Genomic DNA, 144,179 nt, shown 5'->3' on the forward strand with positions numbered 1-144,179 from the left:
TTGCAGATAATGAAAACATATTCAACCCTAAATATAATAAGTTAATTTAAATAAAGGGTAGTCGTTTATTTACTTATTGTTATTTTTCATGAAATTCTATTTTATTCATAAATTTTGGTTTCCTAGGCTATGATTATTTTTTGAAAGTGAAATGCATGTTTGTTGTTTATGTGGGCTTTTGATTTTTAAAGAAAAGACAGAAAGGGAAAAGGGTTGGTTCGAGAGGGACTTGAGGATTGGCAATTTGAGAGCAATGTGACCTATGCATGGGAAGGGTTTGATGCCAAAAAGAGGGAAATTTGGAAAGGTCGGTCACCGGCTAATACTATTATTTGGTGTAAATTCTTATAAAGTCTACTATTTTGTAGGGCTCTTTCTATAACTTTAATGCATGAAAAAGTGGAGGCTACTTTTCCACCATTCAACATAAAAAAATTCTCTAGTTTTGTTTGATCAAAAAAATTACACTTTCTTTCGTTAATTATGTAGCTTCTTGTTTAATTAATGTCAAAACATGGTTGTACACAATGCTAAATAAAATTAAAAAAGGAAACATGGTTGGAAAGTTGTAGTTTAACCTTTTTTGTTAGCATTTTTTTTGCAAGCAAAGTTTAAGAGACATATATAAGGCAATATGAGATTGATTTTCACCCTTAAATAGGAGGACCTATATGGGTCCAAAGTCCTGACTTGCGTTTAAGAACATGGATTGGAGGTTAGAAATGTACAATACTTCCTAAATTGAAGTTTGCTGCACTGTAATTAATACTTCCATTATTGTCAATCATATATACCACATGAAGGAGTATTCCTTCTCCAACCACTGTTCTTATGGATTTCAATGACAATGTGGTGTGGTGGGGTGGGGTGGGGTGGGGAGTGAGTAAGGATCTTCTCCATTGATCAAATTAAATGAGGTATACAATTTGAAGAGTGATAAATACAAAAAAGAAAATAGATAGTGGAAAATATCAATGTGTGAGTTTCATCATCATTAATTCTTTTATAGATATTTTAAACTTTTATATGTCTTTATTTCTCCAAGTGGAATAAATAGAGAAAATCATAAATGGAGAGAGTCCTAACTTGTGGGGAGTTATCTCCCCTCTATTTAACTCCTCTCTATTTAAATTAGAGGGGAAATAATTATATTTAAGTTAGAAGAAATTATTTACCATCTAATTCAAGTACTCTTGAGTACACATTCAATATATTATAATGTAGGCACTAAACAAATATACAGAAAATATAAGAGTTAAAGGCACCGAAAGTCATTAAGTTTTTAATATTAGATCTAACTCATCATTACAAAACCAATTTGTAAGATAATGGGTGCAACCTATGAAGCACGGATACGGACACAGACACAGACACCAGATACGACACGGACACTGACACGCCGACACAATTAATAATTTGAAAAAATTACACAATTCAGTGTAATTACAAGTGTCGGTGTCGGACACGACACGTGTCCGACGCCGGGACACACCTAATCCGAAGAATGTCCGTGCTTCATAGGGTGCAACTCTTTATAAACTTATATATCAAGAGTCTCATCTTTTCTATTGAAAACTTGAGTTATTTCTAATGCACTCTGCGTCAGCACTATTTGGTTTGGTGCGTGTAATTAAATGATAGGCGGTTCGGTGGATAGACTTTGATATCATCCTAGATTTTTATAGTAGACGTAACTCATCTCTATAAAATAAGTCTATACGGTGGGTGCCACTATTTATAAACTCTTATCAAGAGTCATGTATCTTCCTGAACATAATATCTTGAGGAGAAACACATTTCAAGATTTCAAACCAACACCACAATACCAACCCAAAGAGGTTCATATATTTTGTAGTGTGAATTATTCCCAATAGTACTTCTTAAATACAAATTAATTAAGATTAAAATGCCAGTAATACTTTTTTTGGGCGTGAAAATCCTAATAATACACTATACTATAGAATACATGTGAAACTTGTGAAAAATGAGTATAGTTGTATCACCAATATTCTTTATCTTAATTGATTTCATTTAGCACAAATATGATTTTTGGGATGATCATGTCATAATTTAAGTTGGAAAGAGATGCATTATCTTGATTGGCAATCTGTAAAGCTAAGTATGACCAAAAGCACCGGGCCACCGCCATGCTCAATCGCATTAGCAGCCATTCCACAAGTTTGATTTCTTATTCTACTCAACAATAATGAGTTTGGAGGAAATTTTATTTTACAGATATATTAATTAAATAAATATACTTCATAGTTTAATACACAAAGATTGACCCCAATTAGTGCTAGGTTATAAACGTGCTACTCTTAAGCTTGCACGTATATTATGCCATCGTTTTTTATAAGATCTGTCGTCTCAATCGGTAAAAAACAAAGTGTCAATGTGCCCTAAGATCCCATAAATAGTTAAAAAGAATTAATTTTTAGCTTTTGATAAATAAATTGACATACTGTCAAGACAAATTTTTTATATTGGGTTCATAACACGTGCCATTAAAGCACATGTATTATATATAATTTTTCTAAATTTTCATGCATTCAAACAAAAATTTGTTAAGAAAGGTGAAATGTTATATCCATTTGTGTTTGTAGTATTTGAAAAAAAGAGAAAAAGTATCATAATTTTTGTTCAAATGCAAGAAATGGAGGGAATTGTTGCTTTAAGGAATCCAAGTCCTTAGAGCAACTCCAGCAGTGTGATTTTAAGGGTGTCCGCCAGAATGAAATTATCGTTACCTGCTGAAGTAACAATGCTCATTGGTTACTTTGATTAAAAAACTAATATTTGTGCCATAGTTTTGTTTTTGTTTTCTTTTTTTACTTAAACTTAATAATATATGTTACCAATTCTGATCACAAACATGCCGCATATATTAACTTATTTTACCATCTTTTTACAATTGAAAATTTCTTTACCTATTAAGTTTAATTTTTATTTAACCTATTAAGTTTAATTTTATTTTTAAATATTTTTATATTAACATGAATTAAAAATACTGAAATTAATATATTAAGTTGTAGTAGTACTAAATAGGAATAAAATATTAATATATGAGGTAAAGTTGTAGGACCCAATAATACAAGTTCTTTAGAGTTCAGAATTGAAGTTAAAAATGAATGAGTTGTTTTAAGATGATGTGTCATAATGGGATCCACAAAATGACCATTTATAAAGATCACCATTGGATGTGCTTCATAGGTTGTCATCCTCTGGGGCCTCCTCAAGGAGTTCATCTTTGCTCCATTTTACATTCCTTCATTTACTCATTTTCAATGCATGGATTAATGACACATGGCAAAAATAGATCTAAAGGTTAAGATTAAAATGTTAAAACTGAGACCAATTTAACTTATTCCTCTCATCATCGTTATTATACAACAAAACACCCATATAGTTTCTCTCTCATCATCTCCATGACTGCTCTCCCTTTTCCTCTCGTCGGTGCCGACGCCCACCTCTTTCCTTCCGGCAGCGGTCGGACGGTGACCGTTCTCTGGAGTTGATTGGAACCCTTGGGTTATGATCCTTTACATCTTCTTAGATCTGCAATTTTGTCATTCTTCTTTTTCCTCTAATCTTCCCCATAGCTGCTTCTTCCATCACCGGCGCAGCCGCCCCTTTCCGGCGCCACCAATCAATGTCGTTATCACACTCCAAATCACAGTGTTACAAATCAAGCACAATAGATTCTCCACTAAATGATTCATTCGAAGAGAAATTACAAATTCACAACATTCTTGATGTTTTTCCGGGTTTAAAAATTACAAATTTCTAAAGGATAAGTAGTTATTAAAACCGTTTCTTGGTGTTATTCCATATTTCAAATAAACATAAACCATGGAATCAACAAGAGGAAGAAGATAGAACGGTCATTGAGATATAGAAGGTGAGAGGAAAAGGGAGAGGCAGCCATGGAGATTGATGAGTGGGAGAAGCTAGATGGGTGTTGTTGTATCAGCAATGAAGATGATGAGAGGAATCAAATAAATTAATCTCTATTTTAAGATTTTATTACTAGCTCTTGGATTTATTTTTGCCATGTGTCATTAATCCATGCATTGGAAAGGAGTAAATGGAGGAATGTAAAATGGAGCAAAGATGAGGAGATGTAGGATGCTAAGGGCACAATATATGACTATTAGGATATCAGACTATTTTATTTTGGTGAGAACGAATTGATTTTGCTGGATTTGTTTAAAATAAAATTGCATCCAAAGGTATGAAAGTGGTCAATATTAACTAATTAAGGCTTTTATATGGTGGAGTTGCGGATCATCGTAGGTCATTCATTGTTATCCTCCTTCCTTAGCATTTACCACTATGGATGGAAATAGTTTAAATTGAGTTAAACTTTGCAAAACTGAGTCTGATCTGGTTAAAAAATTAAAGACTTGAATTTGGCATGTATCATGCCATGAGTTTATTTTTAAGCTTGAGCTTTGTCTTTTCAACAACATGGTATGGCATTTGAGCTTTTGTATAATTTTTTAACTGATTCTACCTAGTTAAATACAAACATTGGACAATAATTAGAATTTTTTTTCTTATAACAAAACATAAATTAAATATGAATTTTAAAGCACAAAAATATATAAATTTTGTATTTAATTCATGTTTTGTTAAAATAATTTTGAAATAGATTCTTATAATATTCCAAACTTGACCGCAAGAAAAAAAATTCAAAATTTCAATGATACACATGAGCTGAATAAAAAACATAAACCTAATGTGGTGATGAAAAACATTTGGAGACTAAAAACCGAAGATTTCTTTTAAAGGGATTAAAACAAAAAGTTGAAATATTTATAGAGAATAAAATCATATTTAACCCAAAACCAAATTTACATAACATCTACCAGTCTAAAAATTTTCGTTAAAAAATTCTATAAACCTATAATTTATTAACGCTACAAAAATTTCACTAGGCGTTTGTTTCACGGATTCAAAATTATTCCTAAAAATAACATATTCAGAAATATAAAGACAAAAGTTTGATTCCCCAATATTTTTTTAAAAACTGTTTGACACACTCTTGAATATTTCTCTAAAAATAGGAGGTTATTTTCTTTTATTTTTTTTTCTCTCACAAGAGCCCATTTCTTGTTGTTGGAAGTCATGCAAAGTTAATTTCATTCTTAAAAACCCTTATGCTCAAGAATAACGATTTCTCAATCTTATAACAAAGTTAGTGACATAGTTAGTGACTACATCTAGTGCTGCAAAAATTCAAGTTTTGTTAATAGGAATTACAGTTTGTTGGGAAGCTGGGCTTCAAGAAAATTATGTGCTTTTTTGACTCCCTCCATGTAGTTCAGTTAGCGGCAAAGGAGACATCGAGGTTTAATCATTATGCCAACCCCCTGGAGCTAATTCGAAGTTATTTAGTTAAGGATTTAGACACCTCCATCAACTACATTCTCCAAAAAGAAAACTCTTCCGTATATATTCTTGTCAAGAAGGGGAGCTAATCATTTGGACCTCTTGTGAAGGTGCACGTGCAATTATCTTGTATTGTGTCCTTTATTAGAACGTAATTACTTTCTTTTCGTTCTTTTTTTCCCTTTTCTTTCTCTCTCATGTAAAAAAAAACCTAATTCCTACAAACATCCGTGAGGGATTTCAACTCACACGATGAATTTTATTTTATTTTTGGATTGAAGGATGCTAAATATTACGAGGGGTGTAACTAGGAATAACGAGGGGTTTTCTTAATTTTAATTTTTAGGCTTAATTGCACTTTTGGACCCCTATTTTTCCAGAAGTTGTAGTTATGGACCCCTAACTAATTTAAATACAAAACAGCCCCTTATGTTTTGATTGTTTGGCAGTTTTGAACCCCCAGTCCAGTGTTTACTCGGTCAACGCTGACGTGGCACCCTAAGTGAGGTGCCATGTGTCAAATTTTTTATTTTTATTTTGCCTTGGGGTGCCAAAACTGCCAAAGAATCAAAACATAGGGGGCTGTTTTGTATTGAAATTACTTAGGGGTCCATAACCACAACTTTTGAAAAGATAGGGGTCCAAAAGTGCAATTAAGCTTAATTCTTAACCTATTCTCTAATCTCTTCTCCACAAGACCACAACAGACATACTTAACTGCACAGAGCGGCGAACGAAGCTATATCACTGTCGCACAGCATATTTCCCACCGCCCTCTACACCGCCGTTTCCTCCACCGACTTCCTCACCATCCGTCGTGCCGGAAACAGCAACGGTGGTGAGTTTAGTAGCTGGTTGAACTTGAATCCAAATTTCAATTCAATTTTATTCTACTCGTTGCGCGTAGCATTTGTATTTACTAATTTAATTTTTTATTTTTGTGTATGCAGAGAAATTGTTTGAATCAAAACCTTAACATTATGAAGAAGCGTCAGCATGTTGCTCCTACTTCTGAGTCTAACTCGAAAAGGTAACACCAACAGGCCTTGTTTTCATAAACTGCTTACTTTGCAACTTATATCAATAAGTGCTTATAATGTGTATAAGCTGTTTCTATAATAAAAATTATTGTTTTCATAAGCTATTTTGGAGAGATTATGAAAATAAGCTGAAAACAATTTATGATTTTTATAAGTTCTCACAAACAGTCTCACTAGTGTTTATATATGTAGATAAACGTCATTCAAATAGGCCTATAGTCTAATACTACTGATAATAATGTTAATTAATAGTAATGGTTGGCTTTATTGTACATTTTTCTGTTCTTATTGTGTTTATCATTGGTATTGATTATTGTTTGTTAATTACTCAGTGCAAGTGTTTTATTGATTATAAGAAAGAGCATAAGAATTATGAAGCTCTGACAGTGAATTGCGTTGAACACGATACGTGCATAGACTCATGTTGAGTCCGCTAATGTCAAAAACATAGGACACCGACACCGATATATAGATTTCTATAACAAGATAGGCTTGGCTTTCGCCTTTTTTTCATCTATATACTCACGAAAAGCTAAAACTAATGTAATAAAGTTTAACTGTTTAAGGTCTTATTTTGGTACAACAAATTTAAGGTAATTAGCCCTTTCATTGATTATCTTCGAATACTGTGAAGATGAAGATGCGTGTATGTAAAAAGATTTGCATATGCAGGAATTTTTCAAATGCCTGATAAAAATACTAATATATTACTGTTAAAAGTTTTTTGTTCTAATGATTTTAGGAAAATTAGAACATGTATTAATATTGTAGATGCGCTTGAGTTGTGTCTGAGCAGTGCTCAAGGTGTGTCAATGCAAAGAAAATAATTTTGTTTTTTTGAGACACTTGTCAGACATGTGTCAGGCACGACAACACACCTAGTCCTAGGTGTGTCCATTTTTTTTCATTGCATAAGAATGTAAAGTAAATTCGAATTATTCTATTCTGTGCAGAATTCTTTCTGGCTTTAGTTTTTGTATAATAAAGCTTGATGTTAATTCTGTTTATGTGTGTTTGTCAAATTCAAGCGACACTTGTCCATGATAATTTACTTACTACATTGTTAAATGATTTAATAATAACACATTGTTTTGAAATTCACATTGCTCTGCTCCTCTTTACAGGAAAAAGAAAGAAGATAAAGGTACGAAAAAAAAGAAAGAAGGTAGAAGGGTGGAGAAAGAGACAAATGTTGAGATCATTAAATCTGTGAACTTGCTGGAGGATGACCATGATGGAGAAGGTTTGATTAGACATGCTTGTAGATTACATGTTTATTAGGACTTCAGTATGGGGTTTATGATCAGGTTCATTATTAGATGTTATAGAAATGAGCTCACAAAAAAAAGATGTCATAGAAATAATAGAACTGGTCACATGAGTATGAATAAAAAGCAGTGTCTTTGGAGACAAATATTGGGTAGCACCTATTTTAAATACATGTTAAGAGGGTATATTAGATGGAGGATAGATCATTAGTTAGAGACAAGGGTTAAGGAAAACTATCGGTCAGTCCATTAAGAAATCTATGCTAAGTGGTCTATTTTTAGACATGATTTATCATCAAACATTCAAGCATTATGTAGTTCATTTAGCTGATCTCACCTAGTGGGAAAAGGGTTTAGTGGTTGTTGTTCGTCCTCATAGAAGTCCAAGTAAAATCCTTTGTTATGCTGTGATTAATGATTTGTCTTTTGCATTCATCCCCTCATTTTCAGTAGCATAAGATAGTTATATATTTGTGGGAAATTTTTTTGATGATTTTATTAATTTTTTTTGTTCTTAGGGTCTGACATTGATTCTCCTAGAAGCAATGTTGTGGGAAGCTTGCAGCAAAATTATGATGACAATGATTCTGGATTAATAGAAGGTTCTGAGACTGAAGAGGACAATGAGTTTTCTCATTCAGATGAAGAGGATATTAGGACAAATGGTGGAGCCACATCTGAGGATTCAGTGGATTTGAGGTTTGTTAACGTTAAATATATTTTCTTTCACACTTTGGATAGAAAAGTTTTGATTTGAGAGAACAACCAAAGTTAACAGAGCTAAGCAGCTAATAGATGCACCAAAGCTCTCCAATCTTTATTCCAATTAGAAATGAAAATCTTGCCATTTCCGTTCATACTTTTTTTTATATAAGTTTTCACAACTGATTTCCATGTTAAATACTTTCATAATTGCATCAGTATGATTTTGATCTCTCTTGCATGATTTGTAATGAATCCGATTAATACTATCTTGCTAGCTGATAGTGTTACTTTTTGTATTACTTGATCATTATGCACACATAGCTCATCATAATACTATGCTCTCTTAGCGTGCTTAATCTAACATTAATTTTTACTTTTTTTTCTTTCCACGCAGCTCTTTTGATTTACATTTGCAACATAATTTATCAAAAGAAGAGATTGACAGCCAAAAGAACTTGAAATTCAGCTGGGATGTACCAGTTATCGGTGTCTCAAATTGCAAATGGAGAGGAACTGGCGAAAATATCTTGAAGGTATATACTATATAGTGCTATTGGTATATCCAAGATTTCTTTTCTCTGGCCTCATTTTGTAAGTTCAAAATTTAGTATACCACATGCTGATCAATATTCCTTACCATTAAGGAATAGTTGTCCTTGACACACAATGAAACTTCTTTTTTTTCTGCACAATGATGCCCTAGAATAGATAATGTTACGTGTTAGATGGAATATTGCACGAGGGTTATCAACTGTCTTTGATGCTCTTTACCCAAAGGTTTTGTAGTAAATATAATTAACTGTTGACTATTTAATTACATCCTAATCATTTTTTCGTGGGATAAGTTTTTAAGTTGACAATAAATTGAGCCAATGACGTGTTGTTTACTGTCTATTTAGAGATTTTGATCAGTTGTCCTTGCAGTAAAAATAAACTGTGCAGTGGTTTGTTTTGAATGGAATAAGCATCTTTTGATGGATATGACTTTCCTTTAATGTTAATGTTTCCCTTGTCCACCTTGTGGGAAAAAGGATTTGGTTGCCAGTTATTGTTTTTAATTTTTCCCCTGGCATTAACATTATGCACATGTCTTGGCTTTGGTAAACTTTTATATTATGCAATTTTTTACACATCTAAGAAAAGTGATAATCTTATGTCGGCTTATAAAAGATGTTCTTCTTTCAACTTCTTGCACCTCAAGTACATATAACATTCTTTGTTGCTTTCTCTTGTAGGATTTTAATATCAACTCCTGTCCTGGTCTGAAGGAAAAGTTATATGAGCATTGGATGGATGTCTCTAAGACATCTGGAGGCAAGGATATTAATTCACCAAAACAGAAGATGTTTTTCTCCCTTTGTAAGTTGATTTGAAATCATTAATGTATAAATAATTAAGTTGTTGAAATATTATATGTATTGTTGCGCTCTTTATTATTATAGCAAGATTCACCAAGTTGAGTTGGTGTTTCTTTTTTGCAGTATGTTTTTGGTTGTCTGCTGTTATAGGGGATTCGGGCATTCAGTTGCACATTTGTATACAACATAATTTTAACTTTAATTTATGTAATCCTTATACGGGCATTCACATCATTGACTTGGTTCCAGGCAGCAGCTACCGGGATATACTTTACTGTAACAAGAGACCATTCTATCTAAAAGGCCTCGAAGACACAAGCATCATGGATGCATACATAATGCATTCTGTAAGCAAATTTTCATTTTATTCTATATAATATATGAGAACTGTTTACAAAATTGCTTAATAGCTATTTTGCACAGCTCAATCATGTCTTCAGAACTAGAGATCGTGTTAAAAAGAATGATTCCAAATTGGCTAGGATTGAAGAGGGTGCTGATACTGAGAGATTCCGAGATCAAGGTTTTACTCGTCCTAAGGTAATGGATTTTTTGTAGGTAGTGACTGTTTCCTTATGGTGGATGTTTTTCTACTATAATTGAAATTTTCACTTGATATTCCTTGAAATGAACTCTTATATAAAAGATTTACTTAAGAAATGTAAACCATACTTAACAAATATATTTTTCTGTTGCATGATCCAGGTTTTAATTTTGTTGCCATTTGCAAATATTGCATATCGTGTTGTAAAGAGGCTTATACAACTTACACCTTCGGCTTACAAGGTAGTTTTGTTTTCTATTTTCTTAATTTATTTCTAATGAAGTCAAACTAACCATGCGCTGGACTCTTGATCATGACATAATATCAATGCTTGTTCTGGACTCCGAGGTGTTGCCTCAGCCCTTAAGCTGGGCATTTGGTAGACCTTTTTCTGCGCATCATGTTTTTTAATGAAATGTCATACTGGTTAGATATGCTACAGAATTCAGTCAGTTATCCTTATTTGTGCATCTCTTTCCGGATACAAATGTTTTTCCCTGCTTGTTCTTGTAACGAAATATTGCAGTTGTGAGAGAAGGAGAGGAGTTAATTCTAAGTTTAATTTGTATTACTTATAAGAGTACAATTCACCAATATGAATATATATAGGTGTCCTGGTTCAGATTAATCTACCTACTGAACTGTTACAAGACAATTAGAGTTAGTTATCTATACTATATATAAAGAGAATACATAGTTTTAGGCTGGCTTTTTCACTTCCATAGAAACTATTTTGTTGGTGTGAAACTACAGGGAAACTGAGAGCATTATCTAACTAATTTCTGAATCTCAAAATCTGTTTTTCATTGAATGAATAGGAACAGTTACAAGAGGCTTTATATATGAGCCTGAGAGGTTAACCTGAATCTAACTGACACATGCCAACATAGATGCCAGCTGTCAACAGCTGGCTATTAGAACACTAGATACAAGCTACTTAAGGCTAACCTATCCTATACACTTGTACACCCGCTCCAACTCAAGGTGGGGCTTCAGCAACATTGAGTTTGGAGCGCATAAGATGAAACTTTGCTGTAGATACAGATTTTGTAAGAATATCTGCCCACTGATCAGTACCAGGAATATGAATAACTTTTTCCCTAACAAAAAACAAGTCAATCTCCAAGTCAGCATCTGTAGGATTTGAGGATGTGAACAAATTACTAAAGTAGCTGATGAGGAGCCTCTCTACATTTTCCTCTCCTCTGCACCAATTCCCTGTTTCATCCTTCAGCTTCTTTATCTCATTAACTCTTCTTCTTTGGCTCGCTTTAGAATGGAAGAACTTTGTATTTTTGTCACCGTCTTTCAACCAAACGGCTCTACTCCTTTGGCGCCTCATAACTTCTTCCTGCTTTAGGAGTTCCTCATGTTGTTTTTCCATCCCTTTATATCTTGAAAGAGCTTCTGTCGAGTCTGCCCAAGAGTCCACATCCTTCAATCTTTTTTCCAGCTGAATAATTTCCTTTCTAATGGTGCCTACACTATGGTCTTTGAATTCCCTGTCCATATCCTGAATCAATTCAATCCTCTCACAGCATGACAGATTCAGATTAGCCCAGCAAGCTTTGATGATATCTTCACAACGCTGTTCCTTTGTCCAGAGCAAGATAAAATATTCTAGTATTCCTTTGTGATATTTGTGTCTGTTTTCTCAGGTCAATGTTGAACATATGGATCGTTTTTCGGCTAAGTTTGGAGATGAAGAAGATAAAGGTGACAAGGAAAATGGCGAGGAGCTTGAAAATGCATACCCTCAAAAACCGGATGACTATAAAGTACTTTCTCCCTACCATAACGAGGATGACTTTATGATTGGCATAAAATTTACTAGGTAATTGCACTTCTATAGTGATTAGTATTGTTTATTCTCTTTCCTACTCCGTGACATACTGTGAAAGCTTGTAAAGTCCCCTTTCAACATCTGTAATTATAGTCATTATCCTTGTTATTTGTTGTTATTTTTTTCAATTGGTTAACTGTTAATGGATGATGATGATGATTGTGATTGTTGGTGTAAGCATAGTTTGTTTTCCATAAGTCTAAATTATATTAGCAGCTGACCTATTTTATTAACATTTTGTTTGGAAAGTTTTTCGTATGTAGTCTTGTTACATCATATAATACTTTGTTCTGTGCAGGAAGACAATCAAGTTGTTCAGTGATTTCCATACCTCAGACTTTATTATTGCTTCACCACTTTGTTTGGTTAATGTAAGTTGGTTTTTTTTGTTTACTTTTTGAATTTATTTTATTTCCTTTAATCAGAATTTGACTATGTAGACCCCTTTTTTTTTTCTTTTTAGATTAGAGTTTTTAGTGTATAGTTCTAGCTTCTATTTTATCTTGTGTGTATGCTATGTATTCGCATAATGTAGCTTGTTATGTACTAAGGTTAGTGACAACTGTTGAGAGCTGACACAAACTCCCAACTATCTGTTTATACTATAAATAGGTGTTCTCAGCCTATTCAGTCCATAATAACATTTTACAAAGTTAATATCAAATTATACTTTCCCCCCTCTCTCTCTCTGTGTGTTCATCATTCCATGAAGTATGAACCCTAGGTCCAATTCTTACAGAGTTGTTTGATTTATTCAAGTTTACCTTAGAAATTTTTTGTTGAGACCAAGTTTCTCTGGAACCAGTGTTGAATAGTAGCCATGGAGAAGAATAACCTGTGAGATATCATATTGGCCACATCAGAGAAAATGTCACAATCGTCTAGGTCGAAGATCTATGTGTAGCCTTTGGAAACCAAATAGGCCTTGAGTGTATCAACTTTAACATCAGGTAAACATTAATTGTGAAAATCCAACAACAGCCTACAAGAAGGGGGGGGGGGGGGGGGTAATGAGGAAAGTGATTCTGATGGAGTGTATACTTTTTAAAAGTGTTATCGAAAAGATCAAGCTCCAGAGACAATGCTGGTGGGGTCTCAGCAATTTTTATCTGGAAGAGAGTCATTTCCATCACTAGCACGTTGGTGGTGAAGGGGATGTGACCGACACCGATACATCCACCTAGACTAACATGGAGGAGGTATGTTTTTGTCGAACATGTGGCAGCTCTGAAGGATAAAATTCAACTGCTACAAAAAGTAGTTGAAGCGGTAATGTAGGTTAGATCGTGAGGAACAGTTCTTTGAAGCAAAATTGTTCAAGTGATTTTGATAAGGTGACCATTTTTAGGTTCAGCTACCCCCAATTTGTTGAGGGACATGAGCACAAGCTGTTTGATGAAGAATGTCACGAGGAGCCAAAAAGTTTTGAGCACAAGGTGTTTGATGAAAAATGTCACAAGGAGCCAAAAAGTTTTGAATTTATGTAAAATCACGAGCATTTAAGTGTAGATTTGAACACCAAATTGATGTTTTCTCAATAAAGATTTGAAGAAATTTTCATTACAAAATAACCAAGTACATTAAGAATAATCATCCATAAATGTGACTGTATTTGGATGGCTGGAACCTAATGGTTACACTATATGACCGAAACCCCACAGAGGTACAAATGTATAGGCGAAATCACTTGTCAATACTGTGGCTGAGCTGGCAATCGTCACACTTAGGACAAGACTTGCTTATTTGAGGGATCAACCTTTGATTACTACTTCAAGAGTTCAAATCAGAGGAGTTATCAGGTGCATGATATGATGCACATCTACATCTGATGGTTTTTCCAGTACACACAAGATAGACCATGCAAAGTTGAAAGTGGGTCAAATTGGAGAACCTAAACTCCGATCATGAATCGATGAATATTTTATAGGTAGTCCATACAAGGAAAACAACATGCGAAGGGCGCCGCTGCTCAATATCTTTGACTAAATAGCTCTGATGCACGGATAGCATTTTGTTGTAGAAAGGGCTGCTGGAAAGCCACAAGGTGAGGATGGCCGCCTTGAAAGGTTGCAGAAAGGGCCAATGGAAAGCCGCAAGAGGGGGAAACGATGATATTTCACAGGAGAAGAAATGATCAGACATAGGAGGGCTCTTTTTTGTTGTCATAGAATATTATGATGAAATGACAAAAGGTCCACAAAAACAGCTGGAACAACAAACAACTGTAAGTTGACAGAAACACCCCCCAAGATATTTTAGGATGAAGTTACCAAAAAGTTAGAATTTTACATGAGCTTTACTGTTGTATAAGTAGCGCTACTCTAAACTTCAATGCAAAATGGGGTTTTGTGTAGCACCATGGGGCCTATGTTGACTACATGGATCAATGTGTTCAATCAAATCTCACATCAGATCCAAAATATCCTATTTACAATAGAAATATCTCAACAATAACTTTGCTGTGTAGTTTGTTCCTCAGTGTGAATTTGAAATGTTTTTTATTAATAATCCTCTCAAGATTGTGCAATTTTGTTGAACAGTTTTTTTTTTAATTTTTTTTTTATATGTATTGCTTGTATAAGCTAACATCAGTTTGGTTTGGATATAGAAAATTGAAGAGACTGAAATCAATAAGGAAAAAGATGTAGATTTTCTTTCGTCCATAGAGGTGATTGCCCTACTCTTAATTGTTATACATTATACTATATACTTTATATTTATATCTGGATAGGCAGATGCTGTGTATTTGGATCATATCGTACGAAGTTGACAGAGTGTATGTTTTGAAGCAGGTTCTTATTATTGATCATGCAGATGTAATGACAATGCAGGTTAGCATTCTTTGTTTAAATTATTGCAGAAAATTGACTTTACCCATGATTTGAACTACAGTAGCCAGTTTCTCATTATTGTTGAAACTTGTCAGAATTGGTCTCATGTGCGTCCAGTTATTGAACACTTGAACCGCTTACCATCTACGCCGCCCAGAACAGATGTTATGCGCATTAGACCATGGTATATTCTATTTGGCTTTTCTTCATTGAAGCCAGTTTTTCTTGTGTTTCCCACTCCCTCCTTGATCAATATAAAATTTGTATGCTTGTTTTCCATTGTTACTTTTATTTCTTTTAATTTGGCATATGGCAAAATTATTGTTACTTACTAATATATAGTGACCATTTGTCTTTGTTTTCTTTTTTGAAAACAAAAAAAAATCTTATAGTTAAAACAAGAAGTTAAAAATAAGGGCAAGGGATAAGTTAAAATATGGGAGGATGATAAGATATCCTACACAGAATTTAAAAGATAAGTGTTAGAAGAAGTATTTATGAATCCCAAATAGGGTCCGGCCTTTCAAAATGCTATAGTGGGATTACTGACCTTAAACACTATAGCGTGTTCGTGTTGGCATACTAAGTGCTCAGATGTCCATCTCGTCCACAGCAAGTTCTTTTGCTTTTATTAGAAGTGCTTTGGAACACAAGTCAGTAGTAAAAACAAACATTATTCATGTGTTATGCCGGTATTATTTCTTCCTGAAAAATAAGAAGACTCGCATTCAGGCACTTGTGTAGGTCTGTGCAAATTAGAAAAATCGTTACAGAGTCAGTTTGAGGTCTGAGAACAGGAAAGCTACAAGTATGCATGCCACTTTGGGTAAAAAGAATGCAATTTGGTTTAAAGTGAAAACATTTTTTTTAGGCTGAAGCTGGCTTAGTAAAATAGAGCCCATGCCTGTTGTTATGCATGCTATTTGTATTCTCTCTATCATTTCTATTCAGTTGGACAGCACAAAAAGGATTGCCCTGCTTTTATTATAATTCAGTGTGTTAGAGTATCTTAGTTTATTTCTTAGGATTAGTTTTCATATTGTTATCATGATTTGTTTCTTGATTTCCCTATTTATTTAGGATTAGGAGTTTTGTATCCCTTTAAATATTCAATAAGGGTTAGTGTTTAGTCTTGTGTATCAAAGTTGTTATCTGTCATCTTACACAATAGTCCTATTTCTTCTTACTGTTCTGTTTCTCTATAAAAAATTGTAACTTCAACACATTGTTTTATGTTCTATGAACTGCATGATTCACTCAGATTGTTAGAGGTGAGGTGACGGGGGTCTGAAGTGAAATATACACCAGAAATTCAAGATTCATTCCCAAGAAAATATGTTGAGATACATAATTTTGTATTCCTTGTTTAGGTATCTTGATGAGCAAGCCAGATTTTACAGGCAGACAATAATTCTGGGTTTTTATTCAAATCCAGGTGATGAACATTCCTTCATGTTGCCAAATATTTTATGAACAATTCACATTTTTCACCTGTTTTTCCTTTAGAGAAAACCACATGGGTCTTCCCATTCTTCTTCATTTATACTTTCTAGTAGAGGCTTAATTGCATGTTTGGCCACTTATGTTTATTTAGTTTCAAGTTGGTCCCTTATGTTTTAAAGTTCCAAGTTGGTCCAAATCATTACTCACATTGGAATAAGTTAGTCCCTTCTGCCACATAATAAGTTAGTCACATTTTTTAACTTTTTTTGTTTTATTAGACCCTGTTTAAGAGTCCCACATCAGACAAAATATGGCCTGTACATGTTTTTATAAGTGGGGGAAATCCTCACCTCACAAGCCGGTTTTGTGTCGGGACCAACCACGATTTCTAAGATGGCATCAGAGACTCATCCAAGATCCATTGGGCCACCCACCATTTATATCCACGCTCCAGACGTCTAGTCTCTTTTTTTGGGGGGGGGGTTAAAGAGTCCCACATCGGACAAAAGAAGGCTTGAACATGTGTTATAAGTGGGGGCAATCCTCACCTCACAAGCCAGTTTTGTGGGGGTTGTGTTGGGCCCAACCACGATTTCTAAGAAACTCAATTTTATTTGACGAAAGGGACTAACTTATTCCAATGTGAGTAATGTTTTGGACCAACTTAAAACTTTTAAAATATAAGGGACCAACTTGAAACTTTTAAAACATAAGGACCAACATGAAACCGAAAATAAACATAAGGACCCAAACCTGCAATTAAGCCTTTAATAAATGTGGCAGATATTAGTATGATTGAGAAACAAATATTTCTTTGCTGCACATGGTGATTCATCCTTCCTTTTGCGAAATTGGTTTTCATCCGTTTGAATCACACCACAATCGTCTTTATAGTTTATGGGTCTTGTTAACCGGTGCCCGGGGCACTAGTTAACAAACCTAAAGTAGAAATAAAAGTAAAACTTTACATTAAAAAGTACACTTTTTCAACTTTCAGAAAGTAGAATACACAATTTTCATGAGAATATTTCGTTTTATATTCCCTTAAGAAGTGCACCGGGGGCACTTGTTAACATTTCCCATAGTTTATTTCCAAGTATACAAAGTTGAAATTTTTGGGCCTGTTTGACTAGAGAAAACCTTTTGTTTAGTGTGTCTTCACTTTTGATTACAAAATGGCCACCTAGAGGAGGGATTGTTGGTTAACCTATTGTTTTTTTTAACCAAGTTATATTGGAACTGAGTTATTGTTAGTTTTGCTATTGACTACTTTTTTACTTGCACCATGGAAACATGGCTAGACATATTATGACCCCCATATTTCCTTTTTGTAGAGATCATTACTTCATTCAATCATCAGTGTTCTAATTATGAAGGGAAGGTATGTAGCATATTTGGTTGCACTTACTATCTATTTTCATCGGTTCATTAGAGATATCTCATGGCTGAGAAGTTCTCAGTACATCAATTTTTTCTCAAATTTTCCCTTTCTTTTGTATTCTCTTATTTTTAAATATACAACTCAACACATGGGCATGGTTGATATGGATTGTTATGCATTGAACATTGCCATGAAGTGTGTGGTTTTTAAGCAAGTTATACCAATCAAAATAATTGTTTCTACTTTTTACATCTTACTGTAATCATTCTATTAAATTGTTATTTGTAGGTGAAATTGATGTGTGAATATAAAGGTGTTCTGCAAAAAGTGCTCCCTAAAATTCAACAGGTACACTTTTTCAAAATTTCTTGCTATTTGTGAAAGTAATATGCATTTTGTGCATTTATGCTATTGTGATGCACTGATGTTCTATTTAATGCATGGTAGGCATTTCATATATGAAGGAAGCGAATTAGGTTTAGGTGCATTTCAATAATCTAGTAGGCAATATTATTGCTCCTCAATCTATGAAGCACGAACACCTCTTGGACTAGACGTGTTGCAGTGTCCAACACTCCTATGACACTCTTACGACACATGTCGGACAACTAAGACCGATGTCCTAAATAAAATTAATTTTTCCTTTACATCGACACTCCTACATCGGTGTCTGACACTTATATAACAGTCATACGAGCCGTGTTGAACAACTCAGACATATATCTGGAACTTTTTTCCTTCTCTCTTGGATCCACACAACGTAGATATAAGAGTTACATATGTGTTGAGAAATGTTGACCAATTTGGGGGTTATAGAAATTAAAGTTAATCACAACATTTTTAGCGTTTTAGAACTTCTTTCAAAGAAATAAATTGCTTATTAGAAATGGAGAAACTCCATTGATGAATGTCGTGTTAGGAGTTGACGTGTTTGTGTCAATGTCGTGTTAGGAGTCCGTGCTTCATAGTCCTCAATTTTCTTGGATCTTATGTGATAGGGAGTGCACCAGATGTGTACTTGCAACCACAGTCAAATGGAGGTGGCTGGGGTTGAATGTCGGCGGCATGGGTTCATGATGCTGGGTTTGGGTTTTTGCCTTTGTTACCGCTGGGGTCGGGTTTGGGGAGAGATTATGGGGTGATTATTGTGATTTCAAAACAATTAGGGGCTTAAAATAAAGTTACAGTTACTATTGTTCACCACCCTAAACCATCTACTATGATGTTGCGTATTAAAGTTACAGTGCCCATCTCATGGACGATAAATAATCCTAAACTTAAAGAGCAAAGATTTATTCTTTTAAATTATTGCATATCTTTTATAACATGCATGATTTATTTGTCTTCTGTTTATTAAGGGGTCTGTTGAAGATGCTCACAAAGTGTTTATAAGCCCTGGGGAAATTAATTGGATTTTTGTTTTTAGTTAAATCTGACATCTACCTGGAAAATGACTTTTTTTTGTAAACAGTGTCATTATTATGCTCTGTTTACTGAATATTCATTCTTGCCATGATTAATTTGTTTTATATACTAACGTTCCTTCTTCATTAAATTTTCTTTACTATTGAGTTCAGGCTTTTCATTTTTCTTTATGCTTTTTTGTCAATACTTATTCAGATATATCTCTGTGGGTGTGTTCCTTATACTTTATTCTATTCAGCTAATACTTCTATATCTTGATTCCTGCAGGTTTATGTACGGTTTAATATAGAGTCAATAGTAGATGCGGATGATGACCGTTTTAATTATTTTGTTAAGGAGGTATGTATTCTGGAATAGTGGTTTTAAAAAATTTGTGTCGAGTTCTATTAATTTTAGTTGTTCATTCTTTCTTTCTAGCAATTTGCAGTCATTGCTAGTCTTTTTCGAGTAATTTGGCTAAAGTCTGAAGCAAATGGACATATTTTTGTAACATTTTAGACTGAAAATAAGAGTGATAATACGTGAATTGAATCTTCTAAGCAATGTACAGACGGTATAAATGAATGGTAATTATGTGCGTGTTAGCTAAAACTTATGCACCAAATTGTACTGAGATACTATGTGAATCATTCTTGCAGGTTTTCCCAAGAATAAAAGACTCTGATCAGGTTAACATTTTAATAAACTTCATTTTCTTCGAACATGCATGTTTGTTATAATTTAAATTTATATGCAGATGTTAATGGTTTTTTAATGAAATATTTGATGCAGGGAGGAATCATGATATTTGCCAGTTCTTACTTCGAATTTATTCGAATCCGAAATTTTTTGAAGTCCCAGAATGCCTCCTTCTGTCTGGTTGGGGAGTAAGGAACCATTTCCTTTATTTTGCCATTACAGCTCTAATCTTAAAATGTAGCTCTCGTGTTCCATTGTAATTTATGTGTGGATCTTTTTAATTTAGGTATACAACAAATCAGGATATTTCTCGTGCACGTGGTTGGTTCTTTAAAGCGGAAAGAAAAATTATGCTTTACACAGAAAGATGTCATTTTTACCGCAGATTTCCGGTTGTGTGCAGTGAAATAGTTTTTTTTTCCTCCCTCCCTTTCTTTCCTATAGTTAATTTCTTTTGTATTTAATAGTGGTATGTTATGGTAGTTTTGAAATTATTCTTCTATGATCTTACTTTCCTCTTACTCAACAGTTATATTGATGCAAAATTGACAAATTTAGTTTATTTCTTCATGGCAGATTCGTGGGGTTAAGAATTTAATCATGTATTCACTCCCAGAGAGGAAGGAGCTTTACCCTGAGGTAAGCAGACTTGTAAATGAAGTAGTAATTTCTCTTCTCTCGCAGTAATTCATTAAGGAAAGAGTGCAAGACAGATGTAGTAGGAATCCTCCTAGGCTAACAATAAAATCAGCAGAAAAAAATTAAAATTGTCCCAAAAGAGTAATCCTGTTCTTTTGCATGTCTAGTCATGAAAAATCCAACAACAAAAAAAGGTGTCCAAAGACCCAAGTGGGAGATAAGAAGACAAGTCTGTCACACAATGTTTAAAGGAAGAATCTCATGGCTGGAAAAAGTTTTTGAATTATTTCCAGCCAAATTCATTGGTTCTCTCTATAAGAAATGACAACCAAAAAATCTGTTTCTGTAGCCTATGAATGAAGAAAATATAGTTCATGGCTCCTTTTTTTGTTGATATAAATTTGCAATAGTTTCTATTCTCATATGAACGACACGAAGTGAAAACAAATTCTAAAATCTCCTTTTTTTCACTGATATCTCTTGTTTCCATATGCAGATTGTAAATCGGCTTGACGGGTCTGAAAACCCTCAGTGCACTGCCCTTTTTTCACGCCTCGACAAGTATCGGGTAATGCCTCACTCTCTGATGTCCTTCAGTATTATGCTACTTGACGAAATGTGGTGCAAGTGGCTTTATATTAATCTAGAGAGGCATCCCTGCATGTTTGATTTTGCGGTGCGATTGTCAGAATCGCCACCGTGATTTTGACAAAAGCTACACTTGTAGCTTCAATAAAATCACGGCATGTCACTGTGATTTTTCCATTAATGTCTACATTGTTGGATTTTAGTAGTCTTTTGCAGTGCTTGTTAATTAAATTTATCTTGCAATTCTGGTAATCTTATTTTCCTTTTGATTTTCTTCTCTCGCTATTTTTTATTGTATTGATATTATACCTTTCTTTACATTTTAGCTGGAAAGAATTGTTGGAACTACTCATGCAACAAAGATGGTGGCAACAAAGAAGGTGGCTTCGGAGAAACCAGTTTTTGTTTTTTGCGATTAGAATTATGTTGTACTCCATAGTTGCGCAAAGCAACTCGAGTATGTTGTGTCATATTTATATGCTTTTGTAGTCCAAGAGGCTCTTTACAAAGATATCAACGAGATTATAAAGACTTATATTTGGTTTTTCTGAGGAAGCTTGAACTTGAAGAATGAAATGATAGTAATAGCTCTTACTGAACAAAAATCATGGAGGATAACTCACCCCCTTGGGAGTGTTTTTTCTTATCCACCTTGGTTTATTCAACTTTATGTAGTATGCATGCAGAAGTAATTTGAAAGGCACAAAAATATAGAATTGCCAGGGTCAACTCACAAAATACATTAGGAGTTCAATACACACAAGCTTGGTATAAAATATTTATTTCTAGGAATTTATTATTGTAATGAATGAAATATGAAATCAGTTGATTGGTCTTTATTTATTTTTTGTTGAAATCTATACTTATTTTGTTGGCGATTAGTCTTTACACTTAGTTGATCTTACTGAAGCAAACGCCCACTTGGATTTGCAGCTTTAGAAAACATTTAGAGTCTTGAACTAAATGTCTCGATGATTTTATTTGAATTTAGCTCAATTAGGATAGGGTCAACCGAAAAAGAAGAGAACAGCCCTTGCAACTCTTTTCGTTTGCAAATTAAAAATAAATTTTACTTAGATACCCATTTTTAATTATAAATAAAGTGAGAATAAGAAAAGAGAAAGTAAGTTAGTTGTAATTTCCTCTTTCATCATTCAAATTAAAATGAAGGCTTAAATATGATAATCGTAGTTTGGGCCAGTTTTGATTTTTGTCCCTGTAAAAAAAAAAAATTGTTTGAAAAAGGTTCATGGTTCCACTATTCAGCTGATTTGGCATGGTTTTAGCCACGTGGCGTGCCCCATAATATTAAATTTTTTTAAAAAAATTAAAATTTTGAAAATTGTATTTAAAATTAAAAAACAATTTAAAAAATCAGAAAATAAATTTTAAAATATTAAAATAATTTTCTGATTTATTTTTTTGTATAATTTTCTAAATAAAATTAATTTTTTTTAATAAAATATATTCTGAAAAAAATAAAATTTTCGTAAAAGAACAAGAAATTAAATTTTTTTTTTAAAATATAATTGTCATTATTTTGGAAAAAAATTTAATATATAATTTTCAAATTAAAAAAAAAAACTATTTTTTTGAAAATTTAATTTTCAAAATTTATAATTTTAACAATTTTTATGTCAAAAAAATTAAGTTTTCAAAAATTTTAATTTTCGGAAATTTTTTTTGGAAATATTTTATGATTTTTAAATTTATTTTATGATTTTTAAAATTAATTTTCAGATTTTTTTATTTTTAAGTTTTTAATTACGTGGACTGCCACGTGGCGAATAACATACCAAGTCAGACATGAAGTGGGGCCAAAGACCTTTTTCAAACAATTTTTTTATACAAGGATGTATTTCAAAGTTTTTTTTTACAGGGACGAAAATCAAAACTGACTCAAATTATATGGACGATTATCATATTTAAGCTTAAAATGAATCATACTATGGTAGACTTTGATTAGAAAATTGTTGAACGAACAGTGTAATTATAATTTGACTATTACTTTTCCCACCCTATGGTCCAAAATTGTCCTTGTGCATTCTGGATTTTAAAATTCAGATTCATGTTTACTATTTTGGATTTTATAATCCGGACAATTCTTATGCAGACTCTTTCACATTTTAACAGTTTTGAGTTTTGCTTTTAAAAACAACAAAAAATGTAAAAAATGCTTAAAACCTGTTAAATAAAATCATAAAAATAGCACCAAAAAATTCTAAAAATCAAATAAAACTATGCAAATTTTTTCTGAGAATATGAAAAATGAAAAAAAAAAGAAAAATGGGTCTAAACGATGAAATTTTGGATTTTGAGGGGCGGAGTCCCGTAAGAAGTCCATTCTATGAGAGTCCTTGAATTTTTTCTGATTTTATGGGGAAGTTTCGGAGCAATCCGATCAAATAGTCTGAAAATCCAATTTTTTACTAAGAACATGTAACAATGACCCAAAACAGAATGATGAGAGTTAGAAAGATTAATATTGTCCATAAAATGACTATCCATGTTACAAACATGTTTAGAATTTTTGCTGATACAGTTCGAATTATATAATCCGAACTGTTTTAGCTTGAAAAAGGGTGTTTAGGGGGTTTTCGGATTATGTAATCCGGAAACATCATGCAACGCGCCCTATTTTTTTGAAGTTTCCCGATTACAAAATCCGGAAAAACCCGTTACTAATTTTTTCACCCTTTAACAAAAGAAAACACCATTCCGGATTATAAAATCCGAAAACTAAAGGGCATTTTTGGAGAAAAAATAGAGCGCGTGAGGAAACCCGCAGGGTGGAAAAAGTAATAGTCTTATAATTTCTCTTTCTCAATCTAATTAGATATATACGGTCCGTGTAAAAAAGTTCTATACATATCTAACGTTGTATAGACTTACCACATCGTTTAAAGATTTAAAAACGCAAAAAAAATTATATACATGTATCAAACGTTGTATTGTCTTAACTTATTATTTAATGAGTTAAAAACGCATGACTTTCATACTTCATTAATTAATGTGACAATACAATATTGAATGAATGTGTAATTTTTTTTGTATATGTTCAGTATAAATAAATTAAACTCTTATTATATTTGTTTTTTTTTTTTTGGTACAATATTATATTTGTTTTATTGTCAAGATTATCGTCATTTAATTTTAGGCTTTAACAATGTATTTCATAGATCTAAGATTTAGTTTTTTTTTTTTTATAAGAGAACAAAGATCTTGTTTGACTCTTAGTTTGATCAAGACCGCTAAGTTCAAATTTAGGTAGTTGTGACTTGTGAGAGTATAAGTAGGGACTCTTTTCATCATTCAATTTTGCATTACCTCTTTGCATAAAAGAATTCTAACTTTTAATAATGTTTCAAGGAGGTTTACAATGATTAAACCATCAATATCTTATTCGTCTCATCTTAAATTTGTAATTCCGTGTGAATTCTATATCCGATGAATGACGGATTGAGTTATACTTAATTTGTATTGGATGATAATCATTGAGGTCATAAATGTTCATTAATTCCTTCGGAACTTACTTAACGTACTCTCTCACTAATAAAATACAAGTAAAGAAATAGGGTTTTTGACGACTGTACCACTGCAATAAAAAAATAAATATCAAACTACCACTATTTTGAAATTAATCACATTACTACCAATATTTTTTTTGGACACTATAACCACCAGTATTGCGACATATGACCCGCTACCACTAACCTTTTAAAGAGGAATAAATGATGGTGGTAATAGACCACGTGTCTCAATTCTGATGATCATAGTGTCCAATAAAAAAAATAGTGATAATAATGTGATTAATTCTAGAGCATAGCTATATAACACGAATGAATTTCCATGAGAACCACAAAAGTGCTTAGGTGTATTCATATTTGTTAGGGATAATGCAGTTCCTTCCTTCTTGGCGGAAATCAGGGAGGGAGAGAATTGAAATCAAAGGCCCGTAATTAGCCCGTGAATCAACTTTTCGTGGTAACAATCGTTTCCCTTAGTTCTAAAGGTGTGGTAGTTTGGTACTTATTTTTTATAATAGTGGTACTGTCATTAAAAAACATATTTTTGTATTCATTTTATAGGTCATGTTAACTTGTGCCTTTAGGGCACAAAATAAGAAACTTAAAATAGAATTAAGTAATAAATTTTATATTAAAAATATAATTTTTTAAACGTTGAATGCACAATTTCCAAGAATTTTTTTTCACATTTGGTTTCTTAACTTATGCCCCAAGAGTACAAGTTAACATTTCCCTCATTTTATTAGTGAGAGAGTACTTTAAGTAAGTAATGTCGAAGGAATTAATGACATATTTATAACTTCTGATACCTAGAATATTTGTAACCTCAATGATTAATTCCAAAAGACATGCACTTGATTCAACTTTTTAGACAAACAATATTTGACTTTTATATCTCTTTTGCTTATATTTTACTATGTATGCACCTTGGTTTTGTGCAATAATGTTAGTACCTGAGGCGTTGTTTTAGATTGTCTTCGATGATTGAATTGTTAATGATTGAACTAACACGATTGAGAAATAGACTAATATGATTAAGAATGTATGCATGATTGTTATTGACTAGTATGTTGTGTCATATTTATATGCTAAATTGTATGCATAAATAAGCAATTGATGAATGAATATCATGTTTACTATGCTGCTAGTGAATGTTATTTCGATAGCCATAATTTCTCTTATGATACAAAGTTTTTTGTGCATCAAGCTATGACAAAAACAAGCAAGTGTCGATGCGCTACGATCTACCGCGAGCAGAAAGGCCTAAAGAACCTTTTGTCGCCTCATTAGAGTTACACATAGCAACGAGGGAGTTGGAGGTTCCGTGTTCAAATCCTGACTAAAAAAATCCTAACATAACAATTAACATACTAACATTTTTCATTAAAAAATAAAACTGAAGTCTATTTGACATGAGATGTGGGAACATGGTTCACTGTTAATAACAGACATGCTAAAGAAAGCTTACAGGTAAATGACCAAGGGGCTTGATAGATGAAATCTTCTGCTTCTACATTTAGATCACAATGAAGATGATGTGAAATGTTGAGCATGTCTATAATTGTATGGAAAAGCCATTTATCAATCCAAAAATTAAGACTAGCATCAAAACCAATTTGCAAGCGAACATTTTGCAGAAGTTACTCAACTTTGGTTATACCAGACCAAATAGAAGAGAATATGTTCAAAGCTTTGTTTTTATTTTATTTTATTACCACAGTTGATTGTCACTGGATATTAGATTACAGTTAAGCTTGAGCATGCCCTGCCACCCTATATTCATAGACCACACAAAGTTTCAAATCCTAGAGCTGCTGTTTATTTCCGACGGCCGTGGGATGCCCTAGAAAGTTGTAATCAAGTGTTTGGTTTCTGATACCGACAACATGTATCGTTGCCGACAAAATGCATTGTAATCATAATAAAACAGTCTTGTGTGTACAACTTGAATATATCTAAGCACAAAGACTTGGAAGTAGCAATTGATTTCAGTAGAAAAAATAGTAACACGCATTGAGTGGAAAGAGATTCCTCCTCACACACGAAATACTTGTAGATACCAAAGAACTGGACATCCAAATAGAAGCATGATAAAATCTCGATCTTCAACCATCTCAATGTCACTCAAGCAGAGGGTTTTGAGTGGCTTTTACTTGTGGTGATAATATTTCAATCCTTTTCATTATGGCAATAATAATCACACACTGACACCCTGGATCAGTGCAGCAGGCACAGTTCACCCAATCAAATGATTGAGCGGTTGACAATCACCGTGAAGCAACTGATTTTTTTTATCATTGCAATCGTTGACCCGAAGTGCACTTGAGGTTGAGCATGTCTCGCTATAACCACACATTCACATATGCATTTGATGGAATCACAATTCACTAATAGACGATCAAAAAAGTGAAATTGATTCCAAAGTGAATGCAAAACTGAATCCGCTACTGTAGCGGTCGAGAAAAGTAATTTTACCGTAGCAGAGTAATTGTCTCAACTATCAATATCAAGTACTTGTGTCCTATATAGTAAGAGTCCTTAAATAAACCCAATCATTCAATAAAGCATTCACAATTAGAAGATGCATCACGAGGACCATAAAGCATCATTAATCATGTACCAACGAGTAATTGAGTTCAGGAAACCAAGCCCTAAAACTCTAAGAAAACCAACCATGGATTAAGTCGGTCAGGTCCAGTAAAGTTTACATCCAAGAAGGGTTTCCTTCTAAATAATTATATTCAAACATTTCCAACCAATTATTTGAATGACATAATTACATTAGGTTTCATAGTGTATCTTTATATACTAATGTCTCCTGAAGCTATCAATGTGCAGATATGAAATCACAGGAATGAAGTATATTCATTAGCAGGATCAGAAATCAACAATGTCTGAGCTATTTCCTGTGATCAGCAACAGAAGATATGTTGAAGCAGTGGGGTTAGCATGCCACTGCAGCACTGCTGGAGATTCATGTGCTTCTTCAATAATCTCATCATGAACTGGGTGCTTGATTCTCTGCATGCAAAAATTAAATAAAGGGATGAGAAGAAGCCACAAAACAAGTGCAGGATAATAATAATAATAATAATAATAATAATAAGTAATATAAAATCAAATCCTAAGAGATACTCTAAGATTATAAACTAATCATATGACATAACTTAAGATACTTTAATATAATATCGAAGATATTAAAGATATTCCAAGTATATTCGTATATTCTAACAGTTACATTCAGACATTTAATGTTATCATGGTTGAGTAGGTGGAACAAAGTGAGAAGTTAGAAAACAGAGAACAGGTTCAAAATCAGTAAAAATGAACATTTTATTTTTCTCTTTAATTTTTTGTTGCGCAATACAAGTGTGCAATAACTTTCATTTAAACTTCCTCCTTATTTTTCAGACACATACTCAACAAAGCAAACCAACAGTCATTGAATCTTGGGGCATTCAGATTTCAGATAGCAACATATCGTATGAATATTGTCATTGTAACAAAGATTAAAAACAAAGTACAGGAAGAACACACCTCCAAATTGATGTTCCATACGAGCCACAATGTGTTTTCCATAAGTGTATTTCTTCAAAGCATTAGCATGAGCTCTTATGTGTGAAAGTAACCTTGCTCGCTGATTTTCAGAACAGATATCAATAACCTTCTGGATCACATAATTTGCAAATTGATCTTTCATCATTGTCTGCAATGAAAATCAAAATAGGATCAAGTGAGCAAGAGTACAATGACATACATTCACGCCAGTTATAAAATTTTCCAATTAGTTAAGCATTATTCACACTACATTTAATTCTCAAGAAATACCAATACTAGTAAAAAATTCAGATGTCTCAAACATCAAATTTGGCTCCCTTAAAGTATCCTTACATTCCACTATCTTTTGTATTCTGTTATTTTTCCATTGTAGAGCAGTTGACCTCCATTTTCAGTCAATGATAATAAACACAATTTCCAGCTTCAATTTCTGGGTCTTATTGCAATGCCTCTGACTAAGGATGACACATAGTATCGACAGTTAACAGAAGTTCATGTGGTAATTAACACACAGTATGATAAAATAAACTTCTTTCCTAGGGTTTAAAGGGGATAAATTGTCGATGTAAATTAACTTTACACATGTATCCAATGAGAATCCACTATGACATACCAGCCAATTATTGTAACTGAATCATAAAATTAATGATATGAAAGTGTAAAAATAATGGGTTTTCACTGTATGTCAATTGAATACTGATTTATACTGACAGTGCATGTCCCATAATGTACTCATTATAGTAATAAAAATAAAATACATCATCAGAATAGAAAAATGTTCAAATATGTTTCCATTCCCGGAAAATATGCGTCAAAACAAATAGGACCAAATGCAAAAAGTGGCATATTAGCAGGGACTAAAAACAAAACAAAAATTACAGGGACTAAACTAAAAAAATGGTATATTTTTGGAGACTAAACATTTTAAACCATAAAAAATTACTGAAGACATTCTTCTACGTCGTGCTCAATCATTACCAAAAACATCTCAAAGCTTCTATCAACACCAAATAAGACAATGAATGGAAAGTTATTTTATTGTAAGGTAGAAATTATGAAGAATAATTAGCTTGTAATTAGAATTAAAAAATTTGAACTTACCAATAAATTGTCATTTTGCTCATCATGCGCAATAATCTCCACAATTAACACTTCCCGCTCAGAGGCGTCACCATACTCCAGACATTTCTCCACAACATTCGAAGCAAACTTATGCTGGCTTAACTGAACAACATGTCCTGACAGCTTGCTAATAATTTGGCTCCTTTCTTGAGGTCTACCTCTCTCCAACACATGCTGCGATGATATAAGGAAAGCACTGTTACTTGGGGAATTTTTTGAAAAATGTTGGCATATGAAAGGGCAGCAAACTATGACAAGGTCCAGAGTCAAAAGTAGTTAGTTACATGATTAATCTACATCAAATCAAGCATCGTGAACGTTCATGAGTGAACCGTAAATAAAACACAAATACATACTCTCAAATGAAAATGCCAGGGAAAGAGGGAGACAACCTCAAATTCCCCTTAAGCCATGCAACGAAAAACTCTGACTATTTTGTGCTTTATTGCCAACGATTTTTTATACATAATAAGAAACTGATTAAGAATGAGAAGATTAGAAATATTTTCAAAGGCAAAATATGCTATTGTTGAGGGGTGAGGGGGAAACAATAAAAACAGAATAAATCAATCAAGTAAAGCTTTTTAATCCCTCAATATATAAAATAAAAAAAAGGAAAGTTTGTTGTCACTCATTACAACAAATACAGCCTCAAGCCCACAGATAAAATGAAGACAATGTACTATAAACACATATTTAATGTAAAACTAAGCAAATAACTCAAAACTGGTGAAATATTCATATCAAGCAATAAAAAGTCATAACAGGGGGGAACAGAGAAGGTTGAAGGGGAAAATAGTGAAAGAGAGGAAAAATAGAAACAAAACATAGGTAAAAAAAAAAATATAAAACAAAACAGGAACAGAACAGTGGGGAAAATAGAAAAACTTGAAGAAATAGGAACATAAGAAGAAAAAATAGAAACGGAGGAAAACTGTAGGATTTGGAACAGAAAAACAGAGCAGGCAATGGAAAGAAGCAGGAAACAGATCGAAAACTGGAAAAAACAGAACATGATCGTATGTTGCTTCCATGACAGCTTGGCACTGTTTGATTGTGGTGTGCGGCTGAGCAATGGTGGTGGTGTGGTTGTCATGCAGAAAAGAAAGGAAGGATGGAGGAAGATGGTCGCAGTTAGTTTGAAGGAAGAAGGAAATTCTACAACCGCAGAGAAAGAGAAGAAAGTAGAGTTTGAGTGCAAAATACCCTTGATACCCCTCTGAAGTCTAATATTTAAGGGGCAAAATGGAATTTTCCTCACGACCATCAATCTCGTAGGCAAGACGCGCAGCTTCGCAAAAGAATCTGCAACTTTAATACGCGGCACTCCCAACCTCGCCGTGGCGGCCAGCAATGTTGCTCTGCAACACCGCGATCGCGCCTCTATTGGCCGCAATTAACTACCTTGCATAGAATTGTTCAATACGGATAAAAACCACTTGTAAACACCAAACAATCACTGTAAACCATCATTATTGCAACCCAAGTAGTGCCTTTTCCTATTAGCGAAGGCCACAAGGACCAAATGATGTCATAAGTCCTAATTCTAATAACTAATCATGTATATTATTGCGGTTTAACCTATAATTTTATTGGTTTCCTCTACTTTTCCTATTTTAGTTGCTTGAACCTGAAATACAACCCTTTACTTCTCTAAAGCCAATCTGCAATACCTCTCTAAGCACAACATTGTATTCCATTGTACTTTTTATAGCTCAATGAAAACCATCAAAATTGAAATCACTTGTACAAATGAACAGGTCTAAATTTATTGGAGCCCCTTAAGCTGCAAGTGTTCCAGCGTACAGGATAAGACAATTTCATTCAAAAATAAACAAATAAGTAGGATACCTCAGAAATACGTATTGCCAATGTACAAAAGTGTTAGCTTCAAAGAAGGGAGGTTCTTAAAAGGTAGATAAGGGAGTTTCTTAAAAAGGTTTTGCTCTCATAGGTACAAGCTAATTCAAACTAGACTCGTATCAATTATAATCAATTTTTGTAGTACAAAACTCCTTGTGATGGTTAAATTTGGGAACAGCGGTGTTGAGAAGTGATTCCGCTAACAAAAGATTCAAAAGGGCTTAGGAAGAAATTAACGGAAAGAAAAATTGGAAGAAGTAAAATTAAAAAATATTTAAAATCAAAATATAGGTGACAGCCGAGACCATCACAAGTCATGCTATTTTCCGGTCACAGCAATTCCATAGGGTGTGGTGACTTGTAATTATAAGCTGCAGATAGAACGGAGATCACATGCACATCTGCCTCCATCTATATATCTTCTTATATGCACCCGAAACACCAGAAGCTAATGATCAAATTATGACATAGAAGAGGCAGCAAGCAACTAACCTGGGTAACATAATTACCATACTGGTCCTGAGCAAGAGAACAAACTGACTCCAAGATTTCATCCACAATAAACTGACACTGAACTTCGTCTGTACAATGCTCTAGAATTCTCTGCAAGAAAGATTATCCTACTTAATGCATGACACGGAAAGAAACTTCATTACGGGAAAGGCAAAGCAATAACTATACCTGGATGACTCGACAACCATAAGGATGCATTGATAAATTAGCAACTTGACCACGAAATGCAGATAGTATAAAGCCAATTTTGTTTGTCGGGATCGATTCAATGCACTTCTGTATTACATGATTCCCATTTTGGTCACGAACACATCTCATGATATTTCCATCCAGCTCACGAACAAGCTGAGCTTTCTGTTCATGCTCAATAACCTCGAGTGCCTGCATAGACATAAAACAAATATAAAAACATCATCTCTACTTTCAATAGAATACTTGTTTTATAGCCAAGACTGCTCTATTTTCAACTTTATTACTACCAAACAATCTTGATTTAATAGAAAACAAAAAACAGGAAAGTGGTCCACCAACTCTGAATTACGCAACTATGCATTCTTCAACAGAATTATAAATTTCACAGGTGTTTATTATTTAACAGCATAACTTGAGTACAAAGTGCAATGAATCTACGCCTCATGGTATCAGGAAGGAAAAAAATTCATCTAACAAAACTGTATACATGGGCTGAGGCAAAAAAACCTCAACCCAACCTACACAGGCAGGGGTTGGGTTAGTGATTTTTGTCAAGATATTGAAGTGGAAAACGATGTACTCTCCAGCGCCAATATGTTGTGTTTTCCATAATTTAAACAATATTGTTCCAAGTTGGCCTTATTTTTGTTTTTCGAAAGTGAGATTTTGGGATGACATCATTTCACTTATTATATGATAGAAAGTATGTAAACAGAACAACATAGTTCCACAGCAGAACAACATTTGTTAATAACAGTTAAGCATTATAATCATAAGCAAGGGGAAAGTAATCTGACAAGTAGGTGTGTTGGGTTATTTCAGGCTCAACCCTACCTGCAGAACCAAATCAGCCCACCATCTGAAGCTTGGGCTGGGTGCAGGTGAACCCAACGAATCCCATAAACATACAGGTTTATCAGTGTCAAGATTCTTTGAATTTGTGATTTTTTATTTTATTTATGAAACTAAACTACAGCTAGTGAGCATTTTATTTAACTTGACTAAGTCTACATTTCAGCTTTTCTTGGTTTCTTTCCATAACAAAGCCCTCAATAAATCCATAATTTACTTGCAAAAAATGCTTCATCATATTTGACTAACATATAATTTCATGAACAATGCAATAGCAGTGTCTACAACTCAACTCTGAACAAATTGGTCTTGTTAATACCTACAACTTGACTATAAAAGTAAATTTACAACTTTACAAGATAAGCAACATTAAAATAAATTTAAATCAGATTTTATAAACTCTTCGCCAGAGGTGCTGGATGTTGTAATAAAAGGCAAATTGGGTCAGAGTCAGACAACTCATTTTCAGATTGTCATTTGAAAAAATCAGAAGTCAGTTCCCAACTAGATTGTGAATATGAACAGAGCATCAACAAAACTGAATTTCAAATGATCTGAAGGCTTTGATTCAATAACAAAAACAAAGTCATACAGAGTTAAAGACATGAACAAAACATCTTAATTGTGAACAGATTGCAATAGTCATGACCTATCAAGCATGCTGGTAAAATAAGTCTACACTAATATAGTAAACCTACATGAGTCATTTTAAATTATATACCTTTTGGATTACACGACATCCATACATCTGTAGACTCAAAGGCAGTATCTGACCAGCCAGTTTTTCTGCAAGTTCCTTCCTCTGCTCAGGGTTTCCATACTCGAAAAACTAAACACATGAGAAAGGGACAAATTAGACCAAAACAGACTCGGAGGCAAACATAAAATTAACGGCAATATACATCACTTCTAAGAACTCACCTTCTGTATTACGTAGTTACCGAATACATCAGTCATTAACTTAGAAGCATGTGGAAGAACCTCTTTGAACACCAATGCCTTCTCTTCAGCACCACAACTTTCCAGCTTCTGTTGTATAAATCGACTTCCATGCTGATCAGAGCTGGAGGTAAAAGACAGTGTGAACTTAATTTCCAAAACCAAGAATCTCATCAATTAGATAGGTGGAAAGAGAGCAAAGAAAACTACTTGCCTAAATTCAACAATATGTCCAATTATATCGGATAGCTCAAATCTGCGACCTTTGCCAGATTTCAACTCTTCAAGGAAGTTAACAATCTTGGGGTCTTGACCACTGTCAAAGGATCTTGGACCATACCATCCAGTTACCATGCCTCCATTTCTACCAGAAGCTGGGGAAGGTTTTATTTCATTTCTACCTCCTGAAAGGCCGGGACTTCCATCTGGATATCCAGATAAAACTGGACTGGGAAGTGGTGAACCTGGATACTGCATTACAAAGCCCGTGTTTGGCACATGTCCAAAATAATTAGGAACCGGCAGTCCACCTCTTCTTGAGTTCATACTAGCACCAGTTCTCTGTTCATGTAATTTTTTATCATCCAAATAAGCACCAGTACCAGGCCTTTTTTGTGAATCATAAGGATTTATTTGAACAACACTTGCTCTAGGTGCCTGTGGATCAAAATGACCAGAAATACCATATCCCTCCACAAAAGGTTGCTGATTATATTGCATGTAAATAGGATCGCCAAAAGAAGGCTGTACAGGAAATCCAAATTGCCCAAGGTACTTGTTTGCATGTACCATTTCAGCTCCATGCGAAATATTACCCCCGGTTGAAACCCCTGGTGTTAGCGGAGCATAGCTAGAACTAGTAGCCCCATCAACAACAAATGGTACAGCACCATGAGGAGGGTATGCAGAAATATAAGGCTGAACCGCGGTGGGATTTAAAGTGTATCCACCAACATATTGAGGAGTGTATGGGCCTGAGGCCTGCATATTATTGTAAAATGGATTTACAGAGGCCATGTAAGCTGCAGCTGTGGCATATAGGGGAGGTGTAAACCCTGAGGACTGAAGTAGTGGCTGGACATCAGGCAACTTGCTTGAATTATGAGGAAACTGTTCCCTGCCAACGTAGGCAGGGTTTACACTTTGAGAATTGGCACTAGGAACTTCATACGGATAGCTTTGTTGCGCGAATACCTGCCGTTGCATCATATTGTTCTGGTAGCTGGTCATCAATTTTTCTTCATAACTCAGGTTTTCAGAATTCGGCAAATTAGATACACTAAGTGTATTTAATTGAGATGCAACAGTTGCAGCATCTAAGTTACTAAAACCCATGCTAGCTGTGGGTTCAAATGTTGAAGAGCTTGCAACAGGGGTGTGGACATCGACACTTGATGACACCCTAATATCATCCGCGCCTGCAGTAGATTTAGCAGACTCTACTGCAGTATCATGAGCGTCATGAGAAGATCTGGAACCAGCTTCTAATTCAATTGGTTTATCCCCCAGTCGATGACTTGCAGAAAGAGACATATTATATACAGGTGACATCGTGCGAGGAAAATCTTCCTGAAAATTTTAATTTTGAACAAAATATTTGTATTTACAATCACATCTTTAATCTGGAGGAGCAACTAAAAGCTACATATGTAACAGCTTACAGCATGAGATAACAAATACCATATTTGCAAGATACAAGCCAATGCAGCAACCAAATGGAAAAATATTATAAATATGCTATTCAATGGTAATATGAACGTGAAATCATGAATGTTAAATGAACAAGTATGTTAGTATTGGGAAAAACCCAAGTCCCACATCGGATAGACAAGACTCTTGAGAAGAGTATATAAAGAGGAGGTAATCCTCACCTTACAAGCCGGTTTTGTAAGGATGAGTTAGACCCCAAAGTTCAACAGTTAGTGCAAAAAAGTGAAAGAAATTGGTTAAATTCCGAAGTTGATGTCAAAATAATCACCTGAATTAAATCAACCATATTTTTTGGCTGTGGTGCCAATGAAGCTGCATCCTGTCTCCGCCATACTCCACTTGTGTTCACTAATTCATTTTCATGTGCCTGTTGTTGGGGTGAATCATCCTCAGACTCCTCCTTGTGTGTAGAAAGAGTTGCTTGCGGTAAATGTAAAGAACTTTTACTTCTATGATCTATAGAAGACAGTCCCCAATTGTTTCCTGAACTACCAACACGATGCCCTGTATGGCGATTTTCCCAGGAAGTCAGTGGGGGAGGAAGTCTAGGGTTTAGGTTGACATTGGAATTGTAATATGCCAAATAAGCTGGATCAGCTCGTAACTGTTCTTCAGATTCACAATTTTTCACAGCTCTGCTCAGACCTGTCAAGCTTGCATCCTGGGTGTTCTGCAGTGGCAATAGGTTTTCTATGGCCAGAAATGAGCCTTCCATGCTGGGAGGTGCACTGCCACTACGACTGGGTGCCGCATCCTTTCCACTACCACGGAACCTATGGCCCTTCAACAGTACACCCAAATCCTCTGCCCCCATGTTACGAGGCGGTGTGCCATAAGCTGAAGCTTCCATATGAGAAGGCCATTTCCCCCCAGCTTCTGAGATTCTAATTGGACTCTCTGTTGCCATACTACTGCAAGATTAATTTGTCTCTTCTTTTGTGATGGAAATCAGAAACATGACATTGTCTCCAGAAGTGCCTGTGAGCCAAAAAACTGTTGAATCAACATAAACTTTTGATGAAAAATATATAATATTAGTATTACAAAATTAGACTGGAAATATATATAAGTGCGGCTCAATAAATTATAATTCCAGTCAGTTAACACAGTGTGACTAATTGCACCTATTAATGTAAAGTTAAATGACGGCAATGTATTTGTTCATAAACTTCAAGGTGACTAATTGACTATTCAAAGGAAATATGAAGCATTAAAATTGTACTGAAATTGGGCCTTTGAATGTAATGATAGGTGCAAGTTTTATCGTAGACATGATCACAAACAAAAACCATTTCAAGTAATCATAAGTTATACAAAAAGGAATGCTAACAAAACACTCTTTACAATTTGTCCATCCTTAAAACATTTTTAATGAAAAAAGTGATCAACTTACGAGCCAACTGTGTTGGCGTTTATAAAGACGGACCGGTCATATAGTGCGTAATGAAAAGTTGTTCAAAAGAGTAAGTCAGTAGCATTCCTCATACAAAGGTATAACTTAGAAATCACTCAAACATACCAAAAGCAACCCATCTACCCATATTCCAATTGAACACTTTGACAACATAAGACGAAAAATGGGAAACATCGCCATACTTACTAGACAACATAAGACCAAAAATGGGAATAATCATCGTCCTAGATAACATAAGATGAAAAATGGGAATAATCATCGTCCTAGATAACATAAGACGAAAAATGGGAATAATCATCATCCTAGATAACATAAGACGAAAAATTGGAACAATCATCATACCCAGGTAACATAAGACGAAAATGGGAACAATCATCATACCCAGACAACAAAAGACGAAAACGGGAAAAATCATAATATCCAAAAAGAGTGAATATATTGTATTGTGCCCCCAAAAAATATTGAATAAATGAAATACAAAAAAATTACCAAAATCACATTCATCGCCTAAAGGAAAAAAAAATTAAAATAAGTGTATGTTCGGTTCCTCTTTTAGAGCAAGCAAAATTGATTTCATAGACCTAGAATTGATTTTCACATGTTTTGTTCCGACTCGAAGCTAAAAATTGAGCTTTTTCCTATAGAATTGATTCTTAGTCTTGGATTTATTGTTCAACTCACTTATACATGAATGTATCGAACAAAAATCATCTTATTTTTAGCCCAAATCAATTTAACATAATCAATTCGTTAAAAATCAAATTTTTGCCACCGCTTTTGAAACAAAATTAAGAGTGCTCTCACCCCCACAAGCTGTATGTGTAGAATTCAATCAAAATCACTAAAACGTAATCTCTTAATTATTGAATATCAAAATCACTTTTTTCATAAGCAGTAACAAACGGGCTTGAAAGCCCTGTATTGAACACCACAAAGAACAAATCTTTTATTGCATACAAATAACAATAATTAAAAAAAAAAACATCACAATAATTGAATTTGAATGGAATACCCTAACAAAAAACAATAAAAAATCAAGCTTTATTTAACTGGTCAAAGTAATAACTAATAATTGTTCTTTCTCTCTCATCTTTCACGTTGACCAAACAGTGTAAGAAAAAAAAAAAAGCTCGAATTTTTCCTCAGTTACTCAAACCAATCATCATCATCAACAAAGCAATAATTACACGCAAAATTGATATATGCAGAAACAATCATTGAAGAAAACGATAATCATAAAAAAAAATACAGCTGAAAAAAATTCCATGCATGCACATGTGGAGAAAGAGAGAGAGAAGGAGAGAGAATTATCGAACCTGTGAGTTGTTGAGGAAGAAGAAGTGAAAATGAGTCACTGTTCCAAAACCCTAGAATCCTAGAGAGAGAGAGAGAGAGAGAGAGAGAGAGAGTAGTGATGACGTTTGAATGCGTTGAGTTTGGGGGCGTTAATGTAATCAAGTGTGTCTTGTGTGCACTCAGGACGAGGATGATGGGATGGATATTCTTTGTTTTTTTATATAAATAGATATAACTTTTTTGTTTGAAGTATAAATGGATAAATAGTCATTTTCGTATCAAATAAATGTTAATATAATTACATAAATATTTCCTCTGATCCTTTTATAAATGACATTTGGGTTAACAAAAGTTAATTTGGATCAGGTATATTAACATTTGTTGACTCAAACGTCTATTATAAAATGACTATTTTCATTAATGAAGTGTATAATCAAAGACTATTTAAAATTTTGATGCGTTAAAAAATTATTGTGGTTACTCGTTGCACATTCAAGAACAAAATGAATATTTGCCTTAAATATATAGATGAGTAGGGTGTGTTTGATCAGCAAAATAATAATTAGTTGACACAAAAAAAAAAAATATTACAGTACAACACATAAGTGTATTGTTTTTAAGGGATGAGACATACTTCATGTTTGGATTTGAGTTAAAAATCATGTCACGTTGAAATACTGCATCTTAAAGTAGCGGAATCGTGAAAATTGTGAAGTTGCTATTTGAAACTTCTTGATGGATGCACGTTTTTTTTCCCTTTCACCGCTAAAGCAAACACAACAATAATCGTGACAGAGAAAGAGATACTAATATTTTTATGTTGAAAAATAAAAATAGTATTTTTTGATTTTTTAATAGTTTGTAATTTAGACAAAAAAAAGTTGTTCATAGTTTAGTATAATAGTTTGTAATTTAGAAAAAGTTGTTCATAGTTTAGTAACGGACGAAAATTGTTGTTTTTGTTCATTTTCTTGCTACTTATTTTGTTTAGTCTCGGGATGAATTTTTATTTTTTTTGTAGATAGACGAAATGACAAAGCCATTATAAACTCACACACACAAGTTGAGGTACCGGGGTTCGAACCCCGATCATAGTATCCGGCTTAACAATTTCGACATTTTGCCAGTTGAGCTACGACTTCTGGATGTCTCGGGATGAATTTCTACATGAACAGAAACAGAGTATATAAAATGTTGTCAAACTTAAACCCTATTTTCTAGCAAATCAAACACACTCATAATAAGTAGTGTAAAAGTATTTGAACTCTTTTAATTTTGTCATTAAAGTATACAAAAATCTATTAATTTCCCCTTTAACATTTTAATAGAAAAGATTTATATACTTAGATGGATATTTATTTTATTTATATATTTTATTGACTAAATAAATAGTCTATTCTAAAATGGATATGATGAAAATTATTATAATATAAAAAATACATGAAAAGAAAAGTGGTAATTCCACGCAACTCTTTTGATGTTTCTTTCTTTTTATGTTTGGTTGGGTCCAATGTCATATGATGAGAGGGAGAATGGGACAAACATGGAAAACTAGACAAAATATATGCTTTTATGTAACATTTTTTTAATAGATATAATCATATTATAGTGCCCCTACAACACACAATCGTAACAGTGTAGTACAATTCTTTATATATACACCAAAAAGAAGTTTATTTTCAACAAAAAAAAAAAAAGTTAGGGTTAAACAATTTTTTATTCTTATAAATATAACGAATTTCATTTTTAATCCTCGTAAAATAAAAGTAGGCTTAAATATGATAATCGTTCTTGTAATTTAGTCCAGTTTTGATTTTCGTCCCTGTAAAAAAAAACTTTGAAATATCATGTTTTAATCCCTTTAAAAAATTAACCACGCAAAAGGTCAAACACATTTAACATTATGTTTTCACTTTCTCACTCTATTGTTTTGATTCTTGTGTCACTATCTCTTTTTTTTTGTAAAATTTTAGTTGTCTCAAGAGTTATCAATCAAATAATTGTTCAAATAACACAACTCAGTAATATCGTCTTAAAAGTAGTACATTCAATGTTTCAAAAGTTTTAAAAAAAAATGCTTATATTTACGCAAATTTTTTTTTTATCCTAAACACCTGTCATAAGGACATGTTAGCAAAATCGTTGTTTTATTTAGGTCTTTGTGTTGGTCTTTACGATTTTATTGTTTATGAAAGGTGTTTTAAGGATTCAAAAATATAAATAATTGATAACTTTTATGTAAAAAAAATTATTTTTTGATTTTTTAATGTGTTTAATACATAAATTCCAAGATAAAACTTCTACTTTAAACTTATTAACAGATGCTCTAAGGGCACTTGTTAGCATTTCCTTTCTTTTTAACACCCTCTATAATACCCACTATTCTATTAGGCGAAATCTATATGGATCTCACCACTTTATGTTTAATCTATTTCCAAAATGTAGTATCCACATGTATTTTATTCAATAAGAAAGTAGGTGTTAGAGTCGGTGTTCTAAAGATAGTGTCCACTCCATATCACTCCTATTTGCTTTATTGGTATTTACTCATTTATTTAAGCAAACTCGTTATATTTACAATTTTCTACTTATACAAATTAGTCTTGTATTATTTTTTAACATTACTACAGTACATGAGAATTATTTTTCTAATTTGGGGGGTCTAACTATCGTGTAAACCCTTGCCGTTGTCAGTCACTTTTTTGCCGTCATTGTGGTTTCTTCATTACTGCCTTTTTTGTCGTTTTGTGCAACCTTCGTTGTAGCTCATTGCATTTTTACACTATCTTTGCTTTGCATTTGTCCTGTTACGTACATTCTATCACTCTTTTTCATAAAAATTCCTTATTTTTTCCCTTTGTATTTTTTTTTTTTTACGTTCAAGGCTCTATTGATTAACACATATAAAAATAATAAAAAGTTATATTTAATCGAGTAGTTACTTATAAAATGGTTGAATATATAAGTATCTATAATTATAACATACATAATTTATTTAAAATTGTTTTTCTCGCCGTTTTAGTTTACGAAAATATTTACAATTTTTTTGTGTTAGGTAGTATTTAAATCTATTAAAAATATTATTTATAAGAAATTTTATTAGAGTATGTTATAGTAATATTTTTTATAAAAAAATAATTTTTTATGTTATTTTTTGTATGTGGGAAGGTCTGATTAACTCGCATCCTGTATAAGGCCGGGTTCAGATAGTTTTTTTAGAGCCCATATTTTAACAGGGCTTTTAGATCTAATCCAATAAAGTCCGAAGCCTGATAGAGTCGGCTCTAAACAAATCGAGTAGCCTATTTTAACAGCTCTAAATAGTAAATATCGAAATGAAATCTGGATTAGATCCGCCTCGTATGTAAATTGTCGGACACGACAAGGATGAGCTCGTTAACCTAACCAAACCAAGGAAGTTTCGTTTTTTCACATCATCGTACGTACTCTTCTACCACTTCACCCGTACTTTGCTAACAACAAAAGACAAGAACAATAATAATTCATATTCACCTTCACCTTCTTTTCCCATCAATTTCTTCATCAACAACAACAATGGAGTCGAATGAGACCCCAGAAAGGAACAACACCCTTGTTGTAAGGAAACCATGTTTTGGTCTCCCAACCGGTTGTCCTCAATGTTTGTCTGCTTACATCTTTCTCAAACTCTCTCAGCTTCCATTCCACTTGGATTATCATCTTAACTACCCTGATTCTGGTAATACCCTAATCTTTATCTCTTTTATATATATGCTAGAAACAAAACATTAATTGATTATATGTTTTTCATTTTTCACAATAGCCCTTTTTAATTTTTTAGTGTTTTAATTTCAAATTTTTATCCTTTATATCATTTGATTGTGATTGAGCCTTCTGGGTCATCTTACATTCTTGCCCATTTGATGAAATTTTGTTCTTTTTTATGTTTTGGTTCTTTTTGTGCAAGTGGTTTTTTTTTTTTTTTTTTTTTTTTTTGAGTTGATTTTAGGTTTAATATGATGTTGCTTTCAGTCTATATAAAAATTGATTTTGAATGAATTAGTTTTGGAAAATTGATTCCGGCAGAAATTGAGTTGAAGGGTAAAGGGATTTATGTTTGGATACATTCGTGTAAACTGTAAAGTGAGTTGACCAATAAATTTGAGTGTAAAAATCATTTCTAGAATTAGAAGTTACAATTTCTGGCTTTTAAGTAGAGTCAATTATGGAGGCTTAATCAATTCTACAATAGAGAAACGAAACATGTTAAAATCAATTCTACACCTCTAGAATAAATTTTGGCTCCTCCAAAAGTAGAACCATATATTCACTTAGTCTCCGTAAAATTTGTTCATGTTGGAGTTAGTTCTTGTGCTATGTGTGTAATATATATTTTAGACATTGTGTAGTCAGTAGTATTATAGGGACCAAAAATCTAAAATCAAATGATCTAGATATCACACAGATCAAACCTGAACTAACAGAATATTTTAGGGACGAAAAGTAAAAAGTGGTTTATTTGTTGGGATAAAAGCATACTTGAAGATTGATTTTATATTTTCAATGATTGTAATTTCGTTTTTTGTTTGGTGGTGGTTTATGGTGCATAGATCAAATTCCTTACTTTGAGGCTGGTGATTCTGCGACATATAATAATGAAAAGGAAGGGATCATTGAGTGCTTGAAAAGGGATGTAGGTGATTTAGATACTGGTGTATCTTCACTCCCTGAATGGATACCAACCAAGGTGATGCTCACAACTTGGCTTGCTGATGCACTTGAGTACGAACTTTGGGTGGGAAGTGACCCTTCATCTGCTTATAGCATCTATTATTCTGATCTTCCATGGCCTATAGGAAAGGTCTTGTTTTGGAAGAAAGCTCGCTGGGTGAAGCAGAAACATGAGATAAGTAATGACAATGCTGACGTAAAAGAAGAAGAGGTTTGTTTCTCTTGATACTTGTTTTGATAACACTTAGTTAGGACTAAGGAAAGCTCTCCCTTTAATTGATTAACTTTACATACTATCTATGTAGCACCGACATTTACGTCTCCGGTGTTCGGCATGTGTTGGCATCCAATACTGACATGACACTAATGCATGTAGTTTCGTTCAATCACTAGTCACTACTATTTTTCAAATCATTACTGGTGACTGTGTCAATGTCAGTGTCATGTGTTGATTTCAATGCTTCATTGGATGCTATGTATGATTTTATTTTATCCTTTACCTTCTTACATTTTGGTCTCTAATTTCATTTATGTTTTTTTGGATGATTGTTTCAATGCTGTATGTGTTTTCTATCTGGTTTACTTTTGGTATTCATACATATTTGCTGTTGATCAACAGATTTATCGAAAAGCAAACTCTGCATATGATGCTTTGTCAACTTTGTTAGGGGAAGAAAGCTACTTACTTGAAAACAGGTGAACCCGTTATTATAAATCAGTTTATCTTATGTTAGAAACATTTTGGTTAGTTTTTCATTATTAGAGCAAAGTTTGACTTCGGCCTCCTCGTCATTCCATGCTTATGTTCTGTTTATGCAGGCCATCAAGCTTGGATGCAATTTTTCTCGCACATGCATTAGTAGTTCTTCAAGCTTTTCCTGTGAGTAATGTTACACTTATGCTAATTATATTTGTTTTAGTCAACTGTCGATGTTCTTGTCACTAATGGCCAGTAGGCCCACTTGAGTTAATAGCAGTGATCGATAAAAACTGGACAAAGAATCTGTGTGTTGTGGTACAAGAGTCGAAAAGAGACATGCTTTCTTGCTAAAACTCATTTTGCATCAATGATAGTGATGCTGAAAAGATTCAAGTGGCTTAAACATGCTTTGCAAAATATGTTCATCAGCGGTTAGTGGAGTTCTAATAGGGAAAGCGTTGTTATGTAGTTTGTGTCAATCTAACACTAACTCTAGTTCATCAAGAAATAACATAATGTGACTTCCAATTTGGTTCATCAAGAGACAACTCTCATTCTAATGTAGATTTATCAGGTCAATCATTTGATGATGTGCATCTTCACTAATATCTTCTTAGACATTATTTTTTCTTTGTTAAACCTTCATAATCTTGATGAGCAGGTACCCCTTCTTTTGAACTTTCCTAAGCTACTCTTCACTATGATATCTATACACAGAAATAAGTGTAATTGAACTGTGAAATATGATAATTTTTATCCAAAGATAGAAAATTAATTTGAAAAAATTACCTTGGATTAAATGAATTGACCAAACAATGAAGTGGAGTACAACTCTTGCTCCGTCTAAGTTTGCGTATCTCATTTGCTCCCTTTTTACTAATTATGCCTATATATGGCTGCCATTGCCATGAATCCCGCATTTCATAAACCAAATGAAGAGTAGAAGCACCTGTGCTACATATTCCAAGCATATTATATATGTGATCCGTGAGAGTAAGAATTTAATCTATTTTATCCCACCATAGATCATTTAAAATTCCTTTTCGAACGGGCAGCTCTCCTAATATCATCTTGTCTATAAGCATTCCATTGATTACTATTGATCATATATTTTGCAAAGCATATTTCAGCAACTCGAGTATTTTATTCTTCATCATTGATTCAAAAATGATTTTCTGCAATATCAAGCATGTTAAGAGTTAAAAACTCATTGAAAATAGCCAATCTCACACAGTGAGTCATTATGAAAGTCTTAATAAAAAATGTATCATCAGACATCAGTGGAAATGTATTAGTATGCAGTGGAACCTCTGTAGGTTTCAATCTATTTTTGGCCTCTTCACATATTCTTTCTTGTCGAATTTTGGCCAAACAGTGACTCCAACACTAGGAATTCGAAGTAGATCCTAGATCACTTTGTACAATAGATCCTAGGTACTTAAACCAAGAAACTTGCCTGTATGATGTGATTCTGAAGTTTTACATATGAAACATTACTATACTCCTTACTCTTTAACAGAGAACTCTTAATTTCAAAGTTTCTCTCCTTAACTATAGTTTACACTTGGTTCTTCTCTTGAGTCTTGACTCTTGAGAAACTTTTCCTTGAATGTGCTTAGTAGGTATGACCATAGTCGTTGAACTCTTGAGTTAATTCCCAACATTGTACGAGTTTGTGACCCAAGGTATCAAAATTGTTAACTCATACGAAACTGTTACGTTGTATTCCCGGGTAGATTTGCATTGATTCATATAAACTCAAATAGAATCGTGAGTTTGAGGATGACTGAACGAATCCACAATATAATGAGTATCTTCCCCTATACGTAAGACGTACCTGAATTGATATTGGTTTGATGTTTTTTTAATAAAGAACTCAACGCATCAAATTACAAATGAATTATAAGGTTTGTAGTGCACAAAACACTGTAAACCTTCTGCAAAGGAAGTAAGAATGTTTTATCGAGTCTTGACCTTGTTGCTTCCAGCATAAAAGAAGCCATAGTAGAAAACATAAACAAACCCACCCATTGTTGCAAGTTTGCAATGGACCCAACATGCCAGCAAGGTCGATGAGCTCAACTCTGATGAGTTGAAAGTGACCAACTTTAACGAGGGAAACCCAATCTCATCATCCTTATCTCTTTAGTAACTTTGAGCCTTGTGTTTCGTCAAATTGTTCATGGATTTTGAACGTGTTATGCTGATCATTTTGTTTGCTGTGTTGTAAACCTACACTGCAGAATGTGAATTTTTTCATCAATTTTGAATTATGATGCTATGTTTGTTTATTCATGTAACTCATACGGTTGGAATTATTATTTTGGGGAACTGTTTTAACTTAGTTTCCTGCATTTATGTACCACCAGGAATCATCAATTTTGCGGGCCAATTTTTTGAAACATGCTAATTTGGTGAAATATGTGCAACAACGTAAGGGAGAACTTATAGAAGCTGCTGGTACATCTCCGTCTAATGTTCCATATGTCGGTGCCGATGCATCATCATCAACTTTCGGAGGTGGTTCAACTTCAAGTAAGATATTTTTAAAATCTTCCAAATCCCTACTTCTGGATTTCATTTTATATGCAAGGATATTTAAGTCAATGTATTTACAGTATTTTAAACCCATCCTCTCTTCCCTCCAAATCCCTCAAATATCGAATGGGAGCCAAAATTGATGGAGGAAGGATTTTGTTCCCCTTCATTTCCCTCCGATTCCTTCCAAATTATTGAACCAACCAATAAAGATTCATAAATATCCCTTCCCCCCATTTCCATCCAGCTACACAGTGTTAAAGGAACATGTCATCTTAGATAATTTTTTAGGACTAGTTTCGAAATATCTTAGTTATTATTATGTCTTGTTTTTTATTTGATCAGGATGTGGAGTCTTGTATATGATCAAGGGTTGGTGAATAATAATTTTGGCTCACCATGAGTTGGCAAAAAAGTGAGCCAACCCAACCCAATTGATTTTTTTGGGCTAAGATAACACAACCCGGTGCAATCCACTTGCGTTGGTGGGGTACTGACCTTATTTAAAAATAATTATAAATGTAAGAAATAAATAAGTTAGAAAAGATTTGTATTTTTTAATTATATCTTTTGAACGTGCATTTATAACAAGCTTAAAGATTAGTAAACTTTAGCTTGAAGGAGAGCGTTAAATGTTATGAAAATATTTTATAATATCTTGATATTATCTTTAGATTTATTTTTACTGGAATTATTTTTTAAGATTAGTTTCCATATTTCTTAGTACTATCAGGATTTGTTCTCCATTAGATTAAGATTTGGAGTCTTGTATTACTATAAAGAAATGTTAGCGTTTACTGTTTAGTCATTTTGTTTTGTATCAAATAAATCAATAGTATTAAACTACAATAACAATTCGAAGTTTTTATAAATTCTCTCCCATCTCTATCTGAAACTCCGTTGCTTCCACACAATCATACACCCTTCTGATCATGAGCAATTAAAGTTATAGTAAAATGTGAGTTTTTATGTTAGCCTGCTCATTGTGATGTAGTTTATGTACCTTTATAATGACACAATTTGTGACAGTACATTGTAGTGCTGAATAGTCGCTGTCATTGACTTTTGATGCTTTGGGGTAGACTGTTTCATTAAGAGATTATTAAGTTTCTCCAGGAAGCTTAATTTAGCACTTATTCATAAGTTATTGCGATAATAAGTTATTTTAAGAAGTATAGTCAAATACTAATATAAGATTTTATATTTGGTTAATGCCTTTCTTCAATGATTTTGTCGCTTTCATTTCAAGGTGTTGATTACGCCTTAAAAGTTGTATTTCACCTTGGGTACTTTCTTTCTATGCTGTTGTTAAATAGCTGCTATAGCATTTGAACATAGCATAATTTAAACAAATTGCTATTTTTTCACGACACGCTATTTAGTACAAAACATTGTCAAGTAACGGCTATTGCAGCGCCGTATCACTACTGCATAGCGTAATTTGAACAAATCGACAGTTTCTGCGAACTGCATTGACAACACTGCATTCTAAAGTAATTTGTAAGGATATAATAATTATAGGATAGATGTTTTATTTCCTATTTTTTGTTGACACTTCAAATTACTATTTCAAGATCTTACATTCTGATATTCTTAATTTTTTATTTTTTCTGTTAGGTTCAAAGTTCAAGAGAAAGCCCAAAAAGGAGCAGCAAACGAAGGAGGACAAGAAATATAAAAGAAGAGCCAAGTATTTTGTGGTAGCACAGCTAGTTGCAGTTGTTCTTTTTCTCAGTATCATGTCTGGAATTAGTGATGACGGTGAAGTCGAGTTAGATGATGGCGATCTAGACTTTGGTTATGATGGATGAAAATGCAAGCCTAGGCTGAACTTATTTTTTATGATTTACATCCTTTTCTGTTGTATCATGAAAATTTAGATACAGGAAAATTTCCATTCATATCAAATTTTGCTATAACAGGATCCATTTTTTTAATGATTGAGTTGATTTCAGGAGATTGATCATCAGTGACATTGCCTCAAGTGGTTGACATGCTTTTTCACCTGAGATGACCTATGAATCTATTAGCTCTGTACATGTAAATTTTTGGGGTGATTTTTTGTTATCATGTATGAGCCCTTTTATGATAGAGATAAGCATGCTAAGAATAATTAATTATGCTGTTTCAACCCATCTCTACTGTATTGCTTTTGCTTCATGTGCTATAATCAAACTTGTGTATTAGTATATGATGACCATGATATTGTTGAAAATCAAATTCTGCACTGTGCCTTACAAGAGACTTTGCTGGAAATCACGACAAAAATGCATTGGAAAGCGCGCAAACGTGCATTAGTGTGTTGTATACGAGAAACCAAAGACACTAATACTAGTCTTAAAATTGTAGTTTTGTCCATCTACTACCTATAAACACATTGTTAAATCATATCATCAAATGTGAAACTTTTAGCACATCATAATTTCAAATTGATGGGCAAATTCACATACTACTATATATGTTAAAGAGAATAACGCTCACTGGTTATTAGATGGTTGCGTTGATCTCTGTGTGATTTACGGATCTGTGTTTGATTATAATCAGAGGGCGGCGATTTGATTATAGAAATCCTTGCGTGTTGCTCGAACGCGGCAGTACTTAGTCTTTTGGACTTGAAATCCAATCTAGAATTTTAATTAAATTATACTCCTTCAAGTCTCGAATATATGCAGTAAAAAATCAAACAAAATAGATATATCTGATTCAACTTTTTAATCAGATACATCAATTTCTTTTTTCTTCTTATGAGTAATATGATAAAAATGAAACGTTGCATAAGTAGTCAATGATTATTTTGGGTTTCAGTAATTTTTTTTGGTGAGGTAGGTGGGAGTTTTGAGTGGAAAGATATTACAATTCACCAACACACGTAGGAAAAAGCTTTTGTAGGCAATAATTGAAAAATTACTAATTCCCTGATGTGATGATTGACGTGTCTCTAGATAGAATCTAATCATTATTTTATTTTTAAATATTTTTCCATTTACAGGACCCAAAGTGGTTATAAGAGATGCATGAACTATAACTCCTTTGAAATAACTTATTTGAGCTTATATATTGACAAAAATACTTGTAAAACAATTTGAGAGAGCTTAAGAAACACCTTATGGCTTGTCCACAAGTTGTTTTCAACTTATTTCTGAAAACTCTATAATATAGCTTATGAAAACAACTTCTAGATTAATAAACAATTTAACTTTATCTTCAGTTATAAGCTTATCCTTAAACACTTATCCAAATATACCAAAAAGTAAGAAAATTGATTTGAACAATAAAGGGTGCAATTGCCCTTGCTATCTACCTTTGTATTGATTAGCTAAATGCATAATTACATTGGCAAAAACACATAGCTAAACAAGTCTAATAAACTAATTAACTAATAAGCACACAAAATGTGAGACAACAACTATGTTCTAGTCTCACTAGAGTTATGCTGACCCTTCACACTGTCCCATTGCTTCATAACTTCACAATATGCCTCAGCAGACTCAAAAGCAAACTCTGCTAATGAGCTTATTGCAACAGACATTCCAGCACAAAGCACTTTAATAGCAACTTCAGCAAGTTTTTCAGGCGCCATCGCATCTTCTTCCACATGACCAACTTCCACCATTTCCATACTCCCATCAGTTTGTTTTGATCCATATGAGTTTGTTCTCGAATCTTGTCTCAGTTGATGCGCATAGAGGGATCCCATCCCAGCTGCAAAAAAGTCCATGCCGTCAAGCACCGCCTTTTCGCGTACACCATCAAGACGCCTTGACCATTGAACAATAAGTCCGAATAACGGGTGACTGCTGCTTGACCTATGAGGAGAGCATGGTGACTTTGATATGTCATCGGGTTCGGATCTCACGCACCGGAGAAGCCATCCGGCCAGTGCTTGAATGTAGGATCTTTGAGAAGTGATCCATGACTCGAAGGTGATTCGCCAGTTCCTTAACTCGATTTCAAGATTTGAGGCTGACCGGGCTAGTCTGTTTGGATCAGCCATTGAAATGGAAGTCTGTCTTTTTGGATGTAATTTGGAAGGTGTGCCAGCTAGAAGAATCTTAGCTTCATCTAAGGTTCTCTTCTGTGTTTGATGACATTCTGCCATCACTTTCCACATCTTTTCAAGCCTGTCATTTGTATATAATTGAAGAATCAGCAATCACAATATTTTATGATATTATAAATTGTTATATTTTTCTTTTACAAGACAATTACTTTGTCTCAACCAGGGGCCTTACAGAAGTATACTCCATATATTCCTTTTTAACTATCGCTTTTGTAGAAAAATTGTGTTCCTATTTATTTTTTCGATTTCAAAGTTCAATGGAACAATAACTATTGTTTTGTCAATAATACCTTTAACTAATTATTGTAGAGAGAAGTGGAATGTGATAATAAATAGTTAATGTTATTATAGGGGAAAAATAAAATAATTCCATAAAAAGTAACAAAATTTATTGGTTTTCTCAGTATGTGTAAATAATCTTAAAACGACAATTAAAAAGGAATGTTGAGAGAGTATGTTTGCAGTTAGAAAAATACTTCAAATTTTGACAGAAAAGGTTCAGTTCCTGTGAAAAACAATGACATATATTGATGAGTTTTATACATACCCTTGTACCAATTCAAGAAGTTGAGGATATAACTCTTCGTCCCTTAGAGTTTCAATTCTCCGGGAAATAGCTTCAACTGAGTGTATTGAAACTGTTATCTGAGTATCTAGATCTCTGATGGCTGCTCTTGTTTTATCTGCAGAAGGGTCCTCTCCTTTTACTTCATAGTTACTTAGTTGTTTGCATTTTTTCTCATATGCAATTCGGACTCGTTCTCCAGACTGTTGAAGATGAAAGTGAACATAGTAAATAAGCATATTGACCTTCAACAATAATAAATAATGTAAAAATTTACAGTGGAAGACTGACGTTAATCACTGGTTATATCTCCTAATTCTTTTGATAAGCATCTAATAGAAAAGGTTTATACTACTCATTAGTTGGAGAGACTATTTCACATCATTTTGAAGATGAATTTGCTTATGATTTCTAGTAAGACCATATGGAGTGCATTTGCAATTGATGAATCCAAAAGGTTACATAATTTTGAACCGATAACAAGTGAAAACATTTATTAGGGCTAGTTTTCTTCGACTATTTTCAGATAGCAACTATATCTGTATCTATGAAGCACAACTCTGTCACATTATACCAGTAATAAATTTAGGAAATGAAAGTGATTGAATGAATGTATCCACATGTGAACGTGTTTGACACCAACACACGTCGGACACCAACACACATCTGACATCTTCATTATGAAGTACTACCGCATGTCAAAAGTGATTGAATGTATCCATATGTGAATGTGTTTGACACCAACATATCGGTCACTGACACGTCTTCAACATGAAATGTCTATACTACATAAATCTGTATCTAAGATTGTAACAGAGAGAAGTATAGTGAAATTCTTTTTAAGGAAGCTTTAACTTCTTCATAGATAGAAAGTTCGCTAGTTCATTAATGTACCTTGACTTCCTCATAGAGCTTCTTCTCCCATGCATTTAACTTGTCCAATGTAGATTGGTGACTACCAGAAAGCCTACAATGTTCCTCTGAGATATCCTTAGTTCCCTCATTACTTTCCATCCTAGTGCTTGAAGAATTCACTAAAAATCTTGACGAAGAAGACCGCGAAGAAGCTGTCCGGAACAAAGCGACCGGATTCAATAATTTTGATGCTGCAAATGACAATATGTCAAATTCATATTCACGAAAATTTGAAAGCTTAAGAAAGAAAATTTGTAGATACAGGACAATCATATTTTTAATATTAGCAACCATAAATAAGAATTTTTAGAATGATTTTGTTGTCAAATGAACATGAAAATAAATTTGCAACATAAGAAAATAATAAATTGCACGCTTTCATCAAACCTGAATGTTCATGAGATGTTAATAAATACTGAGCTTTCTTGGACTCTAACAAAACTGAGACATCATTAGCAGCATTGCACACAGTTTTGAATTGAGCTTCAAGATCATTGATTACTTCTGCCATGCTTGTTGGCCTTCGGTTTACGTAAACGGTAAAACCTGCCATTTCTTCCTTATCTTCTTGTTTACCAATTGCCATTTCTCTATGGTTGGATTCCATATGACCTGCAGCTTGATTTTTTGATACTTCAAAACTTGGATTGTCACGAGCTTGTTGTGAATCTTTAGCATCGTGCTCGGTTTCAGTTTCATCATCTGATCCCTCTTCTTCATCCTCCTCCCCATCCTCCTCTTCTTCCTCTTCCTCTTCCTCATCATCATCAATATCTTCAACAATGACTTGTTCTTTGGAGAAATTAACATCATTTTGAGTTCTTTCTTCTACTACATTTCTCCTGGAGGAACTAATATCATTACGAGTTCTTTCTTCGGGTACATTTCTCCTGGAGGAACTAATATCATTACGAGTTCTTTCTTCTGCTACATTTCTCCTGGAAGAACTAATATCATTTCGAGTTCTTTCTTCTGCTACATTTCTCCTGGAGGAACTAATATCATTTCTAGTTCTTTCTTCTACTACATTTCTCCTGGAGAAATTAATATCATTTCTAGTTCTTTCTTCTATTACATTTCTCTTCACAGCATAATCTTCATGTTCAGTTTCATCTTCTTCAAGATCAGGTATTCCCTCTTCTTCCCGTACCTGCCTCAGTCCTCTATATTCATCATCCATACCGCTCTGATCGACGCTACTTCGGTTTGGATAACCATAGTAATCCAACGACGAAAAGGGGTTCCAAAAGAAATCCCATTGAGCATTTTGAGGTGAAGGTGGAGGGATATTAGGCCTAATATTCGGAGGAGAATAAGGAAAAATCGATGGATTTGTAGGTGGTGACTGCATTGTAAAATAACCATCAGCAGTGCCATAATGCTGCATTGGAGAATACGTTTCAATTCGAACGGTTTCGGGTGGTGGAGGCCTTTCCTCAACCAAGTTTGCTGGATTACCACCTGGCCAATAATAATTCATTCTTGAAGTAATTCGGACAGTTTCGGGTGGTGGAGGCCTTTCCTCAACCGAGTTTGCTGGATTACCACCTGGCCAATAATAATTCATTCCTGAAGTAACTCGGACGGTTTCGGGTGATGGAGGCCTTTCCTCAACCGAAATTGCTGGATTACCACCTGGCCTATGATAATTCATTATCGAAGTAATTCGGACAGTTTCAGGTGATGGAAGCCTTTCCTGAACCAAAATAGCTGGATTACCACCTGGCCTATGATAATTCATTCTCAAAGTATCATTTTCTCCAACTCCATAATCAATGGTTGATGGTGTGAAAGATTTTGCTGATATCGGAATGAAGCCATTGCCATTGTCATTACCATTGCCATTGCCATTGCCAATCCTAGGCTTAGTTTTCTTCTTCACAGGCGTAAAAGGTGGCGTAATCACCGACTCTAGCGAGAACTCACGAGGCTCGTCTCCTTCGATATAATCACGAAGAGCGGCAGAAACTCTTTTCATAGATTCAATGTAAGCAATATGCCCGGTCGCGAACCGAGTTCTTTGCTCAACAGCTTGTTTGATGAATCTCTTTCTATCTTTACAAAGCTGAACTGACTCTTCATCATCCAGCTTTGATTGTGAACATCCCATTTCTTACTTCCCCTTATGCACAATAATATCCAATTTTTAACTTTGCATTGAAATTGAAATCAAAGAAGAATCCTTCTTTATGTTTCACTAGATTCATAAAGAATTCCCAAATCTGACACCAAAACAAAGAAGATTTATATCAGTATATTATAAGAAATCTATATCAAACATGAGTATAATTACCAATTACCAACAATAAAAATTAAAAATTTAATATCCTACTTGAACTAAATAAGCCTAGTAATGTCAATGAAGTTACATTCTTTTCTTTAGGTGAAAAATTTAGACATGCTTAACAGAAATTAATATAAAAAAAGTTACCACCATATTACATTCAGAAATCACACAACTTTTCATCTGGGAATTTTTCTAAAAAAAATTAATATAAAATAAAAGAAAAATAAACCAGCTTAATCTCCAAGAAAACCATTTTCAAAGTGAATAAAAACAATAATAAAAAAAAAAAAAAAAAGCTGAACTACCAGAAAAAAATCAGCATCCACATAAACATTAAAACACAAATGAAGAAATATCAAGTACCACATTGCATGAATATATAAAATAAATAACATAAAAAAATAAACATAAATTCAGAAAAATTTCATAGAACAAAAAAAAGATGAAATTTTTCCTTAAAAAAAATCATGGGCTAATCATAAATGAGCTTAAAAACATAAAAACAAAGTACCCATTTGAAGAAAAACAAAAAAAAAAACTTTTTTTTTTGCTTAATTGAAGAACATGTTGAAGTTGAGAAGAAGAAGAAAGAAACATTACCTAAAAATGGTGTCTGAGAACATGAGCATGAACATGAACAAGGAACAAAACAGCGCTTTTGAGCAATGACAGAGTGTAGAAGGAATCAGTGAAAGAAAAGAGTGTGAACAGAGAAAACGTTAACAAGAAAAAGCAACGGTCAAAACAAAACACAATGCAAGAAGGAAAAAATATATAATAAAAAAGAAGAAAAGAAGAAAAAAAGAGACAAAATTAAAAGCTTTGTAATGAGGTTGGGTTAGATAATAAAGGAAGATGAAGATGAGAATATGACAACCTTAGTATGATAGGTCTTTGTGTTGTGTTAAATTTCTATATTGCCATTTGAAGTTTGATTGTATTTTTTGTTTTTTTGTTGGGGAGTTTTTTTTTATGATAAGGACTGGTCAAAAAATGTCATTAATGGGACCCAACTATATCATATATGGTGAATGAAATGATGAATGATGTTGCATAACTGAAATTTGTTTGTATTGTTGTGCTTGGAACTTGGGTTAATTTGGTTCTCTTTACTTGTTAAGTTTACATTAGATTTTCCACTCAAACAGAAAATCTACATTAGATTTGAGTTTGTAATATTTTATAAGTTTATATAAGCAAAATGTCAAATGCATTTAGTTTAAATTTGGACTAAATACATTTTTTTTAGGCTTAAATGTGTGTTTAGTCCCTGCACTTTCGCCCAGTTTTGGCATTGATCCCTACGCTTTTTTTTGTTTGGCATTGGTCTCTGCACTTTCTAAAACTTTTGGCTTTAGTCCTTCCATTAAAAAAAAAAACCAAAACTAACGGTGTGCCACGTGGCCCAATCATGACACGCCACGTGGCACACTAAAAAACAAAAAAAATAAATTTTTAATTATTATTTTATTCATTATTTTTTTACTTAAAAATATCATTAGTCCCTGCACTTTCAGCATTTTTTGATATTAGTCCCTGCACTTTGGTATTAGTCCTTGAACTTCTTTTTTTTTTTTAAATACTTTCAATGAAATTATTATGTTTTAATTATTGTTTTGTTTATTATTTTTATTGAGAATAATCATAAAAATAAAATCAAAAAATCTTTGTTAAAAAAAATTAAGTAATAATTGTATAACATTGCAAATGGAAATTGTATCGTATTAACACCGTAACAAAAAATCCAAAGTGCAATTTAATTTCCATCTTCTTTGTTGATTTTTATCTATTGTTACGGTGTTAATACGATACAATTTCCATTTGCAATATAATACAATTATTACTTAATTTTTTTTAACAAAGATTTTTTGATTTTATTTTTTTATGATTATTCTCAATAAAAATAATGAACAAAACAATAATTAAAACATAATAATTTCATTGAAAGTATTTTTTTAAAAAAAGTTCAAGGATTAATACCAAAGTGCAGGGACTAATATCAAAAAATGCTGAAAGTGCAGGGACTAATGATATTTTTAAGTAAAAAAATAATGAATTAAATAATAATTAAAAATTGATTTTTTTTTTGTTTTTTAGTGTGCCACGTGGCGTGTCATGATTGGGTCACGTGGCACACCGTTAGTTTTGGTTTTTTTTTTTAATGGAAGGACTAAAGCCAAAAATTTTAGAAAGTGCAGGGACTAATGCCAAACAAAAAAAAGCATAGGGACCAATGCCAAAACTGGGCGAAAGTGCAGGGACTAAACACACATTTAAACCTTTTTTTTAATATATAAGACCAAAGAGAGTATGTTAAGTATACCCATAAATTAGAAACATTGTATAATATATATGGAGGTAATGTTCGAACTTCGAACATTTAACTTATTCTCTTTGAGAGGTGAATTTCTAGTCAATAGATTATTTGACAAAGAAAATGAGAGAGTATGTTAAGTTAGTAGTTAAGATTTGAACTTTAGATTCATTTTTAGATCTAAGCTTAATAACTTCAGAACTAAAGTCGGTTCAACCAAACAATTTATTCTTTAATAAAATTCGTTAACAATTTGAATTCAATCACTTAGTTATAAAATGTTTATTTATTAAATTCATTGTTTTCGACGGAACATCTATTCTTGTATTGTAATTTCTTTTGTAATATTTGATATCTCGTTCGAAAATGGGTTGGTATTCCCTTTGTCTTTTTTTTTTGTCAGATAGTCTGGTGGCTAGAATTCACCTTATAAAGTGAATAAGTGGGATGTCTGGAGTTCGAACCCCGACCACTGCATATAATAATGCATTGTCCTACCAACTGAGTTATACTCACAGAATCCCTCTGTCTCATTTTAATTATCTTTTAATATTTTTTTTATTTCAAAATAATGACCATCTTAGAATATTAATGCAACATTTATAATTTTTTTCACTATTATACATTTATTTATTGAATTTCACTCCACTTAACTACTTTACTACCGCCCCTTCAAAAAAACTACTTCACTAACTACACTGAATTGTAGTTTTACTAGTAAATATATTAATTTTACCATTAAATTTAACCCAACTAATTATTTTCTTAAAAACCATGCACAAGTTTTAAATGACAGTTATAATGAGACAGAGGGAGTATGATTAAAAATCTGAATCAGATACATCAACTTTTGTTAATTTAGATGTCTCCTATAAATAAGATCAAAGAGAGTATTATATTTTATATTTATGATAATGATAAGTACATCATAAATGTACTTTGGTAAGAAATATTAGTCACTTTTATTTATATATTTTTATTAATATGTGTAAAATGACTAAATAAATTAGTTAATTAGAAACAAAGTGTGTAATACCTTATTCTTAGGGTCATAGTAACTAGTACCTATGTGAGATTGGTTAATGAAACAATAAAAGTAAATTTTGTACTAAAAAACAATTTATTTGTAATTTTGAAAAATTTATTACATTCCCAAAAAAATAAAATTGACTAGTGCATAAGTTAACATTTTTCTACAGTTAAAATGTAGAAAATTTTGATGACTTATGTGCATCTTAAAGTTTGGAAATTAAAAGTTAAAAATAAACTGCATAAATGACATTAAAAAAACTGTGAAGAATTCTCACAGTCAATTATTAATACTAACACGATAAATTTAAAGCCGAACCTAATACAATATTTTAACAACTGCATGTCGGGCCTCATACTACTCACTCACTCACTTTCATATTAGGTGTTTCATTTAAGTTTAATACACACTATTAAAAAAATGATTAATAATTTTGATTTTAATAGTAAAATATTTATTATTTATTAAAATGATGTTTTTAATTATAATTAGTTGAATAAATGCAATAAATAAGAGCATGTAAGTGGAAAAAAATAAAAAAAATGTTATATTGATATTGTAAAAGAAACAAATAATTTGAGACAAAAAAAAAAAAAAGACACTTAATTTAAGACGGAGAGAGTATTATTTTCCTATTCGTAACACATGACCACATTGTTTTTTTTCCAAGAACACATACCACATCGGTAAAATTTGTTTTTGTGAAAAATAGAAATAACACTTCTCATAATCAATAAAACTATAATAGGTTGATGTAAGCATAACTTAGTTGCTAGAAATAGTACAATATGCAGGGATCGAAAGTTAAATTCATAATTTCTGACTTATTCATTTTAAGAAGTGAAATTAGTTAGTATTATAATCCAACAGTAAACATCGATTGAATTAACACAGATAGTTGGACATTTCACTCGAACTAACTTATTATATGGAGGTGTGCCTCCTCTAATTTAAATTTGTCATGATTTCAAAATAACTTTGTGATCGCTTTTTAAAACTTTGTTTTGGGGGAGTGTGGATCCTCGCGAAATTAATTAGATATATTGGAAAAAAAGATTGTTATAACAAGGAGTTAGAAGGATTAGAGTCTGGAAGATTAGAAAATTTAATATGTTGTTCTTCTTCTTCTTCTTCATTTGGACCAAACCATTGAATCCCGATCTGTGAACCCAAAACCAACAAAAACCGAGAATGCAAATGGTTTGTAACGGGTGTTATCATGGTTTTGGGGTACCAAGCCATTAATTGGACTTGAACCTTTCGACCGTTGATATCTCTTTTTTTCTTGGGAAGGGTAAAAGGAGAAAAACCCTTAAAAAGTTCTAGATTCGGGGGTCGTTTTCGCTACGGGAAGGTGTTAGGCACCCGGAGCGATTATGGTATTCCATAAGAACCGCTCTCCTAAGTTTATTTCTACGCTTTAGTTTTATTGCTTATTTGTAAAAAAGAAGGTGTGATTAGTTAAGAATGGGGGTGAGAAGAAGTAGGATTTGATTTTATTTCGGCTTGGATGAGTTTTGACTCATTGCCTACGTACCCTTTTAAGGGATCAAAACCGTTCGTAGTTCATTCTCAAAAATGGTTTTTGTTTTTGTTGGTTGATTTTAAGTTTGAAAAGAGATTTTGAAGAAAGGAGATGAGAGGCCTCAAGGGCATAAGATTTGGAAAGTGTGAGGTGGAATTAATCGTTTTGCTAAATGAAGTCTAAGCATGGTTAAAGTTCATTAAAAGTTTTACTTAAGAAAATAAGAGGGAAAAGTTATTGGAGTTTTGACTCCATTTTTTATAAAAATATTTGAAGTGAATTTATTTGCATATTTTTTGGAAAAAATTGGATTTTCTCTAAGTGTTCGAAACTAAGCGTTCATCTAATCATGCAATCCTAGCCATACATCTATGCATACAATCCTAAGCATACATCTAGGGTGAGTGTGTGCGTGTCGGTGCATCATAGTGTCCATAGTCCATATTACAAAAATTGCCTAAATACATTCTATGGCCTCTTTGCCAAGCTACAAACCAATGATAACAAATTACATCACCAAATGAATTAAAATTTGCAAAAAATAAATGCTAAGCTAAAGAAGGTGGGGGAGGTAGTGAAATGCTATGAAATGTATGGCACATGAGATGAAATAGTTAGTCAAAATAAAGCATAGAGTAAAAGGAGTGCACAAAAATATTAAGAGAAAAGACATAAAAGAGACTAATAAAGTGACAAAATGTGCATGAAAGTGGTTATAGAATTCTAGTACATGCATGACCCCTAATTCCTTCATTATGACAAATTTTAGAGGTCTTGTTTGGTGTCGAAATGAGGGAAAATAGGACACATTTTATGCTAGAATTTATAGCACACTTTCACAATATTTTGGCACTTCATTAACTAGTAAAAGTGCATGTTAATTGCAAAGCAAAGAGGGAAGTAAAAACACTATACACAAGCAGCAATTTGCACCCATAACCAGTGATAATTCATCACAAAAATTGCGTCTTAAGAACTCATATCGCATGCCAACGTTTTCATGAGGAATATACTACTAAAATGCACAAAATTATGCCTAAGCACTCTAATTAACCAAGAAATATCACATACTCTCTTTTATCATTTTAAAACCATTGAGAAGTATCAAAAAGGCTTGAAAATTCATCAAGAAATATGTGATAATTTTTGGAGATTTTTTTAGAGCAAATTTAAGCATGCAGAGGTTCAAACAGCAAAGAAACATGGTGCAAATAGCAAAAAAACAGCAAAAATTGAAAATAATAGGCCCAAACCAAAATCAGAAAGCCTGGAAGCACAGGAAGCGTTAGATTGATCTGAAGGCTGAGAATGAGAGAGTAAAACCGAAAATAAAACCGGACCGGTTTAAATCTCTATATATATCTGTGAGATCCGGTTTTTTTTCATTTGTTACTCCTCTTTCTCTTTCTTCTCTCTTTTAGAGAGAGAAGCTCCACCTTCTCTCTAACTTTCCGGTCATCTTCTCCGGTTGGCATGGCTTTTCCGGCGCGGCGGACGACGGTGGCGCCTCCGCGCCGGAGTTCGAAACTGCTCTGATTCAAATTTTTTTTACGTTTTTAAACATCCTTTTTTACGTATTACTCGAATCCGAGTTTAGATTTTTCAAAAGAGCTTTGAATCGGAGTAGATCTAAACTTGAACCTTGATGAAAAAAACTTAAGAAAACGGAGGGGAAAAGAGGAAGAACGGCGGCGGTTACCTCACGATTGCGGTGACTCTTGGCTTGGCGTTGTTGCTTCGTGTTCTTCGCGTTCTTCACGTTCTCGTGGCTTCGCGTTCTTCGCGGTTGTCACGTTCTTGTTGCTTCGCGTTCTTCACGTTCTTGTGGCTTCGCGTTCTTCGCGGTCGTCACGTTCTTGTTGTTTCGGTACAGATTCGGTTTTCCCTTTCTTCTTCTCGGATTCGCACACCTTTCGTGATCGTGCTTGAGTCCGGTGACGGATTCGCACTCGTATTGCGAAAGGAAACAAATCGATGATGATGATTCTTCTGACGAATCTTCTGAGATTTGCGGAAACTTCAATGGATTTTGATGATTTTGTTATGAATTTGTGTGTTAGGGTTTGATGAATTTTTCTGTGTTCTTGGTGATTCTGTTTTCTTTGATCTAACAGAATGGAGAGAGAAAGTTTTGGATCTGTTTGTGATGTGGCACTGTGTGAATGGAATCCCCTGAAAAAAATCTGACACTGTTTCCCTTTTATATGCTGCCATGTGTACCTGAACCAATGAAAAAAGGACACCTGGACTGGGGACTGGACTAATACGAAAATTTGGACCAAAATGCCCTTTGGGGCGTTTCTGCAAAGTAATAAAAAGGACTGAACAGCAAAAAAATTTTTAGAACAAAAAATGCAATTTTAAAATGTTTTTTGGACTAAAAATGTAATTTAAAAAATAAAATTGGACTAAAAAACAAATTTGATAAAACGTAAAGCGAAACAAAAATAAAATTGACAAAACGGACTAAAACGAACCAATGGCCTAAATGAGGTACTTCAAAGTAACCTCTCTATGCCAAAATTTTGTGTGAAATGACCAAAATGCCCCTAGGGCTAAAATTGACCTAAACAGACTCAAATTGACTTGACACTGACTCAGATGCAAGTTTGAAATGAATTTTAACAAGGTTTGCTGATGAAATGTAAAAAAACAAATCTGAAAAGACTCAGAGACAGTCACAAGGATGAAAATGGGTCCCACTGCAGGAAATGACCAAAATACCCTTCTGTACGACTTTTTGCAAATTTGGAAATAAACTGTAGAAAAAGCAATGTAATGATTCAGAGACACTTTTGAATGACTTACAAGACAAGTAAAGACATTTTGAAAAGTTTTATGCAAGGAAAACATAAGTAAAATTGTGATTGGAAATACTGCGAGGCAGAGACAATTTGAACTGTGCAGTTGAAATTTGATAATTGCCAAAGTTTGAAATGAAATTGGGCCCAGTATTTTTAGGTCCAAAAACAGGGTATAACAACGGGCCTCCATACTTTACTTGTGGGTTAGTTCGAATTGAGTTTTGGGTCTGAACTGAACCACCCGATGCCCACCACTATAGGTTACAGTATAATGTTTTGGCTGCCAAATATGGGGTTGAATGTGGGTGCATTAGTGGGGGGATTTCAAAGGTGTCTATGTGGTGGAAAGATTTATGCGGTGTGCAAAGGATGACAGGGAGTTTGAGGGTGGATGGTCCAAAAAGGATGGGTCATCGTGTTGGTAATGGGAAAGTTCTTAATTTTGGAACGTTCCTTGGTTAGAAGGAGGTCTTTTACGTTCTCGGTACAATAGGTTGTTCGACCTACATGTAGGTAAAAACATTTCAGTTATGGAGTTGAGGAAACTAGGTTGGGGTGAGGGTTGGAGATATAGAATGAGTCTTTTAGCTTGGGAGGAAAATATGTTAGTGCAATGTTGTTCTTTCTTGGATAACATTGTTTTGTAGAATTCAGTAGAAGACCCTTGATTTTGGATTTTTTTTTCTTCCAATTCACGATTGTCAAAGCAGTATATAATCAATTGACTTATGAAGAGCAACATGTTCATTCTCCTCTTGCGAACATCACCTGGAATAAAGTAATGTCTCTCACTCTCTTTTCACGCGGTGGTTGCTTGATAAAAGTAAACCAACAAAAGACAACTTGACTAAGCATAGAGCTCTTCATTTAGGGTCTTTGCTTTGTTATGGGGGTTGCGGGAAACATGGACCAATTAATTATATATTCATGAAGTGTGATCCTTTTGGGTGTATATGGTAAGCTATTTTACAGTGGTTGGGAATTTCTAATGTGATTCCATCTGACATTGTTATGCATTTCATTCAATTTAGGGGTGCACATCTTTTCTAATTGGTTTGTACTTGAACCATTTAGAAGGAGTGTAGCATACAAATTTTTCAAAATAAGCGGTTATCCATTGTATATTGATAGGGTGAAACTTCATTCTTGATGGTGGCTGAAGACATATCGACCTAATTTCTTTTTTTATTGTCATATTTGGTGGACGAATCCATCCACCTACTTGTTTAGGATCCTTCACTTTGTAATACTGCTATTTGGCCCTTTTTTTTTTAGTGTTTTTGCTAAGATCGTACTATATGCTTCTACAAAAATAACTTGGCAGTGAACCATCAACCCTTATACGAGTCAATGACAATGATAATACTACAAGCTAGCATAGTATCTCATGATAGTCAAATGACTATCAGGACTTAGACATCATGATTGTGATCTTTAGAGCTGTTAAGTTGGAGAAAACAAATTCCGTTTTTATTTTTTGTTTCTTACTTTTAATTTTAAAAATGTCACGTCATCTTCTATGTTCCTTATTTTTTAAAATTTGCATAGTAAATAATGAAAATAATTTTTACTCAGTTAAAACTTAAAAATTAAAAATAATAAAAAACTCAGATTTTATAATTTTAGGTTCAAAGACGAGTGTAGGATAAATATCAACATCCATAACCTTATATCTTCCAAACTTTAAATATCAAGAAAAACTCAAACCCATGTTCGATCAAATCAAAGCGGGGTTTTTCAATCAAAATCGAAGCGATTTCGGGTGGTCGCAGATTATGTTGCCACCTTGTTTTTTTTCTTCTTCTTAATTGTCTTAAATGAATTTGAGGTTAATCAAGTTGCTTGGACTTCAGTGGTAAGGAACTCCTTCCAAGGACGTATCCGAGGAATACCGGGTTCGATTTTCAGGCGGAACAACGCTTGACCAGTGTGCATGCCTATACGTACGAGCCGGATTAGTCGCTCACCATTGATGAGTCGGAAACCGGTGCGAAAGAAAAAAAATAAAATAAATGAATTTGAGGTTAATATTTTGTAGCTCATGCTAGCTAGATGAAGCTGTCCTAAGATCATGTGGGATGAATAAAACCACCACCCAAAACAATAAGGACATCTCACCCCACACACACACTCTTCAAGGTGAAACAGAAAGAGACTCACAAGTTCCACCACTTTTGTAGTTTTGTAACCGGATAATATGGGTGATTGTTGTGGGACCCACAATTTGTACCTTCACAGTTTTCTCACTTTTGTAACCCACTAGCTACTTCTTGTTTCCTTTGTAATTTGTAGTTGGAATAAGGACATTTTGGTACTTTCAATTATACTTAGTGTTTAGCTTTTAATGTCTTAAAGACTATGAAAGGAAAATGAACAAAGAATTTAGAAAAAGCATAAAAGTATGTAGGTTGGCAAAAAGAATCAAAAGATCGAACCTTGAGATATTGATTGATTGGTGATATTTAATTGTTATTTATAAATAAATATACAAGAAATTTCCCTTCTTTATTAGCATTTTTCGTGGTAATTTCCTTGTAGGATACCAACATATATTCTACCACCATCCCCTAAAAAAATAAAAAAAAATTATTCTACACCATTTTTTGTTAATTGCTAAAAATTCATCTATCTATATTGTACATTATCACTATCGATTAAGTTAAACTCACATAAACATCATCATTTTCTATTCTATCCATTTGAGATAAGTTTAGATATGTGAATGTCGCTAATAAAAGTTTGACATAAGTGGTTAAATATTCAAAGTTAGATTTATTAAAAAAAAATATTCAAAGTTAGAACTATTAAATTTTTCAAGGTGGATAATCTTTCACATACTAATTAAAGACGGTTGAATAGTTGTGATCATCTGCAACTATTTCTGATTAGAAACATTGTATATTGGTTGTCATCTTTTAATCAGTCCCAATATGTCATTGTGCTTGACATACATTCTCTAGAAGCAAAATTTTCCTACAAAAATTGAATGTCCATTTTTAGGTTTTAATATTGTTCAATAATGTTGAGCAACATGCTTATTTTTTTTATTCAAACATATTCAATTGCTTTTCTTAATTTCTTTGTATGTGCGAATGAAAAAATTTGTTACTAAAATTTGTTATCAACTAGTCCAAAACTTTATCTTCACAATGTATATCTCATTTTCTACATTACTTAAAAGAAGCTACTTTTTTAGTCTCACTTTTTTAGCAAGAGTCTTAAACTAGAAGTATCCTTAAATTCCACTAGTTACCACATGTCAACAAAACTAGCATAGTTGAAGACTTTTTACACTTTTTTCTACAACATTCACCTTGCATATATATGCCTCAAGATATGCAAATCTTGATAATTTTAACTTGATCTTTATACTTGCTCACTTGGTGTTATCTTCCTAATAAGATATCTTACGTAATGTTGTTGTCTCATATTTCAATCTATTCACCATCTGAAATTTACCTAATTAACTATATGTAGCTATTTACATCACGACTGAACCGTCACATTGAATCATATTCAACCACTATATATCCAAAATTCACTATGATGTTGAAATGTTAACAAACATCTGTGTGGTCCTAGGTTATTGAATGGTTTTGGATTTGCTTATATAGGTAATATGTTGTCACTACTTGTCACCTTGTTAATGAACATTAATTGTAGCTATGTTTACGTACTCTCTTTTCTGTCTTAGATTTTTCTTTTAATTAATGTCAGATTGTAAATTCTTGTAAGGACTAGTAAACAAAACATGACAATTGATCAAAGAGAAAATGACACATTAAACAATTTTGTGTTCTATACGGTACTTGATCATTTTAATGGACTCACTGATCATTTTAATTAAGTTGTATGACTAAGTCTATGTTTGGCTCTCCATTTGGAGCAGCCAGAATTGATTCTGCACGTGTAAAATAGATTTCGAAAATATTTCATTTACTTTCTAGTCAAATTGATTTTTCCTCAAAATTTAAAGCTTTTAACTCTAAATGTGATTTTTACTTTTAAATAACTCACTTTTACATATCCAACCGTAAACAACTTTATATTCAAGCAACTAGTAAAATCCATCTTACATAATTAATTCAATTAGAACCAAACATGCACTAAAATTGCATCTAATATATTATACATAAATGTAAACTTTAAACAAACTTCATTTTGCGTTTCTCATGGTTTCTCTCCACCAGACATTTAATGTCGTTATCTCTTCAAACCTTATGCTCATAGGAGTCTATCCTATTCTGCTAGCTATGAAGCACCAATACTTTAAATCACGAAGGCATATCTGACACTAAACGTGGATAACTCCCCCAGTCAGAAAGTACCAACACTTTAAATCCTGTTAGTTTTAAAAAAACTTTTTTTTTCATCAAAAACATAACACAGTAATAGAGAAGAAAAATATAACACAATAATAAAAAATAAACGAAAATTTAAAAACCAAAAAACCTAACAAATTGAATTGAATTAAGAGTGTGATTACATTATCTTGAGCTTGTTCCCTTTAGAGTCTTGATGTTAATCTTCATCTTCGATTTCCTGATCAGAAGTCACCACCGTACATGTAGGAGAAGTGGGTTTTCGCTTCGTTTTTGCGGAAAACGCGCACACATCACACATCAAGACTCACCTATTTCAAAGAGCGAGGGAGATCGACCCGACGAGATTTGAGTGAGTGAGAGAAAGAAGAACAATAACTAAGTTCACGATTCACGATTCAAATTGAGCTACACTAAATGATTCAGATTAAGAGGGCGATTTTTGAGCTTAAGGGCGATTCATATCGATTTGAGCCTAAGGGTTTATTGTTCGATTTTTGGGGAAAGGTTTGGAAAAGGGTTTGTTGTTCAGTTTTTGATTGAATAGGGAAAACGAAAATGTTTTTGTGTTTGGGTGATTTACGATTGAGTGATTGAAGAGTGGGTTTGTTGTTAGGGTTTCTCGGTGAAGAGGAAAGATGTACGATTGTGAAAAGTGTGAAAGGGAAGGTGAGTTATAAAAATGACATAAGTTTTTCCCCGCAAGTATAATGCGCTTGATGTCAAACATAGTTCGTCAAAACTACAAAATGCCACCACATTTATCTTTCCCTACAAGTGTAATTTCCACTAATGTGAAAAAGGTCCAATGACTAATTTCCCCTTCAGGCATTTACTCAACCGATGTGTATCCCCTTCAACAGAGTTCAATATAATTTCGATATTGCCACCTTACTTTTCATATCAGGTATTTGACCACTAATGTGTAAACCCTATTGGTAGATGTATATTTTCTAGTAGTGGGATTACAATCACATTTGAGAATTTTTCAGGCACAAACGGTGACCATATTAAGTTTGTGAGAACACTTTGGATGAAGCAGAGTTTAGAGAACACCCGAATAATGCTTTATTTTCCATCTTATATTTTCAAATGGTTGCAGGAAAAACTGAGACATATTTGAAATGCAGAATATAATAATGTTGATTTTTTTGGCATTAAAGCTTCGATTTCTCAAGTGAATACAATCCTATAATTTGGAGTTTAGATATAAGATAATTAAAGTCTCACCAACAATTGTTACTCGAAACAACCAAACTATACTATGCGAGGATTAGATTACATTAAGAAAGGACATAACTTTACATAGAGTAATTTTTTGAAGAATCTATGACAATATATAAAGGAAATACTTAATTTTTGAGCTGAATTTTTTCTTTCAATTTTACCCTTTATTTAAAACAATTTTATCATTTTTATAACATTGTTTAGATTATTAATTTAAAAATTAAATAAAACTCATTAAAATGTGAACAATCTACAACAACATGAGGAACAATCTATAACAACAAGAACAATATTTGGCATTATAAAAAAAACTTATTTTGACCTTATATAAAAATTTAAATATTTTGTTTTAGTGCAATATTTTTTCTTCCTATTTCACCATTAACTTAATTATTTTTTACGATTTTATCATTTATGGGTATTTTATTTTTTTTGAAAGAAGGCACTTAATAATAATCTATACTATACCTTTTTTTTTTTGAGCAATATACTATACCTATACTATATATAGAGAAAATAACATGTTTTGATTCTTTTGGGCTGACTTTTTTCCTTTCTAAAATTACCCTCAACTTTCAATACAAATAACACATATAACAAATTGATAAGAGTAGATTCAAATATTAAAATGAAAATGTAACAAACATGATATAAGTATATATATGTACATATTTGTTTCCTTTTTTTTTTTTTTAAAAAGTGTAACAAACTAGATGAGTATATTTATATTTACTTTTTCATTATTCCAATTATAAACAACTTGTTTTATAATAAAGATTGTTGTTGGTGTCATTAAAAAAATAAGTATTTAAATTATATTTTTTTCTTATATTGTTGGTGTGATTGAAATAGATAATCATGATTAGTTTGATTTGTTATAATTTGAAAGCGAAAAACATTCATATTTTTACTTTTAATCAAAATCAAAATTTCATAAAATAAATACCGTTCACAGGTTTTAAAAGTTAGCGCAATGAAAAGAGCGGAAAAACGGACACATGGATTAAAAGATAAATAACAGTAAAAAAAAAATCCATAGAACGAAAAAATGATGATAAATTTAACATGGGTTGAAAGATAAATAAAAGAAAACATTTATGAACTTATAAACATAAAAACAAAGTAGCTCATTAGGATTGGTCAAGCGTTGTTGGTTTTAAACTTGGAATATGCTCCTTTTAAGTTTTCAGGTTCGAATGTTACTCTTAAAAAAAAAATTAAAATAAAAACTGAGTACCCATTTGAAGAAAGACAAAAAAATTAATCTTTTATATTTGCTTAGATGAAAAATTTGTTTAAGTTTTTTTTATTAAGAACAAGAACAAAGAAACATACCTACGAATAGTGTCTGCGAACAGAAATAAAACAGTGCTTTTAAAAACAACAATTTTTCATTAAATACTAGATTATTACTATTACAAAATTTAAAAAAAAAACACACAATTTAATAGATAATAGATACATAATTTAGATATGAATTAGGAGTTAAATTTACAATCACTCTATACTTGAAACATATATAATATTTGTTCTCACATGATATGTATAACTCTGATATGATAGTCATATTTAATATATGATGAATAAGGTGGTTTGGTAATGAATATATGAATTGAAGTTATAAAGAAGTCATGAGTTATCCTCGTGAGCTTAGTTCAGTTGGTAGGGATATTGCATGTTATTTGCAGGGGTTGGGGTTTGAACTCCGGACATCCCACTTCTCCACAATTAAATTGTGTGAGCTCTAACCACTAAGTTACTTGACAAAAAAAAAGAAATCATGAGTTTTTTTTCTTTTTTAGGGAAAGGAAGTCATGAGTTGAAATCCTATCTCTAACAAAACTAAAAACTAACCACTAATGAAGAAGAAGAAGTTATTGCATGATGAATGAGTGATAATGTATTCTTTAACAATCTATATTGGTGGTGTCTTGCATATAATCAGTGGTCTATGTAATTGACATGCATGACTACTAAAAAAAATAAGTCCAAAAAAATATATTTTGTGGGATATAATAAATCCAAAAAAAAAAATATATCCCAGAAGGAGCAGTTGTGGGATATAATCAATCCAAACAAAAAAAAGATATTTTATAAGGGGGTTGTGGGATGATAGAGAATTTGAAAAAGTAAGGTATATTTAAAAAAAAAATTAAAAAGTAGGGTGGAAAAATAATTTTCGATTATTTTAAGGGCAGAAAAAAATTCGAAGGAAACTTGATTAAGATTTTCCCCCTTATATGTTGTTTTACTTTTTTAATTTTGTAATTAATTAAAATTAATTGGTTTTTTAAATACAAAAAATATATTATTTGATTTTTAAATATGTAAAATGACTTAATTGGCATGTGGATGCCACTTGGATGACACGTGGCCAACTTTACATCGTCATCATTTGCCATATAGATATAAATGGGACAATTCATCAACAAAGTAGGGTCATAGACTTTTTTAAAATATAAATTTTGCAGGGATTGATTTTTTTTTTTTTTTTTGCAGGGATCAAAAGTTAAACAACCCATATTTGCATGGACCAATTGTATATATGATGAAAATTAAGCAACCACATTTAGATTTATCCATACCACACCCAACTGCTCGATCAACCTTGCTTGCAAGATAATGTAAAGTGTTCCTTGATAGGTTTATAATCAATTTATACCACAACATTTTTCCTTTGAACCTATGTTCAATCATGATCATGTTCGTCTAACAAATGACTAGTTTGTACATTAAACACCCACACTACTAGTAAGATACTTTTTTAACCGACTATGCACATATTTATCTCTGTTAGTCGTTGTATTTCACATATGCATTAATTTGTTGACCCAAAACGTCACAACTTTTTCTTTCACCGATCCCAAAATTGTAGCTTCAACATATTCAAAAATTTAGGAAACTCGTCACATACAATTCTGAATTAGTTGCAATTATCAATATACGCTTGCTCTGTATCTGAATTCACAATAGTATCTGAAACATCCATCACTGTCTTCAACACTACTCTTGATTTGATCTCTTTCCAATCCCGCCCTTTGAGATACCTAAGTTTGCAATCTATTTTACATTTTGCTCCAACATTTTTTTCAATTTGATACTCACACAACAAAGTACTAGCCTATGGGAAAACAATATCAACAACATTCATCAAAGCATTGTCCCGATCAATGACAATGACTTTGGGTGAAATATCTTTAGAATTCAACAGATCACGACACATCTCAAGATCCCAAGTGACGTTATCTCCCTTCTCAGACATTATAGAAGCAAATGCAATATAGAACGTCAACCCAGTAGAAGTTACGCCAAAAAAATCAAGTAAAGAAAGACAATATTTGTTGTACTTGTAAGTGGAATCCCTAAACAACTTAATGAAATCCGGATGAGCTAAAAAAATATCTCTAATATAATCGGAATCAACATACTTCATTCAGTGAAACACATACTTATTCTCAACCAATGATTTCATGAGATATGCATTTATGTTCTTGGACCCGTAATAGAATGCTATCTATTTTTGACATGCATTGTAAATATGCTTGATAGTAGTTGAAGTTAGACAGTTCATATTTCTTATATTGGTCAGAATATGCATCAGAGGAACCTTTGAGTCTGCTAAGTCACGAAGGTATATACTTTCATTTGGGTTTAGACGTCCAGTGGTTTTCTGACCTTTCAACTCATCTACCATCCCATGGTTGTGTTTATCGTCACCAACTTTAAGGCTCCAATCACTAGCAATCAACAAATAACCTCTCACACAAAATAAACATTCATCGAACCAAATATCTTACGCTTGACAAATTTCTTGTACTCGGTAGATGATTCTCTTCTTTCACATATCACTGTAAAAAATGCATTTTTACCATTTCCACCTTTATCAGATTTTCCAATAACGATTGAAAATCCTAGCTTCCTTGCCTATTCTCGACCCACTCCAACAAATCGTTATGTGTTGGAAACTTTCTTTTAGTGGTAAATTTTTCACGATGATCAATAGAAACAGCTACAAGTGCAACAACTGTAGGAGCATCAACTGGAGGTACACAAAGTGAAGAATTGATGACAAGCCATCTTACGTTATTCTTAACATATGTTTCAATCATTTTTATTTAATTTTGATCCAAAATAGAGAAGCTTTAGAGCAATTACCTATAGTTTTCGGGATATTTTGTAATGTTTTCATTTCGAGTCAAAATTCTAGTTTCCTTGAAACATAGCAATTTTAGGGTGTTTTAATGTAATTCAAGAAGAAATCATGCAAATTGGCAAAACAAAACATCTTGAAGACTTGTTGAGATTTGGGAAGACAATGAATGAAGATTTAAGAGGTCTTCGAAGACATTGCAAAGGGAGAAATTATGTTCTAAAGTCCCAAAACATCTTATATGAAAAAACCCAAAGAACGAAGAAACATGCGATTATGTATGAGAAAATTGCATTGATGCACCACACCAAAACAACAACGATGAATCCAAAAACTAAAGGCTTAATAACAGTTTTATCCCCTAACTTTTTCCAAAGTTGCGGTTTTGGCCCCCTAAGAAAAAAAACTACAAAACCGTCCCCTATCTTTTGCATTTGTGACAATTTTGGCCCCCCGAGTCAAAATTGGCCTTGGGGGCCAAAACTGCCACAGATGCAAAACATAGGGGGCGGTTCTGTAGTTTTTCTTCTTCTTAGGGGGCCAAAATCGTAACTTCGTGAAAGTTAGGGGGCGAAAACTGCTGTTAAGCCAAAACTAAAACATTCTCATCACGCATGTTGATTCGGTGGCATTTCACATGGGAAGGTATAAAGCTTTCCCACCATGGAAAAGTTTTTTTGACCATTAGATCAAATGAAAATCAAAACATTATCATACTCTCTCAACACTATATTCTTTTAACACTCTTTCACCAATTTCTCTCTCCTTTGCATCTTCCTTCACGCATCAACACTAGTACCACCACGAGCAACCTCTCAAAATCCAATTCCAACAGCTTGAATCACCATTTTGCAAACATGAATATATGAATATCTTATTCACCATTTCTAGCATTTCAACATGGGTGTGAGAGGTTTAGATTTGTTCCTCTTTGCTGTAATTTTCTCACTTCCATAAACACATAATCACAAATTTCATCTTCCTCACAACAATTTCGTTTTCCCCTTTCTAATTTTCATTAAAACTAATTTCGTGTTCTTGCAGTTTTCTTTTCATTTACGATTTTCTTTTCTTTTTATTCACCATTATTATTAATGGGTGTTAAGTCATATTTTGAATCACACTCAATCAATAACATTTTTGAAACCCAAATGAAAAAATCAAGACCCATTTTTTTGTTTGTAGCTTTATCCAATTCAGCACAACACTATGCTATTGTTTTGATTAATAGGATTTTTTGTTGAATTCATAGGAATTTTTGTGTTATTCTCGATTAAAAACTGAAAAGCAAGACATGAAGATGAATGAACAGTGTAGTGGTGGTGGCCGATGGGTGCATGAGTGAGGAATGGAGGAGAGAGAATGTTGATGGATGATATAGTGTGGGCAGACCATTATAAAATATGTGTTCCTCTTTGATGTAATAGTGAAAAAAAAAAAACTTTCCCATGATGGAAAAGCTTTATACCCTCCCATGTGAAATGCCATATGTTGATTCCAAAACACAAAATCTTCAAATTGTTTATACTCCAAAAAGGTAATTAGTGAGAAACCCATCTTTGCATTGTACTCCCTCCGGTCCTATTTATAAGAGAATTTTGGGTCAACTAAAGTTGATGTATCTAGTTAAAAATTCAGTTCAAATACATTCACTTTTGTTGACCTAAATTTCTCTTATAAATAGGACCGGAGGTAGTAATTTAAAAGTAACAAGTAAGTAAAACAAAATTATTTTCCAAAAACGACAAATATAGTAAAACGGAAGGAGTAACATTGTTGGACTGTTCTTTCAAAAAAAAAAAAAAAAAACATTGTTGGACTGTTTTATAATGTTTCAACAAAATAAAACTTAAATGTCTGTCACATCCAATATATGTCACCTGATTCTTTAAGCATTACAGTTTAAATTTTTTTCAATTGTTCCATAATCGCGCGCATAGATCAAAACCTCAAAATCGGAAAAACGAAAACGTTGTTATCATCACACACATGCTGATCTCAAAGCACAAAATCTTCAAAACCATAAACACAAACACAAACCATTCTCCAATCTTCCTTCTACTATCCCTCCTTAAACAATGTCCCTCCACAAAAACCCTCCAACAAATCCACACCCAATTCACAATCCACTCCATTCACAAACCAAATCACCTCCTTTCACAATCCATTTCCCTCAAAGACTTTACTTATTCCACCCTCATTTTTTCACACATTACCCCCCACCCTAATGACTATGCTTTCAACATCATGCTTCGTGCCACCACCACTACTTGGCATGATTACCCTCTCACCCTTCACCTTTACCACCAAATGAAAACCCTAAATATTTCCCCGAATAACTTCACATTTCCGTTTGTTTTCCTCGCGTGCGCGAATTTAGAGGAAATTCGCATGGCCCGGTTGGCTCATTGTGAGGTTTTTAAACTTGGGTTGGATAATGATCATCATACGGTGAATTCGATGGTTACAATGTACTTTAGATGTGGTGAAAATGGTGTTGCGCGTAAGGTGTTTGATGAAATTACTGAGAAGGATTTGGTGTCGTGGAATTCATTGTTGTCTGGGTATGCGAAGCTGGGATTTGCGAGGGAGGCGGTGGAGGTGTTTGGTAGGTTGAGGGAGGAATCAGGGTTTGAGCCCGATGAGATGAGTTTGGTGAGTGTTCTTGGTGCTTGTGGGGAGTTGGGGGATTTGGAATTGGGGAGGTGGGTGGAAGGGTTTGTTGTGGAGCGTGGTATGAAGGTTAATTCGTATATTGGTTCTGCTTTGATTAGTATGTATAGTAAGTGTGGTGAGTTGGTTTCGTCTAGAAGGATATTTGATGGCATGCCGAGTAGAGATTTTATCACTTGGAATGCAGCTATATCAGCGTGAGTAAATATATTGCAGTGAATAAAAAAGTTAAATTAGTTGCTGAAAGATATAGTGTAAATTATGTTAGTCCTTTGTTTAGGGATGAGAGTTACACTTAAATCCTTAAAGTATATTTATTTGATCAAATTAATTACATATTTTGAACTTAGGGGGACTAGTTTAGCTGCTTAGGTATAACTTATATTTCAGGAACTGTGTTCAAGAGTTCACACAATCATTGCACGTGGTTCATTTGGACGGTTGAATAGAAATCACATGGCTCACATATAGTAATTTGACTTCTCTAAGACGAGAAACACCTTAGAAGATAACATAAGTAATCTTAACCGTTGAGGAGAAATCATATAAATGGTGGAGTACTGGAGTTGTGTAAATTTCGTACTTTATCCTGTAAAGTGTGTTGCTCATATTAGAGGAGCTAAATCCTACATTTTGACTTCAGTAGATCAGGTTCAAAACAGAAATTTAGAATGTGAGCCATCTGATCTTTCTTCCAATAGTTTCAATTTGCTAAACGCAGTGAATCTGCGAACCAAATTGCAAATTTACTACGTACTTAAACTCTTTCTTGATCTTAACCAAATTAATTACTATATTCTTTATCTTTGTACGAGCACCATTGTATATAGTATTTTTTATATATATGGATATGCATAAGGAGTTAGAAAATATATTTTATAATCCTTTGTTCGTTTTCATATTGTTTTCTATGTGACTTTATCTTAAATTGGTTTTCCTACAATCTCAAAGTTTTTTTTAATTAATTTTCGTAATTTATACATGCATTACAGATATGCTCAAAATGGAATGGCAGATGAAGCAATATCTTTATTTCATTCTATGAAGGAGAATGGTGTCGATCCAAATAAAGTTACCCTGACCGCAGTTCTGTCTGCATGTGCCAGTATTGGGGCTCTGGATTTGGGGAAACAGATGGATGAATATGCAACACATAGAGGATTACAGCATGATATTTTTGTAGCTACTGCATTGATCGATATGTATGCCAAGTGTGGAAGTTTGGAGAGTGCACAACGAGTTTTCAACGACATGCCCCGAAAAAATGACGCTTCATGGAATGCAATGATCTCTGCTCTTGCTTCTCATGGTAAAGCCAAGGAAGCACTATCACTGTTCGAGCGCATGTCAGATGAGGGTGGTAGTGCCCGCCCGAATGATATAACATTTGTATCGTTGCTTTCTGCTTGTGTGCATGCAGGCTTGGTTGATGAAGGATATAGGTTGTTTGATATGATGAGCACATTATTTGGATTGGTACCAAAAATTGAGCATTACTCTTGTATGGTCGATCTTTTGTCACGTGCCGGTCATCTATACGAAGCTTGGGATGTCATTGAAAAAATGCCTGAAAAACCAGACAACGTTACCTTAGGTGCTTTACATAGTGCATGTCAAAGGAAGAAAAATGTAGATATAGGTGAACGAGTTATACAGATGCTACTAGAGTTGGATCCTTCAAATTCTGGAAACTATATCATCTCATCTAAAATATATGAAAATTTGAACATGTGGGATGATGCAGCAAGGATGAGAGCATTGATGAGAGAGAATGGTGTCACTAAAACTCCTGGTTGTAGCTGGATTGAAGTTGGTAATCAATTGCGTGAATTTCTCTCTGGTGATGGCTTAACCCTCGACTCTATAGATGTACGTAACATAATAGATTTGCTCTATGAAGAGCTCAAAAAGGAAGGGTATGTCCCAAAAATTGTTGATTAATCTTTATGAGGAGCAGAAGAGTTGTCTTATTGGATATTGCCGAAGTGGCAAGATTGGACTCTCCGGCACTCATCAGTTTCAGCTCAACTATTCATATCTGTTGAATTGGTTTCATCAGGTTAGTATGTTCTGACAGCACATACTAATATATTGTCGGAACCTTATTTTTGCGTTGATGCTTGTATTCTTTTGAACTAGAAGCTCAAATTTATATAATTCAACGTGGTTGAGCCCTATGAAGCACTGACACCTTAGATTGAAGATGTGTCTGGCGTCCCAAAAGTGTAAGTGTCTGACACTAACACGACACCGGCATAAGTAGTTACATTCAATCACTTCTATTTCTTAAATTATTATTGGTGTCCACATGTCAGTGTTCTGTCCCGTGTGTGTCTGTGCTTCATAGGTCGAGCCTCTAGCTTTTACATCAGCTATTCTTTGGACACTTTTGTGAACCTTTGCCAAATCTGTTCAGGGAAGGCGCTTTGGGCAAAACCTGGCAACTTCTTGAGGAGAGAAGAGTTTTTATTGTGCCAATGGGATCCAGCAATTGATCTTGCTTTAAAGGATGCTTCTTTATGTGTCATATCATTATCAACCAGACATTGACGAGTGCTTGAAAATTTTGATACTCAATTTAAAATTTATTTTCACAGTGAAGGCTTAGATAGGTCAATATGTTACAGCTGCAACAATTATTTTAGATCAATTGAAATAAATATTTTTCTTGGCATCATGCATACTCAACAAAGAATGGTCATATCATGTTGATTTGCTAAGATGACAGGAGTGTAAGAAAATATTTGTACCTTAGATTTTCTCATTTTGTTCTTATTTTCTATTTTCATTTAGTTATTCTATAATGTGACCAAATTCTTCAAAATCATGATACTCTCATTCTTCCTATTTGTGTGGTAGAAAAAGAAGCTCTCATTAAAAAAGGAAGTTCCTCCAAATGAAGAAATGTGATGGGCCACAAACCAATTTTGGCCCATTTATTAAAGCCCTAATGAACCATTGGCACTTGGGATTTTGCTCACATCGATAATTGCTCCTTCACATCACAAAAGTACCAAAATGCTTAGTGACAGTTAACTGTCGTTCGCTAAATGAATCAGCTGCAGTTAACCGCCGTTGGAAAGCATTTGGTAGCGAGTGGTACTCAACTGCTGTTGGGAGTATTTTGGTATTATCAGAGTGTGAGGGAACAATCTTTATGTGAGATGAGCAAAATCCTGGCACTTGAGGCACAACCTTTACTGGCCTAACATGACCCAAGATACCTTTCCCTTTAAATCCTTCCATGATTGCTCTTTAGGCACTTGGAATGCCTTGAACGGTAGTTAATTACAATTCAAATCACTTTTTAAATCGGTTTAGTGGATTTAAAAAATGCTGAACAGCAGTTAACTACCGTTCAGTGAGTGTTTTTAAACAATCACTATGTGACTAATGAGCAATCACCAAAACCTTTTCACGTTCCCTTGTCGTCATGCAAAAAGAGAAATTAGATGCACAACGTGCACAACTAAATTTGTGTGGTTCATGATCACACTAGAACCTTGTTTACATTATAAAAATGAATTAGAGAATATGGATGGGCGTAAAGCAATGCATGTGGCAATTGCTGTACATGGCTTGTAGTCACCGCCACCGTTTTCACCGTTCCGAAAGTAGCTAGAGAGTCGTAGAAAAGAGTATGAGGATAAATGCAAGCTGCAAGAGAATCTTAATTATAGGTACGATACACTCATGTGTCCCCACTTTTGGCTATATACATATACTTAGATTCCCTCTCATCCAGAAAAAAGTCGTGTTATCTGAACAACCACTTCGGGTACATTTTAGGAGATATTCAAAAATATACAAAGAAAAGTAGATATTGATACGAAAACTAAAATAATAGAGAGAAAATGAAAACACAATGTGAATATGAGAGAAACGATTGTCTCAAGAATAATCATAAAATGATTATACAAATATCATTTTCATAAGAGAAATATGATACACGTCAAAAAAAAGCTGATTATTGAACAAAATATATCAATTTTTGTTCACTTGTAATGTCACAACACTTTTTAAACGCATACTCTTTTATGAATTGAAATTGTATATTAGTCCACTAATTACTCTTCTGTCTTTTATTTATAGTTTTTCTTCAATATAAGTATAATAAACAACAGTTTCACTCATTATAGAATGGTAAAGTAATAATAATAAGCAAAATATTTCATGGACACGTATACATTCAAATAACAGCTCGAGAGAGAAAGAAATAAATAATATGATATGATATGTTGATGAAGTGAAGTGGGAAAAAAAGAAGTTAAACTAGTGCTAGGAAATTATGTGTGTGCAAATGTCATTTCTAATATTAATAATGCAAATATTCATATTTTTGTGTGCATTTCTACCTATGCACGTGAGCACAAAACTAGGTGCATGAAGGATCGAAGAAAGTTGCTCATTAACTTGCATAAATAGCTAGGTTTTGTGTACTTCTCGATCAGTACATGTAATGAAGTGCAATGTTCCTCTTAGCTCACACCAAGAGGCAGAAAGTGGAATGCAGCCAAGGGTGATTTGCCGGCAGATATATATGAATATTCATAGAGATGCATGTGTCGGCAAGTTCCTCTTGGCTACATTTCGCTTTCTTCTTCTCCTGTGTGATGTTTTCAGTGGACTACGTCGATATATCCAATTACATTGTTATTGCAGCATCATCATTCATAACATTTTTAAAGGTATTATTATATTATGAGTTGCCATTGAATCTTTGACCTCCTTATCATTTACTCTCACCTTCTCCACCTACAATATTTAGATCTATATATTAACTGTGTATTTTTTGTAAAATTTTATTGTATATTTGTTTTGTTGGTTTGGTAGAGACATACTATATGGTTGGATTGTCGGAACTATTGTGTTATGTCGTGATTTTGACAAAAACTACGCTTTTAGTTTTAACAAAATGTCGGTTCATTGTTATTTAGTAAGGTGAAGCAAGTTTGGTTATGATCCTTATAGTTGATTTGTTATGCTATCTGGGTTGTGTCACAATCCTTAAAATTGGAGAGAATCAAGATTAAACGTGGCCTCACTTGCAGCCGCATCGTGGTTTCAACAACATTAAATTTGTTATGTCACGACCCAGATCGCAGTCGAGGACCTTTGTTTAAAATCATGATTGAATGTGAGATTTCATTATTATTCTATTTTAATCTAGGTTTATATGTAGACAAAAGGTACATTTTATTTTGTTTTCTGACTAGTGTATTAGTTTATTTGAATGTTGTTGACTATATAAGAAGTTTTGTTGTCTTTAATTATTTGTCACCCTTTGTAGTCTTGTATAAAGAATTCAGATTATCTTCAAAACGATACAAACACTTTATCATTCACTAATAATATATCAACGTCTCAATAAAATTATAGTTTCTGGCTGTCACATGATTAAGAATTGTGATGTTAAATATATGATTTAAAAAGCTTTGCTTTACTGTGGCCTTGTGACCGAGTGGAGTATAATTGGAAGGCATACTGCTACTTTCCAGTAAAATCTCAGCAATTGGGTTATCATATAACTTGTTTAGTCTTAAGAATTTTTTTGTTGTTTTAAAAAAAGATATGGAGTCTAATCCTGTCATTAGAAAAACATTCCAGTCAAATATAGAAAGAATTTTTTGTTCTAAAATGGAGATCTTACTGTTTTTGAAATGAAAATACCTATTAAAGATGCACAATGACAACTCCATTGACCAATTAGGAGCTCCGGATACTTTTGATCGTAAGTATATGTGCGTCTGATGTCTGACATTGGCATATATAATTACTAATTAGTATATTTTTTCATATTTCTATCACGGTCAACTTATTATTATCAGGGTCGTGTCTCTTCCAATATCATTTAGAGTAGTGATATTTGTACATCTTTTTGGTACAACTCTTATGACAACTTTAATTTCTCTTTTTTGATTGGTCAAAAATAATAGAGAGAGAAAAAGGAAGAGAGAGAATAAGAAGATAATGTGAGTATGAGAGAGAATAAGAAGATAATGTGAGTATGAGAGAGAAAATTATCAAAAAGTTGTTAGAAAAATGGCTGTACAAATATCATTTATCTACCATTTATCATGAAATGAAATAGGGTGCAAGGATCCACTATATTCCTAATTCACACGGAAAATCCATAATATATAGATCTCATCTCATCAAATGAGTGATTCTAAACAATCTTTTCAACTGCCATATTCAAAGAAGGAAAAGTAAATTCTTCTGTAAGACTGAAAGTAGAAAAGAATATAGTGACTAGTTGGGAATATGTACGGTAACTTTATTGATATAGTGAATAACACATTGACACCTAAACAACTATTTATCGTAACAAAGTATTGTACCTTACAACATCTCATCTCTGTCGATATTGCCAACCAAATCCAACTCAAATTAAGTCAAAATCTTATCAAATGCTCATTGACAATGCTATAACATAAACGTGGGTGGTCAACACTGTTAATCTCTTACCTTATTTTATTCTATTCCCATAACAACAGTAATTGTTCAATCAACACAACAGTTTTGAGAAGAAAAATGTCCCAAGTCAACTTAAGTTTGCTTGTTCCTACATATCCTTATAGCTACAAGTAGAAAGATGAAAATTGATTCTAGACAAGAAGAACGGTTTTGGATAAGGAACATTATGGAGATTTGTTCTTTTTTGAATCCAAGTGTGAGTGGCAAAATAAACAGTCCCAGCTTATCAAGTAGAGCTCATTTCTATTTATTTGTTTTGTAAGGAAGAGTTGAAAAGCAATTATATATATATAACCACACACAAGTCCAATAGTGTTAAACTTGGTTTTAAATTACGGTCTGCATCCGCAACTGCGACCACAATATTGTTGTTGTAGCCTCTACAACGGCATTACACCAATGTTGCAGTGTGATCTTAAATCACGTGTAGGGCCGTATCAGGAAGTGCATCAAACAATTTCATCCATGTTTGTTCAAATCTTCGCATAGAAAATAAAAATTTAAGAACCCAAAATTCCAATCTAATTTAGATCTAATGAAAAATATCATCTTTTATGTTCCCAATCTCTCAACTTTATATTTTAAGCAACTCTCAATCAATATTTACATAATAAATCGAGACTCTGCTATAGTGGATAATAGTGTAGTGGCACAGTGGTGCCACTTTATATAATTTGTGAAAAGAAAATTTAAAATTATTTCACGCTACAACAATCGCAATGCGCCTTGAAGCAACCACAATTAAAAATCATAATGTTAAATGCGTGATAGATTATTGAGAAAAATTCAAGTTTCACTAAAAAAGAGACGAGGCATGAATGGAAACATGCAAGCATATCAAAAATCAATATTTATCATTTTTGAATTATTTTTGCCTATCCCAAAGTTGAATGAAACATGCACTTAAATGGTCAAAGTTTGACTAAATGAAAAAGTGAAATAAATTTGGTAAAAACGAATTGTCAATTTCTCAATTTGGTATGTTACATGATGTTAAAGAGGAATTAAGGGCATAGACAATCAAGAATATTTTCTCTAGAGAATCAAGAATCAGTTGCTAAAATAATGCATTGCTGGAATTTCAGCCTTTGACATTTTCAACTTATAAATACATTGACAACCATGATACTCAAGGGCATAGACAATCAAATAAGAATGTGATTGTTTGTTTAATTAGAAGTACAAGAAGAGTATATAGGTGAAGTTAGAATTAATGCTCAAAAGTCTTGCATGAAGAGGTAGAGAGAGTATATTTGAGCCAGGATGACTTGCCGGCATTTGCTGTAAATGTAGAAGAATCCCTTCTCACAATTAAGGTGTTGTTGGCGAGGAATCTAGGCTCATATTTGCTCTCTTTCCACTCATATGAGACTCATTCAAGAGCTTCAAAATATTCATCTCCAATCTAACTTTCTTTGTTCAAATGCATCATATAATGTTTGATTTTTTTTTTAGGTGGTTAGGGGTGGAAATCAACCTCTTGTCTGATCTATTTTGTTTATTTTCCGGCTTTCTTCTTTGGAAGTGTTCGTCACTATCAACATCGACGAACATTGGTTTGACATTTGGCGGTGTCATTGGAAGTTGTATAACGATTCCTTCTTATCACTCAAGGTTTTGTGTCTTGAGCAATTGACAAACCGACACGATATGACCTATCTTAGTCATTGTGAGGGATTTACCCCCATTAACTAGAGTGGGTAGTTCAACTGATTTGAACTAAGGGTTAAGAAGTTGGAGGTTCATTGTTTAAATTCTGACAAGTAAAAAAAAAAAACTAACATTAGAGTGTTGCTAGCATTCCTCTAACAATTAACATACTAACATTTACAAGAGTGTCTATTTTTACCAGTTTCATTCATCGAATGTTAGCCTACTCATTTGAAATCAATCTTTTTGTTCCAAATCACCTACATCATCAAATAATCCCACATCACTATTAAACTATGCATATCATAAAAAATAAAAAAAAACCCAAGTTTCCCAAAAATCATGACTTATGAGGGAACTAAAATCATGTTTCAGTTAAAATAATTGGACTAAAAATGCATTTAAGTCAGGAAAAATATATTTGCAAAGTTAAAAGAAAGAAAGACTCTACAAACCCAATTTAAATTCTTGGTTGAAACATGTTTTTTTTTTTCTTCCTTTGATTTATTCTAATTACAACTTATAAACTTCCCGTTAACCCCATTTTTAACAAAAATACCGTTAGTTCTTTTTAAATATTCAACAATACCCTCGCATCTTTCTTCCACCTCTTCATCTTCTTTTTGTCTCTCTATTCCTTTCAATTGTATTGTCCAAGAAATAAAAGAATGAAGCACTTAAAAATTGTACATGATTATTAAATCAAATTATCCTCAATTAAATTAGAGTGAGGACTTGTGACTAATAAGTGAAATCAATTGGATTTGGAGTAGGTGTAATGAATTTTTCTGGGACTTAGCCTATAAGTAGAATGTACATACGTGAACTGAATTGATAATGTCATACATGAATTGATATTACTCAATTCGGTAAAATGTAAAATTCATAATTTAAAGGTGCTACATTAAATAAGATCATATACATGTTAATTTTTTTAAACAAATACGTGAACTGAGTTCACATATAATTCACAAGCGTAGAAAGAAATAAAAACTTCGAAAATCGCTCAAATACCCACTTACCTTGCCTATACCATGGAATATTACTAAAACATTTTGTAGTTTAACATTTAATAAAGTTTGGTCATGTTCAATTGATTTTCATGAGAGTGTTGAAGAGTTATAATGAAAGATGAAAATATAGTGTTTGTAAAGTTAATATGAGAATGTCTTACGGGTGAAACTAGAATTTTTTTTTTTCTTCTTTGAACAACAAATGGACTAAAAGAAGTGGATTCTAACTAGGTGAGAATAGGCTAGGCCGAGTTAGGTTTTGCAAAGTCTGAGTCTGACTTGTTAAATTTTTTGAAGGCCTAAGTCTGACATGCGGTTTGTCATGTGATTACTTTTTAGGTCTGAGCCCGACCTTCTGAAAGCATGATACGACATGCTAACATGTTTAAAAGCCTATTTCATATGAACATCTTTGAATAAACAATGTAATCTAAGTTTAAATAGACTAGCGAACTAATATATCAATTAGATTAAACTCTCTTTTGATAATCAACATGAGTTTTTAAGAAATTTGACTATATATTGTATCAGATTTCAATTCTAGTTTATAATATAATACATTTAAATATGCAAAAAAATTAATGTATACTAATAAGCTTAAATTACTGAAAAAGTTAACAAATGTTTATTTTAATTAAAAGTATAAAACAGAATATAATAATAAACAATATTATTCATATTTACTTAAATAGGTCGGCCTAATAGGCCTAAGAAGTTTTTTGAATGACATACAGTCTGCCTGTTAAGCTAGATATGCTTCTAAAAAAGCCTATGCCTTCTCTATTTAAGAAAAAATTTGGCCTGACCTAACCTGTCTTAGGCTAGGCCGTAGACTGGCCTGACCTATTCTCATCTTAATTCTAACGCCCAAAAAAAAGAAGGAAGGAAAATAAGAAATAAATTTTTTGACACGTTAGGTCCAAATAGGCCAATTTGTACATTTTCACTAAAAAAAAAATAGAAGATAAACAAATAATAAAAATGTTATGAAATTAAGAAAGTAAAGAAAAGAAGGACAATCAACGATTGATTGATTCAAGTGATAAATGAGTTGGATCTCTTAAGCATGTCGTCAGAAGGTAAGTGACTTTGACTCCTTAAGTATGTGGTGAGAAATTTGATTTCTTACTCGTAAGTATTGAAAAATTTCAATTGAAAGGGGTCAAAGTCGAATTTCTCACCGATAAAAATTAGTCGCTGCAAAATAAAGGGACAAATTTTGATACAACAAACTCTCACTTTTTTGAATTTGAATTCTTGGCCTACTTTTGTTTTATTTTGACACCTCTAGAATTTTAACTTTGCACTCTCTACCTTGACACTCTTTGTGTTTTTTCAGACTGTTCCCATAATGGTATGAGTCTAAAATGCACGACCTAACTATTCTATGAGGAAAATTGCTTTATATGCACGTAGTATTTGCTCACAGACACCTGTATCTGACGAAAACACCCTAAATGACAATTAACTACCGTTCTCAGAAACCGTAGTGGGGAGAGACGCAATGCAGAACTAGAATTCAAAACCAGGACACAAAACACAGTGTACATTAACTAGAGACATATTTTTAAATAAAATGTGGTGCAATATTATTCACATAAAAAGTGTCATATCATATATAATGGATTTGTTTCATCCTCACTATCCAACAAAATTGATTGACTTTATCTCAAGAACAATTGAAATTGCTTCTTTTCAAAAACAATTTTTAACTATTTTCGTTTTGTTCGTCTTGACAAGTTTAAAAAAATACATAAAAATTCAACAATGTAAACGAGTTAAAAGATGCAATACCTATTCTTGACGTTTAATGAGTGTAGAAACCTTTTAGCGAACCTTCTTTGATGATTTGAGACATTCTTTTTGCAATAAAAATAAAAATAAAAATAGGGTAGTAAGGTGGTGAGTGAGAATTGAGGTACAAGTGAATCATGTCTGATATATGATCAACTTGAAATGAAAGTAATAACTGTTGTGAGCAAACGACCATTAGCTCTCGTTCAACAACGAACAGTGGTTGATTACAGTTAAAAGTATTTTCATCATTTTGAGGTGTGTGTGAACAAACACTTACTATCTTTACAAATATATTTTGTTTTGCTTTCCGTCCTTAATATTTTGTTTTACTCCCTGCAATATTAATATTTCATACATGAATTAATCCTTGTAATAATACATGTAATATTTTTAAGTCATTTCTCCCACTCATGTTGAAGGGACGAAAATCGATTATTCTAAATATTACAGAGATCAACTTTAATATAATTAAATATTGTGGCGATTTATAAAAACGACAACATTGACGTATAGTAAGTAAAATGTGATATATTTGCAATGCCGAAAACAAACAAAAATTGATAGGGCTTAAAAACCAAGAAAAATGGTATATTTACGTAGAAGAACATGCATGCCTTAAAAAGTTGCTATTTACAATTACAATTTCTTAGATTTTTTTTGGAAAGAACGACAATGACATATACCTGCACAAAAAAAATGCTATTTGCATATTCTAATTCTAAATATTACAACTTCTCAGATTTAAACTTTCTTTAATTTGTTTTTACAATTTCTTAGTTTACATAATCTAAAATGACATCAATTGTCACATCGTCATTTTTGAACCGATAGATGCTATCAAGTTCTAAAAGTGGAATAATATATTTTTTTTTTTTAAGTAAAAAAGTGAAATAATCTAGTATAATTTACTGAGTAAATAGTCAATTTTCCCTCTGAAATTGTAAGTTTCATCAATTACCCCCCTGAAATTAACAAAACTTCAATTACCCCCCTGAAATTTCACAACGTTAGTCAATTTGCCCCCTCCGTCAAATTTTTCTGTTAGTGAACATGACGTTTTGCAAATACCCCCTGAAGTTTTGCACTTATGTGCAAAATGCCCCCAAACTTAAAAATTTATATTATTTTTTTCTTAAAAACAAACAATTAGTAGTTAAATATTAAAGCTAACTATTAATTTTGGAGTTTGGAAAAACTACATACATATATACATCAAAATAGGGAAAAATGTGTATTTTTAAAGTGACAATAATGGTTATTTCTAATAGACAAATTATTATTTTTAGAGGTTTATAAACAAATTAATAATCAGATTTAAATTTATATTTTTTCCTTCACCATCTTAGTCTTTTAACTCCTTCAACTCCTTCAACAATTTGCTCAAACCATTTAAACTACACAACCCCCAATATTAATCCACAAATCATCTCATTATTGTCACTTTAAAAAATACATATTTTTCCCCATTTTGGAGCCTATTTTGATGTATATATGCATGTAGTTTTCCCAAATTCGAAAATTAATAGTTAGTTTTAATATTTAACTATTAATTGTTTGTTTTTAAGAAAAAAATAATATAAATTTTTAAGTTTGGGGGGCATTTTGCACATAAGTGCAAAACTTCAGGGGGGTATTTGCAAACGTCATGTTCACCAACAGAAAAATTTGACGGAGGGGATAAATTGACTAACGTTGTGAAATTTCAGAAGGGGTAATTGAAGTTTTGTTAATTTCAGAAGGATAATTGATTAAACTTACAATTTCAGAGGGAAATTGACTATTTATTCATAATTTACTGGATGAATAAAAAATAGTAGTGCTATATAATGCGATTAAAATTCCCACGAAATCATCCCGAAAAGGCATTACACCAATGAAAAATAGCTATTTCCGGAATTCAAGGGGGAGTTATGAATTGATGAAAAAGTCAACAACTATTGTGGGGTGGAATAAACACGTCGGGATTGGTCGTGAAAAATGAATTCGCTTTAAGTAGCATTATTGATAAAAAATTGGAAAATCTTATTTCTCTAAAAAATAGCATCAAGAATTTTTTTAAGACACAACAAGTTTTATTTGCATGATTTATTTATTCACTTCATATTTTTCAGCCACACAACTCCTTGAATTGTGACAAATGTTCATTATTATAGACTACTCTTTATTCTTGAAGAATTCTTAATGTTATTTTTCTAGAGATATAGCATTGCTCTAAAAAATTATAGACATTAAAATTAAATTGGTCTTATATTACAAATATCAAAAAGTGCTATTAACCATAATTTTTTCTCCCTAAAAACAAAACCATTTTTTTCTTGCTATTTGGATATTGAAAAAGCCAAATAGCGAACGAACAGTAACCTGATTGAAAAATATGAACAGTAACCCACCAAGGGTTTGAACTGGCTGCCTCACACGGTAGTCGCTGCCACCACATTCTCTCTGTTTCAGTCACGATGTTTCACAACATGGGTTCTAGTTTGATAGTTTGCGTCCTGGATTTTGGTTTGTTGTATGATACTTTGATCTAGATCGATTTTTCAATTTCGGATCTTGGGTTTGTTGATGTTGTTGTTCTGCGAACAGTATTGGGTTGGGTTCTGTGTTGGATTTTCTTGTTCGATCTGGATTCTACATTTCCTGTCGTTGTTTCAACATTTGCTATGTGTTTAGGTGGCATCTTGTTACATGTGACTGGTTACATATTGTTGTTGCTGTGTTTTAGATTTCAAAGTTGCTATGTCTTCTCCGGCAACACAATTCGTCTGCCCTTGGCCTTGCTTGGTCGCATCCACACCAAAGTCTGTCTCAACTCGCAGTTTTGCGCAGGCCACGGTTGCATCACCATCGAAGGTTTCCAAGACGTTTTCTCAAGCCTTGTCTAACTCGTGCAATATTCTTGTATCGCAGCTGCCTAAACCATGTTTGAAAGGTGAGAAAATCTCGATCAAAATCTCTGAAGATCATTATTCGACAGGTGTTTTAGACTGTCAAAATGTGTTGTATGGTAGATTCACTCTTCCAAAGGGTTCCACCCCAGTTCGCATGTTAGATTTGAAGGCTAGAATCTTCAAATTTTGGAAAACGAATGCCCCATGGTCCATGGCGTCATTAGGTATAGGTTACTTTGAATTCGTTTTTTCATCATTGGATTACTTAAGTGTTGTAAGATCCGTAGGATCTTGGAATCTTTCACTAGGTTTGCTAAGGACGTTTTCTCGGACTCCTGATTTTAACCCACTCACAATGCAGCAAATGACCGATTAAACATGGGTTTGCATTCATGGGCTTGCCCGTGAATATTGGCGGCCCACTACTTTGTTTAAAATTGCAGGGGCTTTAGGAAATCCTTTGACCCTTGATGAGATGACTAAGAAAAGAACTTTTGGCCACTTTGCAAGAGTTTTAATTGAAGTTGATTCAAACTCTCACCTACATGACATAATCTTTGTTGAAAGGAATGACTTTGATTTTTATGCTAACGTTGAATATGAGAATTTATGTAACTTATGTCAAATAATTGGACATTCTGTTAAGAATTGTAAATTTCAGATTCCAAAAGCTTCAACATCTGTGCTCAAGCACAAAATGCAACATGTTGCCAAGCCTAATACATCAAGTTCTGAAGTAGAAAAGGTTGATGAAGTTCTCACACTTCATACAGAATCAACTCCAAACAACACTGAAGGGTGTAGTAAAGTTGTAGAAGAGGATCCTCTGATCACTGATATAATTAGGTCTAAAGAGACATCAATTATTTTGTCTATGAGAGATGTTTTCCTTCTTGAAGAGTCGTACGAGGAAGTGGTAGAAGACTCACTTCCTTTGAGATATCTTGGCAAGTCCATAGTGGTGACGGACCCTAACTTATCAAATTTTATTGCAAATGTTATTCACGAAATGCAAGTTTTAGGGATTATTAGTGCTCCCACTGCATCCCAAAAAGCTATGAATTTCTTAAGTGATTCCTGGGCTAATATGTCTCAGAATGAAGAGATCAATGATTTGGCTGATCATCAATTTCAGTTGGTGGTTCCAAGAAAAAAAGAAGTCAAAGCAGGTGACTGAAGCTAGCAAAGGGTTCAAGGTTGGTTCTTCCAACCAATATTCGCCTCACTAGTTTTTAGGGGATATCGACCCCTCTTGCTTTTAGTTCGTTGTTCTATCTCTTTTGGTCTTTCTTTTTGCTGTTTCTTGGAGGGTTTCGGTTTATGTCCCCCCTCTTTTTTTATACTTATATCTTTCTTTCAATATAATTAGGGTGGTGCAATAGGAGACCCAGCTGCTCCCCATAATTTTAGCTTAAAAAAAAAGGACATGAGCATTATTTTTGTTTCTTGCTATTTAGATGGACATGAGCATTCTGGTTTAGAAAGCTTGTTAGAGGAGCACATCCATAGCAAAAATAAAAAATAAAAAAATGCATATCTCTTGTCTAATGATGAAAACAACTACTAGGATAGACGTACATATCATGATTTAATGAGGCAGAGCAGGCATGTCTATTAGCTTATATTCTTATGGAATCCATTAATTAAGTCAAAATCTTTTAAGATACGATCTTCTGATCATCTATATTTTGTGAGAACAAATTCATATCGACAATGCCATAAGAGAAACATAAGGGTAACCACTACTTTCAGTTTCTTGCAGCTTTAATTCCCCTTGTTATATTCTATTCCCATAACAAGAGTAATAATTAATCAATCAACAAACAATTTTGGGAAGAAAATGAACCAATTATATTGTCAACTATTGTTCTTTTTTCTGTAGCAAAATAAAAATTTATTCTATATGTACAACAATCACGGTTTTGGATAAGAAGAATCATGGACTGACACGTTGATAAGGGGTCAATAATGTCCAATATGGAATAATTTCTTTGGGGAAATTGAAAAATAGCCCTTTGACTTTTATTTTGGTGCTTATAAATACATAGCCTAATGAAGGGTGTAACATATATTTGAGTTTAGAAGATTATAGGTTAATAAGTTTTATTGATGTTGAAGATTTGCTCAAATGTCTTGCATGAAGAGGTAGAGAGAGTACATTTGAGCCAAGGATGACTTGCCGGCGGCATATGCCACAAATGTAGAGTTCCGTCTCATTTGGATATTGTCGGCGAGATGTCTTGGCTCACTCTTACTCTCTTTCCTCTCATATGAGACTTCTAATAGAGTTGAAAATTTAAAATTTTTAGTTTGTTGTATTAATGTGACGTGAGAATTGGTTGCTAGAAGGTTTTGTTTTGCCATTTGATTTTGTTATCAACATTCAAATATATGGAATTGTGTACTACTACAATAGTAACTTAAAACTCATTCAAGTAAGTTAGAAATATCCTCACTATAACACAACTTATGAAATTTTCATTAATGCACATGTTATTAAACTTTCCTGAATATATATATATATATATATATATATATATATATATATATATATATATATGCATTTACAATTACATGAGTTCTGTAGACAATATAGAGCCTTTCAAAAGGAACTAGCTGTTTAAGATAATTTGACAAGGAAACCCTTGACTATCATCATTGGTACAATGTTGACTGTTTTGTTGGTGGGAAACCGTATAGGCAGTGAAGAAGTTCTAAGATTATGTGTTTGATTTGCTCAAAAATAAAAGATAGGTCAAGACAACTCAAGTTGTACAGTTTTTGATTTGTAAAACTGTTCAGACACAAAATAAATTGGTGGTAAGGGATATGACAAAAACATAAATTCTTGTCCCTCATCAAACTACGATACAACTTTTTTGTCCCACATACAATTGTCTAAAATGACAAAATAACATTTTGTCCACCAAAAAATATTCAATACCATAAAAATTTGTTCTGTGTTGTTCTGTCTTATGTTGTGTTGTTATGTCTTGTACTGTTTTGTCAAATAGTTACTGTTTTGCAGATCAAACGCACCCTATTTGCAGATGACAGATTTTGAGATTATAAGCTCATATGACAAAAAAAAGAGACTTGTTTGGTAACATATTTTTTTTCTCACAAGTTCATATCTTATTTTTATAGTTTTTAACTTATTTTGGTGAGAGAATTAAATTAGCTTATAGTTTATTATTTTTTTGTCTCAATTTTACCCCTGCCATCTTATTTGAAAAAATTAAATATAAATAAACATATTTTTTATGTTAATTAATACTCCATCCGTCCCAAATTGTATGTCACTTTAGAAAAAGTATTTGTCTCAAATTGTATGTCACTGTAGAATACCAATGAAACATTAATGTTATTTTTCCTATTATATCCTTAACTATTTATTACTTTTTCTTTTTTCAATTCTTTCATTTATCTTTCCCGTATAATTTATTAAGGATAATTTTGTAAAACAACTCATAATATCTCTTTAGCACATAATATTAATTACATTTCTTAATATGTGTGAAATGCACAAAACGTCATACAATTTAGATCAGAGGAAATATTTATAAGCTAGTTGAATCAGTAATTTAACCAAACATAAGTCAACTAGATGCTTATAAGCTATTCACAACAAACTCATCCATAAGCTAACTCATCAGTTCTGCTATTTATTTTTCCCAATCAGAGCCTATGTGTTTCTCTAGGCTCAGTTGTAGGTTTGGCCCCTCCATTTTGATCAGTATAGACTTTTGATACTCTCACTTCTAATTTCACAAATTTAGTCATCTTATTTAATTAAAATAATTTCATAAATTTGGTCCACCGTCAATACGTGAACAAAAAATTGATGATGTGAAATATTTTAAATATACTTAGGATGCCTATGTGAATGTCACCATTTTTATTTTTAGAAATTACTTTTATTATTTCCTTTAATTATTAAAAAAATTAGTACTTAATTAATTATTTTAAATTTTTTATAAAAAGAATTCTTTTATGTTAAACTCTAGTAGAGTCCTATGAATTTTACTCAGTTAATAAGAATAATATATAATATATGCAATGGTTCGAACTGCGGACACCACCAACAAAAACTCTAATAATAGAGATCACTTGGTTGCAACAATATACTTCATCCTCGGTTTGAAACCTAACAACTAGGAAACTCTATAGTAATTAATAGTCTCATCAAGTGGCGGCTCTTTCTCTACAAATAGAAACCTTCAACATGAAGAAGGATGATAAAAATAATTTCTTTATATTAAACTCTGCCAAAATCAAAATTCTAAATATTTATATCTCTTATCTTATGTGCAAATTGAACTTATATAACTAATGTGCAAATTGAATGTTATATGCAGGCTTCAATTCACTGAGTTCTTCCCATAAAGATCGAACCCTTGGAATAATAGGAACTAAAATAAATAGTACCATAATAAGTACATGCAAATAAATCGTGTTTGAGTTGGAATTAGGACCATTCCATTGATGGAATTGTTGTTTAAGAACATTCCACATTTCAGTTGCAGATTAACAATAGATGACAATGGAAGTAAAATCCTTTGAGATTGAGCTGAGGATCCACGAGGAGATGATGTTATTGTTGCCAAACTATGCTTGATGAACAGGTTCACCAACATGCGACATTGAAATCGAACCATCGACAGAGCGAAATTTATTTTTTGCTTTGAGAGAAATGATCATTGCAATAAGCCAAACGTCGTAATTGCTTTCACCAAGCAATGGATGCAATATAAGAATAATGTTAGGATCAAATCCATGATGAAGATATCTGGAAGGTGAGATTATTTTCAAGAGAAAAGGGGATAAAGCAAGTGAACTGGAAAATCGCAGAAAATAACTTGACATAGAAGAAACTAAATAAATTGTAGTAAGCAATGTCACGAAGAAACTAAATTTGACGCTGTTCCAAACAAATGAAGACCGAGTCTTATTGAGCCAAAAAATCGTTTGACACAATACGTGACCCAACCCACATTACCCAATACGACCCACATGGACTCGCTCAACTCGAACCCAATGTATCACCACATCAACAAACAATATTGGTTCCCATTTTAGATAGCTTTGATTTGGCCTAGACTGGGTTTTGGACCCCCAAACCTTATCGGTGTCCACCCTTAATCCCGTAAAGAAAGAAACAATTTATATATACGACCTAGGGAGTATAGACTAATACAAGGTTGGGCTGCTGTTAAAATCTAGGTTAAATATATTTTTGGTTCTTATAAATATACCAACTTTTCGTTTTAGTCCCTCTAAAATTTTCCTTCAACTTTTAGTCCCTATAAAATTTTCAATCACTACTTTTGGTCCATATTTTTAAGTAAATTTTTGTATTTTTTTAATGAAATTGTGCAGAAATTTATGGAATATTGTAAAAATCACTCCAAAAAAAATTAGAATTTTTTAACAAAACATGAATTAAATATAAATTGTTTAGCGCCAAAAATATAAAAATTTATATTTAATTCATGTTTTGGTAAAAAAATTCTAAATTTTTTTGGGTGAGATCCTTATATTATTAAACATTTTTCTGCAAAATTTTATTTAAAAATATGAAATCTACATATAAGTTTACTTTAAACGAGGGATCAAAAGTAAAGATTGAAAATTTTATAGAGACTAAAAGTTGAAGGAAAATTTTAGAGGGACTAAAACGAAAAAGTTGGTATATTTATAGGGACCAAAAACATATTTAACCCTAAAATGTAAAATGTGTAGAATGATATTTCTAATTGAAAGTTATCTCTTTTGTAAAATCTAAAACGTGTAGAATAATATTTCTAAGTGAAAGTTATCTCAAAGAGCCAGGAGCATTTTTGTCAAAACACCCTCCTTTTTTGTGAGTCGTAAAGTGATTTGCCTATTCATCAATGTCATATTAGCAAAATTGTGACATGAATTCACTTAAATGGATTTAGGGACCAAAACTCAAATAAGTAGTAATTGTAGAGTAAATTTCAAAGGATTAATAATTACATAGACCAAAACTTAAGTAACCCCTATTTACAAGGACATTTTGAATAAATAAGTCAAAAAGTTATTACTCTAAAAAAGGTAAGGACAATTGGAAAATACCTGTGACATTGAGTTTTGATAAAATTAACGACTTAAACGGTATTTAATTGATAGATAAATGATTAAATAAATTAGAGTTAATTAAGTTTTTAGTGCCTATAAATATTCACAGTTTTGTTTTTAGTCCCTATGATATTTTCCTTAAGCATTTTAGGGACCAAAACTGTTGATGAATTTTTTTTACAGGAACTAAAAGTGCTGATGGAAAAATTTATTGGGATTAAAAATGCTGATGAAAAATTTTATATGGACTATAAAGTGTGATTTTATTTTGTAAGGACTAAAAACAAAACTGTGAATATTTATAGGGACTAAAAATTTAATTAACCCAATAAATTATTTTGATGTGAGACAGTAATTGATCAGGAGAGATATATAGACAAGCCTCGTTTGGATAAACAGCTTATATAGATGCTTATAGCATTACAACTTATAACATTAGAGCTTACATCATAAGCTCTTATACTTGATAAGCTATTTATGTTTGAATATGTACACTAAAAAATACTTACATAAATTGAAGTGTTTGGATGTGACATTACATAAGCAATTATCGAAATTTTAAATATTTTTAATTTAACAAAAAAAATCAAAAAATCGAACCACAGTTATCAAGATTTTTGATAAAAAAATAATATTATAATATATTAATTATATATATATATATATATATATATATATATATATATATATATATATATATATATATATATATAGTATAATCAATATTCGTCCTTAAAAAAATATCAATATTTATATAAGACAAAATATTAATATTCAGTTTCATTTTGTCAACAAAAAAATAATAAAAATCTTCCTTAAAAAAAAAAAATCTTTGTTATGTGTGTTAGTGTAGTAAGATAAATATATAGCAATTTTGTTACTCATGCACCGCTAAAGATAACTAACATTATAATTAAAATATATGTTTTGAAAAAGTGGATCCAGAGATTATCGAAGGAGGTTACATAAATTCATAAGCTCCTTATTAAATCAGAGGGTAAGCTGAAAATTTAGGCTTATTAAAATATGGCATAAGCAGCTTATGAAACTATGATAAGCTATTTTTATTTATTTACCCAAACACTTTAAAAAAGACTTATGAAAGCAGATAAGCCCACATAAGCTCAAAATAAGCCAATTCAAATGGAACCAAAGTCATTAAAGTACCGAACTCAAAGCCGGTAAAGTAGAAGTAGAACCCAACCCGCTTTGATGTTGAAGCCAACATAGCTGAAAAAAAAAAAAAAAAAAAAAAAAAGAGGAGGGAATCGATCAAATAACTATTTTATTTTTATTAAATTATTAAAAGTTTATGCTTATAAACTCACTATAGAACCATTGACATTTTTTTCTGAAGGATAACCATGGACACTTGACGATTCATGGTTAGCCATTTGACATTAAACATATTCATTGCCATTTTAAATGACAATTAAAGTTTTTGAAAAATAAAGAAAAACAAAAAATTCTTAGCTGGTAAAAAAGCATTGCACTTTCCAGCACATATTCAGACTAAGCCATAACCCAAATCCTCATATAGCAATTGACATGGCCATGACCAAAAATGTATGGCAATCAACGCACAAGTGCTTCATTATTCCCTGCTCTTAATTGAAAGATTATATTCCCACAAAAAGGAATTTAATTAGCATTGAGGCCAATTGATTGAAAGAATGATGAATGGAGACCAAGAAATTTGATCTATGCAAAAGTGGCCGACCCAAATGTTGAAGGAAAGTTAACTACGAAAAAAGTGTTGAAGGAAAACTAATAATAAATATTCACAAAATGGTTTCTTTTATAAAATAGAATCAATAGATTGAACAGAGGGTTGCCCTTTCAAAAGGAATAACTATCAATTCCTCTAAAGGGTAGTGAATAGTAAGTCAAATTTAAATATTGGTGATTGATGAGGGCAGGCATCATTTTTTTTGCCTAGCAACTTTTCTACCTATAAAAGGGTAGCAATGTATAACATATTATAGCAAAATAGAGCAAACATTGGTATAACTTATAATGGATAAGTTAATTTATGGTCAAAGAGTCTTTCATGGAGAGGTTGAAAGTGAGATGAAGCCAAGGATGACTTGCCGGTATAATAGTAATTTGCCACAAATCTAGATAGCTATTAGCTATGTTTGGATGGGCGGTGAGATTAACAAAATTACAGCAGCATTGTGATTTTGTTGATGCTTTAAAGTGTAGTTTTTATCAAAATTACAGTGGTTCACTGTAATTATGAGAATCTCACCGTCAATCTAAATATGCATTTAGTTTCATTTCCGGCAGGTCATCCTTCGGCTATATTTGGCTTTCTTCCTCTCATGTAAGACTCTTACGACCTTCTCATATGGGCTGATCAATAAATACTAACTTTTGCATAATGTTATTGGAGAAATTAATATGGCTTGAATCAAGTAGACAAAATGTGCAACCAAAATATTTGTGTACAAACAAAATGTGCAAATTTGACTTAGATAGGTCGATATTTCACTAGTCAAACCCACTAGCTAGCATGTTTTATATATTAGTTCATTATAAAGAATTAAGTTAATCTATACTCTAACCATATGCAATTGTTAGTACTTATGATCTTATTTTACTTATCTCTATACTCTATTGATTATTTATTCTAATTCTTAGTTTGATTCAAATTAGCTCTTTATTTATTGTGTCAAATGGTCATGCATGTTTTAACCTATTAAGAATGTTGGCGTACCCATCATTTCTCCCACATGTACCTTAACTTTCTATTTCTTCGTTACTTGATTGGTTTGGTTTTTGATATAGTATGTTACTTGGTGTTGAGCTAAACTCCATGGAAAACCCCCTCTTCATTTCTAGGGTTCATTTTTTATTCATTCATATTGATCGAATGGGGGAGGAAGGAGTTGATGAACAATGGGAGGAAGCTAGTTATGGGGACGAGCAATCTTGGAGGCGTGTCAATCCATTTGTGAGAGGGATATCCCCCTAAACAACCGAAACAACATCCATATACACCGGTGCAAAAGAGGATAAAAAGACTACCATTTAACAACGATTGTAGTGATAGTTATGTTAAAAAAGTTGATGCGTGATATTTTTGTAGTTAAGTTGATGTGTCGTGAAACACTTTAATTCAATTATTTAAATAACCGGTTTATAATGATGTTTTGGTAGCCTTGAGGCACAAGTTTTAAAGAAATCGGTCGATTTTTCCGTTGATTGTTGCATCAAAAGTGTTTTGTTTGTAATCGATTGTAAAACAATTACAAAAACCCTAAATTGTAACACTAAAATTTGAAATTATATATTGGGGAGGAATTATAGATCAGATTAAGAATAAGTAGTTTTTCTTTTCTTAACTCACCCATGTTCATCGCAATAGAAATAAAGTTGTGAACATGGTTGCTCGTGATGTACTATTTTTGTATCCTGATAAAACCTGGATAGGTTGAATTCCTGATGTAATATTCTTGTACATGCACAAATTGAGAAGGCTCATTCTCTAATGTAATTTCCTTTTTTGGTTGATAATATACAATTTCTTTTTTTATTACAAAAAATAACTCGACGTATAAGACCTTGGATATTGTGACATTTTTGCAATTAACATAAAACCTTGAAATGACATGCTTCCTTTGAAGTCGGGAACATTACTGGCTTGACTGATATTACCTTAACCCGGTTTTTCTAGTAACAAGGTTATAAACATCTCATAGCGTCCTTTTATCCTCACTGCGAATCCTACTTTTTTCTTGTATAAGTTATTTACAACACTATTTTCATGCTTATCTTTGTCATTTAAGTTTTTTTAAATTAATAAACAAAAACAACTAAATGATATCTTATTGCTAAGTTTGACAAGAACACTAATTTACTTCTTGGATTAGTTGTGCACCTGGTGTTTGACACCGATACGACATTGTCACAAATAATTACACTGAATTATATGATTTTTTTAAATTATTAACGGTGTCGGCGTGTCAGTGTCCGTGTCATATCTGTGTCCGTATCCGTGTTGCATAGCTTCTGAAAGATGTAGACTATAAACAAAAATTTAATTATAATAAAACCATTAACTCTATATGATAGGGACAAATATATTATTAACCCAATACCTAATTAAATAAATGAGTGTGGAAAGTGGAATCAACCTCAATGATGAATTTTGTAAAAAAAAAAACCTCAATGATGAAGTTGTCTTCCAATTTAACTAATAGTTTGAAATTTAAAACTGAGATATAAGAATGCAAAACCATATTTGAAACTTTTTTTCACAAATTTTTTTTATGTCCATTGCTTTTTACTTTCGTTTACCTTAATCTTCTGTTATTGGTTGCTATATATTCTTACATACAACAACCAATAACGGATGATTAAAGTAAACGAAAGTAAAAGTCAATGGATACGATTGATCTTTGTTAACGCGGTTCAACCTCTACGACTATAAAGAAGTTATAGTTCTCTTTTATTTCTATGATAAATTAGGGTTTAAAATGTTAAAACATATAAATTAACAATATAAATCAGCTCATTCTCGACCTCTTGCCCCTCTTCTGTGTATACATGAGTCATACTTAACAATATAAATTAGAACCCACTTGGTCTAGTAGCGTTGATTTTTGACCTTGGAGTGTGCTCCTCTCAGGATCTCTGGTTCAAATTCATAACATCGTCAGATTCAAGGAGGGGAGTTAGTTTGAAGATTATTTAAGGAGGGCGGTGTGTGATGGGGGTTGTTACATACTTTTGCTCAGATTCTTGGTTGGGGGTATTTCTCTCAAGGAGTGGTTAAGGAGGTTGTTTATATTGTCTGTGAGAGTCAGTGGTCATTGATGGCATATGTTTTCTTTGGGTTGGGAAGAGGGAGGAGATACTTGAAAATGGTGGCGACAATAGTTTGCATTGGAGGAGGAGTTGGTAGGAGAGCGTAAGACTTTACTTAACAATATTACTTTACAGGTTGGTAATAGTGACCATTGACATTGACAGTTAGATCCGATTGTTGGTTATTTTGTCAGTGGAACGTGTCAAATGCTTGTTAATTTTGTTCCTCGTTTTCATTCACCTATTTCAAATATACTTTGGCATAAGGACATTCCTTTTGAAGGCGTCTCTTTTTGTTTGGCGTCTTCTGAGAAATCGACTTCTTACCAAGGACAACTTATTTAGGTGAGGCATCATTAATCAAGACTCCCAACTTTGTGTGATTACATAATCAACAATCACTTGTTTTTGGATTGTAACTTTTTCAGCAACATTTGGCAACATATTCGTCATTGGATTGGTTTTTCTTTGAATGACCATTTAAGTATTTTAGACCATTTTATTCAGTTTGACTATTTAAGAGGAAATTCAAAAGCTCGACGATCTAGTTAGTTTAGGTAATATGGAAAGAGCGGAATACTAGAATATTTAGTTAAAAGAAAGACTCTATTCATCATTTATTGGATAAAGTCAAGCTACTATCTTATTGATGGCTGAAGGCAAAATACGTTAGTTTTGCTTTTGGTTATCATGGCCGACTTATGTATTGGTTAACAACTCTCTTTCTTGTTTTTTTTTTCTTTCTATACCCGCTTCATTACCATTCTAAGATTTAGATGTTTCTTTCTAATACATTTTGTGCTAGGAGGAATGCTTATTATTGTCAATATATTCCATTTTGATTTGTTTAAAAAAAATTAAATTTACAATCGATATCTTTAATTTAATTTTTACTACGGTTATAAATTTACTTATGTGATATTTTTTTTCTTCTGAGAGATAACTAAATTTGATTGATTATTGGATAAATTATGCACCATTCTTTTAAGTGTAACCTAAAATAAACCAAATCATTAATATTGAGTTGTCTTGTTAAAAAAGTTAAAATTGTGTTGTCAAGTCACTCAACACTTTTGGCCTTTATTGACCAAAAAACTTTCAAGTAGTTCTTAATAGAATTAGTTTGAAATTATTATCAATTCCTGTTTAACTTTTGCAACAATTAATCGTTTGCAGATTTTATTCCATTCTAGTATCTAAATCTTAATTAATTGATGCTATATCTGAAAAAAAAAGTTTTGTGGTCTCACTCTCAGCTCAGTATGCTTTTGACCTCATATTAATGCCGGTATGAATTTTATTATTCCTTAGCATCATATTAATTTTATTTTTTAGGTCAAAGTATCATATTGTTTTTTCTTCATATTTTTTTATTTAATCCTTGATTAAGATCATGGAGAGTTCATGTTTACACTTTTGATATATATATATATATATATATATATATAGCGATAAGCAAATGAATCGTGGTTTCATCTATAAGAATATAAAATTTTGGTGTAACTTTCTCTTTCAATCTCACTGTTATAAGTAATCTAATGACTGAAACTCAACTCACAAATGTAAGATATAAAGAAGTGCGAGATAACCATTGACATACGACGGCAGCCACATAAAGCAACAACCAAACCCAAATGCAAATACATTGCATTTGCTCGTAACACAAAAATAGGCATGGGCATGGCCATACCTATTCCACACGCCAACTTATTTTTTCTCATTTTTTCAGCTTAATTCCGCACCCAAATTTTTGATAAAGATATTCTATTCCCACAAATAATTAGGACAATTGATTGAAGTATAGAGTCCGTGTGCTATTATATTGCTAAAGTTGCCGACCTAAAATGTTGAAGGAACCTTTAAGGGAAAACCTAAAAACGGATGCTTTAATCATAAGGATAAAAAGTGGGATTGCCTTTTAGAGTAACATCTATCTTAGCTTTGAAGGATTGTGAATAGCAAGTCAAAATAGAATATTAATTGGAGAATGCACTATAGAGCTAGCATAACCATTTACCATTAACATGCAACTCTATGGCTATAAAATGGTAGCGACGTGTGGCAAAATAGAGTAGAGGATGACCCATGAATCCCTAGTTTATATGTTAAAGGAAATACAAACAATTATATCTCTCTATTTATACATTGGGGATTGACCGTGAGTTCGACAAAATCATGGTGACACTGTGGTTTTGTCAAATTCATGAGTCTTAACTCTACTTTAGCCGAAATCGTATTATCTTATTATGAATTTGTCAATTTCACGGTCGATTTAAACATGTATCTAATGTTGTGAATCCTCTTCAAAGTCAGTCAAAATCGATTTTGACCTTGAAGAGCGTAAGCAATCATACATGTGACAATCTATACATTCATGGTTTAAGAGTCTTTCATGGAGAGGTTGAAAGTGAAATGGAGCCAAGGATGACTTGCCGGTATATTAGTTTGTCGCTAAAGCTAACTAGCTTTAGTTGTTGGGTACTCCCGGCAGGTCATCCTTCGGCTATATTTGGCTTTCTTCCTTTCATGTGAGACTCTCGAGACCTTATCATATGTGCTCGACCGATAGCATACCGTTCTTGGACAGAGGGTACTTGAATACTACAGAAGCAGATCGAGTTCATTTTTCTTTTAGAACTAATTTTCTTTTCTTGATCATGATATGTTATCATTAATTTTGTAACTCTGCAGGATATATTCAAAGGAAATGCCATACAAACTTGCCACTCTCCTGCAAAAATTGAAGAGATTTGAATGAATAAGAATAACTTCCAACATCAGTGTAAGTTGTTATGCGATAAAAGAATGGTGGGGCTCAATTACCACTATGTTATATTTAATTTTATATTGAATCTTTAATCATTACTGAAGTGAATTTCATTAGGTTTTCATATATATTTTTTTGAGAGGTAGGTTTTTATATTATGTTAAACTCACTTTTTACAAAACTTGGTTGTATGGTGGAGAGTGACATTTTTTATAAATACATTTCAAGTCTTATCTTTATTTTACATGAAATTTGAATTTTTCTTAATACATACTCTCACGTCCAACACTATTAAATTTGGTGGGTGGCCTGAATTAATAAACTCGGATACCATATTATAATTTAGATTGGGTCTAACTTATTCTTATAAAACTACTTGTAAGGTGAAGAGTGTTGGATAATGAGAGGTTGGAATATCATCATATCGAGTTTTGAACAATCACATAAGTGAGTTGTACACCGTATCTTAACCAGGGATGTTTACGGTGGAGTTTAATTTGATTTGATGATAAAGGTCATCCTAATCATAAAATAAAAAAAACATGCTTGATTAGGTTGACTTTTTAAAAGAAAACCAAACCAATACGGTTTAAATTGATTTAATATTTTACTAGACAATTGTTAAAAAAATAATATTTTACTAGACAAAAAACACTACCAGTGTTGATCTTCATGTTGTGGCCAGACATGATGAAAAACATATAGACCATATCTAAAGTAAAAAAAAAAAAAAAAAAAAACATAAATAACCAACAATTAACTGAATATAATTAAGCATACATACACTAGCATCTCATATAACGGATCAATAAAAAAGATTATACTTGTAACAAGTTATTAAATATTCATCCAACAAGCTATATACACAACAATATTTGCATAAATTGGTGAACAACTAGCAAATTATTTTCCTTAAAAAAACATACTAGCAAATTACATGGGAGAGTTAATTAATTGTTGCAGTTCGGGTTGGTTTCGTTATGTTGATGAAATGAAATCCGCAAACTCGAATCAAATTGCACAGTTCAGTAAAAAAATGGTCCAAACTTATTTGAACCAAATGCTATTTTCAGTTTGGATTGGTTCTATTTGTGGTTTTTTCTATTGGTTTAGTTCGATTTTGAACACTATTAATCTTAACACATAACCTTAAGGCATTATGAATTTATGGGTAGTACATTTGTCCTTGGTGAATTAATAGAAGACACGTTGAAGAAACGATCAAACCTTTTATGGAGTGTAAATTGGAGGCAACAAATCATTCTAAAGTAAGCAAAGCAATTATGAAGTATTGTTCAACATAATTATCCTTAATAGGCAAAGATTTTAAATATGAAGAAAACTTATCAACGAAACTTGATGTGCTGATACTCTTTTCAAAGAACGATATTATCCAAATCTCCTATAACAGGACCTTGAGTGTTTGAAGAAAAATAGAGAACTATACACTTTCAACTGTGCCAAAACTCTGATTAAAATTCTAGCGTAAAAACATTTAGATAAATTCTTACAAACTTTCATCTTAGAATTTCTTGTGTTTAAAAAAAATTAGGTGCTTAATTTAGTTTACCACTATTTGAATATATGAAGTGTAAACAACAACAAATTATTGTAAACTCTTAATCTTGTTGGATTGAAGAAAATCATCAAGGAGAGATAGGAAATCTTAGACTTGTGTGTCTAGGTACTTTGTAATCAAGTTTGATTAAAGTAGAAAAATCTCTTAAGTGTGAGGGGATTGAACGTAATTTCAGATTGCGAAGCGAACCATGATAAATATGTGTTGATGTTTCTCTTCCTGTGCTCTTTATTTTCTTGCCTCTTATATGTTTTAGCTTAAAATATATTTTATGAAAAAGTCAACAAATTTCAAAGTTCTCTTTCCTTGTATTTTTCTCATCTTCATCCTCCACTCCGTAAAAATTCCAAAACGAAAATATTTAATTCACAATTTGTTGCTTTTATTTTCCACATTTTATTTACTTGTATATTTAAAAAGCAAACAAGAAGATAAGACCATTAAGCTAAACTTTCACGACTTACAAAGTATAGCAATTTTGAGATATCATATATATGGGATTTGCTAGAACACACCCATTAGTTTTTATGTAAGAGTTTTAGCAAGCTACACCTTAATGTGTATTTAACTATTTTTTAGTTATAACTTGCTAAAACACACCTTCTAAAAAATAAGTGGGTGTATCCTAGTAAATGCCTACAGGAGTTGCTAACATACACCAACTTATTTTTTAGAATGTGTGTTTTAGCAACATTCACCTTAAGGTGTATTTAACAACTTTTTAATTATTACTAAATTTCCTCCCACAAAAGTGAAGTAGCATGCAGTAGACTTTTTGTCATCCGCAAATCCGGCCCAATCAGCATCGGTATAACCTTCAACTTTGAGGTGACCATGGTTTGAGAATAACAAACCTTTTCCTGGAGCAGATTTTAAGTACCTTAGTATTCGTTCAACCGCATCCATATGCGATTTTCTTGGGTCATGCATAAATTGGCTCATAACAATAACTGCATACGCTATGTCTGGCCTAGTATGAGACAAATAAACTAACTTCCCAACTAATCTTTGATATTCATATGCGGTTTTGTTGGGTAATTATTTAATTTATTGTTGTTTATTCAATTATTTTATGTTCGCTATTTAATTTTACTATAGTGCGTAATATTTGTTTCCTCTGGAGGGCAACTCTGATTTAGGCATTTAGGTAGTGACAAAACCTAATATTGAAATTTAAATCTTGATATTTACATATGTCTAACCTGAAATTAATTAGTTAGTAATCAGCGAAAGAAACCGAAAGCGAGTGGACCATGATAGTAAATACTTAGGAGGTGACATAACTAATATTGAGTAAAAACTTTTGAAATTAAATCAGGATGTAACTAGTTAGTAATTAAGGAAACAAGTAACTTCACGACTTAAAATAGCCCAGTAACTCAATTCTCCTCGCACCTTGGTGAGGTAGACACTGATAGGGATATCTGTTTGTAGAACTACCGAGAGGGAGAGTGTGTTATTAACTAGTGCCTCTAGTGCCACAGAGGCACTAGTTAATATTTCCCAATATTTAATTAACCAGTATTGTATCTAGGGTTGTTTCTCATGTGCAAAGTTGCACATGTTAAAATGTTTAAAATATGAATTTTGTATTGGAACTCTCAATAAAACTTTTGAATGAATAATTGTTGTTTTCCAAAAAAAAAGTTCCTACTTTTTGTTATTTTAAGATGTGTAATATTGTTCCTATTTCTCACTTTTTATTTATTGGAAAATTAAACTAGAGGCGGGAAAAATAAGACCATCTATCTTCCTTTCACTACTTTCAACCAAAAGTGAAATAACTTTTGAGTTATCATATTATGCTTGGTTAATAAAACGGGGTAAAAGAAAAGACAGTACATATACTCTTAAACGTTGAATTAAGACTTTATCATTTTCTTAAATGTGACAAATGGGAAACTCAAGCCCGTTAATATTCTTCTTCTTCATCTTTCTTTGCATCCTTTTCATCGTTTACAAACAAGGCCAACTATCTTCCTCTCTCGACCAACTCAACACTAGGATCTCACTTTTAGGTAACTTTCCTTATTCTTTATCTTAGCAATCAAACACAGACATCTTGTAATTTTTAACCACATGCATGTGTTTATACTTCGTTTTTGTTTTTTTATAATGACATATGTTAGAATCCATTATTGAGAAGAGTGGCCATGAATTGCGAAGTAAGGAAGAAGAGATTGCACTGATAAAGAAGATGGTTTTGGAAAAAGAAGAAACCAATGCATTCAATCAGAATAAGAGGCTTGACCTTAATCAAGTGAGTTCTTTATTTTCTTTTTAATATTTTTCTCAACAAATATTTTTCTCAACGCAGTTGGAACCCACTCTAGAGAGTAGTTCCTTTATTTTTTTTTATTGCCGTTTCCTTTGTCTTTTGGCTTGTAACCAAAAAAAATATTCATGGGTACGTGGAAGTATACAAGTCTGCTATACCATAGCGACTTGTGATTTGAATGTTTGTTACAAGCTTCATATAAATCTATTAGGTAGGGGAGTTGAAATTTGTCCAAATATCCAGTTCAAAATATTTGACAATCAAAGGGAGAGATTATTCTTTTAATAATTTTTTTGAGGAGATAGACTTAGAGGATATTAATCCTTTTGGTCGGAAGTTTACTTGGTATAACTCCAATGAGGTCCGTTGTCGATTAGGTGTTTTGTTGTTAATGTTTATTCGAAGTGTGAGTTGGAGGCTAAAAGGAGGTTGTGGGGTATTTTGGCGGAGGTAAAGGAAGGCTTAGGGGATGGAGTGTGGTGTTTGGTGGGGGATTTCAATGCGGTTAGAAGTAGAGAGGAAAGAAGGGTTGTGAGGGAGATGGATCCGTATAGCCATCGAAGGGAGAGATTATTCTTTAATAATTTTTTTGAGGAGATAGACTTGGAGGATATTAATCCTCTTGGTCGGAAGTTTACTTGGTATAACTCCAATGGAGTGGCCATGAGTAGGATTGATAGGGTGCTTGTGTCAAAGAATTGGGAGTCCACGTGGGGTACCTCATCCCTTTGGGTGCTCCCAAGAGACGTTTCGGATCATTGTCAGTTGTTACTTAAGGCGGGTGGTTTAGATTGGGGCCTAAACCGTTTCGGTTTAATAATTATTGGGTTGGAAACCGGGGGCTCAAAAAGGTGGTGGAGGATAGTTGGAGGTCTCAAGGGGAGAGAGGGTGGATGGGTGTGGTGCTTAAAAATAAGTTGAAAAGGTTGAAGGGAGATCTTACGAGGTGGAGTAAGGTGTATGAAGGTTTGGAGGTTAGGTTGGATAGATTGAAGGAGGATATTGAAGAGTTGGATGTTAAGGGGGAGCTTGGGTTACTTACTCTTGAAGAGGTGGAATCTAGAAAATGGAAGTTTGATGAATTATGGAAGCTCCTCAAGAGTAGAGAGGCATCTTTAGTACAAAGAGCTAGATCCAAGTGGCTTAAAGAGGGAGATGCTAATTCAAAGTACTTTCATAGAAGTGTTAAGTTGAGAGCTCAACGTAACTCTATTAGAGCTCTTAAAGTGGAGGGTGTTTGGGTGCAAACACCGGAGGAGGTGAATGGGGCGGTGGTGGAGTATTTCAAGAAGCAAGTGGCAACGACTAATTGGGAAAGACCAAAGTTAGATGGGGTGGTTTTTGAGAAGCTTTTGGAGAGTAAAAATAGGGGTTTAATTGCTCCTTTTTCAATGGAGGAGATTGAGGTGGTGGTGAAGGAGAGTGATGGTAATAAGAGTCCGGGTCCGGATGACTTTAACTTTGTTTTTATTAAGGAATTTTGGTATCTTATTAAAAATGAAGTTAGAATCATGTTTGATCAATTTCATGAAAATGAAGTTTTGCCTAGGAGTTTCCTACCGTATTTTGTTACATTGATCCCAAAGATGCGTAACCCATTTACTTTGAAGGAGTTCCGACCTATTTCACTCTTGGGGTGTCTTTATAAGTTACTCTCAACGGTGTTGGCCGCTAGGTTGTCTTTGGTTATGAAGTCGATTATCTCTTCTTCTCAATCGGCGTTTATTAAAGGAAGGAACTTGGTTGACGGAGTGTTGGTGATTAATGAAGTGGTGGATTATGCGAAGAGGGCTAACCGGGAATGCTTGATTTTTAAGGTAGACTTTGAAAAGGCTTATGACTCGGTGGATTGGAGTTTTTTGGAGTATATGTTGAGGAGAGTGGACTTTTGTTCTAAGTGGATTGCTTGGATGAGGGCATGTGTCTTTGGTGGTTATATGTCAATCCTTGTAAATGGAACTCCAACGGAGGAAATTAGTATCCAAAGAGGCTTAAAACAAGGGGATCCATTGGCGCCTTTTTTGTTCCTTTTGGTGGCGGAAGATTTTACCGGTCTAATGAGGAATGCTGTGAGTTCAAATTCTTTTTAAGGCTTTGAAGTTGGGAACAATGGGTTGGTGGTATCTCATCTTCAATATGCCGATGACACACTTTGTCTAGGGGAGGCTAGTGTGGATAATTAATGGACTTTAAAGGCATTGCTTAGAGGTTTTGAGATGGTCTTGGGTTTGAAGGTGAATTTTTTGAAGAGTTGTTTGATTGGGATTAATGTTGGTAGGGAATTTATGGATATGGCATGTAATTTCATAAATTGTCGGGAGGGTTTTATACCGTTCATTTATTTGGGTTTGCCGGTAGAAGCAAATCCTAGAAGATTGACAACTTGGGAGCCTCTATTTGAGAGTTTGAAGAACAAGTTAAATTCATCGGGTAACAAATATGTTAGCCTTGGGGGTAGGGTGGTCCTCTTAAATGCGGTATTGAATGCTATTCCTATTTTCCATCTTTCTTTTTTGAAGTTGCTGGTGAAGGTGTGGAAGAGAGTGGTGAAAATTCAAAGAGAATTTCTATGGGGTGGAGTGATGGGGAAAGAAGGTGTGTTGGGTAAAGTGGTCGATGGTTTGCCAACCTCGTGCCAAAGGAGGGTTGGGAGTTGGAGATATGAGGGTAGTGAATTTGAGTCTTTTGGCGAAGTGGAGGTGGAGGTTGTTACAAAAGGATCAAGCTTTGTGGAAGGATGTTCTTGAGAGCAAATATGGGTATCGTATTAATTTTGTTCTATCTCATACGGATAATCTTTGGCCCGTGTGTACCTCTAGATGGTGGTTGGATGTGGTATCCTTGGAAGAGGCAGTGGGATCAAATTGGTTCAATTCCGAGATGAAGAGGAAGGTGGGTAGTGGAGAGAACACAAGGTTTTGGCTAGACCATTGGGTGGGTGAGGCGCTTCTTTGCTTAACTTACCCTAGACACTTTTCTATTTCTAGCCAAATAGAGGGTATGGTGGGGGATGTTTGGGTGGAGTACGAAGGAGGAGGTGTGTGGGAGTTCTATTGGAGGAGAAACCTTTTTATGTGGGAAGTAGGATTATTAGAGAACTTGGTTCGTCACTTAGAGGGGTGGGTGAAATCGGAAAGGGAGGATGTGTGGTGGTGGAAGTTGGAGGAGGAGGGTGTTTTCACGGTGAGCTCTACTTATGATTTGCTTGCGGGGTTGTTGTTTCCGCCGGAAGTTTTGAGTAACAAAACTGATGGTTTTTGGATCGTTGTGGAAAAGCCCGGCTCCGTCCAAGGTGGTGGCCTTTTCTTGGCAATTATTACTTGATCAGATCCCAACAAAGGTTAATCTTGCCAGGAGGAGAATTTTACCGGATGAAGCCTCCGATAGGTGTGTTTTTTGTGATCAAGCGGGAGAGACTTTCTCTCATCTTTTTCTTCACTATGTGTTGATCTTTTTCATCACACCTCAAAACTTGTTTCAACATTTTGATTTGAATGTTAGGATGGGGTGATCGGGAAGAAAAGGCTTCGCGAAGGTTTTTGGTTGGTGTGGCATGCCTCCCTCTGGGTGATTTCGAAAGCACGGAACGATAGGATTTTCAATAATCTTATTAAAGGACCGGGTGAAATTGTGGAGCAGATTAAGGTCCTCTCTTGGCGATGGGTGTTATCTAGATTAAAGAGTCCTCCTTGCCTCTTTTATGAGTGGTGTTGGAACCCCAAGGAATGTTTGATGAGAAAATTGGGGTAGTTTTAGAGGTTCTAGGGACTTTTTGTGTCCGGTATAGGGCGGCACAGCAGCAGCCTGGCTTCTGTTCTGTTTGTGTTTTCTGGTTTTTAGTTTCTGCTGTGTCTGTCTTTTTGGTGCTGTTATATATGTACGTGGGTAACCGTTTTATGGGCCCTTTGTATCTGTTTTGTGCTGTTCCCAGGTTTGTACATCTTTGTATAAACTCTGTTGATTCAAAAAAGAATATTTGACAATCAGTTTAAGCTACTTACTTCATATTTGTTGTAATTTGTAGGAGTGGATACCAGCTTTGAAGAATGAACTGTGGACTTTCATATCAAAGATCAGCAATACTTCTAAAATTAGTGAGGTCTCTCTTATGACCTTCAATACTTCAGGAACAATTGTTGAAAAATTACAAAGATCAGCAACACCATTCATAAAGGTACATATAAACTTTGATATCTTTAATTTTATAACTTCTTACTAATAATTTATATGTCGGAAGCTTCACTAATTTATATGTCTGGCAGGTAGTATACAAGTCTGCTATACCGTATATCATGAAAATGAGTAAGTGGTTCCTTTCTGTACTTGTTGGATTATTTCAATTCTGTTTGAATTTTGCAAGAAACTTGTTGGATCTTTAAAGCTGAAGAGTACTGTTAAAATGTGCATGTTAGCAGTTGAGACAGTTATTGTAGGTTGAAGTGTTTTAGAAGTTTGTTAGCTTTGAGTATTGTAGTTAGTTTGTTAATCTCTTGCAAGAGACTGCTTTCCATTCAAACTTAAAACGGTAACCAATCTTGTACAACAATGTTTGAAATACAATTTGGAGTTTTCTCCTTCCAATTTCTGTCATCATTAAGTAAAGCCAATTTATTTATGTAATGAGTAACTGTGTTTGCATTTCTATGTTTACTTAGCTCTTGTGATGTTTAGCATCACTGCCTAGCTTATATGTTAAACGAAATACAACCAATTATGTCTCTATTTATATATTGGATTGACCGTGAGTTTGACAAAATTATGGTGAGAGTGTGATTTTGTCAAACTCCTAAATCCTAAGTATAATTTAGCCAAAATCACATTAACGCACTATAAATCTGTCAAACTCATTCGTCAATTTAAACATGTATCTAATGTCGTGAATATGTTCAAAATCAGTCAAAATAAATTTTTAACAAACTAACCAATGCAAGAATCTGGTTGATTTGCAACAAAGAATAAGAAAATTGATCCATGAGCTACCCGCTGAATAGAACCACTTTTTATATAAAAATAATACGCCATCAAGCTAATAATTTCGTTCCACATTTGAAAAATTCCATGTGTTGTTAAAAAAAGTGGTGCACTGTAATTTCGAGACCGAATATGCAACTCTGCATCTATGTATTGGTTATTTGTGACTTATTATTCAGTTATGTCATTAAGATTCATTTCCCACATCATTACTTAATTTGTAGGAACTTTTGAGTGGTTAATAATTTATTTTAAAGTATTATTATAATTGTTATATCAATTGATTAATTCTTTGACGGAGTCATATACACATTTTTATTTTCTAAATTAAATGCCACATTACCGTTGCGGCAAATTATGACTAGATAGTCCTCGTGAGTTTAACTCAATTGATAAAGACAAATGCATAATATATGCAAGGTCCAAAGTTCAACCTCCGACCACCAAAAAAAAAAAAAAAATTCATGACCAGGTAGTCGTTATTATTATTATTATTTTGACAAAAGGTAGTCATTACTCTTAGTTATTCCCTAATTTTCGGTTTCAATATTCCATTTAAATAGGCACTAATATGTACGTCTATATGGAGGATATACAGTGGGTTTTTTTTTTGACAAAAAGGATATATAGTGGATTGGGAAGAGAAAAAATGGAAATAGGTTAGGTTACTGAAGTATAATGGATTCTTCCATCACTTATTTTCATTTAGTCACATGTTTCCACCGGTCATGATAGCTGTAAGAGAAAATCACCTGTTTTGATTTTAACCACAAAAAAGAATTGAGCTTGACCTTTTCTATGAGAACGGAAGGACTTGAAGACACATTGTTGAAGACGCGATTGTTCATTTCCTTCCAAATCACCCAAACAGATGCGAACCAAATTATTCTTAAAAAAAGAAAAGAGAACCTACGCAAACCAACCATATGTATAAACTGCATGAAATGTTGGCGAAGCTCTCAGGAAGAACCGCTGAAATACCAGACAATTTTATAATATTAACACACATTAATTGTACAAATAGTTTTTTTTTTTTAAGAAATGTGAAAATGCAAAGGGTACTTACATACAGGGACATAAGGAGTAAAAAGGATAAGTTGATAATTGAACTTGCCACTCTCCTCCCAAAAATGAAAAAATTTGAATGAATAAGAGCAATTTCCAACATCAATGTAAGTTATTTTATATCGAATCTAATTATTAATGACAAGAATTTCATTAAGTTTTATGCTATGTTTAACTCATTCTTATAAAATTAAGTTGTAGGGTACAAAGTGACATTTTTTATAAACTCATTTTAGGTCTGGTGATAGACTCCCTCATTTTAGGCCTATTAGTTTATACAATGTTTCTTATAAAACTTTGACAAAGTTATTGGCTAATAGATTACGACCGCTTATGGTTTCTTTGGTCAGTCCTTGTCAAAGTAGTTTTGTTCCTAAAAGACAGAGCAGAGATAATATTATTGTGGCGCAAGAGGTGATCCATTCTATGCGCAGTAAAAAAACAGGAAAAGGAGGGATGTTTATTAAGATTGACTTGGAGAAAACTTATGACATGTTGAAGTAGAGTTTTGTGAAAGAGACCCTACAAGATAGTGGACTTCCTCAAGAGTTTGTAGATGTCACTATGAAATGAATCCATTATATATACAGCGACGCGTAACCGAATCCATCCTATTTCTTGGGAAAAGCTTTTTGTATTCCTAAAAAGTATGGTGGATTGGGGTTGCATTCAGCAAGAAACATGAATAAGAGACTTTTTTTTGCCGTCCAAAGGTTGTCTAAAAGATTTGAGAACTTTTATATATAAAATATGAGATATTTTTTAAAAAACAAAAAATAAAAAATAAAAAAATTAGAAAGGAAATTTGAATGAACTCTTTGGCTTCAAAAAGTTGTCTAAGAAATTGAAGAACTTTTATATATAAGATGTGAGATCATTTTTTAAAAGCTATATAACAACACAAAAATTAAGAAAGAAAATCGCAACAATTTTTTTGTCTCTAAAAAGTTATCTAAAAGACTTACGAACTTTTATATATATAAGATAAGATATGATCTTATTTAAAATAAAGCAAAAAATTATGAAGCAAATTTGCATCAACTTTTTATTATTCCAAAAAGATGACTAAAGGATTTAAGATATTTTATATATAAGATATGAGATCATTAATAAAAAGCAAAAATTATTTATAAAAAAAAAAAAAATTAGAAAAGAATTTTGCAACAACTTTTTTATTTGGATTTGATGTAGACTAGATTGTAGGTTAGTTTGGTCTATTCTCAATCCTACTCATATAATATATATTATGGTACACAGAGTTGATGGTCAAACCCTTTAGCTTGTTTGAGCTTTGACTAACTAGTGTAACCTCTGTTTGTTGTATTCTTTAACTCTTGTAATTTTTAGTGGTATCCTAGGCACAGCTTATGCTTGGGAACTGACGCTTGGTGTATTATATAATTTCATTTTGATTTCTTAAAAAAAAAATATATATTATACTCTCTATCTCATTTTAGTTGTCACTTTAACATTTCTTTTATTTTAAATAATTTCATTTAAAACCGTATAAAGTAAAAAAAATAAAAATGAGACGGAGCCAGTATTGAATATATTGATTATTGTTTTTATTTTCCCACTTTTTATTGTCTTATTTGAAAATCAAACGAGAGCGGGAAAATGAGACCATTAATCTTCCTTTCTTTCACTTAGCTAGTTTCAACGAAAGTGAATAAATAGAAACAAACTTAGAGATATTACTATAAGAAAAGAAAAGGAAGAAGAAGAAGAAGAAGAAGAAAGTAGTAATGGCTAAGAACGCAATCTTCATCATCATCTGCATTGTTTCGATCATCTTCTGTTCATTTTTCATACACAAACTTAACCAACAAGAATCATCTCTCCTTCAACTCAAATCTTCTTTAGGTATCTATAACTCAATTCTTTATCATTCTTGTTTTCTTGTTGTTTTTATTATTCATTAATTATTACGTTTATTTGTTCTTTTTTGTTGTTAGAAATCATTCAATCAACATATACATCAATTCTGGAGAAGAGTATATTTGACATTAATGAACAAGATATTGCAATGCTTGAGAACATTAATTTCCAATTAGCACAAATCGCTGATTTCTTAGAGAAACACAAGAATCAAGTGAGTTCTTTCATTATTTATTTATTGCTTCATTTACTGTTAGTTAGTTTTAATTTATGGTACCAAAATGTTGGTGATTTTGCCTATTGTTTAGTGTCAAAAGCATTGTGTTAAATTCGAAGGTGTGTCCGGTGTCACACACGTCTTAGTGTCCGACACCCACACATCTGATTAAATTCGGTTAACTTATTTTCTAAAATTATTGGTGGCATCCGCGTTCAGTGGTGTTGAGTCCATTTCTGTAACCGTGCTTCAGAGTGTAACTTGGTTTCAGAGGTGTTTGCAACAATATCACAACGGCAATATCGACCACATTTTCCGCATTTTACCACAATTCCCGTACATGGTTGATGAATAAAATTCAAATAACATTTCTGTTAAATCTTAATTTTGTTTCATTGGTAGTAGTAGTTTAAGTGCTAGGGATCATCATGGGAGCTATGTAAATGTCTTTATTAGTATTAGTTTCATTCAGTTTTATTTATTGCTTGTTTTACTGTTGTTGGTGGATGCATGTTTTGTTTCAATTTGGTCTTTATGAAGATATCATTTGAAGCTCATATATTCTGCATCTTTTTAATATGGCTTTTTTCCCATTTTTTTCGTTTTGTTTCGTAAAATGTTTCGCCATGCTCTGATGTATGTTTCTATTACTAGACATTTTCGTTTGTAAACATTTTGGAATTATGGTCAAGATGATGTGACTACAGTTTCAGATTTCCTTCTTATTTATGGACCATGGCCTGTAATTTTGGTGCCAAGATTATGCAGATTTTTCCTATGGTTTAGTGTGAAAAGCGTTGTTAATTTTGGTCAGTGATAACAGTATATCTGTTTTAGAAGTGTCCGTAACAACATTGCAACTGCAGTATGGATTACATTTCCATGCATTTTACCGCAATGACGGTATATGGTTAATGAACAAAATGACATTTCTGTTAAAAGCTTAATTTTGCGTCGGAAAATGTTTTTTACCTGGTGCTTATAGTAGGCTTATTATGAGACATGTTGGTTAGGGGGTGAGGTTAGCTCTGCAGGATGGTTCTGGTGCCTATTCGTAAGGTTATTCATCGGTGGTTTAAACCTTTAAGTTTCAAGTATAGTTGTAATTGTTTTGAGTTCTCCTTATATACGAGCTCTCCATTCAATTAAAGTAAGTTACCTTATTGAAAAATGAAAAAACAAATTATATCCAGAAATTGCATCTCATAAGTTGATAATCTAGTAGGTGAAACCATATATAATTGTTACATTCTTTCTCTCTTTTTGCTTATTTTATGCTGTAATTTGTAGGGATGGATACCAGCTTTGAAGAATGAATTGTTGGCTTTCATGTCAAGTCTCAAATCTTATCTTGATTTTCTAACTTCTAAAATCAGTGAGGTCTCTCGTGTATCCATCAATACTTTAGTCACAATTTTTCATAAGTTTCAAAGTTCAGCAATACCATTCATGAAGGTACGTACGTATAAACTTTGACATCTTTACTTTTAACTTCAAAGTTCAGCTTCACCAATATATCACCCTATTATGGTAAAGTGAATTAATGTTGTCAAAAAGCGGCTATAGTGTCATAATGCAGAGTACAAATTTGTACAAACCACTATTGTTTTATAATGCATGATTTAGTACAAAGTGTTATCGAATGTTGTCTATAGCACTGCAGTGAAGTAGAATTTGAACAAATTTTCATTTTCTGCAATCTGCAACTGATAATGCTAAAGTGGATATTGCTGCAGTTTTGTTTTACCGAAATTTTAATCATTTACAAGATGGAGTAACCAATTTCAGTTTTTGGATATTCCTTGTACTTCATAGACTGTGATGTAATTTCTGTTAAAATTTATACTTTGGGCCTATAGGTATTGATTCATAGTTTAAGTGCTAAATCATTTGAGGTATCATGGGAGCTATGTAAATGTCTTTATTGTATGGTTGTAATTATTTTGGGAACTTCTTATATGTAAGTTTTGCAACTCTTTTGGGCTAGTTCAGCATATTTGACTGTAGATTCCTTTATGACTTTGCTCAAACCATAAATAATTGTTGGTTTCTTCATTTTTTTTGGTATATGTAGGAGTTGATACAAGCTTTGAAGATTCAATTGTTGAATTTCATATCAAATCTTAAACCTCACATTGATTTTCTAACAACCAAAATTAGTGAGGTCTCTCTTATGTCCATCAATTCTTTAGTAACAATTGTTGAGAACTTCCAAAGGTCAGCAACACCATTCATTAAGGTACAGATAATCTTTAATTTGAACTTTGATTATAATTTCTAATTGGTAGTTTCACCTGTATTGTATATAACCCTATTATATTTTACAGGAATCATACAACTCGGCCATACAAATGAGTACGTCGTTGCTTTTTGGAATTGTGAAGTGGCTGAATGATTTCTTTCATTTCTGTTTGGAGGCTGCAAGACAGTATTGGACTCGTTAAATAACTGAATCATTTAGATGCAAGCTATTAGGCTGAAGGGTAATGTTAGCAATGAAGACAGTTATTGTAGTTTGAAGTTGAGTTTTTTGGAGCTAGAATTTTGTTAGCAATTAAGATAGTCATTAGTTTGTTAATCTCTTGCAGTGAGAAGCAGTGTTGAGTTTCATTTTTTTTGACTAGAATCATAGGCTTACATAGAACTGAAGAAGGTAAACAATCTATGGTAACAATGTGTGGTATACAATCCAGAGTTTTCTCTATCTAAATCCTATCATGATCAAGTAAAACAAATTTAGCTTATTAGAAATGATTAACTTGGTTTGCATTTCTACAAACAATGGAAACTAAAAGAAGAAAAAATGTGAAGGAATCACTTGTAAATCGTCAATAAATTGATTTGTTTTTATTTTCTTTTCTTTTCTCTTTATTTATCTATCTAGAACGCCTTCTTTAAATTTCTTTAACAATATCAATATTGCTTTAAAAATGAATAAATACACAAGTTTAAGCTTATGCCCCTTTCAAAAGTTTTTAAACATATAATGAGAGCCTGGATAGATTATTTCTTTGATATTGCAGAGTCAAGGGCAGCTATTAAGTACAAACAATAAGGTCTCATGACCCTTATTTTGCTTTTCAAATGAATGTGAGAATTTACAAATTGCAATATACAAGTATGTGAAAGTGGATGAATTTTGTGTCCAGACCTTATTTCTTTTTTTTGAACAAGGTCCAGACCTTATTTCTACTTAGATTGAATCTCCAATTCATTAGAAAAAGCAATTTAATGTTTTCTTACCATTTAAAAGTTTGAAGTCCCATATCGAATAGTTTTATGTGATTTTCAGTCTTTATTATATGGATGTGTAATGCATGTTGCTAACATGTTAGTGGTAAGAAGAGATTTTTCAGGCGGAGTTTTGATTGCAATTAAATATTTAATTTATCAATATCAATCTAACTGTTGTCGGAGAAGTTATCTTCTTTTCATTTTATTTTTTTGATAAATATATTTTTGATCCCTATAAATATACCTTTAAATTTAATTTTTCCGCTGCCCAGAAAAGTTATCCTCTTTTCATTTTTCTTTTGGGTTAAATATGTTTTTGGTCTATATAAATATACAATTTTTTTCATTTTATTGCCTCTAAAATTTTCCTTCGAATGTAGTCTTCCAAAAAAATTTCATTTTCACTTATTTCTCTATAAAGTTTTATTAAAAAATATGAAGTCTACATATGAGTTTATAATCTCTCCCAAAAAAAATTAAGAGTTTTTAAACAAAACATGAATTTAAATATTTTTGGCGGTTAAAAATTCATACTTAATTCAAGTTTTGTTGAAAAATTTAAATTTTTTTGGGGAGAGATTTTTGCAATAATTTTTTACCCTTGTTGAAAAAAAAAATACAATGATACACATGAATTGACTTAAAAATAGGGACCAAGTGTGGTTATTGAAAAATTTATAGGGACTAAAAGTCAGAAAAAAATTTTTAGAGGGAGAGAATAAAATGAAAAGTTGCTATATTCATAGGACCAAAAACATATTTAACCATTTTCTTTTTGTATAGGCAGGACAAAGCCCAAAGAGTAAAAAAATACAAAGAAACGACATCTTCGCCATCGCCACCATGTCCCATCAATCCTCTTTATGTCCTTTTAGAAAAGTAACACCCTGATCCACACATAAATAAAAAAGAAGCCTAAATCTAAACTACACACAATTGCCATCCATCCAAGGGTCACACCGAAAAGATGTGATATCTCCATCGCCTACCACTTGACCCACCTTTTCTTTAAACCAGCTCGCCCCATAATTCGTAGGCAAAACCTTATAACACAACCCTTCCTGATCAACCAACAACCTCCAACACCACTTCTCTAACAATGCTTGATTAAACTCCCTAAGCCCCCACACCCCAACCTCCTTAGTCGAACAAACTTTATTCCAATTGATCTAGTAAATTTTGCTCCCCCCCCCACACTAAAATAAAAAAGAAATAACATAAGAGTAAAAGTCGATCATCTATTGAGAGATTTTTACTTTTCCACTCTGATAACCGTTTGCGGGTACTTTCAATAAGCAATTGCAAAAAAGAAGTGTGAAACAAATTCCCTCCAAACAGAAGCTCCATATAAACAAAAGGAAGTTAACCAATTTACTATTCAACACGACAAACTCTTCCACCAGCCATGTTTCGGCTACATTGATACCATCTAGTAATCTTTTATGGAAGTTCACTTTTAGACCTGATTTCAATTCAAAGAGAATCATAATAGCCTTCAAAGCTCTAATATTTCCCCAACTATTTTGTCTTATAAATAATGTATCATCAGCAATCTTCAAGATGTAAGATTCAAAAGGGAGATTGATTACCCACATCAAAGCCTGCAAAAATACCTGCCTCAACAGAAGTATGTAACACATGCAATCCCTCTGCAACAATTATAAATGAAAGAGCTCTTATACATGAACCACCTTAAGTGGCATACACCCTTTTACACCCACACACATTTGTGACACGTGGCAAAAACATTGAAAGAAGAGATAAAAAAGGTGGTGATATGATGTAAAATTACTAAAATACCCCTAACACATGGGGTGTACATAAGAGGTGTATGAAAAAAGGTGTCTACCTATCTTTTTCCTAAATGAAAAAGGAGACAAGGAGTTTCCTATCTAATCAAACAATTTACCAAGTTTACAAACCACTCATAAAAGAGACAAGCATCACCAAAGTGGTTTTGCAAGAACCATTGCCAAGATTCCAAGAAACACTTTTGATTGTGTTTACAACCTTGCAGACACTAGATTTTTTTTTGAGACAGTGTGTGGAAAGCAATAAACTGTAAAACATGGATACATCACAAATGTAACGATTCAGGTGGCTTAAACAATATATTCGTCAATTAGTAAACACTTTCAGACTCAATACAAATTTGAATTAAAAAAAAAATGATATTGCCAATACAAAAAAGTATTAATTAATAGACAAAACAAACTAGCTTTTTTTTACATATTATAAAAAAAATTCAAAACACAAAATCAGAAATAAAATAAAATTTCAACACACCAAATCCGTTTTTTATTATTCAAATCCGTTTTATATCCAAATCTTAGTAGACAGTAACGAATGACAATTGAAATAAAAAGATAGGCATATATGATAATTCATTCTCAAATCAATTGTAAAATAATAAAAAACTACAATTAATTTACAAAACCTAGTAATCTTGTTAAAAAAAAAAACCTAGTAATAACAAAAGGTGCCCTTCATTCAGATCTTGTTCCAAGAAACACTTTTGATCGTGTTTAAAACCTTCCAGACACTAGATATTATTTTATTTTTATAATTTTTTTTTTTTAACTCATTATGATATTTATATTTCACACAATTAGATATTAAACTCACAAAAAGGAAAAAGCCCATTAGACAGGTTACCAGATTCCTCTTTAGATAATATTATCAAAGGGGAAATGCCTATTCCCACGAAACATGCATCAACAAAAATCTAGAATTACATAACCACCAACCCATGTTTTCGATCAAATAGCAATTTTAAAAAAATATTGTGGTGTGAGCACTTTTCATGTAGCCACGTGCACATTTCCGTGGTTTTCGTTGATTTTGATTTGTGGTATATAGCACCACTGTTATCAAAGTTAATGTTGACGGTAATTTTTTTATTTTATTTTTGAAGATTAGGTTTTGGAGGTCTTATAAGAAACAATGATGGTGATTTATTGTTGGGTATCTTTGATTTTTGTGGTATTACTTCTTATTTGGCAATTACTTTTATGCCATTCTTGATTTAGATTCGAGAGTGGTTTTTTTTTTTTTTTTCCTTCTAAAGAAGCCAAAAACATAATATATTATAAAACCCTAACATGCACAAGATGTACTTAACAGGTATAAGAAAAAAGTATCAAGATACAAAAAAACAAAATACAAGTGGTCAAACTCTACGGCCAACATATAGAGACATATTAGACCACCATAATGATAATCGAAAAATAGTTATGTTTGTAAGCCTTTAGTCACCACCAAGAACGAAGCTTGATTCGTTTAAGTATCTGATTCTGAGTAAATAACTTATCGCTTAAAATTATAGAACTGTGCTCTTTTCAAATGACCCAAATGCAGAGCAACCAAATCTCCTTAAAACAAAATCGAATATCCTTCGTGAAGACATAAACACCACCAAACTGCATAGCACGAGATCTGATATTGTAACACCTAATTCCCACATTTTATTTTTATAATAAAAATGTATTTAAAATAAAGAAACACACAAGGGTGTCACACTTCTAAAAAAATTCAAATTAAAAACTTCGCAATGGAATAGTTTTCAAGAACCTTAAAGTACATGTCGCATCACAATTTCAACACCAACACTAAATTCAAAAGAATAATAAAATAGAGTCTAAAATAAAAAAAATCCTCAATCCCTAGTGTCACAGATCATAGCTTCGACTCGATAAAGACTCCCAAAAAACGATAAGTAAACGAGTAGGCTCCAAAACCATCTTCAGAGACTCACTGCTACTAAACTTCTTCTTCCTGCAAATCTACACCACAAGGGTGCAGACGCCCAACTCGCCACTAGAGGGTGAGAATATATCCAACACAAGAGATGCATAATCACATGTATAGATCCAGATAAAAGAACACAACAATTACATTTAGACATGTATGCATCATAGTAAGACAATATTCATATTTAAATATAAAGTTTGATTTAATAAAATCAAATAGGCATCAACCAACATCTTATAATAACATATAAGCATCGAGAACATTTAAGAATATCAAGTAACCACTTAGCAAAAACAAATCATTCACACATAATCATATATAAGCACATCATTAAATATCACATCTTAAAATAGTTACACTTTTTCAAATAACACATCTATTAATTCCACATCTTCAAATAGCAGATCAATTACACATCGTCAAATGACACATCATCAAATAATTCACAAATTACACTTCTTTAAATATATAATCAAATTCACCACATCTTCAAATATACTTGACAGTGAATGCAATGTCCCTAACTCGACTATATATGTATGTGGTACCGGTTTTGAATATCAGAGTTATGTTACTGATTTATCCCCCATCTTTAAATCACATCTTTAAATCGGACTGATCATGAATGCATGAACACCAAATAATGACTCAACAAATGCACATCTTTAGATAACACATCTTTATATGACACATCATCAAAATATCACATTTTTATATAACACATCTTTAAATCAAACATCTTCAAATAACACATCTTTATATAGCACATCATTAAATCACACATCTTCAAATATCACATTTTTTTATTCATCATTTAATATCTCATCATTTCAATTTATATTGTTCCAAAAATTAAGGAACCAAACACAAACTCAATATCAAAATCAATAAAAGAAATTGACAATTTTAAATAATTGGAATCAATTTATTTTACTTAAAAATTGGATCATAGAATATGCCTAATTTTAGACTACAGTTAGAACATGATTTAGTATTACCAATTGAAGTTAAACTTTGGAACATGAATAGTAACAGATACGGCCACCAAAGAAGAATTACATATATGTATATAAATTTATCCAAATTTTAAGATTCAATTCCATTTATTTAGAAATTTAAAAATAGAATACAGCACTAAGTCGCATATATATACATATTCTCAATGAAATATGATTAATAACTGTAAACCAATTTTTAGATATCTAATCAGACAAGACCAAAAACTGCGTCAAATTAAAAAAAGTAAAACATGTATATTGATGTATATGAAATATACACGATAATTTGATCCAGCTCACGAATAAAATCTTTAATCACATAATCGAAAACGAATCAAACAAAATAAAAGGCTTACAAAACAATTTATGCATACCAACTGAGTCATTAGAAACGATGAAGTATATAATCATCTTAGGCAAGACAAACATGTTCAATTTAATGGTTTAATCGTAACTATATTTCAATCACAAATTCAACATGAAAACATCACAATTCAGACACATAAACCGCAAAATAAAAAAACACGAATTTAACATGGTTTCATTAAAAGATCATGAAAAACAATAGACAATAAAAGATCATGAAAACCAATAGACAATAAAACCCTTGCCCATATGATTATACAACCCTTATGGTGAATAGAGACTCCCCTCTTACCTCTAGTTTGCAAAAGTGATGAATTTCTACAGTGAAATCTCTCTCTAGGTTCCTCTCGCTATTCATCTTTGCCTTTTCTCTCCATAACCCTAGTTTTTCTTTCTAGCTTTGTTTCTCTCTTCCTCGGTAACTCTTCTTTTCTAATTCTCTTCTCTATTTATAAACTCTAATTGAGTTTGTTACCTATCTTTTTAAATTACTATATGTCCTCTAAGTTTTTTACTAATTTTTTCAAATTACTATCTGCACCTCTCGAATTTGTTACTATTATTTCTGTAATTATACCGTCTTGCTATTCACACTCCCCTCTACTTAACTCATTAAAGCACTACTCATCTCATTAACTACACCTCTATTCTACCCAATTTTATTAATCCACCGCTCGCACTCTAATTTCTTATTCTCTCTAAAAAAAAACTCTATTTTCTTTCACTCTTTTTTTTTTTTTTTTTTTTTTTTAATGAAACTACTACCATGAATTAAAGCTCTAGTTTATATATGCTACCCTTGTTAATCCAATGTCTCTATCCCAATTAACTAAACAACCTCACTCAAACATGTTAAAACGGATTTAATTCAAATAAAAAAATAAAAAAATAAATAAATAATGTCAAACAATCAACACTACTACTACTAATAATAATACTAATATTATCTAATAAGTTTATTAATAAAATAATATGAAAAATTGGGGTGTTACAGATATCATATGGCTGAACGCTAGAAACACCTAACCCACGAAAAACTAGATTTCAAATGCCACTGAGGAATTGACATTCCAAGAAGAGATGATTTATCGTTTCCTCTTTCCCGCAACCTTCCACACATAACAAAGACTTAGATGGTGTCACTCCTCAACGAAGCAAATTTTCCTTTGTAGGAATCCTCTTGTTAATCGTTCTCCACCTGAAGAAAGACACTTTGAGAGGCAGGACTTAATTCCAAATTAAATATGAATGCGTATCCGTAATAAATTGATCATTAGGCAAGAGAATATGATAAAAATCTCTTTTGGAGAGTAGCCCTCAACATGGTCATGTTTCCAAATCCATTTCTCTATTACATTATTCTGCAAAAGGACATTACCAAGTAGCAAAATGCACTCCTCCAACAACTCCTCTTCCTAAACAAAAAGTCCCATTCTCCACCTCCAACCAAGCCCATCTACCCCCTAACCTTACCACCTCATTTCAGCTATACAAACAATAGGATCAGCACATAACTTAAACAAGCTACTAAATTTGGAAGGCATAGCACCTCCATTAAACCGCAGATCACAACAGAATGAACTATTTTCATTATTACGACCTTTGCGCCACACCCCATCAAGAAACCAACTTGCAACCCCTCCTCCTCCACCATAAATAATATCATAAAGGTCCTTCCACCAAATAGATGACATACGCCCCCATCTTCTAAAATTATCCCCATCCTCCTCATATTTAGCCGTCATCCCTTTATACCACAATCCATCCTAATCAACATACAGTCTCCAACACCACGTCCCCAGCAAAGACAAATTAAACTCACTAATCCTCCTAAGCCCAGACCTCAATACTCTCGACTAGAGAAAATCTTTTCCCATGTAATCCAGTAATTGCGAGCTTCCTCACCCCCTCCCCACACAAATTTAAACATGGATTCAATAAGAGAAATACATGTGAGAGTTCTAAAAAAGGAAAGAAATTACACTGGTCATGAAAGAAAATACATATTTGATAAGTACAAGACGACCACTCATAGAAAAGTTTTTACTCTACCACTTTGATAACTTTTGACGAATATGATCAAGCAATGATTGCCAAAAAGATAGACGCCGAGGGTTCCCATCAATAGGAAGACTAAAATACACAAACATGATCTGACCAATCTTGCAACATAGAACCACTACCGCTTCGACTAACAAGGAATCCGCCACATTAACTCCAACTAACATACTCTTATGAAAATTGACTATTAGCCCTGAGATGATTTCAAATAGAATCAAGATTGCTTTCAATACTTCCCCAACTTTTTTTCTCCCATAATTATGGCATCATCAACAAATTGGGGATGAGAAATATAAAAGGAAGATTCTACACCAACATTGTAACTAGAAAGAGTCCAAAACCAAAGTTAAGCAGCACATTCAACCCCTCCGCAGCTATCAAAAATAAGAAAGGCGATAAGATTTTAGTTTTTGTTTTGTTTTGTTTTTTTTGTTCCAATCTTTTCTTCTTGATAATAAAAAAAAACACGACTAAACAATTCTTGAACCATATCCCACAATCTTATAATTTCATTCTTTCCTTTTAATTATTTTAAAAATAGTTTTATTTTAGGGAGTAATAAACAAATAAATTATCTCCCCTTAAAAAGAATAAATACATTATCTGTGTAAAAAAACAAATAAATTATCACAAAATTCTTGAAAAAGAATTTTTTTTATCACAAAATGAAAAGAAAAGTGTAGTTAGGTCTTGTAGATTTCAAACCCAATTTTTTAATTTGAAAATAGTAACCCTAATGCGTTAATACTAAACGCTCCATATCTTTCTTTTTCTCATACATGCTACGCAGTACCATCATCATCTTTTACTCTTTCTGGTTTTCTTCCCGCAGTTTTCCGGTTCTATTGCATGTCGGTTGTGAGGACCATTTCGACCGGACACAGGTCCGGTTTCCGGCTCAGAAGGTCGCAGCTGTTGGTCCGTTCCGGTTTTAAACCCATTGGTAACAACTCAAACCTCTTTATCTTCTTTGCCATTCTCTTCACCATCCTCATGTTACTTTCTCTGCATAAACAACGCCAACTATGTTCCTCTATCGATCAATTCAACTCAAGGGTTTCACTTTTAGGTAACTTCCCTTTTCCCTTATCAATCAGACACAAACAAATGGTGTGAATTAGTTATAACATGTGAAGCATTTAAGCACTAGATAAGTTCTTCTCTTTGTTAACTCTTTTTCGATTTTGTTTTCATTCAGTCTTTTTAAATTTCTTAATTTTTTTTTTTTTTTCATTTATAAGGTGAAATAGGTGATGATTTCTTAGGTTCTTGTTGTGTTTAAATATGATTTTAATTTCGGCAAATATATCCATTTTTCTGCTGACTCTAAAATTTTTTTATAGCCGAGTAATACTACCCCACTACTCCCCAGGTTTCCACATTACTTTTTTGTTGTCTTATTTTAGGCCTATTAGAATGGAAAATGTTACATGAACACCCTTTATTCCTACACCCCATTATACACCCCATGTATTAGGGATATTTTGGTGAGTTAATCTCACAACCACACTTTATCTTCTACTTATGTGGGGGTCTAAGTTGCCACGTGTCAGAATTTTGTGTGGGTGTAAAGGGTGTATTGCCACATGATGTGGTACATGTATCATCACTCATTAGAATTGGGTCTTCTTGCTTTTGGTGTTAGTTAGGTGGGTGTTTTTTTTGGAATGGTGGTTTGAGGTTCCTCATGTATAAGGTAGTAATTTTCACCTTTGGGTGTACATCATATATACGGCACCTTGTATTTATCTTTTAAAAAATTTAAATAGAACATTGTTCTTTTAAACAAAATACATATTTATTTTATTACGGGCCACTTTTCACTTACAGAGCCGAGCCTCCAAATTCGTAGGAACGACCTTGTCTACAGGTCTTCTCTCTACATGTCCAAATCATCTAAGCCTATTTTCTACCAACTTTTCTATTATAGGTGCTACCCCCACTCTAACTCTCTCTAACGGTGTCATTTCTAATCATATCCCATCTAGTCTTACCACTCATCCAGTGCAACATCCTCATCTCCGCTACACTTACTTGATTCTCATGTTGGCTCTTAACCGTCCGTCCAAGATTTCGTACCATACAACAACACTGGTCTGACTGCTGTTTGATAGAACTTTCCTTTCAACTTAAGTGGTACCTTCTTATCGCATTGTTGTGTTAAATAGCTTTAATCTCCGCAAATATATCAATTTTTTTGCTTCCAGTCTACATAAAATTTAGTCATCATATTGAAATTTGCTCATCCAATGTTCATTTTAGTCATCATTTTGTGGGATCAAACGCAAAGATTCTATATATTACAAGAAACCAAGGAAAACATTATTAATTATTACTATTATTATTGTTGATCTATTACATGTGTTCTTCATTTTATGTTAGAATCCATCATTAAGAAAAGTAGCCTTGAACGGGGAAGTAAGGTTGAAGATATTGCAGAGAGATTAGAATCCATCATTGGGAAGAGTAACCATGAATGGGGAAATAAGGTTGAAAGTATTGTAGAGAGATTAGAATCCATCATTGAGAAGGGTAACCATGAATGGGGAAGTACGGTTGAAAGTATTGCAGAGATATTGGAATCAATCATTGAGATGAGTGACCATGAAAGAGGAAGTAAGGATGTAGATTCCATCATTGAGAAGAGTGATCATGAATGGGGAATCAAGGAGGAAGATATTTCGGAGACAAAGAAGATGAATTTGGAAAAAGAAGAAATCATTACTTCCTCGCAGAATAAGAATGACCCTAACCAAGTGAGTTCCTTTATATTTTTAAATATTTCTCAATAAAGATACTCAGTTTTATTGTTGTTGGATGTTTTATTTACCATAATTTTGGAGTTTAATTTACATATGATTTAGTGTGTAGTACATGTACATGGTTATTGAACAAAACTACTAAAGGAAAATAACATTTCTATTTTTTATTTTTTGGAACAAGAAAATAACATTTCTATCAAAACTTACATAGATTGTTATTTTTTACTTTGTGTTTTATAGTAAGCTTATTATGACAAAATGTTGTCATAGGTGAGTTTTATGACTATTGTTGACTTTTGTTTTTATTTTTGTAATTTGTAGAAGTGGATACCAGCTTTGAAGAATCCATCATTGAATTTCTTATCAAATCTTGGTTTTATAACTTCCAAAATTAGTGAAGCCTTTCTTGGTTTTCTAACATTCATCAAGGTACATAATAAACATTGATATCTTTTAGTTTAACTTGTTTATAATTTATATATTAGCAGCTTCACCAATATATAATCCCCTTGTGTTTGACAGAATTCATACAATTGTCTTAAACCATATATCATTGGACTCATGAAAATAACTTCACAGCTTCTTATTGGATTTGGGAAGGTCATTGTAAGCCTTGCAATCATAGTCATAAAAATAAGTATGCAGTTGCTTATTGGAATTGGGAAGATCCTTGTAAGCCTTACAACCCTAGTCATAAAAATAATTATGTGGTATACTTGAGGACTTGCAAGATAGTATTGGACTCACCTTTGTTATATGTAATGAATGACATGATTCATTTGAAGGATCTTCATTAAATGGCTGAATCATTAATTATATTAAAGTTCACTACTAGAAAAATCAAAATTAGGGAGGGAAATTAGTAACAGAAAAAATTAAATCTCTCACAATTTCCTTGGTTGCAAAATTAGAGAGGGATTTCACGCTTTCCCTCTCTAAAATTCCCTCACAAATTTTTGCTTTTGGCTTAAATATGTATTTGATTCTTGCAATTAGGGGTCATTTAAAAATTGGTCCCTGTAATCACTAATCCTGGCAATTTACCCCTGCATTGTTTAATCATTTAAAATTTCGTCCCTCTCCCCACTTAATCACTGCCACGCCACATGAAATTCCAATTTTACCCCTGGGTTTCCAATTCTTTCTTCAATATTTTGTCCTCTTCTTAAGGGCAAAATTGGAATTTCATGTTTGGCGGTGATTGCCACGTCATCAAATTAGTGACGTGGCAGTGATTAAGTTGGTCAAAGGACTAAATTTTAAATGATTAATGATTGCAAGGCTAGTTTGCAAGGATTAGTGAATACAGGGACCAATTTTTAAACGACCCCTAATTGCAAGGATCAAATACATATTTAAGCCTTTGCTTTTTTAGTGGTGGTTGTTTAGTCGAAGGGTAGTTATGAAGTGTATTATGTTAGCAACTGAAACTGTTATTGTAGGTTTGTTAGTTGTTTGGATTTTGAGCTGCGCCATCTTCTGCAATGTACAAATGCAAGGAATTCTTGTTTAATGTTTTCTACATATCATTCACAAAATCCATATTTTCTTCATCCAAACGAGTACCTACAATGATTTGGTGATCAATTCTTTACTAAATGGCAAGATTTAATTCATTTCTAGTCTCATTCTATGAAAAAAGCCATCATCATGAAGCAAAAACCTCGATTACTTGATGGAAGCGCGCCAATGTTAAACGAATTTGGTCCTAGCTATGAGGCTTTGGTATGTTGCAATTATTTGGTTTTTCTTTGCCACTGAGTTTTGGTTTACCTTTGATTTGGTCAAAGTCTTGTTAATTGTGATGTATATGTTGATGCTTGGAACGATTTGTAGATGAGACTCTTGAGACTGGATAGTATGTGAGCTTTAACCTTGTGGTAGTTCATTTCATGTAACTTAAAGATCTTATGGAAGCATGAAGATATCTTTCACCCAATTACTCACTGTAATTGAGTTGAAAAACCCTAAACCCTAAAGTTCAATTCAACATTTCTTATTATTATGCAACATGTGAGCTATAGACGGATGCAGACGTGAACCCTAGGTTTGGTTTTGGTGAGAGGTGGTGTAGTTGAATGAGGGAATTTTGTGGGAATCTCTATATGCGCTTGTTAATGGCAGCATAACTGAAGAGATTAACATCCAAAGGGTGTTGAAGCAAGGAGATTCGTTGGCTCCCTTTGTCTGCCTCCTTGTGGTAGAGGGCTAATTTGAGCTGTTAGAAATGCAGAATAGCATAATCTGTTCTCAGGGTTTCAGGTTGGTAGTTTGGGTTAGTCTATAACCCACCTTCAATATGCGGATGATACACTTTTCTTTGGGGAGACTTTAGTTAGAAGCCTCTGGTCATTTAAAACCATTCACATGTGCTTTGGACTTAAGGTCGACTTTTCTAAGAGTAGTGTAATGGGAGTTAATGTTAGTGATGAGTTTCTATGTCTGTGTGAGAATTTTGCCCATCCTAGTTGGATCCTTGTCATTTCATATGCCTTGGTTTAGCAAAGGGGAAAACCCTCGTATGGAGCAGATCTGAAAACCCCTACTAAATGCCCTTATGTGGTTGTTTGGAAGACTGATATCACTTATTTTTTCAATGTGACTTTTTCGTGCGGGTTTGGAGTCATATTTATGTCTGGTTAGGCTTATAAACACTTCATTATGGTAACTTTCTAGATCATCTTCTTCAAAAAGTCTCGCCTAGCTTTCAATATTATTTGGAAGGAGAAGAATGCGAGGATTTTTAAGCATAAGGCTGACCATCTCAATTCCTTAACTTAAAAGGCTAAAGTTCAGACATGTTGGTTGTTAAAATCGTATTATGTATAGTTTGATTTTGATTACTCACTTAGAGGTTACATTCTATGTTGTCAGTTGTGTTTAAAGGCAATTTCTTAATTTTTATTTTCTTTAGCTGCTCTCGCAACTTTGGTGTGTAATGTAATTTTGGATTGTAAACTCTCTCTGATTCACCTTGTGTTGGGTTTTTTTTTTTTGGTTTATTAATATATTTCGTTAGCTTTTTCCAAAAAAAAAAAAAAATCCCCTATAGATATTCAGATTTTTTGTTTTTAATCCCTGCAACATAAAATCACACTTTTAGTCTTTACAAAAATGTTGACGGAAAATTTGTATAGGGATTGAAAATGTTGATGAAAAACTTTACAAGAACTAAAAACAATGACACAAAATTTTACAGGGACTAAATAGTGCGATTTTATTTTGTAGAGACAAAAGAATTAAATTCAGAATATTTATATGAACTATTTACATAATTAACCCTAAATTTTAAAATTCTTAGATATCTGTACTTGTAATTTTAATCAAAATTTCATATAATAAAATACTGCTCATAATTTACATAATTCCATAATATATACACACACGCACACAAATAGTTTTTTTAATTCTTTGAGGAAATAAATCAAAAGTATTTTTATTAAAAACACAAATAATGACCGTTGACTCTTTTCTTTTTAGAGGAAATATATGACTATTGACTTTTTTTTAGAGGAACTGACTGTTGACTTATTTTCTTTTTTGATAGGAAATGACTGTTGATTTATTTTCAAATGATTGTTTTAATTTAGAAGGCATGAAAAAGATAGCATGACTATTCAAAAGTGATATAATGATTTTTACAATTAATTGTGGACGTGAAATTCATAAGTAATAAGGGAGACAGTGTATATGAAAAGATCTCTCTCTATAGACATCCAATTCTTTGATGTCACTATGAGAATGCCTATTTAACAATTTTCACGCTAAATAGAGAAAAAAACCTTCCATTGTATGAAATATTTCATATAAATAATCCAATAATTCTTGGTATAAAGACAAATTATACACTTTGAACAGAAAGATAGGCAAAAGAACTTATATTTATTTCAACGATCATGACATAAACATCTTAATCATGACATATACTTATTTCTTATTTAAAAAAATAGGTGATGTAAACTCAAATACATCTATGATCCCAAGAGTAGATGCATTAAACACCCATCATGAAATGAATGAGTTAACAAACATATAGGCAGGTACATGTAGCAAAACGTGGGTCAATACTAGCATCACAATACCCAGTACCAGCTTGGTATCTACTAGAACATTTGTCATTGCAACTAGGGCTACCACCGTTATCACAAAAACCAAGATTAACCTCACAATCCCTTTTTGGTGCTTTTTTACCTGGCTTCCCTCCACAAGTGAAATTACAAATGCATCTTTCATTGGCACAAATTCCATTTCCATCACTATACTGCTCTTTGCAATAAGAATCACATGATGGTGTGTCAAGACAACCAGCAATAAATTGTGAGCACGTTTCTGATCCTTTCACTGTCACTTGACCTGTTCTCCAAATAGTTAAATCATCACAAGATACCAAAACAATAAAATAAAAAGATGAAAATTTAATTCGTAATGTTACATTGATTTGAGTGAAACTAAATTCAGATCCATTAAATAAGGTCTCGAATTCAAACCCTAGATGAAAGAAAAAAAAGGTTGAATAGAAGACCCCACAAAAAGATAGTCGTCCATATTCCTTAGTCGAGATTCGTAATTGATTGATAATTTTAACCAATATGATTAACCAGTAATTGATTGATAATTTTAATCCAAAAAAGAAAAGAGAGACTTACCTACTACAAAAAGAACCAGCATCAAAGAGAGGAGGTAATTTGACATTTGATTCACCATTTTAGATAATAGAATTATACTTTGCCTTATATTTTCTTTTTCTTTCTGAGGGTTGGAACTTCAGTGTGATTTTGACATGGTACTTATAGTTCGATAAAAAGATTTGTGCATTGTATCAAGGCAAGTTACAATAATATTTCCTATATAATTAATACGTTTTTTTATATATAAAGTTTGTTTAAATTTTCTTACTTAGAATATAAAATATATTTTTGTCACAAAAAAGAATATAAACAAAATTAAGTCAACGGGTTGAATTGAATCATATAGCATGATTAAGAAATATACAATTCTTAGAACATTCTATTTCCATTGCTTTCTAATTATTATTTTAATGTTTTTGTGAGGAACTATTGTTTTAATGTTAATTACACATAAAAAACTAATAAATTTTGGGTAACTTTTCATAATTTTTTTTAGCAAAATACATCTTTTGATCTTTTAAGTTTGACAAAAGTATCGGGTTAGTCTTTTAAGTTTTTTAAGTTTCAAATATGTTCTTTTAAGTTTTTATAAGTTTTAAATGGATCCTTCAAAAAAATATAAGTTTCAAATAAGTCCTTTAAATTGTTAATTTAATGGATTTATTTGTTGTTCTTTAAGTTTTATGGATAAGAAAATATTAACATGCTTAAAATGTTGGTCCAGAGATTTAGAGAAGACTAACACATCATCGATATAGACTATTGTAAATTTTGAAATTGGATTAAAAATGTCATTCATTTTTATATGGAATTCAGAATGAGCAATTTTTAGCCCAAAGGCGTAACAGTCCATTCATATTGTCCAAAAGGAATAGTAAAAGCTATTTTGTAGCGATCTTTTTTTTATTTGGATTTGCCATATTCTAGATTTCATATCAAACTAGAGACTACCTCAGAAACTAAGAGTTACAACGGTTACAAACTAGAGGTTTCTTGATAAGAGACTACCTCATATCAAATTTAGAGAATATAGTTGCATAATTTAAGCGATTAAGGAGATATTTGCATAATTTAACGAATCCAACTAGAGGTTTGGTTAAGAAAAATTTATCACAGTGGAAAGAAAAATTCTTAGCTGGACTCCCATAATCTCTAGGAGATAAAGTTAGAGAGAAACTTAGTGGAAAAAATCCTAGTGGTGATATTCCTTATGAGAAATTAGGTTATGGCAAATTAATTGCTTATATTCAAGCCAAGATGATAAGATCCAACAACAGCTTGCTAAAGAAAAGGTCCAAAATCGTAGGGATTTAAAAACATTTTGTGAGCAATTTTGCCTACCACTTTGTTCAAAGAAACCTAAACATAAACCAAGTTTACCGAAACGGATTTTTTATAACAAAAATTATAATAAACCTCACAATAAGGGTGTATTTGGTTTGCAAAACAACAAGTACTGGACAAAACAGTACAAGATAGAACAGTACAACACAAGGCAGAACAACACAGGGCAAATTTTTTATGGCATTGAGTAATTTTTTGTTTTATACGATTTTTGAGGGACAAAATGCTATTTTGGTATTTTAGACAATTTGTACGTGAGACAAAAAGTTGTGCTGTGGTTTGGTGAGGGACAAAAATATGAGTTTTTGTCCTGTCCCTTGCCTCCAATTTGTCGTGTATCTGAAACAGTTTTACAAATCAAACACTGGACAACTATAGTTGTTCTGTCCTATCCTTCGTAATAAACCTTATAGTAAACTTTTTAATTCCGAGTCAAATAAACAACCTGACTCTAGCCTCCCTTTTAATAATGTCCCTAAGAGACCTAGAACTGGAGCTGGTAGGAATACTGTAAGCTAAAGGAAAAATAAAGGCCTCGATCAAGATGTCAAAGATAGTATTAATAATCTGGTAATTGTGTCATATGAAGAGTCACATAAAGAATCTTTAGATTTAAATCAGATTCAAAATGATGGTTTATCTGAGGAAGATTTAGATTCCTCCAGTCAAATTAATGTTCTAACAAAGGAGCAAAATCTCATTTCTAAAGCCATTACTATCCCTCAAACAATAAATTTTATCTTGAAAAGTTGAAATCAACTTGAAGTAAACTAAATCCTTTAGTAAATAATAAATTCATTATAAAGGATACTTTTAAAAGACTTGAAAGAACTATGATATTGTTGAGTGATATGTCATAATATTGAGTAAAGCTAGAATCCCTTCGAGCGATCATTAGAATGCATTATTTAATACTTGGTTAACGAATCTAACCTCATGCGTGAATTGCCCTACCTCGTCTCAAATTTATTGCTATATTATAATTTAGATTAGTTTTTAATCAATCAATCATTTGAACTATAAGTTTAGAACAATATCGATTATTGAACGGTTTGAATATCGCGTTAGCCCTTGTAGAGACGATACACAAAAATACTTACTTTTGATACTAAAACAAAATGGCGCCGTTGCGGGAAACTGCCGTTTAGATATTTTAAGTATAACGATAATTTGTATTGTTTTGAGCTTATGCATGACAATGGGTCGGGGTGGGAAATTGAATCTCATCCTCGTCCCCGACGGGGATGAGAAATTGAATCTCCCTATCCATACCCAACGAGGATGAGAAATTGAATCTCATCCCCGTTCCCGACGGGTTCGGGTATCCCTGCCCCATCCCCGCATTGAATAATTTTTTTTAATAACAAATAGAAGTTTTTTTGCATCCCCAAGAGCAACGTTGTAATACATTATCAAACAATACGCTCACTTTAACATTTGTTAGACATAATGATTTAGTTGATCTGTGAAATATCAATGGTAATTTTTAGGCTTTTATATGTGTTTAGTCCCTGTAAATAGGGGCCATTTAAAAAATGGTCCCTGCATTCCTTAATCCTGACATTTTGCCCTCCCAAAATTTAATCATTTAAAATTTAGTCTCTCCCCCCACTTAATCATGTACTCTTACAATTGATTTGGAAGTTCGAATGAAATTGAACAAGAGGAAGAAGAAGAATAGGAGATGATTATCTTTGAAAAGATAAGAGAAGATTTATTCACACTCTTAGAGATTTTAAGAATCTTTAGAGTTGATTTGTGAAATCAATTTTGCTATGAAGCTTTAAACACTTTTAATAAGTTGTTTAAGTATGCTTGTAAGTTGTGTATCTTCAAAGTGAGTCTTCATCCCCTTTTATAGAGTTCCTTAACCTCTTGTAGCCGTTGGAATGTGTCTAATGGTCTTGTGCCACGTGTCCTAGGACCCACCAACTTTTGCTCGAAAGTCTTGATCAATATTCTGAACTCAAAATGTTTATGTGTTCATCAAGATATATACTTCAGAATGTTGATGTGTTCATCAGGATATGAACTTCAGAATGTTTCATATGGATGAATGTTAGATGAATTTATGGGTTCATCCTATGAATGTCAGATGAATTTTTGGGGTGGTCTATGAACTTTGTTCTTCGTACATACTTCAAAATGTTCTTGGATCAGATCATTTTCTAATATGTCTTGGAACTATTGCAGGAGAGAGAAAAGTGAAACTATCACTTCATACCTATGCATTAGGGGATTTGCTTTTCTTTGTATAGTACCTTATTCTTTAGGTACTATACAATAATACTAATACTAATAATATATGTATCATCTCTCCCTTGAAAAAAATATACATGTCATATGTTTTTGTAGAAAATCTATGTACTATGTTAATATTAATTGATATGCATCTATTTGTTGTCAACAAAATATAGTATACTCTTTTAAAAAAATATAGATATACAAAAATACATATTATATGCCAGTTTTTTAGTTTTTAGGTGATCGAGTCACCGAGTCAATTCGATTTAATCTAGTTAAATAGCTATAAAAATTTAATCTTAAGATCGAGTCATCTAGTCACCGAGTCAATTCGATTTAATCTAGTTAAATAGCTATAAAAATTTAATCTTAAGATCGAGTCATCTAACCGAGTTATCTGGTTTAATCCGATTCAGTCATGCGGTTCAACCAGTGACTCAGTGGTTCGACCATTAACCCAGTGACCCAATACTCTTGCCGAGTCGATGACCGAGCCGAGTTTTAAAACTATGCTTGCAAACATTGGAATCCTTCACAACAAAAATATTCCACGGTTAAAAAGAAGTTTTAGCTATTGTTTTATCTATTTAAAAATTTCAATATGATTTAGTTAACGAAAAGTTTTTAGTTCGTGTTGATCGTAAGTCAGCAAAAGATATTTTGCAAAAGGATGTTAAAAATTTAGATTCAAAGAATTTTTTTCCAAATGGCAAACAATGTTAAGCATTTTTTATTTTGGAATTGAATACCTCAAAGGCTTTGGTACCAAGAGCGAATCGGAAGCTGATAAAAATGAGCATACATAGACTAAAAGAAAAGCAGGAGAGCAACAAACTAATGTTCGTTATTAAAGAGGTTAAATAAAATGCAGAAAACTTAAAACAAAAATAAAAAAGAGGCTCAACTTTCAATTAAACAAAGTATCAATAAATTAAAACATGAATAAATTAGAGCAAAAACAAAGAAAAAAGAAGGCTAGAACGCGGCAGAGCCGAACTAAACTGATCAAAGAAAAAACAAGAAATGTAACCAATTGAGAACAGGGACGGATCCAGGAATTTCAGAAAGTAGGGTCAAGATCGTTTGTCATAAATATTTATACAAAAATATATAAAACCATAACCATTAAAATGATAACGTCATTACCATTAAGCAAGACAATGAAAATTACAAAAAAAGTATGACTATATCAAAAAACTAAATACACGAAGAATTACAATTGCCCTCTTCGTGGCGTCATATTTTGAAAGCGTTGTAAGATTTTTTTTCATTTTCAACACTATCAAATATATCACTCTCAATCTATGTTACCAAACAATCATTCAAAAACTCATCTCCCATACGGCTGCGCATTTGATTCTTCACAAAATTTATAGCAGAGAAACTCCTTTCAACAGTTGCGTAACCAAAGGTAAAAGTAATGCTAACTCCAATACAAGCACAAGTAAGACATAATAAAAATTGGGAAACAATACTAAACCTAAAAATATGGTATTATTGATTAAAAAAATTGACAAAGAGTGAGATCAGCTGACCCCGAATATTTCTACTAGCATCCGTGCTTGATTGAGAATGTATTAGATTGAAGAAAGCTTACAAAGGAGAACTCAGAAACTCATATTCTTTCTGTAAACTGTTTATAAATTTAGTCATTGGATTAAAAGTTTAATATCGTATGGATCTTCTATAACTTTAAAATAAACTAAAATCGTTTGATACATGCCTGTATGGATTGACCTTATTTTAAGTTCATGAAAAAGAGCTTATGTAAATAATTAAGCGTTTATGTTAATTCATAAGATTTAATTAACAAAAATTGTATATTCATAAGTTGTTTTTTCATAAACTACCTTAACAAACTTATAAATAATATTATTTTTTTTGTCAAAAAAAAGAAAAGAAAACTTATACTCCCTCCGTCCCTAATTATAAGACCCTTTTGTTAAAATCACGGGAATTAAGAAAGTGGATATTTGTATTAAAGTTGTTTGTAATCACTATTGTTTTTACAATTTTATCCTTAAGAGAGAGAGTTAGTTTATATTTTCCATATGCTATTTATTGCTGATTGAAGAAAAATATGTATAATAAATAGGGGCATGTATGTAAAAAAATAATTAATGTAGTTGGAAATAACAAAGGGGTCTTATAAAAAGGGACAAAAAAAATTCTCAAAAGAATCTTATAATTAGGGACGGAGGGAGTAAATAATACATTAATGCTTATTTATTTGCATAAGTTGCTTTACATAAACTCTAAAATAATGCACCTGAATAATGAATTTCGGTTTCACCGTTGATTCCTTTTTAATCTTGTAACCAACATTCATTCCCCATGGATTTCTGTTTGCACTTTATTGTTTCTATTAGTGCAATAATTTTTCTTTAAATGCTCAATATTCTGTTGTGAAGAAAATCACGGAATTTGATTTAATTTGTTTCCTTTTTCAATTGCATTTTCATGAACATTTGATTTAATTAATTCCACTGTAACTATCACACTTCAATAGGGTGAATACTCAATTCATTTTCAACTTCCTTTGCCTTTTGACTGATATTTTACTTAAATGCTCAATTCATTTTCCGCAGTCAAGGGTAAATACAAATAGCATATGGTAAGCATTTGAACATAAAGATGAGCAAAAAAATTCTCATATTCATTTCAATAATATAATGAAATATTTCTTAATTCAAAATAGGTGATGCACTAAAATACATCAATGATCCCATTAGATATGGGGAAATAAACGAGTTAACAAACATATTGGCAGTAACAAATAGCAATTTGTGGGTAAATACTACCATCACAATACCCTATCCCTGCATAGTATCGATTACCACATTCTGAATTGCAAGCCGATGCACCGTCGTTGCAAAAACCAGTTGAAACACTGCATTTCCTTTTTATTTGATCTTTACCTGGCTTCCCTCCACAAGGGAACTTACAAATGCATAGTCCTCCTGACTCACAAATCCCATTTCCATCACTCCACTGCCCTTTACAATAATTGTCACAACTTGGTGTGTCAACAAAAGGCCTAAAGTTTTGTGTGCATGTTTCTCCTTTCACTTTCACTTTCCCTGTTCTCCAAATAAGTAAATTATCATAAGAAACAAAAAACAATTAAATAGAAAAAGAAAAAAAGAAATCAGATTTATTATTTTTAGAAGTAACGTCAAGTCGGTTTGAGTGAAACTAAACTCAGATCCATGTTGAATTCGATCCTTTCAAATGAAAAAAAAGAAGATAGATATGGGTAGTTATAGATTGGTGCTTATAACCAATGTGGTTAGCAAATATAAGAAAATTAATATGGCAAACAGAAGTATATTACCTACTACAGAAAGAACCAGCATCAAAAAGAGGATATAATTTGGTATTTGGTTCACCATTTTACTTTGCCTTATATTTTCCTTTTCTTTCCAAGGGTTGGAACTAAAGATAGAAGGCAATACAGTGTTATTGATCATACGGCGGCTATATATACAAATTGGATTATGGTAAATGCAGGTTTGGCCCAACAAGTTTAGAGGCCTATAACAACTTTAATTGTGAGGCATTTTACAATAAAAAAAGTAACTTACACAAGGCTTTATAAAAATAAATAAATAAAATATTTTTTATTTGGGTAAATCAGGAGAAAGGACAAACATCGGGGAGAAGCAACGACATCCCAACTAGGTTGGCACCCCAATGAACTCCCATCTTGCACCGCCAATCTCAAATTTTATTAAAAAAGGGGAAAAAATACAAGAGGGGGGACTAGGCCAAAACCCTCAGAAGAAGAAATAAAAAATAAAGACACACAAAAAAGAAACAATAGAACAGCCACCTACAGATATCTAAACCGAGGTAAATCACACCGGTTCAAAAAAAATCCTGCTGAAATTCTGATGTTAAAGCTGACTGCTTAAGATCAGCCCACAATTGCCGACGATATAAATAAGATGTATTAGCATAAACTTCCGCAATATAAACAGACGACTTAAATAAATAAAATATATGTTTTAATAAAGTCACTAGTTATGTTAATGAAGATATGAGACATTCATCTTCATCGACTCAACTCAAGGAACCAAATATTATTAAAATGTCATATTATCCTTAGGGCCGACCTTGATAAACAATTCTAATGCCAATTATGTTGTATGGTGAACCAAATTATATAGAGTAAATTACATTCCCCTCCCCTCAAAAATGCTTGAATTACACTCCTCTCCCCTCTTAAGTTAAAATATACACTTTACTCCCTCATTTTTTATTTTTTTTATGTTAAAATTTATACTCCCCTCCCTTATAAGATGCTTGAATTACAAACCCGTCCCTTAATAATTAAATATGCACTACACTTTAATCTATTTGAACATAAATAAATATTCTTATAATATATATTAATTTTGAATCACCATTTAAGAAAAATTAATTCATTTCTTTATAGTTTAAATGTCAATGATAATTAAATTTAAATATATTGCTATTGATTTTACAAATTAGAGTATAAAATTAACTTTTAAATAATCATGCTTTAATGATTTTAGTAATTTTTCACATATTTTAATTTTGTTTTGGGTTGTTTCATATTTTATAATAGAGTTTAAAACTACATGTTAATGAAATTGTGAATAAAAAATAGCAAAAAATATGTATTCAATTTTTTATTATATTAAAATAGATCCGCAATACTATTTTTTTTTAAGTGTGTTAAATTATTATTTTTTTGCTAGATTAGTAGAAATAATAAAAAAGAATATTGAGGGGGTAAAATGTAGATTTTAACATAAGAGGGGAGGGGAATGTAATTCAAGCTTCTCTTAGGGGAGGGGAGTGAAATTTTTTTCTAACATGTTTTGAATAAGAGGGAGAGAAGTGTATATTTTAACTTAAGAGTGGAGGGGAGTGTAATTCAAGCATCTTTGAGGGGAGGGGATTGTAATTCACTCAATTATATATTTATGTTAATTATAGTTAATATGCAATCTTCTCTCAAAAAAAAAAAAAAAAAAAGTTAATATGCAATCATTTAGTGATATAAAGTTGGTATAATTAAGGCTCATCATGTTAGCGATATGGATCCTACAGAAACGTTTTTTGTTGTTGAAAAATGCTATATCATGGGACAAACAACACCACTTTTGGACTCTCATCCATGAATTCTGCCCAACCATGTATTGTAATTGGTCAATATTTTATCGTGATGAATTCGGGCGTAATTATGGTGCATAAGAAAATTCTTATGCACCCTGCATAAATTTAAAAATAGTTTTGGAGTACAACTCACAGAAACCATTTTCACAGTAAAATGGTTTTGGCATAATTTTATACTATGATTTATGTAGGATGCTGGAAACCATTAAGTACATTTAATGGTTTTGGAGTACAACTCACAAAAACCATTTTCTGGATTTATGCAGGGTGCATAAAGATTTCCTTATGCACCATAACCGCGCCCGATGAATTCAGGATGAAATTTTTCGCTTTAAATATCACGGTTTTTTTTTTTTTGGGGATCCTTCAATTCAAGAACTTCAGTGTTGTTTCAACATGCCAATTTTTTTTTTTTACCTTAAAAAAACATGCTACTTTTTTTTTTAAAAGAATTAACATGGTACTTGTAGTTCAATAAACAGTTTCGAGCATCATATCAAGGCAAGATACATTAATATTTTTTATTTACAAAAGATACATTAATATTTTTTTTGTTTTTTAAAACTTATTTAGAATATAAAATATATTTTGTCATGACATTTTGCTTTTAAAAAAATAGACATATGTAGTTACTAGGTTTTGCCTATTTTACAATGCTACAAATAAATAATACCTCAATAATCTTTGAGTGGTGCATATTCGAATGTTATTTTCTATAGATGATAATATAAATCCATTTATTGGTTAAGACTTTTATTTTTACTAATGTTGATTAAGATTGGAAATATTTAAAAACTTGAGGGATAATAATCCTAGAGAAATTAAGCATATGATATATATATATATTGATGAAGAAGGTAGATCATCAACTATTAGATATTTATAGAATCATTCTACCGCAAGTTATGAGTTGAAGGAAGCATAGTTACATAACACCAGGTCATTCTCTATAACATGACAAACTCTTGATTTTATTTTATTTTTATCATTTAATTTATTTTCTCGAGCTAAGTTTATGTACCCCAATTTTCTAGTTATCCTTTTTTCTTAAATAAAATATTGCTTAAAAATCATTTATGTGGCCGTGATTAGATAGATAATTGATTGGGGATCGAATCAAATATAACTAAAAAAACGTAAAACTTACACTACTAGAATCTATCATTTTCCTGCGGAATTTACCGTGGAAATTCTTTCGCAGGAATTCCTGAGGATTTTGCTGCCCTTTTCTTTCCTCTAACGAAATCTCGTGCAGATTAGTTAACCATAGAAAACCGCAGGAAACCGGTACTTTTCCTGCGGTTCTGCTTGCGATAGATATTACTTGGATTTCAGCAGGAATATCTGCGGGTTTTCCTGCGGATATACATTTTGACTTTCCTGCAGATATGTTTAAACTTTTTTCCCAAATTTAAAAATATTCAGTTTCTTCATTTTTTTTATAAATGTGTTAGATATTGAATATTGACACTCTAATTTTAAAGGGTGCGGGCACCGGTTAAAGAACAATATAATTAATGCGTCCCATTTAATTTATTTCAATCAAAGTGAAAAGTTAGTCAACTTAATTAAAATAAGAAAACATTGCATTTAATAGTTTAGAAAGATAGCTACACAAACACAACACACGATTCCATTCATTTGTTTTTCTTGTGTAATTTTTTTGATTTTTTTTTTAATCCACTTGTTTCCTTTCATATCAACAATTTTCTTCCTATAAATTTTACTCTAACAGATTTTTTTTTTCCGTGCATTTTCTTTAATAATTTTTTTCTTTCAAACCAATGCAAGGGAAAGCCCATACTTAAACCAGTTTTTTCCCTTGAATTTTTTTTCTTCCGGTGAAAAATTCTATTGTTTTTTTATTTTATTTAAAGTTGTAGATATAATCAAACTAAGACATGAAATTATAAAGTCCAAAATAAATTTGCAATTCCAAAGATAAAACTTATCATATTAAAAGAACAAACATTATGATCAAATAAATTAAGTTGATATTCCACTATTGATGCTGATTTTTAAAGAGTACAGTATTGAGTACAAACCTTTCCTATTTTAATTAAGTTGACTAACTTTTCATTTAATTGAGGTTAATTAAATGGGACACATTAATTATATTGTTCCTTTACCAGTGTCCCGGAGCACTGGATAGCATTGGCCAATTTTAAATTTATGTCCATATCAAAACTTGTGTAAATGAAATGTCAAATCATTAATGTGGCTTTTGATCTATGTAGCCGACTCCATTTAGTGGGAGAAGACTTGGTTGTTGTTGTAGACAAATACTAAAATGTTGAATCATTATATGCATCACACCAGTTAGTACTGCTGTGTAGCAGATAGAGTATAGGACCTCCTGGTTATCTTTTTATTTGTAATGTTTTTTTTTTCTTTCGGAAAATTGATTGTGCCTCTTAACATTTAGTCTGAACTTCTGTTGTTACTAACCAATTGTTTGTATAAACTTTCTCTTGGCAATAAGTGTTGTCTAGCAAATTGTAACTTGTAACGAAGTTGCCAGTTAACATAGGGGACTCCCACTTGGGACAGTAGGATTTAACATAGGGACTGCCAGTTAAGTTTGTATAGTACAAGTAGTTTGTTACGTATCTACTGAAAATAAATAAAAGGAATTTAAACATCGAATGCATTTTAAGTGCAATTTTTTTTTTTTAAATAATTAAATCAATTTCCTGTGGATTTACATGAGGATTATTTAAACATGGGTCACGGGCAGGGTATACCTTCAAACACAGCCCAAAGGTTTCGCAAGCATATCCGCATGTATGTTTCTTGCGGTTCCTAAAATCCTTAGGAAACAGTTACCCACAAAGGTATTAGCTGGGAACCTGAATCCTTGATAAATGCCGCAGGAAAAAGCTTTCCTGCGGAAATATTTCAAAATCCGCAGGTATTTCCGAAGGCAAATTGAGAATTTTAAGTAGTGTAAAGTCAACGGTAAAGAGAAGCAACAAAATATTCTATATTTATTTCAATGATCATAACATATAATTTTGGGAACTACGGTACACTCGTAAATTGAGGTGTACCGGTACTCTTGTTCCATAAATCTATAAACTAACGATCAATTTTATGAAATAAATAGTTATTTGTCGGCCTTTATATTTTAAAAAATATGATTTCAGAAGAAAAATGCATCATTCCTTGTTTATAAGAATCATAGTAATTTTTTTTACATATTATCGTATAAAATAATCAAAGTTCTCTATTAGGAGCGATAAAAATTAAAAAAATATATTTTGTTTACACTTTTGATGATTAAGATTTAATCATTATAATTATAAATGATAAAAAATAATATTTTTCTTAAAAAAAACAATTCATTTACCTATAAAATTAAAGGGTTGGTGTGTCGATACACTCAAATATGTTGGATGTACAGTATAATTTGCCTATAATTTTTTAATGACATATACTAATTGGATCATAGATGAACTCAATCAAATACATCTATGATCCCATGAGATGGAGTTAACATAGATAGTTGCATGAATTCGGAATGATATTTTTCTATTTAAATAGCACACGGCTGTGTTGTTTTTTTTTTTTTCGTGATGATTCTTCAAGTATTTTTGAGAAATTTTTGTGTAAGAACGAACCTAACCTATCATCCTTACAAACAACAAATTAAAATATGACACGTCGTTGTTTTCTTTTAAAATAATTATAAAAAAATAAATCAACCCTTTTTCTCTCTCTCCACCACCACTAATTCGTGATCTTCCATCACCATTCACCACCAACACCATTTATGGTGGAAAAACAATGAAGTGTCATATTTTAGTTTGTTGTTTGTAAGAATGATAGGTTAGGTTCGTTCCTACACAAAAATTTCTCGCTACTTTTTTTTTTTTTTTTAAAGAATTAACGTAGTACTTCCATAAACAGTTTCAAGCATCGTATCAAGGGAAGGTATATTAATATTTTTTTATTTCTTAAGACTTTTATTTTTACTAATGTTGATTAAGACTTGGAAATATTTAAAAACTTGAGGAATAATAAAGCTAGAGAAATTAAGCATGATATATATATATATATATATATATATATATATATATATATATATATATATATATTGATGAAGAAGGGATCATCAACTATTAGATATTTATATCCTTCAAAAAAAAAAAAACTATTAGATATTTATAGAATCATTCTACCGCAAGTTAAGAGTTGAAGGAATCATAGT

The 144,179-nt window shown here is 32.5% G+C and overlaps 9 protein-coding genes across 13 annotated transcripts; 6 read left to right on the plus strand and 3 right to left on the minus strand.

Moving 5' to 3' along the window:
- Nucleotides 1-6,062: 6,062 nt before the first annotated feature.
- On the plus strand, nt 6,063-21,977 carry LOC11444888 (U3 small nucleolar RNA-associated protein 25). Of its 3 annotated transcripts, XM_039830478.1 has the most exons (25): nt 6,063-6,229; nt 6,342-6,421; nt 7,556-7,674; nt 8,218-8,398; nt 8,799-8,937; nt 9,640-9,763; nt 10,012-10,109; nt 10,186-10,302; nt 10,468-10,548; nt 11,965-12,140; nt 12,448-12,520; nt 14,758-14,817; nt 14,942-14,980; nt 15,076-15,164; nt 16,351-16,415; nt 17,372-17,380; nt 17,767-17,804; nt 18,093-18,152; nt 19,497-19,568; nt 19,868-19,897; nt 20,001-20,095; nt 20,194-20,299; nt 20,484-20,546; nt 21,043-21,114; nt 21,461-21,977. In XM_039830478.1, exons 2-25 carry the CDS (start codon nt 6,372-6,374, stop codon nt 21,551-21,553), a joined length of 2,049 nt encoding a protein of 682 aa, XP_039686412.1. In that variant the 5' UTR covers nt 6,063-6,229; nt 6,342-6,371; the 3' UTR covers nt 21,554-21,977. The 3 variants fall into 3 exon arrangements, with proteins under 3 accessions (XP_039686412.1, XP_024631853.1, XP_024631854.1); XM_024776085.2 differs by lacking the exon at nt 17,372-17,380 and having other exon boundaries at nt 17,758-17,804; XM_024776086.2 differs by lacking the exon at nt 17,372-17,380 and having other exon boundaries at nt 6,077-6,245; nt 17,758-17,804.
- A 5,208-nt stretch (nt 21,978-27,185) lies between these two features.
- Nucleotides 27,186-38,311, minus strand: LOC11445389 (pumilio homolog 6, chloroplastic). Of its 3 annotated transcripts, none has more exons than XM_003594930.4 (10): nt 38,141-38,310; nt 35,679-36,388; nt 33,915-35,269; nt 33,683-33,824; nt 33,483-33,590; nt 31,886-32,098; nt 31,697-31,807; nt 29,321-29,515; nt 28,199-28,367; nt 27,186-27,682 (listed from the first exon to the last, which is right to left on the minus strand). In XM_003594930.4, exons 2-10 carry the CDS (start codon nt 36,315-36,317, stop codon nt 27,660-27,662), a joined length of 2,955 nt encoding a protein of 984 aa, XP_003594978.1. In that variant the 5' UTR covers nt 36,318-36,388; nt 38,141-38,310; the 3' UTR covers nt 27,186-27,659. The 3 variants fall into 3 exon arrangements, with proteins under 3 accessions (XP_003594978.1, XP_024631852.1, XP_039686411.1); XM_024776084.2 differs by having other exon boundaries at nt 35,679-36,403; XM_039830477.1 differs by lacking the exons at nt 27,186-27,682; nt 28,199-28,367 and adding an exon at nt 28,494-28,674 and having other exon boundaries at nt 38,141-38,311.
- A 3,140-nt stretch (nt 38,312-41,451) lies between these two features.
- On the plus strand, nt 41,452-48,262 carry LOC11444357 (mitochondrial outer membrane import complex protein METAXIN). The gene is made up of 6 exons (XM_003594931.4): nt 41,452-41,838; nt 42,710-43,041; nt 43,450-43,526; nt 43,650-43,710; nt 45,900-46,065; nt 47,686-48,262. Exons 1-6 carry the CDS (start codon nt 41,676-41,678, stop codon nt 47,877-47,879), a joined length of 993 nt encoding a protein of 330 aa, XP_003594979.1. The 5' UTR covers nt 41,452-41,675; the 3' UTR covers nt 47,880-48,262.
- Nucleotides 48,263-49,328: 1,066 nt separating this feature from the next.
- On the minus strand, nt 49,329-54,702 carry LOC11445390 (protein ROLLING AND ERECT LEAF 2). Its single transcript, XM_024777453.2, has 5 exons — nt 54,496-54,702; nt 51,996-53,830; nt 51,588-51,799; nt 50,676-50,896; nt 49,329-50,189 (listed from the first exon to the last, which is right to left on the minus strand). Exons 2-5 carry the CDS (start codon nt 53,716-53,718, stop codon nt 49,475-49,477), a joined length of 2,871 nt encoding a protein of 956 aa, XP_024633221.1. The 5' UTR covers nt 53,719-53,830; nt 54,496-54,702; the 3' UTR covers nt 49,329-49,474.
- An 18,439-nt stretch (nt 54,703-73,141) lies between these two features.
- LOC11443603 (pentatricopeptide repeat-containing protein At2g34400) lies at nt 73,142-76,676 on the plus strand. Its single transcript, XM_024776203.2, has 3 exons — nt 73,142-74,137; nt 74,933-75,999; nt 76,357-76,676. Exons 1-2 carry the CDS (start codon nt 73,257-73,259, stop codon nt 75,879-75,881), a joined length of 1,830 nt encoding a protein of 609 aa, XP_024631971.1. The 5' UTR covers nt 73,142-73,256; the 3' UTR covers nt 75,882-75,999; nt 76,357-76,676.
- Nucleotides 76,677-104,872: 28,196 nt separating this feature from the next.
- LOC112419143 (uncharacterized) lies at nt 104,873-109,899 on the plus strand. The gene is made up of 4 exons (XM_024776180.2): nt 104,873-105,046; nt 105,158-105,288; nt 109,331-109,480; nt 109,569-109,899. Exons 1-4 carry the CDS (start codon nt 104,923-104,925, stop codon nt 109,683-109,685), a joined length of 522 nt encoding a protein of 173 aa, XP_024631948.1. The 5' UTR covers nt 104,873-104,922; the 3' UTR covers nt 109,686-109,899.
- A 3,129-nt stretch (nt 109,900-113,028) lies between these two features.
- On the plus strand, nt 113,029-116,112 carry LOC11444890 (uncharacterized). Its single transcript, XM_039830103.1, has 5 exons — nt 113,029-113,205; nt 113,298-113,434; nt 114,728-114,892; nt 115,512-115,676; nt 115,765-116,112. Exons 1-5 carry the CDS (start codon nt 113,088-113,090, stop codon nt 115,879-115,881), a joined length of 702 nt encoding a protein of 233 aa, XP_039686037.1. The 5' UTR covers nt 113,029-113,087; the 3' UTR covers nt 115,882-116,112.
- A 10,109-nt stretch (nt 116,113-126,221) lies between these two features.
- LOC120578303 (uncharacterized) lies at nt 126,222-128,474 on the plus strand. Its single transcript, XM_039830972.1, has 5 exons — nt 126,222-126,602; nt 126,930-127,037; nt 127,131-127,280; nt 128,232-128,333; nt 128,445-128,474. Exons 1-5 carry the CDS (start codon nt 126,222-126,224, stop codon nt 128,472-128,474), a joined length of 771 nt encoding a protein of 256 aa, XP_039686906.1.
- Nucleotides 128,475-130,462: 1,988 nt separating this feature from the next.
- LOC25486387 (defensin-like protein 183) lies at nt 130,463-131,348 on the minus strand. Its single transcript, XM_013607695.2, has 2 exons — nt 131,255-131,348; nt 130,463-130,961 (listed from the first exon to the last, which is right to left on the minus strand). Exons 1-2 carry the CDS (start codon nt 131,310-131,312, stop codon nt 130,630-130,632), a joined length of 390 nt encoding a protein of 129 aa, XP_013463149.1. The 5' UTR covers nt 131,313-131,348; the 3' UTR covers nt 130,463-130,629.
- Nucleotides 131,349-144,179: the final 12,831 nt, after the last annotated feature.

This window comes from Medicago truncatula, chromosome 2 (genome assembly GCF_003473485.1).
Source record: "Medicago truncatula cultivar Jemalong A17 chromosome 2, MtrunA17r5.0-ANR, whole genome shotgun sequence".
In the NCBI taxonomy this organism is placed as follows: domain Eukaryota; kingdom Viridiplantae; phylum Streptophyta; class Magnoliopsida; order Fabales; family Fabaceae; genus Medicago; species Medicago truncatula.

Bases quoted from the DNA above. Each gene is read 5' to 3' on its own strand.
- LOC11445389 (XM_003594930.4), bottom strand. From the start codon at position 36,317: ATGGCAACAGAGAGTCCAATTAGAATCTCAGAAGCTGGGGGGAAATGG. The intron at 33,825-33,914 runs GCAAGTAGTTTT...TTTTACCTCCAG, and splicing joins GGACATATTGTTGAATTTAG to CTCTGATCAGCATGGAAGTC. The intron at 29,516-31,696 runs GTTAGTTGCTTG...ATATCATCGCAG, and splicing joins ATGGTAATTATGTTACCCAG to CATGTGTTGGAGAGAGGTAG.
- LOC11445390 (XM_024777453.2), bottom strand. From the start codon at position 53,718: ATGGGATGTTCACAATCAAAGCTGGATGATGAAGAGTCAGTTCAGCTT. The intron at 50,897-51,587 runs GTACATTAATGA...CATCTTCAACAG, and splicing joins AGCTCTATGAGGAAGTCAAG to TCTGGAGAACGAGTCCGAAT. The intron at 50,190-50,675 runs GTATGTATAAAA...TACAAATGACAG, and splicing joins CTTCTTGAATTGGTACAAGG to GCTTGAAAAGATGTGGAAAG.
- LOC112419143 (XM_024776180.2), top strand. From the start codon at position 104,923: ATGGGAAACTCAAGCCCGTTAATATTCTTCTTCTTCATCTTTCTTTGC. The intron at 105,047-105,157 runs GTAACTTTCCTT...GACATATGTTAG, and splicing joins CACTAGGATCTCACTTTTAG to AATCCATTATTGAGAAGAGT. The intron at 105,289-109,330 runs GTGAGTTCTTTA...TGTAATTTGTAG, and splicing joins AGAGGCTTGACCTTAATCAA to GAGTGGATACCAGCTTTGAA.
- LOC11444357 (XM_003594931.4), top strand. From the start codon at position 41,676: ATGGAGTCGAATGAGACCCCAGAAAGGAACAACACCCTTGTTGTAAGG. The intron at 41,839-42,709 runs GTAATACCCTAA...TATGGTGCATAG, and splicing joins TCTTAACTACCCTGATTCTG to ATCAAATTCCTTACTTTGAG. The intron at 46,066-47,685 runs GTAAGATATTTT...TTTTTCTGTTAG, and splicing joins CGGAGGTGGTTCAACTTCAA to GTTCAAAGTTCAAGAGAAAG.
- LOC25486387 (XM_013607695.2), bottom strand. From the start codon at position 131,312: ATGGTGAATCAAATGTCAAATTACCTCCTCTCTTTGATGCTGGTTCTT. The intron at 130,962-131,254 runs GTAAGTCTCTCT...TTTGGAGAACAG, and splicing joins GCTGGTTCTTTTTGTAGTAG to GTCAAGTGACAGTGAAAGGA.
- LOC11443603 (XM_024776203.2), top strand. From the start codon at position 73,257: ATGCTGATCTCAAAGCACAAAATCTTCAAAACCATAAACACAAACACA. The intron at 74,138-74,932 runs GTGAGTAAATAT...CATGCATTACAG, and splicing joins TGGAATGCAGCTATATCAGC to ATATGCTCAAAATGGAATGG.
- LOC11444890 (XM_039830103.1), top strand. From the start codon at position 113,088: ATGGCTAAGAACGCAATCTTCATCATCATCTGCATTGTTTCGATCATC. The intron at 113,435-114,727 runs GTGAGTTCTTTC...TGTAATTTGTAG, and splicing joins TAGAGAAACACAAGAATCAA to GGATGGATACCAGCTTTGAA. The intron at 115,677-115,764 runs GTACAGATAATC...TATATTTTACAG, and splicing joins CAGCAACACCATTCATTAAG to GAATCATACAACTCGGCCAT.
- LOC120578303 (XM_039830972.1), top strand. From the start codon at position 126,222: ATGTTAGAATCCATCATTAAGAAAAGTAGCCTTGAACGGGGAAGTAAG. The intron at 126,603-126,929 runs GTGAGTTCCTTT...TGTAATTTGTAG, and splicing joins ATAAGAATGACCCTAACCAA to AAGTGGATACCAGCTTTGAA. The intron at 127,038-127,130 runs GTACATAATAAA...TGTGTTTGACAG, and splicing joins GTTTTCTAACATTCATCAAG to AATTCATACAATTGTCTTAA.
- LOC11444888 (XM_039830478.1), top strand. From the start codon at position 6,372: ATGAAGAAGCGTCAGCATGTTGCTCCTACTTCTGAGTCTAACTCGAAA. The intron at 8,938-9,639 runs GTATATACTATA...TTTCTCTTGTAG, and splicing joins CTGGCGAAAATATCTTGAAG to GATTTTAATATCAACTCCTG. The intron at 12,141-12,447 runs GTAATTGCACTT...TGTTCTGTGCAG, and splicing joins ATTGGCATAAAATTTACTAG to GAAGACAATCAAGTTGTTCA.